We start from the raw sequence: 132,394 nt of genomic DNA, 5'->3' as shown, positions 1-132,394 counted from the left end.
GTGGTATATTACTAATAAAAGAACGAAACCCATCAATGTCTATCAAGGACATAAGTTTGCTGCAAGATGTGGAAGGAGTTCTGCAGGTCTCTGTGCTTTGGGGTAGGACAGGTGACCAGTCTCTGAGTGCTTTTGGGCTAAACATGGTTCCTAGAGACTTAACAGCTGAGATTCTTGCTCTTCCAGACCCCTGTTCCAGTTCAAGTTCAGTGCTAATTCAGCATCTGCCTAGAGGGACATTTGGGGTCAGGCTCATGCTATCTAATCCTTAGGCACTTAATTAAGGCATCTACATTAGAAGCCTAATCTCTCTAGGGTCTCTTTATGATCAGTGGAGAAGGACCGAAGCTCCTGAACTGCCTTCTGACAGTCCCTATCTCTTGCTCCATATGCATCAGCTGTATCACGATGTTATTTGCTGTAAATTGTTAAGAAAAAGTGTTATATAAAGGCAATACCAGAGCTCAGCAAAGGCTAAATGCTACAGCATATCTGACTCCAATCTGGGTGGGAAAGGCTACCCTGCCCTAAGGACGGAAAGGGCAGGAAAAACCACCCCTCCCCACTTCAGCACAGCCTTGGGATGAAATCCTGACCGCACGGAAACACCCACTGGCTGCAGCAGAGCTAGGATTCCCCTCTCTGCCTGGCTTGCCAGATACTACAGCCCGAGGGCACGCTGCTGTGCCCGTCGTTTAAGGGATGTCAAGCAGGGAACAAATTTCATCCCTGGCTGCCGAGTTCCCTAATGAAGTCTACAGTTATTTTAGTTCTAGGAGGAACACTCCATTGTATTTGAGGATTTATTGTGAAATAGAAGCCTATCAAGGGACGCAAAACTTGGGGCGGGTGGGGTGCCTGTTGATGTCCTTATAAAGGAAGTAAATATATAAAAACAGTCTTGGCATCACGAGTTCGGAAAGAGCCAGTGCTTAGACACAAAGCTTGCCAGCAAAAGCACACATTCTCTTCTGGAAAAAAAAAATGCCCCCCTGGAGCTTGATTTTGGCAGGAGGCAAAAAGCCAGTTCTGCAGCTTACCAAAGAGCATGCAGCCTAGGGCACCCAGAGGGGCTACCAGGAAAGACACCAAACCCCATTTATTAATCCACAGGATTCTCATTTCAGAGCAGGTGAACAGTAAGAAAGTCAACACTTCTAAGGACGTATGTGCAACAAGAAGCCTTCCCAAAGCAGAGCACCTCAGGTGTTGAGCTCTTTGCAAAAAGGCCTTGGTTATGGAAGCAGAGCACTTGACAGTCTTCTCCCTCCCTCTTGCCCTGTTTCTGTAGTTGTGAGAAATCTGGCCTTTCACCCCAATACAGGGCATAGCCAGCTGGGAGGCTTTGAGGCCAGCTAGGACCACTCTAATTACCTAACCTGACTTCTTGCCTAACACAGGCTGGAGGATTTTGCCTAAATAATGCAGAAGATCCCGCAACAAGGGCTGATGTGACCAGCTTCTGCATTCTGCCTCCTGGCAGGCTGCAACCAGCTCTGAATGTGGCGAAGAGGCAGAAGTCCATGCACGGACCAGTCCCTGGACTAGAGCTCCAGGGAGCCTGGCCTAACACCCAGGCCGGCCGCAGACACCCTGCGTGACCCTGGGCACGCTGTAGCTACAAACCCTTCAAAAAGCAGCTGAGAAAGGTCTGAGCACAGCTTGTTCCCTGACCCAACCACAGCCTGGGCTGTGCAGACCTGTCCAAGGGCACACTCTGCAACAGGCGTGCTTGTGCAGGCAGGTGCCCCAGGATCCCTGGGGCTCAGCATCCAGGTTACTGGCCCATGCAGAAAATCAGACCTCGAGGGCAATGCAGACAAAGCTGCAGGCAGTCGCACTCTGCCTCAAGGTTTGTCAAGGTGCAATAAAACAGTACGTGTTCCCTGCAGACCAGCACAGGTCTCCACATGGTAGTGTAATAGTGGGTGATCTTCTGATACCCTTAACAACTGCAAAATTTGGATACAAATGTGAGTCACCATCACGGCCAGGAGCATTTGTGCCAAAGCACTGGCTTGCACAGAACTGCAGGAGGAACAGGCCCTGGGAGGAAACAGTCAGCTGCACCCACCTGTGAAATGGATGCTTCCGTGGGTTTTTCCACTTCTTAACTTACTGCATGCTTAATTATCCTGAAGGAAAACTGCTGGGAGGCTATGTTTAAGGTGGACTTGGGCAGGCTCATTTAAGGAGTCCTCCTGATCTACAGCACTCCTTCGGTGCACAGCTCTGATGTATCTGAATAGCACTCTATCTTTTATGGGATTTGGTTCTCAGATAAGGCAAAAAAGGATGTGCTCAAGGTAATATGGCTTGTGAAAGAGAAGGGACTGACGTGAGGTGTCTCTAGTTATGGGCTACTGCATTAATCACTGGGCTCTGCCACCCCCCTGAACAAGCAGCCACTCTGCCATAATTACCAGGAGCTTTTCCTAGTGCATAAGCCAGGCACTGCTCTGTCTGTGCAGCCAGGTGCAAGGTTGAATCCTCCACTGGGTCCCATCTCTCCAAAAACCTCTGACATCACCTAAACTCAAAGGCTTTCTGCCCTAAAATCCAGGACTCAGACCCTCAGTCAAAATAGCTCTGCTGAAATCAGTAAATCTTCCCTAATTTATACCAGCTGCACATCTCACACAGACTGAACAGGCAGCAACAGGTCCCTGAGCTCTGCCAGGCTGGTAGGACCTGGAGGGGTGGGTGGCCTACCAGGACTTGTGTATATGTCTCATTAGGGATTTGGGATTCCAACAGGAGCCTGCCCACACCTTTCCCATTCACATTTTGGAAAAATTCCAGCTCATTACATGGAATCAGTGAATAATTTAGGTTGGAAGGACCCCTAGGTCATCTGGTTCCTCCTGCAGCTGATCCCAGTGCAGAGGATAGAGAAGAAGGGTAGACTTCAGAGACCAACAGAGAAGTGCAGGTCAATGGGGTCTGCAAGTTCAGCAACAGAGTGCTCTTGCCAGCTTGTTCCTGTATGGCACAAATGAATCTCAGCACGTGAATCTTTGATTAGCTTTCTAGACCCTGGGGCTGTAATTGTGAGCCAGCCTTAAGAAAGGGTTTGCACCTTTAGAGAAGCAAGGACTTCTCTCAGCTGACGGGATTGTTAACCTTGGAATGTAATGCAGACACCTTCGAAATTAGCTGTAAACCAACTACTTCACTGCTGATTAAAGAACATGATCTTCCTCTGAAGGTCTGCACAAACTGCTGGAAGTTACAAACTGATGAAAAATAATTTGGGAAATGTTAAGTGTGAGACTTTCACTTACATGTTCTTAATTCTTTGTTACAGGCACACATCTATGAGGTTGATCTTTCATATTTGTTTTTTTCATTTATTTCCTTACTAATAGATTTCTTAGAAGTTTCATGTCACAAATGTTTAAGAAAAGACAAATCCCAGGCTCCATGAATAGCCTTGTTATGAGTGGCATAATTTTACACAACATTAATAAGGAAATAATCTGTATTTCAGCTATTCTTGCTTTCAGACACACTGAACTCACACAAGCTGAAGAAGACAAAATGTTTCAGCAGGCTGCAACCTGCATGAGGTCTCTAGTGGGGCTTTCATGTGAGCAGAGTCAGTGCTGTGCTCCTGGGCCCCAGCAGTGGTCACCTGCTCCTCTGTATGTTGGATGCTGTGCGCTGCTTCTCAGCACCTGGTGCTTCTCGCCTCCCTTAGCCCCTTGTCCTAAACAACTGCCCTAGCTCTCTTCCCCAGACACTTGTGTGATGTTAGAAACCCTCTTGCTACATTTAGAGGTGACAGTTTTATTAGCTAGTAGTGGAACATTACTAGTTCTGCCTAAAAACACTGCATTTTTTCATACCATTTTATGTACAGATACAACAGCATTAGTGTTACAAACCTGTTTAAACCACTTTAAGTTCAGAGCCTTTATTTTCAGTATGGCTTTTGCCACACTGTCTTTTGAACACCCTGTTGCTGGTAAAGCAACCACTATGACAGACGACTAAAGCTTTTACAGTTTAGGCCATTTTACCCCAGAGATGCAGCAACAGATGTTTTCAAATAAGTTTTACAAAGCCTTAGTCTGCTGTTGTTGTTGCTGTTTTAAGGAAGTTATTTGAACCAATAATTTTCATCTCTATAGTTTAAATTGTTTCACCCTCTGAAGCATGATGTCATCTGGCAACAGAGGTGCACAAAGATGGGTTTGAAAGCAGACTTTAGGTGAATAATATTCACTTGTTTTTTTCCAATCTGATCCCTGCAATACAGCCATGAGTCAGGTAAAAGAAAAGCTGTAGCTGGTTCAATTTCTTTGCCAGGCAAATAGCCCCAAATCATCTTTACTCTAATGCCTCTTTATGCAGTCATTTCACAATGTTCTCCCTTGTGCATTAGACTGGAAATTAATGACCTGCCTGGCAGAGATAGGCCAATCTGTTAAGTCAAGAGGCTTTGTTAAAACACAGTTATTGGGGATTCTCAAATTATTACAATTTTGAGCCCAAGGTGTCCTGACCTCAAAAAAGGGGATAGGTGAAATGAAAACTATGGAGCCTGGCTATGTTTCAAGGAAGTAAGGAAAAAAGGCTTTTCCTGCCTAGGCAGCTCTTGGTCACTTGGCACTCAGCACCTTCAAAAACTACAGAAATTGTCTTGACTCTGGTATTAACTGTTAGAGCTCTGTGTGTCCCTGATGTACCAAGTGGGGAAGTAGCTAACCAGCTACATAGACTCACCAGCGTCATTGCCTTTCCACTAAAACAGTGAAAATCGCACTCTCCATGTGCAAGTCCTCTGGACCGGTGAAGTTCCTGCTCTGCTATGCTCATCTTCCTTCAGAGGAAGCAGTGAGGGCCAGGACACAGCTCAAATGCCTGCAAGCCCTGCAAGCCTGTTCATTCTGCCCCAAACAAGGAGGGCTGGCAGGGCTGTGTGGATCCCTTTCCTAGAACAAAGGAAACAAACAAAATTACTTCCAGCTTCTCAAATTCTTCTTAAAATAATGTCAGCTTAGTCTGTCCTGCTATCCTGTAAAAAGAATTTGGAGAAACAAAAGGAATGAGACAAATTCCCATGCTTGCACTGGGGCTATTCTCTTTACCAGAATGTAAATGGGAAAGAGCCTGCAATGCTATTTTAAGCCCTAGGTGTATTTCAAGGGGATCTCAGCTGAAGAGGCCAGGCTGTGCTGAGTCAGAGGGGAATCCCATGAACGAGCCTCATGACAAGGATATAAGACCCTTTTTCGTCCTTCACATGGACTAAAATTAGAGTTGAAAGAAAGAATCTTGTGGCAGAAAAATCACCCGCAACAAAGGGACCTCGGGAGCAGAAGCATGAGGTTAATTTGACACTGCACTGATATAACGAAAGCCAGAACTTTACCCCTAACATTCCTGTGGCAACTGCACAGTGATTATGCTAGTCCCTGCTTTCATCAGAGAATGATTTCAGCTGGCAGTGGGGCTCAAGTGATGTGTTCACTGCAGGATGAACTTCTGAGGTTATATACACAGCGCTTGCAATCATGCCTTCCCTGGTGATTTTGAGACTAACTTTATGGATAGTCATCCCACAGCTCAAATAAAGTATTATGAGGTACAGAACATTTAAAGAAGCATTGTTGTGATCGACAAGGATTTCATGTTCCAAAAAGATTACTGAAACATTCTGCCTGGTCAGTGCAGCTACTGGCCATGTGCCTTTTCATCAGCACCAGCTGGTCTTCAAAAGAAGACAAAGGATCCCTGCTGAGAGCGAAGCCCGCAAACAGCAGGCAGAGAGCCCAACCCTTTCTGGAGAGGGGTTCCCACAACCCCGGTCCACAGAGCCATGTTAGCACCAGGTTTCAGTGACCCGGTGTTAGATTCAGATCTGTGAGCTCAAGACCAAACCCATTCTCCCTTCTCAGTCTTAAGGCTGGAAATGGTGTTTACTGCACGGCCCCCCACCAGGCTTGGCTGGCTGCTGGTGCAGCTTGTGCCAGTGTCTGCTCAGCTCTTTCCCACACTCAGAATCTCATTTTTGCTGTTCCACAGGCTACAGCATAACTAGCCTTTAGGGGAGACTTGTTAGTGCCTGCAAGCTCGGTCTCATCTGCTGCCATGAGCTCGGTACAGCCTCTCCTCCAAAGCCAGCACTGGGAGGTCATCACTTGCCTTGGGTTCAAATGCCAGAAATACCCAACTCAGCAGAGATTTCTGGCTCAAAAGCTGCCACTTCCATAGGAGCCTCCAGGGAGGGGAAGGGATAGACTTCGCTTAATTGTTTTGTTTTTAAAGTAGCACTCCCTCATCCTATTTTTGTCCTACAGTTGTTTTAATTGGACAGCTCTAAAGCTCTTTGCAGCTCATTCAAAAGGAGGGAGAGAGAGCAGACCCTTCAGCTTTACCCCTTCCCTACAGAGGGATTGTTGCTGTTCCAAGTCTTCCCACCTAATGACTTATCAGACAAAAGGGAGAGTTCTTGATCTGTGCCAGTGACTCCAAAGTGACTGGGGCACAGCAGGGTTGGGAAGGAGACAGCATGAAAGGGTTTTCTGTCTTCTCCTCGAAAGGGTTTTCTGTCCGCTCTCCTTGAGTTGCCTCCTGGAGTCATTGTGCCCTGTGAATACTGTTGAGGAATGTGACTGGCATGGCAGGGAGGCAGTGATGTAGGATGTGCACACAGCATGCTTGGCAAGAGGTGGCTGACTTGTAGCTGGAAGACAGAATAGAGCAGCTCAGGAAAAGGGATCTTTAAATAATCTTGTCACTCAAATCTCTCAGGTGAGGCCATGAAATGAGCTTGGGGAATGGCAATTCCCATCTTCTTGCAAGGTTTATTATTTTCTTTGGTTGTGGTTGAGTTATTTTCTGAGCGCAGGTGTTCCTGTTTGCACATTCAGCAACACTTCGCATCAATTCATAGCAGAGTGAAGCTACGAGGGAACAACAGGTCCTTTCCTGATCTCTTTAGTGCTGCCTCTGCAGTAGTCAAGTCTCTCCTACACACAAGATCTGAAGTAAGTCCTTTCTATTTCCCAAGAGAGAGACACATCTGCACTGGGTCTCCTGGGCAGATGATTCCATGTAAAGCTTTTAAAGAGAGAAGCTCCTAATATTGCAGTATTTGGGGTTGTTCTGCCCCAGGTGAGAGCTCAATGGGCACTGTGAACATCTTGATTTTGGAGGGCATCAGCAGAGCCATAGCAGGAACAGTCAGCAATCATCAATCCCCATGTTTCTTCTCTATCAGACTCTCTCCTCAGATGACGAGAGGGACGAGGTACAGGGGAAGGTCTATTTTCATGTTGTAGATGCTGTAAAATTAAACTGGAGGGAGCATGCTTGTGTCATGCAGGCTAATGAGCACCTCTACAGTAACAGCACTTCCCAGGTGTCATGTGCTTGCCCTTTTCTTAGGGAAAAAGGTTGTAGAAAGCATTGAGCAACCACAGACCTTGCACCAGCCTCTGTGCTGCCCGAAGCAGTCTGCTTGGTGGCTGCTGGAAAACACAGAGCATCTTCAGTGCTAGGGGCAAGAGCAGGTCCAGCTGCAAATCTTACCCCTGCTTTCTGGATATATAGCATACCTGTCTCATAACACCTAGGGCCAGCGGCTAGCATGGCTACAGCTCGTGCTGGCTCTGGTAAGCCAGGCTTTAGTGGGAAAGCTGATATTCTCCTAGCAGGATTTGGGCCTTCCTCAGGGCATGGAAGGGAAGGCGAAAGCATTTCTCCTTTCCTTTCCTGTGCAGAATGGAGAAGCAGCACGTATCTGACCCTGCTATTCCAGTCCCAGGTAAGTGAAATGGTCATAAAAGCATCTGTATGAGATGTGAGTAAATGTGAGGGAGGATAGGGGCTCTATGACAGTTGTATTATCCTTCCACATCCTCTACAGGAAGATATTCACTCCGTAAATATCATGGGTTATGGCTGGGCCTGGAGTTCATGCTGAGTTTAATGGACTGTGCTAAGCAAGCAGTGTGCATGTGAACCTGCATGTGTATTTCTTCTCTCTTGCTGGAGGGAAACTATTCTGGGTTCTCCCTACCTGACTGACAGCTCCTGAGTCAGGGAGCTCTGTGGCTCTCCTTAGGCTAAATTGGCATTTCAAAATAGTGCTGCTGTATTTAAGGAGGGGAAGAAAGGCAAAACCATCCAGTATCAATGAACATCAAGTTTATTCCTGAGAGCTACAGGAACCTGAAATCTGGAGAGAGCTAGAAAACATTGATTAGAGGTAGGGCCTGGGAGGACCCCCACCAGTTTACACCAGTTGAGCATCTGACCTCAATTCCCTTTGGGCTTTTGGCACTCAGACTGCTAGGGTGCTTTTGGAAATAATTCTAAGCATTTGTCTGCATCTTTAGACCCCTAACTACCTCCAGTTCAGCACTGGATCTCAATTTCTTCTGGCAGCTAATGTTGTTTTGATCAAGGTTTTGGCCTGCCTGAGGGCTCAGCGCCAATAGAGAAGCTGCTGTCGGCATCCCCAAAGCTCAACCCCCTCCTCTGTTAGAGCATCCTGCTCCTCCACGTTCCACTGCTGTGACCGTGGCAGGATGACTGCCCAGTTATACAGCCACAGGAACTGTCCCTCTGCAGTCCCCCGTGGCATTAATCAACACGCTCCCTCCAAGGGTTCCTTCTTTGTTTACAAACTAAAGAAACCCAAATTCTTGCATTACTGAGAATTTCCGCTCAGCTGTGGGTCACATTTTAAGATTCCTGTTTTTCTTTCCAAGTAACAAATGTTTGTTTTGCTGAAGAAAAAGGGAGTGATCCTGTTCCACATGAATGGGTGTAAATCAGGAGTAATTCTACTGAATCCAAGGGGCCAGGAGCAGGGAAAACCCAGTATGAGTAGTGCATCCTGCCCATTCCTATGAACATATGAAGGCCAGATTTTTTAATTCCTTTACCCCCCACTGCTTTTGTTCTCTTCCCACCCTTACCCTGTCTCCCTGTTAGAAAGAATGTCATGACTGGGATGTCAAAGAGCAGTTATCACTAGATGTTTGGTTGGGGTTTTTTAATAAATATATGATGTTCTCCAGATGCTAAAGAACCAAGTAGGCTTCAGATGATCGCCTCTGCTCTCATTTACACAGCTATAAATCCTGAGTCACTCCACTTACTTCAGCAGACTAATGCCAGATGGAAGCAGAGGAACTAAGATCAGCATCCAACCCTGAGCTACTAAAAGCAAACTGACCAACTGCATTTCTTAGAGAAAGACTTTTACAATGATTAATGACAGACAGACGAACAAAAGAGGGGTCTTGGGACACATTTCTCTAAGTCACAACAATTTTCACTTAAACAACTGGGACATTTTTTAAAGTCCAAAACAAGAGAGAGAAAACTATTTACTGTGCTGAACTGACCTAGTTTATTTTTTTCTTCTTTTTAAGAAGATACATGCTTACTGGGAGCATGAATGAAAAGGTCCTGTTCACAACTTTGCCTTAACATTGCCTGAACTAAAAGTCATTTGGGTTTAAGTCAACATGAGTCAGGCATCAGGCGAAAAGAATGGTTCCCACAGCCCCAGATCAGGAATCAGTGCCCTTTAATACAACCGCTTCTGCTCTCAGTGGTGCCAGGAGTCCAGGCAGAGTCAAAGGAGCTTTTCTGGGTTTATGCAGCTTCTGCAGAAGCCAGAATCAGGTGTAGTTTTGAGGTCCACCCAGTAACACAGCTTTTGCTCTTATGGTTGTGTACAATTAGTTGCAACTGCATTTTAGTTTGGTTTCAGTGGGCCAGTTGTAACCCTGGTTCGAGTTTGGGGTCTGAGGAGCAGGGGATGAGAAAAAGTCTTGCAAGAAAGGCCTTGTGATCCTCCCAAAGGATGTCTGAGAAGCAGAGATTTCCATGCAAAATGTTCATCTTTGCACACTAAATCCAGCTTCTCACAACTGCAAGATACACTGCAAGATCACTTGCACACTTTTTCTGACTAATTTAGGTTTGACATACAGTTAAGTCTCCTGTTTACATCATTTCTGAAGTGAATCATGGACATTTGTGTTGTGTTGACACAAATTTATGGGCAAAGTTATTTGATTCTTCAAATGGTTCCCAGATCCTGTTTATAAATTCTTTTATACTTTAGATCAGATGCGTCAGCATGAGCCAGGACACCTTTCATTGTTCTGGTAGTGCAAAGCAGCCGTAAGCCTAGTTTAGTCAGCCAGTTAAAGTGGATTTACTGGTGCTTTGGACTTGAAGCTGCCCAGACAGCCAGAGGATATCAGTGAATACTGTCTGCATGTGGCACATTTCAGATGGATCCTTACAAAAAATGCGTACTTTCCTAAGAGAGATGTTTGTGACACTTTATGCTCTCTTCCTTCCGTAAACATAGTGCATTTTATTGAAAACAGCTGGATTTGCACCAGTCTCAAAGAGATTATGGTCTGTGCTGGTCTTGTTCTGACAGTTACAGGTGTCAAAGATGGTCACTAAAGAACTTTTTCCTTTCAAGGTACAAAATGGACGTGGCAAGAAAAGTGCATTTTAGACACGCGTACAAGCTCTTATATCGGAGTGTCTGGGCATGTTAAAATCTTTTTCACATGGCTTAGTGTTTACTGGTGTCAGAGGTGGATAGCCTCAGAGCAGCTGTTTGGCTCATTAGCTCTCAGACATGGAGAATGTTTGTCCTGGGAACAGTATTTATAACCTTCCTAGGCAAATGAGAGCCAAGATATTTCAAAACACAGTTTGTACTGGAGTGATATCTCTCCTCCCAAATACCGCACCACAAAAGTTTCTAACTAGTCACTGGGATTACCAAGACAGCAGGGAATCTAGCGGAAAAAGTGTATTCTAGATTTTGTAGGCCAATCCTGCTTTTGGTTAGGGTAAAGAAAGAATAACTTTCTTGAGTTGACAGATCTGTGGTGTCACCTGGCCAAAAGCAAGTTAAGAAAGAATCAGTTCCCATTCCTCTTTTATGAGAAAAATGTGCAGTGGGAGAGTTAGAATGGACTGCTGGCTAATGCAGTCTTTTATGAAAAGACTTTACAAGAAGGCACAGGTGAGGCTTTCTAAAGTACTTAAGTGCTGCAGGATCCTGTTTGCACCACTAAAGTCATTAAGATCTCATCAATAAAAACTTATGTGACAAGACAGAGAAGAAAAGGAATTTCTGCAGAATCGGTCACTTCCCTATATTTCCCTTGCCTTCTTTAAGATTCACATATTTAAAACTTTATGGTCCAAAGAAGAACTAATTTCAAATAAACTGTAAGTATCTATTTGGAGATCTTCTGGCAAGTTTTACAGTATCACAGGGTTTCTTAAGAAGCTTTTCCAGCGCCTGGGAGCACATATTTTCTTTCCCCACAGAAAAGCAGCAGCTATTTGACATTCCACTCCTCAAGGTGCCTAGTTCCTATGTCTCTGAATGATGGATTTCTCTGACCAGCACTATCCAAATAAAGGGAACCGCCAAGGCTTTCCCAGAAACATGAAATGGCCACATCCAAGAATCTCAAAGGCAAGCAAATATCCTCCTTTTTAGAGAAGAAAGATAACTATTCAGCAGAAGCTGTGAAGACAACATTTGACCCACATCCCTACACTTTCACTAGCAGCTGGTGATCTAGGGTATTTTCCAATCTTGTGATACATGATTTTTTTAATGCTAGATAACCATCTTGTGAAGAATCACCTTCAATTTAAAACCACTATTTTAAAAACTGAATCTCAAGTCTTTTATATCCTATTCCTTTCTCTATTCTACATCATTAGAGACACACTGCCACTCTGAGCAGAGACTCCAAATGTCCTTTCACATGCACCAAGAAAGATCAGAAGATCTTTCAGAAGACTCAGAAGACTCAGAAGACAACATAGCTATGCTACAGTGAAATGGGTACAGTCATTTCCATGGGGTAATTACCACTGAATATTCCTAGCTTGATTTCCAATCACACAAAACAGTCCGGTCACTTCACCTTAGCCTCACACACTCTCCTTTTGGTGCTTCTTGATATGTTAACTACATATGTGACTTTTTAACTCGATTGTAACTTCTCAGGATTATCAGGAATGGGATCAGATGGGAACAATCTGCTATGACTTCATCAGGAGGATGTGAGTTGCAGTGAGTCTGAGACTAGAAGGCATGATAAATGATAAGATAGACAGATTATAAGTTCCAACAAGGGATGCTGGAAAAGCCTCAAGAAGGAATAAAAAATGAAGCAGAAGAGGAAAGTCTGTTTTGAGAAAGCGCTGGTGCCAGCTTGTTGTGTTTCTGGAGCCCATATGTGGATCTGTATATTTTTACATCAGCACCTGTCCAAGACGCACCCCTCCTTGTAGGTGCCCCCTTCATAGGAAATTTCCACGGACACACTAATTCACAGCTGCATGCAAAATGCTTTGCCATGTCCCTCAGATGCCCCTAACCCATAAAACATGATTTCAGAGCATGGCTAGAAAATCTTGTCAGTTCTCAGGCTGGTACATAGTGTTCAGGTGTAACAGGAATGATATGGTTACTTTGCACGGTTCTGCTGAGAACTACATCCCAGGTTTTCATAGATTTAGGTTTTGCTTAGCATTTTAATTTTTACTATAGGACAATCAATTGGCTGCTTCAGATATGGAGAAATCTGAAAGTGGTTTCCATATTTACAGTGGGAGAAAACAATAGCGTGCTCTTAGGTCCAAGTCTCTCTCAGTTACTCCCACCTCCTGCCTCAGTTTAACTTCTGCAAAAGGAAGGAAGTCCATCAATCCAAGGGAACACATTTCTTTCCTATCTGCATGCCATGAGATTCGACAGCAGTGTGCAGAATGGAGCACAAAGGCGGCACCTTACACAGCACAGCTGAAGCACCATGGCCTCATCTGACTCCTCCTTTTACTACTTTAATCCTGAGTCCCCTACCTCTTGTCACACTCACACTGGAACCGCACTCAGTTCTTCAGTCCTCCACCCCTCTAGCCCAAGCCACCTCATGCAGCCATCACTGTGCCTGAAATAGGAATCACTGAGTAACAGAGCCAAAAAGTTGAACTCGCAATGCAGCAAAAGGAGAGAAAAGCGTTTCATGTGAGAGGCCATGCCTGCTCCAGTGTCATCTCTGATCATACCCAGCCAGCCTCTTTCTCTCTTTGCTTCATTTCTCATTTTCACTGGTGGCAAAAAAAGAATCTGTCTTGTAACAAGCTGACCTTTCAGGTGAACTTCTCAGCCCCTCCTCATCTTTTGAATCATATGTAAATAATTATACTAGTATTGAACATTTACCTATTCTGAACATAATGCCTTTCCACCACAAAGCACCTTGCAAAGTTTAAAAGCTTGGCCACAAATCCCCAGGGAAGCAGCTTTCTATCCCTGACCTCAATGTGCAACAGAAGGTACTACAGTACAGAGGAGAGAGGCAACTTGCTTGAGGCCACACAGCAAGCCTACAGCTGAGCCAAGAGCAAAAGGCAGCTCTGCTCACTCCCTGCACTGAGCTTGAACCAGCCGGTGCTTTTTCATTGACACTGACAAGACAGATATTCCAGTGATTTCAGTGAACAAAGAGGGCCCTCTCTGGGCTGCCGTATGCTGCCATGTGTTTCCCTGCTGTCAATGATTATCCATGGGATTCCCAATAAGGACCTACAGTCACTGGCAACATCTGCTGCAGGGTTTCTCAAGGGGCTGAGGACGGGCTGGTTTTAGCCTTTTGTTTATTTGGACAAGTTCGTTGCTTGCCAGAAGTGCTCCCCCCACTGCACACACATACGCACCCCCACATGCCCTTTCGAGCCAGAGAGCAGGGCACCTTCCATCCCACACAGGCTGCTTTGTAAGGCCCAGCTCTGCAGGAGGCCATTCGTCTCTTCTCCCTGGAGCCAGTTGCTAAAAGCAATGCTGAGATCAGACAAAAGATTTCACCCATCAGTTGGGCTGGGGAACACAGGGATTGCTGTCCCGAATCAGACCGTTGGCCTGATAAACCCAGCATCCTGCTTCTGGCAGTAACCACCCGCCCTCGATGCGTTAGAGGAATGCAATTTCCCCCTCCACAGATGCATCTAGCCAGCCATGCAAGGCCTGCTGTGGTGCACGGATAAAGGTTTCCTTTCCATACAACCAACAAAACAGGAAAGACTGAGCTCCTGCTGTCCAGTTGTGTCCCCAAAGTTCCAAATACTGGTTTCAGATGGAGCCAAGGTGATGTGCTCAGAGCTGAGTGAGCTCTTGAGCTTCCACATGGACCAAAGAGGGCAAAGACCCAAATTCAAAGATGTTGCAGGATGTTGGAAAAGCCCCAGATCTGGGATCTGCTCAAGAGCTGGATACAGGCATCATACAGGATCTGTTCTCTACTGAATAGTGTGGACACTATTATCACTTAAAGGCACTTTATAGGCAGGATGCTGTAAGTGTGCTGGACTGCCAGCCCTGTTTATCAGTCCATTACAGGATCCAGTTCTCCTTTCACGTATACTAGTGTAGGACAAGGCTCACACAGAAATCAATGAGAGCACACAAGACCGAGTCTGGCTAAAGGAGGTGATTCATATAGGAGAAATTACTATTGCCCTGTTTTTCTTCCTCCTGTATGTTTTTACTCTACTCCAAAGCCCTGTCTGGTGCACTTAGCTCTTCACTTCACTACTACAGTTACCAGCAAAGAAATTCGTTAAATGGCAAAGGAGAAAACACAGCTCCATGGGATTTTGTTTCCTCAGAAAACTAAAGAAAACTCAAAGAGTCAGTTCACGGGTCTTCAGGGAACTCAAGAGCACTGTTTCCCTCTCATCTTTTTGCCAATTTAAAGTGGGTCCACTCACATTCACAACTAAACCCTTCCAATTCAGAGGTTTAGTTCATTTGCCCCTAGAACAGCCTATTTTGGAGATCTGGGGATGTCTTGAGGTACTGAAGATAAATTCCAAACATCTCAAACCCATTGAACAAACACGTGCAATATTTATGCAGTAATGCATAAATAGGGAGCAATGCTTTGTCCAGCACTCAATACGAGAAGGCTGGCTGCATTTAGATATATCCCAGGAGTATTTTGCAGCTCTAAGTCTTATTACATTGGGTGGGACCTTAGCTAATATCAACAGTTAACTGGGGCTAAGCAACCAACAGATGGATACAAAATCTGACCTCTAAGGAACACGTGCTTCGGGCTTTGGTGCTGCCAGTTCATTACCAACAGACTTCCCAGTCACTCCTAGTGATTTCTGCAGCAATGCAGGGCACGCTCCACGGTTGTCAAGTTGACACAGCAGTTATGAGTGCAATGAAGGTCAGCAGAGACGTCAGGAGAAAGGAAGCCTTGTTACGGGTTGAGTTTGGTCCCAGGAGGGAGCTGCAGTTGCTCTCCCAGGCATTATGAAATCAGCAAAAAGAGAGATTCAGCCTGATCATAAGAAAAGAATGTCTCTGATTTCCCCCTCCTCAGCAGCGATACGCCGCCCCACACAACAGAGAGGAAGGATGAGTAAAGTGAGCTCACAGTCCAGGCACCCAACAAAGACAATTGGTCCAGACCAAGAGACCAACCCCAGGTTTGATCACATTGTTCAGGATTATGGATTCTCGCTCTGACTCTGCACTGGAAACAACGCTAGCTTGTATTCAGGGTGGCCATTCAGAGCTCATGTTCTGCTGCGGCTATTGTTCTACATGACAAACACAAAGCCTACGGTAAATGAAATTACATGTTGGGCTTATTTTTAAAAGCATTAACATTTAGGGAAAACTAGGAACTTGTACCAGTTTGGGCTAAATCTGAACAACAGAGAAAATAAATCAGAACAGGCTTCATGCACATACTTTTCTATGAAGAAAGTTGTTTACAATGCATATTACACTCCAGAAAAAATCTGGGATAAACAAAGTTGAACTCTTATTCTTCTCTGTCCTTCCCATGAAAAAGTCTTTCCAAGAGAGAACTAGCCCACCATCTACTCACCCCATAGGCCCTGTTTAACTCCTTGTGAATATCAGTGCAGACATTGTGGAGGACAGTCTTCTCCTCATCCTGTGCACCACTAAGCTGTGCTAGTGTTTCCAAACACTCCTTCCCTTGCTTCACTAGACAAAATACACCTTTCTCCAAAGACAGCAGAACAGCTTGCCTATATGCCAGCTACAGATCTCTTCTGGCAGGCGCCAAGCACCAGCAACTCCAGCAGAAAGCAGGAGATTAAATCATTAGTTTGCAGAAAGTACTTTGCACATTTAAAAACTAGAACTTCTCCTCCCTGTATCCGAATGCTTGTACCCAAGAGATTTTATGAGAACAACATTGTCACCTGTTGGATCATTAGTCAGATATATCCAATATTCTGTCTAGGATGATGACCAGTTCCTTTCCTACATTAGCACACATTGTCATGTTACACAGAGGTACACTTTAAAGAATGAAAAGTAATGCACTGATTTTTGAACATGCAGGACTTACTTTAAAAAGTCACACTCCTCCTGATATGTAGTGAACCTAGCACTTTTCAATCTCCATATGACCTTCTTTTCCCTGCAAACCTAGAGCCGCCTGTGAGCCTGTTGACCATGGCAGAGCTTTTATGCCCAACAAATAGCAGAGCTTTCTACCCAGTGACCAAACACTGAAGACACAAACTGTCTCCTTGGACACAAACACCCAACCACACACATATGTCTTGCTCACTCCTACAGCCAAGACTCACTTTGAGGTCCTCATGACTCAAAGCAGGGCAAAATGGAGCTTCTCTTGGTCCAGGCTTAGCCTCCAGTTGCACAAGCATTCTTTTCAGTAGAAGCACTGGCTTAAGCAGGTCCCATATTTCCGCCCCTTGTCACCCTTTCACTGTCTCTACAACTTGCTTCTGCAGCTGAAATACGGATTAGGGAACTGACCTGAAATAAAAATAACCTAACAGAAAGAAAAACAAAAAAGGGGGGGATTTTGTTCTTTTTTCTTTTTTAATTGAGGTAATTCCCTAGCTGGGCCATCACACAGCCATGCAAAAGGTACAACAAAGGATGAGAGAGGGGAACAGCGTACGCACAGAACGATCAGCCATAGCAAGGAGAAAGTGACTGAGTTCTGGAAGTGCACTGCTGCTGAAAAGAAATACTTGTGAAACAAAATCCTTCACTGTGCTAAGCCTGCCCCAGTTTGGAGCTATTTGTTTTGCACTAGAGACTTGAGAGCCTGTCCACTTCTGACTGAGAGCCTTCCATAAAGCGAAATCCGCACATAGCTGCCCATTAGCTCGAACGGATCATTGTACTGCAATACTGCCATATTCTTGGGTCCGTCTCTTAACTACTTTGAATAAAAACAACCAGAAAGTCTCAATTGAAGAAATAACTTCATTGACAGAAGAATAAAAGCATAAACCTGTTAATGTAACTACTGCTATTAATAATCTTTAAACACCCAGGCTGAAACTTGGGTAAGGCCCACAGGAAGGCAAGAGGCAAGCTCCAGGTCCTTGTGGTTCACGAGAATTTCCTGTCTTGTCAGCGCGTGTTTCCTCTGCTTCGGGGAGGGATGGCATCCAAGGCAAACGGCATTCCTTTTACTCACCAACCACGGCATCATCCGAAGGAAGGGGCGGCCGAGTAGCTCTAACGCTGACAGATGGTGATTTAGAAATTGAATCGCTGGGAGACCCAAGCCAAATCAGATATGGGGCCTCAGGGATACCAGTGGTAACTCCAGTAAGGATGTGCAGCTATTACTCAGATTAATTCTGACTGCTGCTTTCCTAAGGAAGCTGTATCCAGCAGGGCGAGGAGCATTTCTGCACCCCCAGAGACAACCAATTGCACGTACTAACTAAGCTGATCATTCTCCACCTGCCTCTTTGCAGCTGCCTCTCAGAGTGCTGCAGTGGAGCCACAGCATTCAGAGCACGGAAGCCTGCGGGGATTACACGTTACTGCTGGGGAGCAGGGGGGAGCCTGTGAAATTGGCCAAGCTAAATGGCAGGATCCCAGCGGAAGGGAGTCCCATGATCCCTCTGTTTTCATAGTCCAGTGAGAAAACACTCCCCATCATGTTCCTTTTCATCAGCAGACAAACTTTTGGAAATCAGATCCTTTTCAATTAGATGCCCACACGTGGATTTAGGAATCTGGGCAATCAGGTTTGTAAATGTTTAGGGCAGGATTTTTCAAAAGCATTTGAAGCACATGCTTGTGAAAATCTGTCCTCTAGCAGTAAAGACCTCAAGGTGCTGTGGAAATGTTCTTTAATTAGTGCATGCAATTTGTGACTTTGAATTATTTCGTTAGCCCCATTTTATAGATGGGAAAGCCACGGTACAAATGAGGCAGCATGTTTCCCAAGGCTACATAGCGTGCTAGTGCCCAAGCCAGAAACAGACCCTACTGCTTCTGACTCCCAGTTTCTTGCTCTAATTACCAGAAAATTCCTCTCCTCTATGGCACAGCCAACTGGTTCCAATAATAAATCCAAGCTGTTGCAAAGATCAAGTCCATTTTTTCACTGCTTAACCCAAAAAAACATTTAATTTTCAAAACACAGGTTTGGCTTTTCACCAGAGAAAGGATTTGTTTTTCATTATTCATCTGTTTTTTGTTTTTTTCTCTCTCTTTTTAAAAGCCAAACATTCAATAAGTCTGTTCAATATAGAGTTCCTAGGCTAGGAGCACTACAACTATCATTACTCTATAAATCTTCATTATTCTTACTATAAATACACTTCTGTATTTTTCATTTTGTTATTTTTATGACTAAATGTGGCACCTTTAGCAAACCTCAAAATGCTTTCCAAAATTAAGAACTTTGAATCAAATCTTGTAGCCCTTACTTCTGAGAAGCAACACTTTTTAAAAAAATGTAACATTCTTTGGTATATGTTCAAAGCAATAAATTAACCTATGGCTTTTCAACACTACTTTAATTATGCCAGTGTTTATGGTGGTAAAGATAATACTGCCTTACTCAGACACAGTCAGATTGTTACAATGGTACCTTATGTTACCTATTCCTGTATGGGAATAAGCTAAATCAGGATAAAACATATATATTTTTTTAAACTGTACCCACTCTAGGTATGTCAGAACAAAAGATTTGCGAAGAAGTTTTAATGTTAGTAGGTACTTCTCCAAGCATGTACAGTAATCACTGCTGAGCTAAAAAGAAGATACATGCACAAAAGAATGACATTTGTCCTTTTTTAAAAGTAGCAGAATATTATTTCTAGCTTTGCTTTTTTATTTATTTGTTTTCCTAACCCAGAAATTCAGATTCTGTGGAGCCTGGAAGATTCTCAGAGAAGTAGAAAGTAAGTGAAAATAGTTTTATCACAGAGTTTATGAGTGTAAAGACTGATCTGTTGAAAGGAGAAGCAAATGTTAATTAGATCCTTAAACTCTGTTTCTCATCCCTCATTTGGCACAAATGAGTAATTAACATTGTAGAGAAAGGATGCTTTTGTTAAAGAACTAAATCCCACAGACTCTTCCCACCTTGTCCAAGAACCAGTAACTCACTATAAATAGGAGAACAATAGGGTAGTTAAAATGACTGAATCCATCTGCCTTTTATCTCTCTCTGCCCACCCCTCCACCCCCAGAACTATATCTGCTCATAAATCAAAGATCGACTCACTGGTCAAACTTCTCAGATGCACCTTGCAATAATACCTGTGGTCCTCAAAGTGGTGGAAACGATCGACCAAGATTTGGAGTTCTTTATAAAAAGGGCTGATTCTACTGTCAGCAGCACCCTGTAGAGTAACATGATCTGCATATTCTCCTTCACCCCGTAAGATGGGGTTGTCCACAGTTAATTTTGCAGTACAACAGGAGGCAACAGGGCTTCACCATGGGTAGCAGTAACTTTAAAACTAGATACCTTTATGGGGTTTTTGGTTGTATTTCCTTAGGTCTAGAGCCTTGTGCTGAGCATAAGCTCCAAAAGCAATACCACTCAAGGGAGAACCAAAGAGCTTTAGGGCTTGCAAGCAGTTCAAAGGCAAGCGAAGAGATCAAAGTTGTTCAGCACATTCCAGCTGCAGTGGTGGTGGCACTGTTAGCTTCTCTGCCACACAAAAGAAGGAAATAATAATTTTTTCCTGGATGCTTGTGATATGGACACTAGCTTTCTTTCATCAAAGCCAAAGAATACCTGGAAAACCGTGTCAGAGGATTTTAAGTTAACTCAATTTATCTTCAGTATGGAGAACACTAAAACAGGAGAAAGTGGCTGGGCTGAAATTTAAAAATCAATAAACCACACAAAACTTTTGCTGCAAGACTCAAGCCTATGAAAACCCTCACCTATTGAGCTTTTAGGCTGAAAAAGAGGGAACGTCCACCTTCCTTTAAGTTTGTCAGCTTTCACTAAAACAAGAGCAAGCTCAAGAAAAATCTTCCCATTGCATTTCTGTCTCAGTACCAAGACTTGCTGAAAACCTTGCAAACAGAAATAAGTAAACTACAGTTTACTTCTGGAACCATGCTACTCCAAGCCAAAGAGTTCGGATAGCAAGGCTTTATCCTCTCTAAACTTAGGAGAAAACTCTTCAAGATTCCCAACCTAATTCCCCAATCCATGTTTGTGGGAATCAGAGAAGCAATCTAAATGTTTGATTGATTTATCTGAAATTTTCAGCAATCAACCATCTCTAAGAAAAAAGCCCTTCGTAATCTGTACTGTTGGCAACCAAGAAAAGACACAAGTGGCTACAGGCTCTCTGCTCACTAAATAATCAATTCAGTTGGCCTCTGGAGCAGAACATTCCCCCCCAACCCCAAAATGGGTACTGCTCCATCAAATCCAGAGAATTTCAGGCGTTTATAGCATTTACTATACCCAGATACCATCAGATCAGCCTTACAGATTTAATATACCCTGCAGTATGCAAAAACACAGGGATCCCATCCTGGAGGAGGTGTGAAAATCATCTTATCTCCCCTCCCCTTCCTCATTCATTAGAACTGTTTGTTTTTTTTTTTAAATATAAGGTTTAGAACCTTAGAAAATTCCCTTGAGATCATCTACCTAGTAATTGTAACTGTGATGGTCTCATTCACAAAAATGGTCAGTTTTTGGTTTATTCTGATTTATTCTGCATAGTTGGTTCCAGTGCTACATTGTAAACCTGAAAAATTACTGGAGTCAATGGGAGATTTACGCATGGCATCCGCATTTCTGCAAGCCAGCTCCCTGTATGCGAATGTACCTCTCCCACCCATTCAAATTTGCTGCTCCCCCATGTCACTGAATCTTGTTCCAAGCACAGAGGAACAGCAATCTTTCCCACTCCCAAAGAAATGATCCAGTCCCCCCACATGCATTATCAAGTATATGTATACCATATTCAGGGGGTTCTCTGATATACTTATAAAAACCACACAAAAATTCCTATATGAAGCCTACTGCCTAATAAGAAGAAATCTCCAAAAACCACATTGAAATGTACTTTGCTGGAAGTTAAGCAGCCTTCTCATCCTGCCTGCAGCAGAGTTTAGAGGAGAACAGATTCAGCCCTCTTACCTTTCGCTCATTGGAAGACTGTCCTTAGCAAACCCTACCCTTCATCTTTGATTTCTGGATTAAATAAATCCAGTTCCTTCAGCTTCCTCCCTAGGTCCAGAGTTTAGACCTCTGGTTGTTCTTCTTGCTCTCCTTTGGTCTCCAGTGTGTTCTTCTCTTCCCTAGTGCTCAAAGCTGGGAGCACCAATGCCTACCAGAGTGGCATGATTAATTACACCCATATCTCACGTGACTTTCCTGCTAATACATGCCAGAATAAAATTAGTCTTTTTTTACAAGTCACCAACAGTTGAATCATATTCAGCCTGTGGTCCACTCAAACCTCCACATCCTTCCCTGCTATGCCACTACTGAGCTATTTCCCACCCTTTATTTATAAACCCACTCCGGTTTTCCTTTCTGTCAGAAGAGTTGTCTAAGAGAACCTGATATACCTTTTCTGGACTTGCTAATTCAACTGCAGAAGCTCCTGGAGAGACAGAAAAGACAAGTGAGCCCTGACAGTTCCCCAAGAAGCCTCCTTGTTGGTTCTCCAGAAGCATCTGAACAATGATACGATTTGTCCCTCACATGTCACTACTACATGAATGTTATTTTTCTGATCAATGATCATTGGGGGGGAGGGGGGGGGGAGCTGTGCAAAAGACATTTCCAGCAATCTCCAATTGCTGTTATGTTTTCAGTTTAGTTTTCAGGCTGCAGGTACCAGAAAGCACCGAGTAGAACCAGATATCACATAACTGGGACCAAATCACCACATGCTTCTGCTCTTCCACCCAATGCCCAGTTTTGCCACTGCTTCATGATGTGAGTAGGACACTCCACCCAATTCCAGATTTTAACTTACAGCAACAGAGTGCAAAAGACACATGCTCAATGAAGATTAAACTGAATACTTTGCACACTGCTTGGAGCTTGGTAAGACTGAAACCCATAGAAAGTGCTGTTATCTGCATTTTACAGAAGGGATTAAAACAAATGAACCCTGATTTAGCCCCTTAACTCCAGGCACCTGCTTGAAGTGCTTCAATTAGAAGTGAAGAGTGGATCTTCTCCCACACATGCTGCACTGCTCCACGTACACATAGATGTGGAGTGCAGCAGAGACTTGTACAAGCTGCTGCAGTGATGACTGGTCAACTGGCACTGCCACCTTCCAGCCATGCTGTATCCAAGATGAATACTCTGATGAGTCCATCATCTGTCCCCATTAGTGCATGATGCCTATGTCCCACACTGCACAGCCTCTACCTCCTCCCCTCTTTCCCTGCCAGCTGATGTACTGTGCCTTCCCCTGTGCTGGCTCCATTAAACAACACATTTGCAAGACCTACTGGGTTTTCTGTTGCCTTGAAATCAGACAGTAACATTTTAAACAGACTGGGGCTTCTGTTTTCAGCACCATCAGAAGTGTTTGTATTGAGTCATTAGCTGGAGCTTTTGGAGTTACACAGCATGCTCGCTGATGGGGTAAAAAAGCCTATTTACTTATTTCACCTTAAAACATCATTGGCATAAGATCCCATAACTGACTGCGGGCTACAAACATCCTTGCAGATACCCCATGAGCTACTCTCAATCAAATATCCAAAACCACAATTAAGTCTGTCCCATGGGATCCTTATGGAAGATGTAAACAAACGAGCCCTGCCAGCTAGTAAATTATTACTGTGAACATCCAGGACGCTCTTATTTGACCTATTGACATTTTCATAAATTCTCTGAGGGTGAATTCCCTGTAGTACCAAGGAAGAAAATAAGAAACAGAGTTCTTTTTTGACCCCATTCCTGGTAAACTACATCCACAATCCGAGATGGCCCTAGCTAAATCCTGGCTTGGTGAGACACAGCAGTCTATTATTTGATCCCTGTGGGGATAGATGAGGCCTCCAGAGAAATTCCCTCAGAGGAGTGAGTAAGGACATCCCTCAGCAAAGATATGAAGTGGATAAAAACTACAGAGGAACAGGGATTAACTGATGGTGTGGGAATAGGAATGCAAAACTAGCAAGGGGAACATGTATGCTCATAGAGGGGAAAACTGACAGACCTGGGAATAAATTCCTCTAGCCCTGCTTGCTCGTTGGTGTGCATAGGTATTCTCCATGCTGAACTCTATACGTTTTTGCTCACAGCCATTCAGCTCAGAAGCCACTCAAGCTTGAAAGATATTCCTTTAAAGGAACAGGAATAGAATGTCCCTGTCCTATTCCATCTTGGCTTTGCTGGGGAATCTTACAAAACTCACAGTACCAGAGAAATATGAACATGGGACTATCACATAAGTATCTTCACTTTTTCTTAAATAAATGGTAAGAGAGAACATCAGGTCTCTACCACTGCACTGTGTTGATATATGACAAACTGGGTTTGGATAAGAAAACTAGCAGGCATGTACGTATCAATAATGAGCTTTTACTACCACTTCCTTCAGAAATACCACTAGTAGCTAGAACTCAGTCAGAAATTATTTTTACTTGCTGTGAGATCAAGATAGGAACAGCAAGTCTTATCAATAAATAAATAAGAAAGTCAAGTTTACAATAATTTGTAAATATTACATTAAAAAAAAAATCCCAGCTCTCTATATCCCTTTAAGCTGCATTATCTTCCTCCTATAAAAAAAAGGTTTTGATCAAATTTTAAGACATACCATTTCATGCAATAATGGAAAACAGATTTCATTGCATATTTTCTCCTGGATTACTTAAATTACTTTCAGAATGTCAGAAGCCATTCCAAGCTCAAAGTTTTGCTTTATGTATCTTTATTTTTTTAAATTTTATTTATTATTTCAATTACCCCCGGCCAAATTCATCCCTGATCTCAGTCCATTGGCTACAGTTGTCTAAGACGGAGGACGGACTTGGCGCCTGCAAGACCAACAATGGGGAAGGCTCTAACACTGTAATGTCCAGAACCGAAGGCAGAAAAACTATGTCAGTTAGTTTCAAGCTCCAGTTAAAAATAGCAAATTCAAATTAAGATCTCCCAGGCCAGATTCTCATGCTCAAAACCATTAATTTTAAAAGCTGAGACCACTCAGGGCCTCATCCCAGGAGGTGCTGAATGACCCTTAACTCCAATGAAAGTTACTGAGAGTTGAAAGAGCTCTGAAGCTCACAGGATTGAGCCCTTCAGCAGGCTAAGCTCCTAGTGACCAGCTAAGAAACAGATTGCCAGCATTACCCAGTCCCGCGGGGGGCTCACGGATCAGCCCTCCAGTGGATTCCAGTAAATGACAACTGGAATTTACTCAGCAGTTTTCAGGACCAAGTTCCTAGACCAAGAACCCAGCAGAGGTGACAAGATATACAGATATTTCATCTGCCAACTACCAACATTCACGCACAGGACAGAGGAATCCCCAGGTCTTCCTATTATGAGCTGCTGCCTCTTTGCCAGTTCACAAATTTTTAAGGGGGAATAAACAGTTTTTCAGGTAATAATATTCTTCTGGCAGTGTTTTTGCTCTGTCACAATGTTAGATGCATAAACAGCAGTCACTTCAGATATAACGCTGAATATAAAATTCTTACCTTCTCCTGGTCCAACACAATCACATGATCCTGGCTTCCTTTTGCATTTTCATTGCCTAACATCCATCTCTATGGATTATCCCAGGAAAAGCAAGTTCTGTATTACTCAGCTGGAAAGAAAAATGGAAAGGAGTTATTAAAGATACTGGACTCACTTCATCAAATGACAAAGAACAAACTACTGGCTTTGAGCAGCTGCAAGGTAATAACAGAGAATGAGTGACAGCTTTGTGGGCTCTGCAAAGCAGAGCTCAGTGCTAACCAGTGGATGAATTGCCATGTTGAAAAAAAAAAAACAAAAAAACCCAAAAAACCATCCTGAAAGCTGACACCTGAAAGGCAGTCTCTACAGGGACTCCAGGGGGTAAATTTGCAAGAGACGAGGTTGCCAGTGACACTGAGGCACAAAAAGTGCTACTTGACAACTGAACATCTTTATTCAACAGAGTTATCAGCTGTGGGTCTTGCTAGCTGTCTCGATTTTATGCCAGATTTTGCAATGTTGTAGGGAAGAGCTTGGAAAAATGACCTGAGGGTGCCCTAGGGACTCAAAAATCAGAAAACAAATAAACCAAACTGTAAATATGTTTTTGATCTTATGATTCTTGCACACCCATGATCGCTGAAGAGTTGATATTCTAGAGCAATCAGTACTGGCCATCCTGCAGAATGACAACAGAGATACAGATCCTGCCCAGTATGAAGATGAAGGATTTTCAGTCTCCTGCAGAAAGGCAGCAAGGGTCAACGTTCATTACACTTTTCATCTGCAGGGCAAAGCAGAGTGAATAACTTTTCATTCTACTCCTGGTCGGTTTCACACATTAGTCACTGGAATGAGGATGCTCTGGGGCAAGATTTAAGCAAACATTCACACATTGCTTCAGAAGAAGTTTCAGAGGGTTGGCTCCATCGCGCGATGCTGCTCTCAACGCGCTACTAACGATGCCCAATTTCACCACCTGAAAACCCCCAGCCAACAACCGGCGGCCTTGTGCTGCCCTCTCACGGGCTGCAAACAGCAGAGCAGCGACACCTCTGCTCGCCGAGACCCAGCAGCCACAGAGGCAATAAATAGTACGGAGGGTTTGGAGTGTCCCTGTCATCATCAGCTGGATTTATGGCATTCTGCAGTGACTGCACAACCACAGCCAGTGCTTTAGCAGCTCTGCTCCATGCCTGGTTTTCCATAACTGGGTACAAGGCTCACAAAGCACAGCTCCTGTGACCAGAACTGCAGTGTTGGGTGATGCCAAAATACCAGCCAGCTCACAAGCACGCAGCCCTCAGTGCTCCGGGTCCGCTCGTCTCTGCTCCATCATAACTAGTGGTCTCATTTGCTCCATGAAGTGCCACCCTTGCTGTCGAAGGCCTGGGGGAGTAAACAGGAGAAGAGGGAGGATTACATGGTACCCAATCCAACCCCACATGCTGGGCTGACGACCCCAAAGATTGAATCTCCTGCCTACCAAGTGAAAAGGCAGCGGTCTAAACTCAGAGCCAGCGGCAGACCCAGTTTGGCTGGGATTCAGAGCACAGCTTCAGCCCTGTTGGGTGGAGGGGAGCGGGGATTACGGCCTCTGACAAACCTCCTCACCCCGGTAAACCACACTGAGCCTTTGGTCTTCTACTGACATTGCCAACAAGTGCCCAACTTTGTAAACCATGTGCCAGCACCGACAGCAGTGGTCTAAGTCACGCAATCACAACAAAGAGCTGAAAAACTTCTACGCAGCTTATTTCAGCACTTCCAACGCTTGCAAGAGAACCTTGAAGAGATGACCAAAGTGCTTTTAAAACACCACAACGGTAGGAATGCTATCCCTTTGCTACACCGAATTATTTGGGATACACAATGAGTTTCCACAATACTTATGCAGAGCACGGCACAAGCCTGTGTGCTACTATATGAAGCAATTAATTCTTTTCTTCATTTAAAAGCCTCATGGTTTTTTTTAAGGCAATCCCATGATGCGTGGGGGCCTGGGTTGTCAGCTTGGAGTGCTAAAATGAATACAACCCCACCTCAGAAAACACAAGGATCTGTAATTAGGAAATTTGGGGTTTGTTGTATTTGTCTTCTCACACGTGAAACTTTGGAGTACGCAACAGGCCCCATTTTCCTGCCCCATTAAAGGGGCTGGAAACTCACTGTCCCTTTTCAGAAAGCCGAGATCCTCGGGCATGAGGTGACTCCAGGAACAGAAGCACTAAAGGAGACCCCAGCACTGGCCCCCATGCCCCTCTCCAGGCCAGACACAGACCTTCTCCTGGGCCGGACATCTCCTCCCTGCCCTCACCACCCCCTTTCCCCAGGGCTCCTGCCTCAGGGGAACTCTCCTGTCCCCCACCGCAGTCCCCCCATGGCCTCACCCAGGCTTGACCCGCCTTCCCAGCCGAGTTTGCCTCATCCACCCCCCCGTCCACCCCCCCTCCCCATAGCCCCTCAGCCCCCTCCTCCTCCTCCTTCCCCCTCCCTGCCTCCCGCCCTGGGCCCCTCGTCTCACCCTCCCTCCACGCAGGCCTCCCCTCAGGCCTCCCCGCATCCCAAACCACCTCCCAGCACCCCAAACCCCTTCCCGGCGCTCCAAAAACCTCCTCAAGGAGCCCCCAAACCCAAACCTTTTCCCCCTCCTCACACCCGCCTCCATCTTGTGCGCCCCCCCCTCCCGCCCGCACCGCTGACGCTCCTCCTGCCGGCAGGGGGCGCTGCCGCGGGCCGGGGCGCCCGTGGCGGCGGGGGCGCCGCTCTCTCCGCCCGCCGGGCGCCGCGGAGGAGGCGGCGGGGCAGCGCGGCGGCGGAGCGGGCCGCGGGCTCGGCGTGAGGCGGCGCCGGCGGCGGCGGGGCCGAGGCGAGCCGGGTAGGCGAAAGTCGCGGCCCCGCTGAACCCGCCCGGGGGCCTGCGGGAGCAGCATGGCCGCCAGCCTGTGGATGGGGGACGTGAGTGTCCGGCCGGGACCCGCGCGGGGCTTTGTGAGGCGGGCAGCGGGGCGGCCTGGCCGGCGGGAGGCGGGAGGGCAGCGGCCGGGGCGGCCGGCCCCGGGGCGACCGCGGGCTGGGGCGCACTGACCCACTGACACCCTGGCGCCGGCTGACACCCTCACGCTGACTGACTGATGGACTGACACCCTCGCCCCAACTGACCGACTGACACCCTCGCCCCGAGTGACCGACTGACACCCTCGCCCCGAGTGACCGACTGACACCCTCGCCCCGACACCCTCACGCGCTGACACAGCCTCACGGACCCTCACACACTCGGACACACGCATAAACTCCCGAACTGACTGACACTCTGACGCACACTCTCTCCTGTGCACGCTGGCAGGCTCGCGCAGGCTGACACGCACACTCACGCTGGCTGATACACAAACACACGCTCAGAGATGCTAACCCCAGCCCGGCAGGCACCTTTCTGAGCTGTTACACGCTCGCAGACACGTTAGACACACACACCCAGAGCGACCCTCGTTGCCTGCCCATGGCCAGGGTCACAGGCACACTCGTGGCACTTACACCAGTGTCCCGTGCTGCCTGCGCTCACGCTGGTGGGCAGGCACGCTCGTGGGCACTGACATGTTCTCACACTTTCGTGCTCATGCTCCATTAGGCACTTACACACTCACTCACGTACTCACAAGCCTGTATGCTTGCATGCTTCTAGGTTTTATATGCTGGCTTATATACTCATGTGCTTGTAGGCACTTATGCACTTGTGGTCATACGCTCTAAGGCACTTACACACTCACACACTTACACTCATGCTTGTGCTGCTAGGCCCATTTGCTTGTGCTCGTACTTGTAGGCACTTGTGCTTACTTGCACTCGCATGCTTGTATGCACCTATCCATGCACCACTACCTGCCCCACATCCGTGCACACCTGTGGGTGTACTCGCATGCTTATAAGAATTTGCACTCCCCTTCGTGCACACACACTCGTAAGCACTTACACACCCCAGTATTTCCCTCATTCCTGCCTGCATGTGCACCTGGCAGCACGCTCACAGATGCTTCTTCACCCCAGGGTGTCTCTTGCTGCCTGCTCATGTGCATGCCGTGGGCACACTCACACAGCAATACACACCCCACAGTGTTCCTTGTTGTCTGCCATTCACACACGCTGTGTACACCCTCATACTTGTGCACTCTCACCACTTGCCGCTTTACACACACACACTTTTGTACACGCTTGCATATGTGTACTCACACCCAGTGTATTGTAGTGCTTTGCTACCCACACATGCCTGTATGTATGTGCTCACGTTGTATTGTAGTCTGCACTGTCTGCCACTTTTACACAGTCACATAGGCAATCCCACCACTGTATTGTAGTGTCCTTGCTGCCTGCCACATGCTTGCATACACCTGTATATAGGTACAGATACCATATGCAGTTATACCAGTGTATCACAATTTCCATCTTGCTTGTTACTTGCGCGCATATCTTTCTCCAGCCCCTTTCTTACAGACTCACACCAGCATATTGCATAGTCCTGCTTGCACACACACGTGCACCCTGTGCTGTTCCTCAGTCTGTCTCATCTGTGTGTGTACATACAACCCAGCACATCACTGAGGATCCCACTGGATGCTTCTCTCTTAAACACACACTCACGCACACCAAGTTTGCCATTGCATTGCGCGCATACACTGACACATCAGGGATTCTTCCACTGCCTGCCACTCATGCAAGCAGACTCCGTGGAGTCTGCTGTCTCTTTCTTTTACCCACATAAAGGTTTATCTACCACCTCTCCATCATAAGGCCATATTCTTTTTCAGTCACCTTTCTCACAAGCAGGCCGTGGCTCTTTGAAACACACACGTAAATATACAGCCTTTATGAGTCCGGCTTTCCTGTACACACGCGCCATAGGATCACCCTCTTTGTGGCATGTCTGTACAGAGTAGTGCTACTTTCTGCTTCTGGCACATGTAACAGAGTCCTTTCTGCTCCACACTCACACCTCTGCAGGGCATCTGCCACCTTTTGCACATGTGCGATATGGTCACCCACTATCAGATACTGCTCAAGTCTGCACATTCTGTCACACAGACAAGTGACGGAGCCACCTGGTACCTGACAGACGTACGAACACACTTGAGGGCTGTCAGTTACCACAAGGCCATCTGTCTTACTCACACAGGTACATGTACTTATATATATGGAGCTCTATATGTTTCCGACACACCCTGGCCCCGTGTTGCCTGTCACATGTAGTGCTCCCTATCAGTATGTGTATTGCACAAAACTTTAATTTCAGTTAGTTCCCTCCTCCACTTTCTACTACACAGAGAGGCATCCTTTTCCCTCAGTCCATCATATATTTAGTCCAAATTGCAGTGCCATTTCATACTTTTCAGTCACACCATACAGACACCTGCCCTCCAGCGTGTTCACTCACACAGCAGCACTGCCCTGCACTTCACGCACACTCTGACATGCACCGTGCCACCCTCTCACCTACGACATAAACATGGTCAGTGCACCCACGTGCAGTACGAAGCAGACCTACTGCGGGACGCGATTAGAGGGCTCCCCTCCAAGTGCTGCCCTGCATATCTCCACAGTTATGCAAGGTAGACATGGCTCTGCAAACCCCTACCCCAGCTCGATGGGGGCTGTGTTACCTGACGCATGCCACCCGTTCGTCATAGCACCCCGGGCTGTGCCGCGCCTGGGTACTGGTAGCGCTGGCCCAACCTCTGTTTGCATACAGAGAAGAGCCTGCCATCTCCTTATCCCCTGCTCCGTGTAGTGAACGCTCAGTTTGTTGCTGTATGTTTCTGAGTGGCTTTTGTCCTTCTGTGAAAGCTCCCTGTTCTCTGAAATTCATGCTGTCTCTTGGGTTCCACTTTGCAGACTGTTGAGCCTGGTTCATGCATGCCTGCTGGTTTTGAGTGGCATCGACCCTCTTAAATGAGTCTTCTTTTTGAAGTGTAAGGGTAAAATACTTCTCAATAATGTTTTAACTGCTTAGGGTGACATTGACACATATATTCTCCTTTTTGTAGATGCCCTGGTCTAACTCTTTTTTTTTTGCTTTTATAGCTGGAGCCATACATGGATGAAAACTTTGTTTCAAGAGCCTTTGCCACCATGGGAGAGCTTGTACTGAGTGTAAAAATCATTCGAAACAGGTTGACAGGGTAACTGTTTATGCTTGTTCTCAGTTTGTTCTACCAGTGCATTTGGATTGAACCGTTTGCCTTCTGTATGGCATCGCTGTGGTCCTGTCCAGATTAGAGTGATTTTCCCTTTGAGCTTTTCACCATTGCTGCCAACAATATGGGTATATTGATGATAGCAATGGAGAGGACAATTGCTGGCTCTTCGACCTCACCATCAACAAACCTCATGTTTGGCCCTCATCCTGCAGTGCTTCAGCAGTCATTCAGAGCAGCATATGTATGCCATACAGTCCCTCTGGGAACTACACCTCCCAGGCTGAAGGCTTCAGTGACTACTCTGTGTTAATCGTTGCACTAGTGCAGCTACGTGATGCTGGCAGAGGTGGGAAGTCTGACTTAGAAAGAGCAATATGAGAACCTTTGGAGTTCATTTGGAATAAAATGAGTGACTGTAAAAAGAATAAAGTAGTTTCATATTCTTGTAAATGTTGTAATTTCAGTTTTCAATTAATTTAAACTTGGGTGGGAAAATTTATAGTCAATGAAAGTAGGAAGTAAACTAATTGTGAGCAAAACTATTTTCTATGTGCTTATGTTGACATGACTTACTGGTAAGTAGGGGCTATCGCTTTCCTTGAGATGCAAGATTACTTTGCCAGCTTCTTTTTGGTACCTAATGTTTATACTCTGAAAAAGAAATTGTTTTAAGTATTGCAACTATAGAAAATTTCCTACCAGTTATCTAAAAATATAATATTCCTCCTCAAATGTGTTTTTGAACTGAAGTCTTTCTCTCTCCTCTCCTATGTCATATGTTCAGAATTCCAGCAGGCTATTGCTTTGTAGAATTTGCAGATCTAGCTACTGCAGAGAAATGTTTACACAAAATCAATGGAAAACCGCTTCCTGGTGCTACACCGGTAAGTAAATGAAAGCAGCCAGTTGAGAACTAAAACTGGGAAGGAATAGATAGTGTAGAATCTGTATTTTGAGTGATTACAGGCAAATTCCATAGCTGGCAAACTGGGATTCTTCTTTTCTTTAAAATAATGAAAATAAAACTATTAGTGTTCTTGCTCATAAAATTGTTGAAAAAACCCACTGATTTCTATGTGAATGTCTGGATAAAATCCAGGTATAAAAATGTTGTGATGTGTTTTTTCATTTCTGACCCTGTCTACTATTACCAAAGTTGGACTAATGAGAAACCAGAGAAGAACAAGGAAAAAATAGATTGAGTATACCTACCTCAGTCCTGTCTCTCTCCGTTTGTAGTTCCATATTAATTTGTTACAGTGTGTATGTTGATGTATATGTACAAGATGAACTTGCAAGTTCACACTGAGTTTTGAGTAACTTTGATTTGCCAGAGGAACATAATTTTTAAGCCTTCCATTGTTCTTGGCCCTTAGCAAACAAAAGTTATTCAAACCTATTTACAGTGGAGAAAGAGCTAGACCATTGTATAATTGCAATACATAACAAATATCTCGGATACATAAAAGCTAGGTAGTTAGGAAGAAGAGGAGAAATAGTCATAGAGGCTAATTTTAGGATGTTGACTCGAATGTTTAGTAGATTAAAATGGGACGGCTGACACAGCTGTCTGTTGTACCCACAGAAGTTGGCTGCAGTAGCTAGGATGACTGGTTCATAAAGCAGCTCTAGAATCACCTCAGTTACGGTGTGATGTAGTAAGGTAAATTGATGCCTATTTCAGTGTAGTTAATACCCTGAGTAGGAAACCTGGAAGTTCAGGTTGAACTATTTGGTCAGCCTTCCTGAGAGGATGGTGTCCCCCATTAAAAGGGGTAGATGAGAGGCCTGGAGGTATCTGTTTCACCTGTCCTGTTTAATATGCAAATCAGAGCCCATGAGTAAGGGAAGCTAATCTTCCTAGGTGCCTTCTGTAGTCACTAGAGAGAGAAAGAGAGCAGCTCTTGCAAGGAGTAATATAATAATTGAAGTTTGATTTCGGGAATACCTGTCTTTATCCACAGTTTAATTTGAAATGTGGTGTTGTGTAGAGGGATGATTTACATAACACATGGAGAGAATTACAGATGTCAGACACGAGATCCGATGTAAGCAGCCTAAATCAGTGCACTCAGCAGGCAGCTGTCCAGCTCGTCTCTTGCATTTAGATACTTTCTCTCTTGTTTACACAAAACTGAGTGTGGCTCACTTTTATTTATTTTTAAATACTGAATCAGCCAAAGGAATAACAGAGAGCCACAGTGCTGTTGCTGTCTCTGTTTTACAGAGTTAGTGTCCCCAGTTCCCATTTGAATGGAAATACTCTCGGTCTTTCATTGATTTTAAACCCAAAATATTTCTACGAAGAGTGAGATCCAAAAAAAAGGTGAAGGTGCTTCAAAGTGCAATCTAAATTTTGTACTAGCTTGTAAATGGTCCACAGAAAGACTTGTGTACCACTGTGCACCAGTGAATGCAAGCATGCAAGGAACATGATTATAGCCTAGAGTTAAGTCTTTGCTCTATTTCCCAATAATTATTTACGCTATCTTTGAAGGAAGAAAATACATCATACAAGGTACAGGAGCACACTAGGCTCTCCACTATACTAAAATGTCCTAATCTCTAGGTTATGGATTCACAGTAGGCTTGCTTTCTTTGGCCAAATTCCCCTTGAATTCTTGCTATGCCACTGTGTAGTGCAGACAGATATCTGCTTTGGAAGCCTGTTGGGAGACAGAAAAATGGTTTTGAAGCCCCTCAAGCTGATGAGGGGATCCAGCTTAGGTTTTACACTCTCTGGGTGAGTTCAGACACCAGTGTTCTTGTAAAGGAGTGCAACCCTGTGCTTCTTCCTATCAGGCATGTTTCAGAAGAAAATAGCAGTTACCATTGCACTCTGTAGTGAACCTGCTTGGGTTATTGTGTGCTAAGCACCATATAAGAATGCCCATGGGATTGAGACCCTTGGGATTTTGAGGCAGGAGATCAGCTGCTCCTTAGATCTTGGGCTAGACTTAAATGTGAGTTGGGTACAAGTTGCTGAACCCTACCGGATAGGGGTGGGGAGTTCCAGATGTGCCAGTTGGCACAAATCTAGGCTCCTGGGAAACTTTTTTTAAAAATAAAATCAGGTGCAGTTTAGGGAGACCTTTAGTGTCCAATGACGGGTAATTCTTAAAAAAAAACCTTAATTTTGGATCTTACTAAATGAGCACATCATCTTGAGCAAAGTGTTTAGCCATACTTCCAGACTTGGGGGTTGAGTCCATTTTCCCATATGGCTGATTCTGGTCTGCCAGTATTCATATAAATCGCAAATGTCCAGTGGTCTGTGCTGTCATTTCATTTTAAGACCTTGAAGTCATTTAATATTTGTCATTGGTACCTCTGCTTCCCTGTCTTCCTTAAAGATAAAAAAATTTGATGCTATGTAAGGTTCACCTGTCTCTCGCTAGCTTTATAAACTGTTGAAATAAAGATAGGCCAAACCTCTTGGTGCAGGTTCTTTGCTACTTTTCATTAGTATAGCTGTACTGATGTCAAATAGAAATGTTGTCCTTGATACCTTAACTGGCTGGCCTGATGGCATTGAACATCTGTCAGCATTAAGAAAGTTGTGTCGAATCAGCTTATTGTATTTTTTCCTAATTGTTTGGATTCACATGAGAACATTTGAATGTATGGATTCATTTTTGCCTTCTTTCAGGCAAAGCGATTTAAATTGAATTATGCAACATATGGAAAACAGCCCGATAACAGGTAAATGCTCAATATTTAAATATTAGTTTTGCCTGCTTAATGTCTCTTTATCAATTGCCTTGCAAAGAGTATTCAAAATATGTAAACCCACAAGTTCATCATTGCCAGTCTTTAGCAGAGGGAGGGTGACTTAGATTGCCTGTCAGTTTTATGCTTTGCCTTTTGTGTGGCACGGCATATTTGTCATGAGTGTCTTTTTAAGGTATTTAAACTTTGTAGCATCAAAGTATCTTAATTCTTATATTATAATTTAAGATCAGTGATTGGAAATAGCAAATCTATAATTGAGACATTAATGTTTTCTTGCCATGTTAGAAATCCAGAGATATCCTGTGAGAAATAAGCAATGAAATTATCTTGAAATAAAAACCAGTATTGAGTAGTTTGGTTGTGCTGCTTGAATTAACTTGGAAAAGCAGCGTCAATAAAAATTTTAGTCACCTAAGCAACTTAACTGGCGACACTTTAAAGTATCTGTTAAATGGTCTTTTAATATCGCTTTTCTCTGAAGTCAAATGTTTAGGCTAAATGTTAGCTGTCACTCAGCATGCCTCTTTTTTTTTTTTTATGATAGTGCTTAAGAAGTTTTCTTTTGATTTCTTTAGTCCAGAATATTCACTTTTTGTGGGAGACCTGACTCCTGATGTGGATGATGGCATGTTATATGAATTTTTTGTTAAAGTTTATCCATCATGTAGAGGTGGAAAAGTTGTTTTGGACCAGGCAGGAGTATCCAAGTAAGTCATCTTTTATTCATTCTTTTCTTTCGTTTCACATGCAGCAACAGGAAAGATATAATGCAGCAAGGGAAAAGGAATAGTTCTATCAGCTTAGATTTTAGTAACCTTAAAATACAATGTTCTTGGACATTCAGTCTACAGCATGCTTGGGTTTTGATAGTCACCACAGTGTATTGTCACTCCTCTGTCAGTGTGATGCCCTTTGTGTATTGGCAGTATGTTATTGCACTTCTGAAAATGCTGAAAAATGTCTAATCTTGAAACACTGTCTTCCCGAACTCTCAAGATGGAATTGTGCTTTTACAGTCTTTAGGCTATTGAGTGTATATTCCTGTGAAAGCTTTACAGGTTTGTGTTTCAAAGAGGGGAGGGCAAACAAAGCTATGATTCATTGTCAGGTACTTAGTAGCCGCCTTATTCATCCTTACTGGAAATGTCTTGCCAGAAACAGATGTCAAAAAGTCAGATTTCTTAATGTTATTAAAACTTCTTCTAAACAGCAGAAAATGAAACTGTATTTTCCTAGAAGAGGGACCAGTTGGTAAGCACCCTTGTTTTCAAAACAGAACATGGCTTCAATGAAACACAATATTCTGATGTAATACCTATGAGAATGTTGTGATACAACTTAGACTATGGCTGTAGATCTCCCCTCTTTCTCACAGAAGGTTTCTCAGTCTTAGACATGTTGGTTTGAAGGAACCTCTGGAGGTCTCTGGTCCAGCTTCCCACTCTGAGCAGGACTGCTGCCAATGCTAGATCAGCTCAGCCGTGAATTGTGTAGCCTGGACAACGTCCCAGGATGGAGATAATACAACCTGTCTGGGCAGCCTGTTCCAGAGCTGCGCTACCTCCCTAGTAATGAAGTTCTTCATGTGCAACCTGAACCTCTTGCAGAGCTGCTCACTCACTCTCTGGCTATTAAGCACTCGTGCTGTTACTGCCACCTCACCTGAGACCAGTATTGCCGGGGTGGGCTCCAGGTGCCTCCTCTTCCTCAGAGGTGTAAACCTAGCAGTTCTTCTTTTGCTGCACCTGCTTCAGTTTTTGGCTACAAAATAGGTGTTGGGTGATGCAGGTTGGGCCATTAGTTGGGCTTTGGGAACTGTTCGTAAGTGCAGACCTTAGGGAAGGAGAATCTGTGGCAGCTTGGGAAGGGAGGAAGGAGCAGGGACTTAAAGACCTATTGCTGCGAAGAGCACAGCTATCTCCCCTAGCAGTGGCAGGGTGTTGCTGCCAGGGGCTTTGTTGTGACTTGTGCAGTTACTCAAAGCTGAGGCAACTGCAAGTGTTAGTGTGATGTGAGAGAGGAACTTGGGGCTTGCAAATGTGCCTAGTGAAGCGCTGGCCCTTCCAGCCAGGGCTGGTAGATCAGGAAGGCCTCCTCCCAGCACCTCTTGTCCAGGCAAGAGAGGAGCTTGCAGCCTGATGCCATAGTGCTGTGCCTGCTTCTTTACTTTCTGCTGAGGGTGCAGGCTGGGGGCTTCTCTTAACTACAGGGACAAGACAGAATGTCTGCCAGGGAGGTCCTGGCCACAAAGAAATGATTTCTTAGTGGATTTTCTTCTGTACTAAAATCTGGTTTAGCCATTGGTGTGAAAAAACTAAGTGTCTGGAAAAGCTGGAAGAACCACTGACTTCCTTGCTGTGCTACATCCAACTCTTTATCTGTCCATCTCTATTTTGGAATGGCCAATATTACCCATTTCACTTAACCATTCCTGGTCCCATCTGAAATGCTGCAGGAGCCTTTGTAGCAGCTTAGAAACTTAGACATTTTGGTGTGCGAACACCTAAAACTGACTTAAACTGACTTGAAAGTTGACTTGCACTGGTTTAATTTGCCACAATCCTTTCACAGAGAGCAAATTAAACAGGATGTGTACTGATGTAGAGTTTTGCTCTTGCTTAATTATCCAGTTTGTATATAAATAAGCCTGAGCTTAGGTTTGGTCTCCTGTATGTGAGGAGTACACATACAAACATCCATATATGTATAAAGATACATATTTGGACTTGTGCGTATAGCTTGCTATGCAAGATACCGCATTTTATGGGGCATGAAATGCTCTGTAATAGCTTCCAGTGTGGACCTACTATGAATACTAGGTGATGCTGCTTTCAAAATAGCATGTTACTTGGTGTTTAAGAGTTTCCACAGAATAGATATGCTGTAAATTTACACCCTTGCTTACGGCTCGTTCTTTTCCTCAGGTAGACAAGCCCTTTCCCTCCCAAACTCCTTCCTTCACCTAGATGGATACCTCTTTCCCTCCCACACCTAAGTCTTTGATCTTTCTGCTGCGTGAAGCGGCCCATCCCATCTTGGGATCCTGGCACTGCCGTCTTGGATGCTGTTGCATTGCTTCTGACTCACTACAGCATCAGAATCCCACGCAAAGGACCTTTGGGGTTGGAGGGGAGTTAATATTTTCTGTCTGGCTGACATATAGTACTGCTAGCACTGCAGTGAAGGATTGCTAGAGTCGAGGGGTTGCTGGCTGTGTGCTATCCTTGTTCAAGTTGTGCTATCAGAGCAAGTTTTAGCAACTTGATGTTAACAGCTTGTTTTCAGGTCCGCTGTTGAGAATGCTGATGGGGCTGTGCCATTGTTAGGAATAACAGAAAGCCTATTTGAATATTTTCCTGTTGAAAAAAGGACTTGATTGGAAAGTGTATCTCAGTTGATCCTACAGAAAAGCAATGTTTTCCTTCACAGTGGGGCAGTTTTAGATATAAACAGTGCCTATGTCTTGTCAATCCTGTGCTGACTTGCAACTGTTTAGATTATCTGTATCCTCCCAGTATAGATTTGAGGCTTTGCTACTGTCTGTTCCTGCATTTCAACATGTCTTGTGTCAGCTCACTTCCAATTCCCTAGAATCCACTGGCACAAGAATTACTTTACTTTAGTCCAGCCCTTGAAAGTACTGCCGAAGCTTGGACGTACAGTTTCAAGCATTTTGCAAAAGCAACTGGCAGGCGGAATCATTTAATCTCTACTAAAAGCAGGGACAGCCCTAGCCAAAGTGTTTCGTTTGCTCTGTTTTTTAAAACCAATTTTGACTTCACTGTAAATATTTTTTAAAAAGTGGCACAGCTTTTTTGTTTTTGTTTTATATGAGTTATTCTGTATCTCTGTAGAGGTTACGGGTTCGTGAAATTCACGGATGAACTGGAACAGAAAAGAGCGCTGACAGAGTGTCAAGGAGCTGTGGGGTTGGGCTCTAAACCTGTACGCTTGAGTGTGGCTATACCAAAAGCGTGAGTATAAGAGCAGCCAGACGTTTGTATAAGAGGACCTTGATGTGAAATCACGTGTATTTTTAAATGTCTTTTAGTGGTTTGGATACATTTCCTGGATGTTTCCATCACAAAGTGAAGGAATACCCACAAATATACTAAAGTAGCTAGAGTATCAGAGTGCACAGGAATTCAAAAAAGTTGTAACATTAGATCAAGACAGCATTTTGCACTGTTTTTAATTGTATACATTATTAAATACACACACATGTACACACACTGTATTTAAATATGATTATTTTTAACGTATATGTTCCTTTGCATTAAATTGAAATAGTCTAAATCTGCTTATTGATTTCTGGATAGCAAAGCTCAATTACCTTGCTAATTCTATTATAATGTCTACTAAATATAAGTCTTTTGGGGCAGGGATTAACTTTTTTTTCTGTGTTTGTTCAGAACCTGATACAATGAGATCCTGGTCTGACTTGGGGCTCGTAGCACTAGGGTAATACGAATAATAGTAATTGCTCCCTATTTGAATAATATTTAGATTTTCAGCGACCTCAGAAGTCTTGGGGGGATAAGGAAGAGAAAAGCAGAAAAAGGGGGTGTATCGTGGTGAGAAGATTGATGTTTCCCTCTTCCTACTTCTCACTAATTTCATCATTAGACATAGCTTTATGTGTGACATTTTCATTTTCAAACGATACTTGTCATCTCATTATTTCAAATCTTGATAACCAGGTGGGATTCCTAGTTCCTTGGGAATGCTGCCACTTTATGGCAAGGAATGGGAATTTTAGTCAGCTCACAGGCTATTTAAGTTTATTTTTTTAATTACTCGTAGTCCTTTTTACTTCATGAGCTCTTCCAAGTATGTGCATTGAAGACCACCCAGTTCAGTGAGAACAGGGACAACGAGTTGTTGCTTAGGCTTCTGTTCAGTAGTAGCAGAAGGGAGAGGTTTTTGTCTATTCTTACTAAAGAAAACCCCAGTTCCTTTGCAAGGCTCTAAATCTTTAACTCTTCATGTAAAGCAAGATTCAGTACCTTGTCTCAGGAAGCTGCAGAGTACTTAACTTCATCCTATTTATCAGAAGGAAAAAGGGACACAAGAATCTGGATCATGGTTCAGGATTATTCTAAACTGAGGCTCATAGTCCTGAACATTTCCCTTCCCAAAGCCAAGAAGTGATACTATATTAACTCATAAAGGATGAAAGCAATGTTTATTAATGAAGATGACTATGAATACAGGAAAGGGCGTTAAATGTAAACCACTTCTTTCTTTCTGCAAATGTATGCAAATGATAACTACTGCTGCAGTAAATAGTGAATATATTTTAAAGACTGAAATTTGCATGTTAGACTAAGCCTTGTCTATGTACCATATTGTATCTTAAGCTATTTCACTGCTTTTTTTCATAATTGTTCTGCATTCTTTGCAACTTATTCCTGCTTTATTTTTTTAAGTAATCGTGTGAAACCGATGGAGTACAATCAGATGTACAACTATAATTATAACCAATATTACCAACAATATCACAACTACTATGCCCAGTGGGGCTATGACCAGAACACAGGCAGTTACAGCTACAGCTATCCCCAGTATGGATACACGCAGAGCACAATGCAGGTAGGACAGCGCGATGTACTCGCTCTTCAGTGGTCTGTCAGCACAGAAACATGATACAGCTTATAAAACGGTGATGGGCACATTTTCTCTTCAAGCTCTGGGGTCTTAGTATAGCTTCTTGATGAGGAAGCAAAACTGTTCAGCAGACCCTGGTGTGTACTGTTACTTTATGTTGGGCATATTGCTGGGATTGGAGGATTTAAAAGGTCTGGAGGACACAAAGCATCTCTTAATGCAGTTGTCAAGGTAGAAGGGTTCTCTTGATATGGACAGTTGGACAGGCAGTGCTAAGACTGCCTTCTGGGATTCTTCATAAGCCTTGTTTTAGAGGGTAGAACAGATCAGGACAGCCACCCAACTTCACCACAGGAATTTGAAGGACTGCTGCCTCTGTTAGAAGTTTCATGTGGGATCTCCCCCATGGAGTCTGTTGGGAGTGGAACAGGGGGCTTATGTGTGAAGAATTCTGTTGTAATCAGTCAGCTATAAAAGTTGGTATACGACAGTAGTAATGAACAGGTGATGTTTGTAAAAGTGAAGATAAGTATCTGCTGTCCTAAGGGGTTTGTTTTTCCTTGCAGACATATGAAGAAGTTGGTGAGGATGCATTGGAAGGTACGTTTCTCAAATTCTATATTGGAAGTTGTCTGTTTGTTCTGCACTGATTAGAGATAGTCTTTCTCAAATTGGCCCTTAATTTCAATGTATAATGTACCTTTATCTTTGAGTAAATCTGAGGTCTCAGAAAATTTTGGAGTCACTATCACCTAGCGCAATTGCATCCTTATTTTACAGTTGCTCTTCCTAGTCTGAACCTTGTCAGGACTGAAACTAATTGACTTCACTAGCATTGAGATTTTAATCTTCTATAGTACTCAAGCTTTTATCCTTTTTTTAGTACTTTTCTGGTATGCTACAAAAAAATGTAGGTACTCTGTTTTTCTGCAAAATCTTGGAATGTAGAGCCCAGGATACTTCACTGTGCTTTTAATTTAAAAAGAAATAGTTGATGCACTGATAAAATATTTGCTTTAGCAGTCATTGCTTGAAATGGGCCACTAAACTATATTGGGGTTTTAGATGTACATACAAGCAGTTTTCATTTGTTGATGCAAGAAAAAATAATTTCATACTAGCAGTTCCAAATTTCTGTTTTGAGTGGAATATGCACTGTGTAGTGTATCTTATTCTTCTGTTTAAAAAACTTTAAAAATCACATGCTAACAGTAAAAAGCATCTGGATCCTTTACAGGATCCATAGGTATCAGTAATGATGTCATTGAGAAAGCCCTTAATGGCTTTTAAAAGCATTACAGGAGAGCTTTCCTTTCTCTGAAACTAACACACAAGTACTATAGTTAGAATATCTCTGGGGTGTCTTTTTCTCATTGATTAAATTAATATGTTAAAATTGAAAATACGAAATAATGTATTTCCAGTGTATCATTCCTTTTTCTTAATTCTGTTCTCCTGTGATGTGTTACAACATGACGTAGCTAAAACCAAACATGTTTACAAGCATTTTATTGCTGATGTGTTTTGTAGTTTTTCCATTCAGTCAGTCAGTTGCTTTGCATTCTGATAGCCGCTTAATAACATATGTGATTGTGCTACTCTGATAACCTGAGCTTCAGATTGTGGGTGTTGTTAGGTGAGCTTTACATCCTACAAGTGGTTTGGGGAATATGATGAGTCAATTATTGCAAAATGTTAAGTGTGCATTGGTAGCAGCAGAATTGTACCCGCTGGGTTGCTCTCCAGCTCCAAAATGCTTTACAAACATTTTTTCCAACTGTAAAATAAGAGACATATTCATACGTAATTCACTGGGTGTCTCTGGCACTTCTTTGGTTACTAACTGTGAAATGCTTTGAGATGTTCGAGGCTTTGGCAGACAAGCTCTGGTGACTCTTGTTGCAGCAGCGTAAGACGCTACCATCCCCAGCCATCCACTCTGACCCTGTAGTGGAGGGAGCAGAACGGAACGTGTGCCTGCGCCTCCGCTCCTCCACTTTGCAGTCCGGTGCCTTAGTGCCAACCCACCTTCTTTGGCAGTTTAAGTGGCTACACTGGGCTGCGAGGTGCAGGTATGCGTTCTCTCTGTTGACTCTGCTATGGGGGCAATCACCACTGGAAAGAGGGACATATTTGGATGTAGTTACTTCTTAGCCCATTGCAGAAAGATTTATTAGGGCTAATCTAGTCAGGCTCATGATTGGGCAAGTGCTGGGAATGTTTTGTGACTCCCCCCACATTTGTTTTAGTAAAACTAACATGTTTACGGGGTGTGGGTTTTTTCCTAACGCATTTGGCATGTGACCTATTTGTCTGTCTGTCTTTCCCTCTTTAGATCCGGCGCCTCAGTTAGACGTCCATGAAGCAAATAAACAGTTTATGGAACAGAGTGAAGAGCTTTACGATGCCTTGATGGACTGTCATTGGCAGCCTTTGGACACTGTCTCGTCAGAGATTCCAGCCGTGTTATAGCCTCGTTGCTGAGGCACTGTGTCTGTGTGACAAGCCCGCCAGTGCGCTCCAGACTGTTATGCTGCACCTGGATCCTGCAGTAGTGAGGGGTGGCCCTTTCTCCACCCAGGTCTGTTACTCAAAGTACAGGAGGACTGTGGCCTTTCCTGTACAGAATGAGTATCGTAGGAGCATCATGGTAACTTTTATTCATGGTGAAAGTTAGAACTGCAACAGTTTTATTCCTTTTGTCTTGAAATGAACTCTTAATACTTATTGGGAATTGTAATTTATAAACTTTCAACGAGATGGCACAGGGGAAAGACTCTACTCCAACGTACAATAAAAATGTTGGTCTTTTAAGTAAAATTACCCTTTGCATTTTGGTTCCTGCCCATCTTTCTGTTTTGCTGCCCATTTAACTGTCTTCAGTCATTTGATCCAACTCTCATGAATGTGTTATTTTAAAAAATCATTGTTGGATACCACTAAAATGGCTCAAAAGCTTTCTAGTGACTGGGTAAGGTTGCTGTAACTTGAGCACAGGAAAGAACCATGTAGATGAAAGCTTACGTTCTGTTTAACCTAAGCTGCGATCTTGAGCTAGCAAGTTTATAGCTCGGTGTTCTTAAGCAACTACCTGAAGAGCATTTTGGAGAGTAAAGACAGAAAGGAACGTTAGAAAACCACTACAGACCTATGCCTTCTACCTGATGATCTCTCGCACATTTGGCTTGCTTCTCCACCTGTGTATGAGGAAATAATTCCCCATCAGTCAAGCAGTTTAAAACACTTTTACCAGCAACCTTGTTTAAACGTTATTTTGTGTATCATGCCTTTTTTTCATTGTGGATACATCTTGATGGTTTCATTAAGATGTTAAGATTTCATAGTGTCTTCCACTGTCCTGTCAGAGTGAATATGGTGAAACTGAAGATCTTGCAGCAAAAACGGGTCAGAGCAATCTAATCGATATATTGTGCAACAAATTGTTGCTAACCTGGAAAGCAGTTTTCTACTGGACGTTGTATAAGCTGGATGGACAAGCAATATATTTAAGCTAATATTATGTTGCATTAGAAGTGAAAGCGAAAATAATAGCACTTATGTACATGTTATAAGCCCTTTCCAGGCTTTTGTGCCTTAAACTCTTTGAGAAATAGGAACAGATAAACTACCTGTAATAAATGTCTATCCAAGGAATAGTTTGGTAACTGAAATTGCTACTGCAAAGCAGTTAGTTGCCTCCATGCCCATGTTGATGCAGAGATTTGCCACAAAATTTAAATACTTTCATAAAGCCTACTTCTACTACACCTTTGTTTGTGTCCATAATTATGATATAATTGTCAGTCTGTGGTCTTTTTATCAACTGCAATGGTAAACGCACTGTGAGTACGTGGGGAATGGTGACATATACTGGAGTTAGCATATTTCTGAACAAGTAGAACTGGAGGACTACTGGACCCCTGCGTTCTCATCTGCTGTGAATTTTTTCCTCCTGCTGTGCATCTGGCTGTGCTGTGGGCTGTTAACAGTGTCCTAAGCTTCAGTTACTCTGAATTTAAGGAAATGAATGTTCCCTGCGTGTGATGGTGGTGCTTCAGAGGCAGCAGAGAAGTGGAAGAGAGCAGAGTGCTTTTTTTCTTCTGATGTAGTGGTCAGCTCAGATGATGCCCCTCTTCTTGAAAAGTGCCTGTTCAATAGAGTGGCATTTCAGAGGTGATGTAAAGAAGGGGTGTTCTTTAATGTTCTGCTGTTAAATGCTTTGTAGATTGTTCTGTTACTGTGCTGCAACAGTGCTACCCTGTAAGCCCTTCATTCTCCTCTTTTGGGCCTATCTTTCCGTATCCCCCCAAATTTTAGCTTTTATAATGCAGCCCTCCTAATTTGCTATGGGAGGTGACCTGAAGCCACACATACTTTATCCATATAAATTTATGCTGCTATTCTAAGGCTGGCCAGCACTGCTGTCCTATGTAATATTTCCTAATGCATGGATAAGCCATGTCCATCTAAGTCTGTCTGTAAAGGACAGTGGAGCAGGATATCACAGAGCAGCACCCTGCACAGACAGTAACGCTGTGGCAAAATCATTTTGCTCTCTGCAAAATGTTTTTGTGGTGGAAAGAAAGTTGGTAATGACTAGTCCAATCCATCATAATCCCCTAGTTTCTAGGAGAGCTATGTGTATACAGACCCTTGGGCCTTTACGTGGAGAGCAATTTGGGAGTACGGAGGCCAGCAAAGATTACCTGCTGCAGCCTGCTTACTGGTGCTGCAGAGCTTAAAATAGCTCATGCATTTCCTTTTAGGAGAGAGCTTGATGTGAGGCTTTGGGCCACGTTCCATTGATGTGTGAGCCAGCCTTTTGGGGTTGTTTGTGAGAATCTCAGCTGATGTTCTGTTGAGCTGTTAATCTCTCTGCATTTTTTTCTGTGTATCACTTACTCATCTTAATGTTCATTTTCAGCTCCCAGCCATTATTACAGCATCTGAAGCACAGAGGAGACTTTCATGTGGAGCTACAAAACAGCCGGTCACCTGGATTTTGTAGGGTTTGTGTTTTGGAATCCAAGTTAAACAGAGTGTGGGATTTTGTTTCTCATGGACAGCTACAGGAAAAGCACTGATTAATTACCATTTAGCGTAACACAAGATGAAAGACAAGGACTCCGTGTAGTAAGGTAAATTCTGCTTTTATCTTTATGTGCTAAAGGCAAGAAATCCAAGGCAGATGATATCACAGCTCACTGGGATTATGTAATTCTTGAAATTTGCATCAAAATCTGTGACTGAGATTATGAAGTATTCTGCCTTTCAGCTTGCAATATTTACTAGTAATTACAAAAACAACTCAAACATTCTTAGTATGTTACTTGATGAAGATGTGATGATCCAACTTAGATTAAATTGCAGGGACTCTCAGATTACCATTTGAGTTACATAGACTGAAAAATGTTTAGCCAACTGCAGAGCTGGAAAGACGTGGGCGTTCTCCTGTTGGGCATGAAGTGGTGATTCCCAAAGCATAAGCTGCAAGGCTGCGGGGTGGCATGTTGCCATTAACGTGTTTAATTAAAAGCTTGACAGTAAGCATTGGGGGTGGCCTGTGAGAAATTCTGACCAGCTTCCAATGGGATGAAGAGTTTGAAACCATTTCTTTAGCAAATGTGGGTCTGTACCAGCGCAGGCCCCTGTATGGGCTGAGGGGTCTGATGGGGGCTGGCGATGATGTTTTCTGTATGTGCCTGACTAGAGAAAATTCCTGTTACTTGGACTGCTTTCAGGAGACGAGTTCATATCCCGCACACCAAGAAGTACCGAACACCCTTAGGTATTTCTCTGAATCCCTTTTGAGGAACAAAGATGTTTGACTCTGATCTTTGCATACTCAGTTTCTCATTACTGGCTTGCTAATCCCCAGCTTCTGCTAAACAAGATCTGAGAGGAATTTTTACCTTCCAGCCTTGCTATCTCCCAGTGCATCTTGTAAAGCATACTGGATACACCAGTTTCTGGATTTAACTTGGGATTTGCTTAGACATGAAATTAATTCAATGGCAGGATAGGGTATGAATTTTAAATGCAACAGCCACATTTAGTAACTGATAGATGGAGCTAGTTCAGCAAATGTCACTCTGACAAAGCTTGCTTTATCTTTTTGCTTGGTTAGAGCATTTCTTCCAAAAATACCTCCTTTTTTTTTTCAAGTTACTATGCTTTTCTTCCTTAGCAGTTATTCTCAGTCAAAAATCCCTTTTGTTTTTTTCCAAGTTACTATGCTTTTCTTCCTTAGCAGTTATTCCCAGTCAAAATGGTTTTACCAAGTGCAGTCAGTTTTGTAAGAAGGGTTTTGGGGTACTGCTTGGTACACACTCCTTTTTTCTCAGGTATCATGCTGCTTCTGCTGTAAAATTTCCAGGGTGAAAGCAACAGTAGATAATGCAGTTAAGGCGATATAGATTGAGAGCTTTACATGGCCAGGGCTTGTCTTGTCCCCTCAACACATAGGATCCCCGAGGAGCCACAGGCACAGCAACGCACCTGGACCGCTAATTCATACTTGCTTTTCCTTACTGTCAGTTTATCGCAGAGCGCTTCCCTGCAGGTTGTCTGCTCCCACCTGTCTGCTGATGGGAATTGCAGCCTCTTCCAGTATTTTCTCCCCATCTTGCGCTACAGAAGAGACTGATGTGAGGCCGTACCAGGAGGTTTCATCCGGGCTTTGCTGACCTTGTGGTTAGGCATACCAGAGATGCAGTGGGATTTTCTCTGCTTCTCTTTGGATCTCCGTCCGTCTTCTCATGATGGGCTGAGGTCTACTGAGCATCCATTGGTTTTTGGTATTGCTCTTTAGGGATTCTCCCCATTGAGCATTTGGAAGATTCTCTTCCCAAACACTTGATGTTTACCAAAGTTTGAATTTTGGGGGTGTTTTTTGTTTTTGGTTTTGGGTTTTTTTGCTACAGTGAGCTTCCAGTTTCTGTCCTGCCCTAGGATTTGACAGGGAGATTTCTAGGTTCATCTTGCATGAGTCGCTGTGCCAAGGAAAATCCAGGCTGTCCAGGGAATGCCTTGTGACTTAGCAGAGCAGCTACAAGATCAGTGGAGGATGGGACCAGCTGCTTTGCCCTGTCCTGGGCCTGACCTGACCTGTCCCTGCCAACTTTGACAAGGGCTGTTTTTAGAAGAACTTGGTCACGCAAAGTTTGGGGCTCACTTCCAGACTTAATTCTGCTTTAAAGGGGTGCTGGGCTTATTTTGTTGGTAATGTGGCACATCTGTGGTGGGGTTACCAGCTTGAAAGGGTGATTCCTGAGCACTGTGAATTTTTTCATTTGTGAATTTTGCTCAGAACAGATTAAAAACTAACTGTTCTTCTCCCTCACCCTTTTTGCACTTTCTCCAGGGCTCAGGGGCAGGAAGCAGTCTCGGGCTTTTCAACCTGATTTCTCACGGTGGCTGTGGCTTCAGCATCAGTACCTGCAGAAGTTTCAGCACTCCCTTCCAACCAGTTGGCAAGTGCTCTCATTTTAAATCCTTTCCGCCAATTATGGATCGTAAGCCAGGAACCTGACAGAGGTATTGTTTTGGCAGATAGATTTTTGTTTCCAAAAACTTTCCTTCCATTCCCTGAGGGTGGGGTGTTCCCCCCCCCCCCCCCCGCCTTCCAAAAGGGAGGAAGGAGCAGGAAAAACGTGGCTGCTGCCTTCACCTTTTCGAAGAGCAAACCCCGACGTGCACCTTGCGGGGGGAGAGGAGAGAGAAATTGTCTTTGTGCCGGGTAGACTGGAGATTCATTTAGGTGGGGTGGGGGAGCGCAGCTCACCCCCGAGCGCAAGTGGGAGGGTTGCAAATCGTGGTCTTGCTGTATGGGGGTGGGATTTCCCCTGCCTTCCCTGCTGCTGGCGGAGGAGAGGAGTGCGGTTATCCTTTGGGGAGTGGGGTGCCATGGGGTGTCATGGCGGCGTGGGTGGGGGCCGTAGGCGGCGCGAACTACAACTCCCAGAAGGCTCTGCGGGAGGGGACTGGCCGCAGCAGCCAATCAGCGCTCGAGCTGCCGCCCTATAAAAGGCCGCCGCCGGTTGACTTCCCCCTCTCACTGTGATGGCGGTTGCGGAGCGCGTTTGGAGGGCTCCCGAGGTGGGGGGACAATCCGCCGCCATCCGCCCTCCGCCGGGGCTCTCCCGCCACTCGGCCCCGCCACATCGGTGCCCCGCGGGCTCCGCGCCCGGGCGGCGGCGCTTCGGGGCGGGTGCGATGGGCTGTGAAGGGCAGCGCGGCCGCGGGAGGGCCTTGCTCCCTCCCAGGCCGAGCCCGGCGTGAGGGGAAGATGCCGGCGCTGCCGTGGGTGAGTGACCTCCACAGCGGGCTGAATTAAAAAAACACCCCGGGAGAGGCGGCTGCTGGGCGGAGGAGCCCTGCGGGTCTGCCCGGCCCTATCGAAGCTGCGTCTGTCTCGGTGGTGTGGCAGATGCAGTCAAAAAGGAGCCGAGAGCGAAGGGTTTTTCCTCGACGGTCGCCGCTCAGTTTGAGTCTCTGTAACTGTCCGGCAACATTTCAGGAAAATACATGGCCCAGAGCGGGGGGGGTCTGGGTGTCGCTGGGCCCTGGCTGTGGGTGGAGGTGGTGCCTGGGGGTGCTGTCGCTGGAAGGAAGCAACTACCCCAAATACCTGCTTCTGGGGTCCAAGTTGGCGTGCAAAGAGGTGGGAGGTGGTGGCTATCCCGGTTTTTTTGTTGTTTTGAGATTGTTTTTCTGTCACCTACCTGAAGCTCAAGAGTGTATTCTTCCCCAGCAGCATCTTGGCATGGAACGTGATGCCAGTGTGTGGGATGGCTGGTGACAGCCTCAGCTCGGCGGCACTGGGCAGGTGAGACGTGTGATTCAGGCTCTGGAATCTCCCCTTGCGCTGGGAATTTGATTGCCTTCATAGCCTCCCTTGGCCGGAGCAGCGAGCAGCAGTATTTCCTGGCTCTCTGCTAGCAGATACTGCCAGCGCGGTGCTTGTTCCAGGTGCTGCGGATCCTTTGCAGGGCTCATGCTTGGGCTTAGGCCCTGCAGAGGAGGATTTCCCGCAGGACCCGTTACAAGTATCGATCCAGTCATGAAGAACTGCAGACTCCCCTTATTTCCTGCTGTGTTGAGATCATGTATGGGTGGGATAAGGGGTCTTTCTCTCCTCAGCATCACTGGGCCTGATTAGTGGCAGAACTGGGAATCAAATCTGATCCAAAGCCAGCAGATCACTCTGCTTTTGCTCCATCTGCTGCTCTGAAGCTGTAGCAGACTTTCCCAGGCGAGCTCAGTGGTGACTCTGCATGTTTATCCAAGAGCTGTGGCTCTGTGCAATAGCTACAGGTCTCCAACAACATGCGAGAGCAACGGGAAGGTCTTTGACTGCTGGGCCTTTTTTGCCTGTTGCTGTCACTCGCCCCTCCTATATATTTTCAGGAATTGGGGTGTTTCTTCTTGCAAAGCACTGGTGGTTTCTGGGTGGGGTGTGTCAACGACATGTGGTCGTGAGCCTGCAGCCAGCTGCTGACGTTAAGGGGGGTGTTGCGATGTCTTTCAGGGTTGCTTGGTGTTTTGGAGCTTGCTCAGCTGATGGCCTGCCTGCCGGATAGAGCCGAGGTGAGGACGTAATGCCTTTGTCAGAGCTCTGTAGCCTGTCCCTCCAGATCCCTTTCCCATCAGATCTGAATACCGATCTTGTGGTCGAAAAAGGAGGAAAAACAAAATTCAAACTGGTCTCAGCCTCTTTGCTGGTGCAGCCCTGCTCTGAGAGGGGCCAGTTGGAAGACAGTCTGTGTTGGCCTTGCTCCTTTGGGAAGTCTGAGGTAGAAGTGAAACCCCCTGGTCAAGAGAATGAATGAATGTTGGGCGTAGAGAGCAGAGGTGCTGTGAAGATTTGCAGACTGGGGTTTGCTTGGGCTGGGTTTGATGCGTTGATTCCTAGTGTACAGCGACCCATCGACTTCAGATACTTACTGTGGCTACGTTTTTTTCAGGAATTAACTCGCTTAGTGGAAAAGGCCGAGCGCTTACGACCCCATGTCCCCGGTGGAGGGATTCGGTTTGCTTTTCTTAGGGCCCGAATTGTGGGGGAAGCTGTGACATGGAGCACGTGAGTGTCCTTTGCGGGTAATTGCTGGGTTTTTGGTGTTTCATGAGTGGGATCTCGCCAGTCCTGGAGGACAAAGGACAGTTCGAGCTGACAGTGCCTGTGCTGGAAGTGGCCAGTCCCTAACCTGGGCTTTGCCAGGTGGGAATGATCAGCTTCATTCGGGCAGGCTATATTATCTGTAGGACAGAGTGTCTGTAAGGTGAGATCGGTCGCACCGCACCAGCCCTCCAAGCGCAGCCTGGTCCGTGATGACTCCTTTCTTTGGAGACTGTTGGATGAATCCTGCGGATATGGGGCTGAGGCCAGGCATGAACTAGCCAAAATCACCACCCAGTGCGGGGAGAGGGAACGGCCGGGAATTCCTTAACACATGTGAAATCTGAAGCAATGCTGAGTCCAACCGGTCTTCATTCAGGCTGGACTATTTTTTATCCCCTTTTCAGGTCTAAGTCGAGTGTGGAGCTGAGATGAGCCGGTCTCTGAGGCTTTTGGTGCTACAGTGCAAGACTTTGTTCTTCTCCAGCCCTCTCCTTCTGGAAGCGGGAGCTCTGCATAGCCAGATCCTGGCTCCTTCCAGAGCCATGAGCTCCCCCAGGTGGGAACAGCCGCTTCTGTGCTCTGCTCCCCTGCGCCACAGGCAGAGGGAACTCATTTGGCTCCAGGTGCTGCTCAAGCTCCTGTTCAAACACTCTGCGTGGAAGAAGGGTCCCTTTTGTGGAGTTTTCTCAGGAGAAGAGCTCAGGGCAGGGTCTGGATATAAAATATTTTGGGAGTGAATAAAGGCAATCACTTGAAATCCTTTCTGTGTCTCCTGTGCTTGTGTTTGGGGTGCATTGGGCTGGGGCGATGGCTGACTGCCCTTACCTGGGGCCAGGGCTGGGGAGTGCTGCGTCCAGCCCAAGCCCTGCTGGGGGTTTGACTTCACTTGTGAAATCTGAGCAACTTCTTCCACTGGAGGTTACCGATCCTTTAAGGTGAGTTTCTGTGGCTGTACCAATGGGCTGGATCTCCAGGCAGCTGGTGCATGACTTGGATGTGTTCTTGGATGTACTTTTTTCTCCTGGAAATACCTGTGTCTGACCTGTTTTTTCTGTCCAAGTCTGTGTTCCTCATAACAGCTCCTGCCCAGGGAACCAGCAGTGTCTTACAACGTTGCCAGCATCCTCTGCTGGAGCCCTGGTGACTGGAGTTGCCCATTTTTTTCATGATGGAGAACAAGTTGGGGCTGGAAACAGCCCCAGAGCTGTTGGAGCGAGTCTTATTCCCGATCTCCGCACAGCCGTCGGGAGGGGGAGGGCCGGGCGATGGCAAAGTCCCCACGCCGCTGCAGGTGACCTGGGCTGTTTGCAGAGAGCACCTTTGTCCAGGGGACGCGCAGTCGGTGCCTCTGACCCCTCTTCCCTTCTCCCCGTGGGGACTCGAGAGCCCTTTTTCCACAAAGCTCGCCCCTCCCACCTCTCCCAGAATTTTGGCTTCCTCAGGGGCACCAGCTCCTCTGTGGCAGCATGTTCGTACACCTGGCTGTCCCCGCCTTTGTCACCGAAACCAGGCAGCGGGACAGAGCTGGGATGTGACACCACCAAACACGGTGTCCTGGGGACAGGAGGATGAGAACAGACCTGGTGGCTTCTCCCTCCTCCCTGGGACGGTTTATTTGTCCGCCCAGGTGACTGTGAGGCCAGAGCCGTCCCCAGGGAAGGTGCCGTGGGGTGGAGACTAGGGTGGAGACCTGTCCCCAGCCCCGCCAGCACAGCAAAGCCCAGCTGGGTCAGGATCTGCCAGCCTGGGACCAGTAAATCTGGCCTTGCCGGGCACAGCTGCCAGCATGGGGACGGTGACAGGTCCCCCCCAGGACCCCGACCCCGGGGGCCACTACCAGTTTCGTGTCATCGTGCTGGGGGACGCGGCGGTGGGGAAGTCGTCGCTGCTGCGCTGCTTTGCGGAGGGTCCGGGTGGAGGGGGCATAGGAGTGGCCACCCCCTGCCCCACCGTTGGCGTGGAGTTTTACAGCCGCACCATCCCGCTGCCGCCCGCCGGCAAGGCCAAGCTGCAGCTCTGGGACACAGCCGGCCAGGAGAGGTTCAGGTGAGGTGGGGACGGACATGGGGACAAAACCCCCATGCGGGACCCCAGCACCCAGCTGACTTTACACCCTGGAGTGGGTGTAAAGTCCCTGGCCAGGTGTGCAGGGATGGGCAGCGATGGCTCGCTGCGACCCTGGCGCTTTAGGGGCTGTTGCAACCTTGTGCTGAGCTTGCAGGAAATTCAAGCTGGTTTTGGGGGGCAGGCAAAGGGGCAGGGTTGGGTGGTGGTCCTGGGGTGCCGGTGGGCTGGGTGATTTCCTTCTGATTGCATCATGCCGGAGCCAGGAGCTCCCAGAAGCCTGAAAGAGTCTCAAATGAGGTGTGAAGTGCTGAAGAGCTGGGTGTTGTGGTTGGAGCGAGGGGTCTTGCGCTGCCCCTGTTCCTGGGAGCCCCAGGGTTGGTGTGGGGGTGCCCCATTCCTGTCCAGTGCTCAGCTCCGTGGGCACCCACCCGTAGGTGCTGCCCCATCCCCGCTGCACCCCAGGCTGTGGGGGGGATGGAGGGACCATCCTCCTCCTCTCCTCTGGACCCCCTGAGTCTGGGGTTGGGGGGATGCTGAACAGAAAAGGGGGGTGCAAATGGTCTGGGCAGGTTCTTCCCTTCCTGCTCCCGAGGTCCCAGCTGGGACCCAAAAATCCCCTGAGCCCTGTTGGAGGGAAGAAGGTGTGGGACCTGGCAGGGTGCTGGGCTGCCCCCCCCACCCCCCCTCCCAATTTGCCCAGGTCTATCACCAGGTCCTTCTACCGGAGCGCGGCGGGCGTGCTGCTGGTGTTCGACCTCACCAACCGGGCGTCCTTCGAGCACGTCCCCGAGTGGTACCGCGAAGCCGCCGGGGACCGGCCCCCCACTTTCGTCCTGGTGGGACACAAGTGTGACCTGGCAGCCGAACGAGCCGTCTCGGCGGAGGAAGCCGGGCACCTGGCTGCCACCCTGGGCATGGCTTTCGTGGAAACCTCGGCCCGCAGCAACCTCAACGTGGAGCTGGCCTTCCAGACGCTGGCGGGGGGCATCCAGCGGGCCCTGGGGCAGGGGGGCCTCACCCCTCACCGGGGCTGCGGCGGCATCAGGCTCATCCCCAGCCAGAGCCGCCGCCGGCCCCCGGCACGGGGAGAGCCCCGGGAGCGCTGCCAGTGCTGATGGTGACGGGGGGGGACACGCACGGGACCCTCCACCCATGGGGATGTTTCTCTCCCCACGCAGCACCCCTGCCCTTGGGCGATGCGTGGGGCTGCGTCCCCACCCTGGTTTGGGTTTATTTCAAGCCTTAATTTGGGGGCTCTGAAAAAAAATAATATTCCCCTGCAGGAGTGTTTTTAATAAACCTGAGGCTTTTCTGCACTAAATAAAGGCTGTGCCGAGTGCCGGACCCCTGGCAGGGACACACCGCCGTGCTCAACCCATGATATGGGGGATGCTCTGCTTTGGGGAGCTCACTAGTGGGGTAACCCCCACCCACATCTGCATGTGGCCGTGCCACTTGACGGGCCTCTTGTCCCGGGGCGACCCTCTGGGAAAATGGGACCAGGCACCCCCCCCCCCGAGTGCTTCCAGCTGGATGGAGCCAAGATAAAGGGAGCAAAGGGGCTCCAAAGGGGCCACCCAGCACCCATGGCGGGGCGGGAACGCCTCCTGGGTGGAGGAGCGGAGGCAGCCGGTGCTGCCTGCCTGCCTGTACATGCGCCCGACGCGGGGGCGGCGGGTCCCAGCCGACGGCGGAGGCACCGATGGAGCCGCGGTGGCAGTACCAGTTCCGGGTGATCATGCTGGGGGACTCGACGGTGGGGAAGTCCTCGTTGCTGCGGCGTTACACCGAGGGTGTCTTCCTGGACGCCGTCAACCAGACGGTGGGGGTGGACTTCTACGTCCAGTTTGTGGAACTGGAACCGGGGCTACGGGTGAAGCTGCAGTTCTGGGATACGGCCGGGCAGGAGCGGTTCAGGTGGGTCTGGCTCTGGCCACGGCGTACGGAGGGGTGATGGAGCCGGGGAGATCCCAGGAGAGAGTTGTTCCCCTGGATTTGGGGTGCTGGTGGGATGTTGTGATCCCAAACCCGGGGAGGTCCTCAATACAGCTGCGTCCCCACTGGTCCGCTTGCTGCGGGGAGCCCCACGGGTGAGGAACCACGATGCCCGGCACGGGGCAGGCTGCAGGGGCCCAGATGAGCCAAAGCCAAGGGTGTCCCCAGGGAAAGAAGCCCTTGGGGTTGCCTTGTGAGCCCTGGCTCCAGCTCCAAATTGGATACGGGACTCCCCAAGCAGCCCTCTGCCCCACCAGCTGCAGAGGGACAGGGGAACGGGCCGGGAGCCCACTGGGAGCTGGGCAAAGCGGCTTCCTCAGCTGCCAGGAGCCTGCCCACCTCACTGCTGGGGCTGCCCACCGCCGGCCAGGCTGGCTACTGGGAACAGGGGAGCTCAGGGGATGTGGCTGCCGGGCACGGGAGAGTTCGGAGGCTGTGGCTGCAGGGGACGGATCAGCTTTGGTGGCTGAGCAGGGACAGAGCTGCCTGGACCGCTTGCTGATACAGCAAAAGGGCCGATTTTTCCTCCTTCACATGGTGGCTTGGGAGCACTGTGCCAGTTGAAGGCAGGAGGACGCGGCTGGGGCTGCTCTGCAAGCAGGGGAGATGCTGCCCAAGGCGGCAGAGGGGAGCCCCGGGGGCTGCTCACCCCATTTCTCTTTGCGCCCCAGATCCGTGACTCGCTCTTACTACCGCAACTCGGCCGGGGGGATGCTGCTTTTCGACCTCACCAACCGCGCGTCCTTTGAGAGCATCCGGCAGTGGCACCGGGAGGTGACGGACGCGGTCCAGCCGTTCGGCATCGTCTTCTTGCTGGTGGGGCACAAGAGCGACCTGGCAGGGCAGCGGCGGGTGGGCAGGAAGGAGGCGGAGAAGCTGGCAGCCTCGCTGAGGGTGCAGTACGTCGAGACCTCGGCCAAGGATGCCAGCAACGTGGTCCAGGCTTTCCAGATGCTGACGTTGGCCATCTACCAGGCACTGCAAACAGGGCGGCTGGCTCCCACCGAGGCATGGGACGGGGTGAAGAGCAGCGTCCCACTGCCAGCACCGCTCAAGGCTCGGGCACCGGAGAAGGAAGAGAAGCGGAAGAGATGCTTGTGCTAGAGCTGGGGACGCTGGCAGCCTGCCCCGGCGGGGCTGGGACACGCTGGGCTCTGCCCACCGCGATGCACAGGAGGTGAGGCAGAGATCGAGCAGCCGGGGTGCAGGCAGGAGCAGCAAGCGACTGCAAGAGCGCATTAAACACCCCCTGTTCACCTCTCTGCCTGCCCGTGTTTTCCTGGGGAAGGGTGAAGTTGCCCAGCTCGATGGGGCAGCAGTCTGCAGCGAGGCAGGTGTCACCCGCCTTCCTCTATTCTCTCTCTAAATTCCCTTTCTAGAAGGCTGTCCCCATCCCCCCTGAGAGAAACCGCAGGTCCCCCCGGTCCCAAGTCAGATCAGTGCTGATCTGAAACCCCTTTTACTACCTGACTCGTTCACTCAGAGCTGACCTCCTCCGCGCTCGGGAGGGTAAGGCGGTCTGGTTTGAACAGCAGCTTCTTCCAGGTACCCCCGAGCTGGAGCAGCCTGTGAACAACTCTACATCCCCCCCGGCAGCAGCCAAGTACAGCTGCAGTGCAGGAACAGCTTCCCTTTGCCCCGAGCGCCCGTCCGACTGGCCTCACCCAAGAGGCTGGGCGTTCTTTATCGCACTCTCCGGGCTCCTCAGCCAGCACTGCCAGGAGAGGAGAGAGCCCAAACCAGCTTCTGAATTACTTCAGGCAAGGCAGTTTTCCCCTGTAGGTTACCAGGAGGCCGAGGGCCCCAGCAGCAAGCCGGGCAGGGAGGACGGCCCCACTCCTGCCCACGGGTCCACAGGAGCCTCGCTGTTGTGCAGGGGAATCTGCAGAGCTGCCAGCTCCTCTTCACCACGACAAACGGCCTGCGGCTTCTCTGATGGAGACCAAGCAGAGCAGGCAGGAACAGGCAGGGGGACGTGGCCTTTCTTTATGTCCCAGGCAAGCAGAGAACCAGGATCACTTTGATTTCTTGTCCTCATTCACCATGTCCCACTCCTAATGGTCTGAATGTCGAAGCGATGGGCAAACTACTCACGCTGGGCTGGAGGTGAGGAGGGGAAGCCGCCTGCCCAGCCCTATCAGCATGGCAGAGGCCAGCCAATTCCTTCCACTCACTCAACCCCAGGGCAGGAGATCTCTTACCAGAACAGCACCACACGCAGAAACTAGGCAACGTGGAGGCTGCCCATTTCACTTGCAACCCCTCCGCGTGCTGTTCGAAGAGCACAAGACTGTGCCATGGTTTTAGATTAATAATTTCTTTATTCATGTAAAACAAACGCAAGTATTTATAGAAACACTGACATTACAAAGTACTGGAGCAGGTAGGGGCAGGAAGGAGGAAACAAAAACCTCTACAGATGCTTCTAATACTGTCCCACACAAGATCAAATGCTCTGTCCCTTGGATAATCACTTATACGATAAACCACTTTCAAGTCACAAATAAAAGTCTTTGTTTTGAGATACGTTGCACTCTTAGGGGGAATGAGGAAGGGGGCGTAGAATGTTTTTGGCAGATCTCCTCATAAAGTCAAGATATTGCTGCACCGTTAATAAAAAATATATGCTTCTCTGTAAAGCATTAAAAAAAATATCCCATGGATGGCATTGTGGAGGCTTCAGTGGAGAGGCAGATATCCCAAAATGCAGTGGCGTCTTCTCCTGGCTCTTCCCAGGGGCTATTTCTTGGTAGTTTTGCGAATCAATGCCATTCTCTGTAACAAGAAAGAGAAAAACGTGGGAAGCCGAGTGTCTCAGACAAGGTTACTGCAAAACAACCTGTCACCGTGCAGGAACAAGGTATCTCGGGTTCTCTCAGGACACTGCCTGACTTGTTTTCACACAGGTCTTTCAAGTCTATTTGAATCTTAATGGGGTCCCAAGCTGGAGCCAGAGTAAAAGAAAGCGTCTGCGCTCCTCTCCTCGACACGCGGGGCTGGCAAGTGAAACACCGACACTAGTGAGGGGCAGTGGGATTAAACAGAGCACGGGATCAAACCCCACTTCAAAGCCTCCTCTCTACCCAGCAGTTGCTGCAGGAGCTTCAGGAGAGGAGATGCAGCATCATCCATGAATTGTGATGGCTCCCGCAGGGCAGTTCCCTCCCTGGCTCTGACTGTACGCTTAAAAAGCGATGGCCCAATTCAGTTAAAGCAAAACTAAGGGGGAAAAAAAAACCCCAGAGCTGCTCAGCTCCAATCTACAGCTGAAATCCCAGGACAACGGTGTGCTCTCCGCTACACCTTCCCAGGCCTTTAGGCTTTTTGCAGCTGTTTAAAATCTTGCGGTGGCGAGCAGCCCAGGCTCCTGATCCTTACACACAGACACAGCAGGTGCCATACACTGCTCACAGAATACGGTGCTGGGCTGCAGACATAAAATGGCCCCAGGAACTTGAGCCACAGCCTGTCAGAGCCCTGTGGTTCACCTGGAACATCCAGAGTCCTGGAGCGGTTCAAGGGGCTATACCCACATTTAACCCCCCCATGCCTGGGTATGGATTTTCTAGTGAACCAGAGGAGTTGTCAGTGTGTTTTCATTCCCTTCTGCACAAAGACAGAGCACATGACCTGCAAGGGGGCAGCTGACAAGTTACTGTCTGCAGCATTCAGCTGTTTTTGAACCCTTCCAAGCTGGGCTACCCTTTAGACAGCGAGTACCGCTGCTTCTCTTGGAGCACTGAGGAGCCAGAGCAACCTCAATCCTCTCTGCACAAACAGGCAAGGAGACTCTGGAAGTTATTTCAAGTCCAAATCACTTGGAAGAGGCTACAAATTCACATTGTGCCAGAAGTCCACAACCACCCTCCCTGTGTCAGGCTTCTACCATGTGATTCTCAGTGTTACTGAGGGCTCTTTACCTGTTTGTGAGCTTCTGTAGTGCAGGCTTTTTTGTAGGGCCTGATTTCTTCAGAACCAAAGCCCGGGATCCACATGTTCCACTGACGTTCTGGAAGAGAGAGCATAGGTCAGCACACTCTACCCCAACTGCCCACCACAAGAGCGGCCTCGTCATCACGAACGTACTGGCAGCACACCCGCCTGGAGCCAGTGCTAGAGATATGCTGGTGATCCGCATACCAGCTATAAAAGCTTCACAAAAGCAGAGCAGCAGAGGGCTGCACAGCATTAAACATGGTAAACACACAGTCCCCGTGCTAGGGACCTTCCAACACAGGCTGATGGACAGCTACAAACCGCACAACTGCAAAATTTGGAGAGGGGATGGTTAGGGGCAGTCAGCCCATTCATCCCCTGATTATTCAGGCATTATTAAGCAGCAACAGATCTGTAGCTACTCACAGGTTTCCAGCCCAACCATGCCCTGACTTCAGAGCATGCACCCAGCTCTCAGCTGAGGGGGAAAAAAAAAAAAATAAAAAAAAAAATCACTCACCAAGATGCAACTGGACGTCTTTCACTTCCAGGGTGTTTGACTTGCGATGCCGTGCAAGCTGGCAGGCAGCCGTCACCACGCTCTCTATGAAATCATCAGCGATCTGCAACAGCATCTGTGGCAGAACAAGGACAACCACCAGTCTTATGAGTACTGAGCAGCTGAAATTATGTGGAAAGCATGAAAATGAACCCTCAGAAGCTAGTATTTCAAAGGCTTTTGCTACAATTGCTGTTTTAAAATCCTTTTTGACACTGGGATGCAGAAGCAGACACAGATGGCTGAAGGCTGCAGCAAACATGAGAATACAGAAGTGTAAAATGAACCAACCCACCCCACCTTGGACAAAGGGCCACCGGTCCGTGAAAAATCCCAGATTAGCTCTTTCCACAGCCCCTGCTATGGGTTGGTACCTACTTCCTCCACATCTTCATCCAGCTGCTCGTTCGGATCCACCTCACGCACCAGGTCCTGCAGTTTCTTCTTGGTTAAAACCTGAGTGTGTGGGAGAAGAGGAACAATTGGCTGCCCTACTTTAGCAAAGCAGCTGCCCACACAGCCACAAAAGACCTCCTCCCCCGCTACACCGGAGGCACAAGTCACACATGTTGACACAGCCTATCAGTTCAGGAATGGCAGAGATAAGAAATATCAGGTGTTAAGGAGTCATTTTCAAGCACCAGTGGTTGCTCTGAACGGAAAGTGGAATGCAACAGGCCAGGATAAATAAGTCTCCTGCACTAAACTGGCACTAAAATGCCACTGGCTGAAGTAAGGCGGCTGGCAAGAGGAGACAAAGGCAAAACAAGAGGTCTTAAGAGGCAGACAGCAAGTGCAAGCAACGTATCAGCAACTAAATTTGTGGTCAGGGCACAAAGGAAGTATTTCCATGGCTCTAGTGCTTATCAGCTTTAGTGTTTCAAATGGAAAACAGAGATACGGAGTGCTGGGTTATTCTAGGGCAGAAGGCAGCACCCTCTCAGCCCAAACATGGCAGGGAGCAGAAATTTTACTGCTGCTGAACAACAGCAGGACACTTAAGTCTTACAGGATATGGATGGAAGCTATCACCGCTGATCTGTCAGCCTGGTCAGATGAACCAGACACACGTGGGAAATTCCTGCCCTTCCTGGTTCCCTTACACCAATGGTGGAACTGCTGTGCATGTGTTTGTGTTGGAGGACTAGTACACTTCCCAGAGAGGTCACGCAGAGACGCGAAGCCCGCAGAGAGATCAGGGTGTATTCCTGGAGCACTCGCTGGGCAGCAACATATGTTATGCATGTCAAAGACTCCACACCACAACAAGCAAACATGCAAGTCAGCAGCTCCTGGTAGCGACGCTGCCTCTCGCACCACCCCAGTAAGATGGAGGCTACAAACCTGCACTTCTATTTCTCCCATCTAAACCACATTTTAAAAGAATTTCCCAATCACACCCCCAATATACATTTCCTGAGACTGAAAAAACCTCTACACCTACAGCGTCCATACGCCATCCAGCCTGAAAGTGCCTGGGAGGGAAGAAATATATGAAGGTGTTTGCTCACTCTGTAACTGATACTTTAATAGACGCTGAGTTTTTGCCAGTAGTTTAAAGAAGGAGAGGAATTAAGCCACAGGCAGGTCTGAGCATCTCCCCCACTGTGCTAAAGTCAGGGATGAAATTACCTGGTTGCTTTCAGGGCTGAGCCTTCCTCCTCCGCTGGGCGTGCCGGGCATCTTTGCCACGGTGGTGCTGTTGGCCATGGAGCTCTGTGGGGGAGTGCTGGCTGGTTCCGGCTTTATCGAGGAGAAGTTGGAGAGGTTGATCAAGGTAGAAGGGCCAAACTGGTTCATAATCTGTTGGGCTTTAGCTTTTAGATCATACAGCTTATCTAGGTCCTGCTTCTTCTTGGGGTTGTGGGGACCCAAACCAATCAACTGGAAAAGGAAAAAAAAGCCACAGTTAGCAAACAGAGAAGGAATTCAACGGGGCGATCACATCTCTGTTCAGAGTAAGCCACAGCAACCTGACAGGGACCAGAGGTTTATAGAAGATTGGGTCTCTCTGGATGCAGCAAGAAAGAGAGGAGCAATGTTTAGAAGAAGGGACAACATTCCCTGGTATATGGAATATGAAGTTTGCCTCGAGAAGCACAGCGGCTGTACGCACTGCACTGACAGGAGGCTGGAGCTCTGCAGCGGCACTGACCCGCCTGCTCATTCTTCGGGCTGAATCCCACACATGTGTCCACCCCTTGCCCTCTGGTCAGGGCCTTTCTGAACACATTTCACTTGGACCACAAACAGCTTTGAGGAAGAGACCACACAAAGAAGATTTAACTAAAGGACACAGCTTGCTCCCACAGCAGCAATGCAGGGGAATGGCAGGCACAGCGTTCGAGTCTTCATCTCCACACTCCACATGCCTGAGACACAGGCCAGAAGACGACAAGGTTCAGGCTCCCTTGGGTGTCTGCTGCAGTGTGGAGGTCTCGTTTTCGGCAACACCACACTTCAAGCCCCGTCTGCAGCAATCCCTCGATGCGGGCTTGACAACATAGGGTTCGTTTTCAGTTCTGAGCATGCAAGTCTTGGGTACTCGGAGGTAATGTTGACAGAGAAACACACGTGCACTCCCACACCTTTGATCTGTTCTTCCCACACCAGGCAACTGACAGCCACAGTAAATGAAGTCAGATTTACTGAGCTGTTATCAGTGAACTAGAAGTGAGTTGCGGCGGCTTAACTGGTTACTCAGATCTTCCAGGTTCACCTTTTGGTGCCTGAAGTTATTCAGGTTATTGGCCACTGAGCTAACACACAGCCTGACTAGCAACTACTATATTTCATGGCTGGAAGGCTCTAAACCCCAGATTTGATCAAGTTTTGCTCTGTCCTTACTGCTCTGTAAAAGGAAACTTGTCCAAACCCTGGGCCTTCCACCCCCACAACTGCTGTGGGCAGTGACGACAGGTCTGTCACGTGAAATGAGCATTTAAGGAACAGTTTGATGTAAAAGCCCCTTGTGCAGCGGGTGCAATATCTGCTGTTGGGCCCAGAGATGGGTCAGAAGCAGCTGCTGAGAGCAGATGCCTCTTCTGAAAAGCCTGTGCATCACAGGGTGAACTTACTCATGAGAGAAGAAGGGAGTTTGTTGGAACAGCTTTACACGTTCACATGCAGAGTGATGAACAGAGTGTCTGCTACCTGAGCTACAAATAGACATTTTCCCCTCATCAGAGCAAGCTTTGTTAGTTTGGATTAATTCATACCAAAACACAAACCAGAAATCACACAGGAGTGCTTAGAAGTGGCTGCTTTAGTGCTTCATGCCAAGGCAGGCTCATGCACTGCCGCACCTACAGACACGGAGCCCTTTTAGGATAATTTATATCCAAGACACACTTCGGTAGCAGCTTCAGCAAGTTCCTAGCTCATATTTAACTGAATTAACAATGAGAAACCATTATGCTCACACCCTAAAGCACCTCAGCTGGCATTTCTGGACAAGGAGCTCAGCACAAGATCAAGAGGGACTTCAGTGTGCTAGTCCTGGTTTTTAGCTTAGGTTGATCTTGGGTTGTTCAACCCACACTTCACTTTACAAATCCACAAAGCAGGAATCCTTACCCACCATGCAGGGCAGAAAGCTCCGAAATCCTTGGGCAGAAAGCACTTTATTAGCATAAAGTTGTTTTGTTCATTTAGTTCTGGATCTTATTGCACCCTTTGCGTGCCATTAAGATCACCAAACACAAAACTAACGGGATGCGCAGACTCCCAGGACAAATCCCGCATGCCGGCCCCACAGCAAGCCCCGGATGGTTTACTTACAGCTATCTGAGTGTCTAGATCTTTAATTACATCAGCAACCGCTGTGGGGCCAGCGAACGGAGAGGCCATTTTCCAAAGCCTTCCCAGTATGTCAGCAGTCAGCGTTAACCTACTCTTGCTTCCTCCTCTTCCATATAACACTCATTCCTACAGGAATACCAGATATTTTTCGTATCACCCACTCTATAATAAGATCGTGAGAGGAAACAGTTTCACACAAGAGAGCACACGTTGTCCTTACAACGGTGCAAGAGGGTTTATCTATATAGAAGATATTACATGATCACCACGCGAGCGTACGGTGCTGCAGAGGATGAGGCATCTCCCAGGATCCTGAAGTGGGAGCAGAAGTTTAGTCAAATTCCCCTTTTCTGTTAGAAGACAGAGTATCTTGGTATCTGCTGTCAGCAGCGACGTGGAGGTGAGCCCGGACCTCTGCAACAGCAGCCTCCCTCCGTGGCAGCAGTAGGTGTGGTGGCCACAATTAGCACCACTGACTTTCAGTGATCCGCTGTAACTCATAAGTGGTGGTACTACACAGAGGGTTACAGCTATAATTAAAGCCTACGTTAAAGCCAAACAAACGTTCAGCGCATTCCCTGGAGCGCTCAGGGGGCTCCTGCTCCCATTAAGACATAACAATTTTCACCAAATATTTAAATAGGTTTGCAAAGGACTGTACAGTCCAGGCATCTCTTTATTGTTAATAGAGAAAACTGGTAAAGTTCTTGGGCTTTGCTTTAGTTATTATAAATGCGAGACAAAGCCCTCCCTTACGCTGCCAGAGGAAGCGCCTGTTACAAGCACTTATCCATTGGGTGCACTAGCTACAAGGAAACAAGTAAGAAAGTCCTTTTTGTCCCCCCCGGATGTGTTTGTTAGCTGCTGACAGGTAACTCAAGCCTCCTTTCTCCCCGACACACAGCTTCCAGCTTCGCATTCTACCCCCGAAGCATCGACACTTGGCATCTAGAGAGGCGACAGCTCCACACACGCCGCTCATAAGAGTTTTTCTTCCAGCATCTTCCCAGCCACCAGCTTAAAGAGGTCACCAGCCCCACGACTGCCCACGGGGAATGCCGTTATGGGACCGAACGGAACCTCCCCGTGTTAAACGTTTCCAGGGGCTGCCGAAGAACCGCAGTGAAAGCCGTCAGGAAGAGCCAAGGTCACCGACAGCCGCCCGGAGCCGACACCGTCCCGCACCAGGCCAGGCCCGGCCTGTCAGGGCTGCGGCAGGGGGGAGGATCGCCCCTCAGGCCCCGGGATCCATTCCTCGCCTCCCCCGCCCCGGCTGCTGACCGCCACACGCGCGAGGGGTTGGAACACCGGCTGCAGGCCTGGCCCGTCCCGGGGAACAGTGGGGCACAGCCTACCGCGCCCACCCCCGGGCTCCCTCCCGGGTCCCTCCGTGCTTTAGGCCGTAAAAGCCGGTGTAAAGCAACCGGAGCCTCCCACCACCGGGGGAAAGACACCCCCCCGCCCTCCGAGCGGCCCCGCCGCCGTCCCGTACCTCCCCATGACCCGCGGGCGGACCGAGGCACCGCCGCCGGCTGCGCTCCCTCCGCCGCGCACCCCCGAGCCCTTCCGGGGGCACCGCCTGCCGCCACCCGGAAACGCTTATCGGTCTGCAGTGCCGCCAATCCGGATGGAACGTGGCTGCGCATGCGCGCCGCCCTGCCGCCCAAAGGCGCCCCCTCGCGTCCTCGGTGAAGGCGCGGGGCGGAGACGTCCCAGCATGCCCCGCGTAATTTGCATATCACTGGGGGCCAGCGAGGCGGAAAAAGGGCGTTTTTGGGGAGAAAAAAACGCAAAAACGGGAGAAAGAAACATGGACGGGAGAGAGAAAGAGAGAATAAACTGGGATCCGGGCACTGTCCTCCGGACGTGAAGCGCTCCTCGCCGTGACCGCGACAGTACCCTGGCGCTTTCCGGTGCCAGTGGGCCGGAAGCGAAGCTTTAAAAAGGGCTTCTGCCGTGCGTGGCACGGGGGGGCTCCACGGCCGCCCCCGCGGAATCGACATCAAGAGATTTCGGAAGCACAATTTTTGAAGTGGGGGTCGCCGGTAACCGCTTGTTCCGGCGCCCTGGACAGCGTGAACGGTAGAAAAGTGGTGGGTGAGGTACTGGGCAGCCGGTTACTGCGTGGGGTGAAGGAGGCGCGACGCGCGGTTACGGAGCGGTGAGCGGCGCCGTTAAAGCTGAGATGTATATATAGACATATATATATATTTAAATAGGATTGTTCTTAGAAAAGATTCCCGCCCGGGGAGGTTCACGTTCGGAACACGGCACCCCCGCCCCACCCCGGGACAGTGCGGCTGGGCTCCCCTCTTCCCCTCACAGCTTCACAAGGCTTCGTGGTACACGTGTGAGAGGGGACAGTCCCCCAGCTGGAAGCGGGAGCCCTCCGGAGAGGGGACGTCCCCAGCGGGGCTGGCAGTCCGCTCCGCCCGGGGGGTCGTGCAGGCCCCGCCGAGCCCCCAGGGGGGGAGTTCTCCGGTGGGCAGTTCCCCAGGCCGTGGTGCATCGTACCGCAACGGGAGGGAACCGGGGTGCCCCGTGATGCCGCAGGGGCTCCGGCGGGTGCCGGTGGGCTCAGGCTCGCTGAACGGCGTGGCGTACTCGGGCTCGGGCGGTAGCGGCTCCGCGTACTCGTGGTATTTTCCCGGCACGTCGTAGTGGCTCACGACCAGCGGCAGCGTGTAGCCCTCGTCCGGGAGAGGCTTGAAGGTGGAGGGACCCGTCTGGCTGCTGGGGCTCACCTGTACCAGGTCTGGCTCGGCGTACTCTGCAACGGGGTTGCCGGGCTCTGAACTGGGGACAGCGGGGGGACTGTCCCCACAGCGGTGAAGGGCTCATGGTGGTGTTCCAGATGTGGGTGGGATGGGTGGAAAAAACGGGCACGTCTGGACCCCCAGGGCTGGGAAAAGCTGGGCAGAGGCATGTCAAAACCCATCTAGGGCAGGACATCCACCCCACGGGGACAGGCACATCCGTCTGCCCCAGCACAGAGCAGGAGTCCTGGTGCCCTGCGGCCACCTTCCAATACCCAAGCCTGTGTTTGAGGTGGAATAATAATAATAAAGATAAATAATAAGCCCTGCCAGGGTCTCCCTTTTGCACAAGACCATGATGCAGGATGGGGGGTCAACCAGAGTGGTGCCGGGGGGGAGAACGGGCAACCCAGGGCGTCCCCAGGGTGCAATGGGTGAGACACTGCTCTGGCTCTGGGCTGAGAGGCACCTGGTCGTGCCCCGATGTCCCCGTTACCTGGCGAATGGGTCAGGCTGAGGTCCCCCGGTGCAGCCGCCGTGGGGAAGGAGGCCAGCGTGGAGCCGGGGGGTGGCAGGCTCTGCAGGGAGCACACCTGGCTCGACTCCAGTTTGGGGTACCCTGAGTAGAGAGCGGAAACCCCGGGTTGTCACATACTGTCCCTTGGGGACAGACAGTGCCTTGGGGGCAGACTGGTGCCCCCAGGGGTGGGACAGCTCAGGGCTCAGCTGCAGCACCAGTTAAACCAGCTGCACCCCTCCTGATTTTGACCCTGAGGCACAGCAAGACCCCCAGGGAGGGGTTGGGGACCCTTTACCTTTTGTGATCCCACAGTTCAGCTCTGTCGCCGGCTTTCTGCCAAGGGGAGAGCGAGATGGGGGTGAGGTGTCCCAGCCACCCCATGCCCACAACCACCCACCTCCTCGCACCCGCTGCACGGGGGGCTGCACTCCCCGGTACCCAGCAAGCAGCCGAACGGAGCCACCAGGCTTTGGGGAGGCGATGCCGGGTCCCCCGGGGCGAAGCGGGGAGCAGGATGGGACCCACCTCTTCCTGCGGCAGAGGAAAGCCAGCAGAAGGAGGCTGGAGCAGAGGAGCACGAAGCCACCAATGAGCAGCATCACCAGCAGCGTTGAGCCTGGGGAGGGAGGGCAGCGTCAGCCCCCGGGTGCTCCATCCCACCCCTCTGCACCCATGGGTGCCAGGAGCCCACCCGGGGCTACCAGAGAAGGAAAATCAACCTGTTTTCACGGGATGGGCCTGAGTGGGTCTGTTGGTGCCTGGAGCACTCACAAGATGATGCTGCGCCCCAGCGACAGACCCCTCATGGCACCCACCTGCCTTCTCCGGGTCCAGGGCAACGCCAGGGATGGGTGTGCGGCTGGCCGGGTGGCTGGTGGGCATGGGGACCTCCTTGGGGACACTGGGCACTGCAGGGCAGAGTGGAGACCGTGAGTGTGGGACCACCACCAGGTGCACGGGGAGGCAGAGGTCCCTGTGGGATGTTTGGGATGTGGGGTGAGAGCTCCCACAGAGGGGCTCACCGTAGGGCCGGGGCGCACGGACCCGCGCCATCTGGCAGCCCAACAGGGCCACCTTCAAGGCCACGTGCTGGTGCCAGCTCTGGGGTGTGATGCGGATGTAGCGGGCGACGATGGGGGGGATGAAGGCATTGGAGACCTCCCCGTGACTGTCAGAGTTTCCTTCAAAGACCTGCCGGAGAGGGTGAAGAGGGTACCAATGGCCGAACGTCCACAGGCAGGGGGTCTGCAGCCCCCCTGTTGTCCCCTCCCCATGCCCACCTTGTCCTCCTGGCCACCGCTGCCTCTGTAGGGTCTCCAGTTCTTCCCGTCACGGCTGGAGGAGACCCGGTAGGATGTCACGTAGTAGTCGTACTGCTCGGAGGAGCCCTTCGTGATGATGCCTGTTGGTGCAGGACCAAGCCCGGGGGGGGGGCCCTGCTGTCAGTCAGGGGGCTGGGGCTGGGGAATGGCTTGGGGGGGGCCCTCCATGTGCCCCACCGTGCCCCATTGCATGGGGCAGAGCTTTCCCAGCTGGAATAATCCCCATCTCTGGGATACCCAAGTCCCTGCTGGGAGGGGACCAGGGGCGCAGGACATGTGACCCCCCCCAGGATTCCCTCTGGCCCTGGGAAGGGGTTTAGGTGGCAGATTCGAGTGTCGGACCCCCCATTCTGCCCCCAGGAGCCAATAACCTCCGGCGCCGGCTGCCAGCCCTGCATTCCTCCCTCCTCCAGCCTCCGGCCGGACAATGTCCCCATTTTCCTCCCCGCGGTCGCCAGCCGCTGCACAAAGCCCCCGCTTTCGGCAGGCTCCGGCCGAACAAAAGGCGCTCGCTGGCACCAGATGCAAGAGCATAATATTAACTTGTTCGTCCCAGAAATGGCTGCGGGGGGGTAGGGGGGGGAAGGGACAGCAGGGACAAAAGGGGGACGAGGACAGCTGTGGGGTGTTGGTGCTGTCTGCATCCCAGTTTGCACCAGTAAAACCACGGCACAAGGAGGTCCAGTGCCTCCTGGGAGTTATGGGGGGGGTTGCAACTGCTCTGAGCAGTTTTTTTGGGGGGGTCGGTGAGGCTGGCACCCATGTCACCACGGGAAGGACAGTGGTCAGGGTGGCACAGGGACAAGGGCAGTGGTTGTCCCCCCTCTGATGGCCAACACTCACCTGTGACGTTCCTGCGGGCACCCAGGTCCAGCTCCAGCCAGGCGGCCTCGGAGCCGGGTTCAGCCGCCCAGGAGTGTCCGGTGGTGCCGAGCGCTGCCCGTTCGGCCGCCCAGGCTCGGTCCTGGCCCAGCGCGTCCACCTCGTGCCACCAGGACGAGGCGTTGAAGGCGGCCACCTCCAGCGCATCGTCACAGGCTGGCAAGGGGAGAAGACAGGCTGGGAGCCTGGGACCCCCAACCGGGTACAGTATGGGGGGTGGCACTGGGTTTGGCAGCCAAAATTGTGGCTTAATTTCAGGGGAAATGGCAAAAAATACCTTTGTGGAATATGAGCCGCTTCTCAGAGAGGGATCCCCTGCAGGGAGGAAAGGGGGGGGAGCATCAGACAGGGGGTCCCCAGGTGAACAAACCCTGGGGATCTCTGACATCGAGGGGTGGCAGGTCCCCAGTGTCAGCACGGATGGGTCCCACAGCTGGATGTGGGGCGCAGCCGGGGTCCACAGCCCCTCCTCACCCACCTTTTGGAGTGGAGCCCATTGGCGAAGGCTGACTCGTAGAGCGTGATCCCCTTCTCCCGGGACAGGGTGACTTGCCCACCCAGCTCGTCCGCGATCACCCCGGCATGCACGGCCGCCTTGCACAGCACCGAGGTCTACGGGGAGCAGGGGAGGGGTGAGAGCAGACCCCCGCCCCCCCCCGGAGGGTGCAGGGGCAGGCACCCCATGGCCAAACCCATCCCCTGCGGTCTGCTGGGGGGTGACAAGCGGTAGCCACACGTGCTGGGGACCATCCCCGGGAGGTGCACCCATGGGTGCCAACCTGCGCAGCAGGGTGCCCCATGGGGCGAGCCGGGCTCTGCACTTACATCCCGGTAGCCCTGGTTCGGGTTGCCCCAGATGTCCCCGTCGATGTCCTTGCAGCCCGCGGGGCAGTACACACTGAAACACACGGTGAGGGGGGGGTCAGGAGTCGCTCCCGTCCAAATCCCCTCTGCACACCCATTTTGCTCCCCATCCCACCTTGGCTGCACCCCAAGAGCCCTGGGGTGAGCGCAGCCCGAGCACCCAGGAGAGGGATGGGGATGAAACCGGAGCTGATGGGGACCAGCAACAATGCCAGCATGGGGGATGCCAAAGTGGGGACCACTCACACCCCCTGGCCACTCACCTGACATGCTCCTGGGTGTAGTGGGTGCCTCGAACCAGGCAGGAGACCAGGTCTGCAAGGCAGGGACACCCCAGGGTGAGAGACCCCCACCCACTCGCCTCTGCCCCACCGCACCCCATCCCAGAGGGGCAGGGAGGGATGGCCCCTCAGTCCCTGCAACCACCGGCCCCACGCCAGCGGCTCTGCCTGATATTGGGGTCCTAGCTGACGTGGGGGTCCCAGCTGGCTGGGTAGCCTGGGGGTCTCCCATGTTGTGCACCCAGCCAGGGAGAACATGGGTCTTGCAGGAGCTTGGGGTGATGGGAGCCTACCCTGGGGTCAGCAAGGAGCTCCCTCCACCCCTGGCCATGCCCCTCGCCGTGGGCCAAGACGCAGCCAGGGCGGGGGGCTGTCTCCACATCCCTGGGGGATGCTCCCCCCCTACCTGGGTGCTGCGAGGTGGCGTAAGACAGGAGGAGGCCTCGTCCCGAGCGGTGGCTGGTGCTGTTGAACAGGACGGTCACAGTGCTGGAGTTTGTCACCAGGAGCGGGGTGGCGGGGCCGGCGTTCCTGCAGTATGGCCCTGCCGGCAGGGACGGGGCCGTGGAGAAGATTGGGGCTCCTGGGGACAGGCACGGGCACCCGGACCCCAGGGTGTCACCTCCCCTGGCGCAGCCCTCACCAGGTTGGGGGGGGGGGCTCAGGTGTTTGGGCTGTGCTTAGGGTGGTCTCAGCCCCAGGGTGGTCCCACACCCAGGGTGGCCCATCCCCAAGGTAGCCCCAACCCCAGGGTGGTCCCAGCCCCAGGGTGGTCCCAGCCCCAGAGCAGTTACATCCACATTATGGGGGGGACCTGGGGCACAGCCCCTCGCAGCTCACCCTGTCCCCACTGTCCCCCACCTCCTCCCCGCTGCCACGCTGTCCCCCCGCAGCCACAAGCAGCACTGGGGGAGATGCACAGGGACCAGGCTCCCGGGGGAGCACCCCAAGATGTCCCCACATCCCCAGGCAGGGACAGACAGGCTCCCGGCTGGGCAGGGACCCCCCCACACTTCTCAGAAACACCCCCCCCAGGGTCTTTTCATTCCACCATGGCTGGGACAGCACAAGTGGCCACCAGCCCTTATCGGGTGCCTGCCACCGCGTCCCCCGCTACCGGGGCTGGCACGCATAGCGTGGCCCCACAGGATCCCAAAATGGGGGCTACATCCCCATCCCCTCCCCGTCTCCCCTTTTACAGGCACCGCTGAAGCTGCCTTCTAAATCCCCCCGTTTAATCCAAATTAATTTGCAGTCTCCATCTCCCTGATTAAAACTTCGGCTTAGCAGGCAGGCAGGTTCCTTGGGGACATCTCTGGTCCCAACCGGGAACAAGAAGTGGCCCCAATCCCCGGATGGCCATCATCCCCCAGCCCTGCATCTCTCTGCTCTGCGTCATGTCCATCACCAGGGTCTCGGGGCACCCAGAGCTGCTTTGAGCAAATGCCATTGTTGCCCTGGGGACAGGGAGCTGTGTCCCTGTGTCCCCATGGTGCTGGTGGTAAAAACCCTGCCATGGGGTCATGCCGTGCCTCAGTTTCCCCAACACCCACACCCTCGCCCTGCCTGGGTCGTATTTAACTGAGAGGTCGAGCGCAGGGGATGTGGGACAGGGCATGCGTGCAGGGATGTCACAGGGTCACAGACGTGATGGAATGGGGACTCTGCATGATATGCAGATGACATGCATATAAGATGCAGATGACACACATGCACAGATTTCCCACCCACTGCCAGATGCCAGCGCTGCCCTGAGCAGATGCTGCCGCGGTGCTGCCACGTCTGGTTCGGTGCCCACCCAGCCGGTGGCTCCGGAGACCCCCTGGGTGCTGGGGACCCCTCGGCCGAGCCGTGGGCTGGAGGCTGCCACCCCTGCAGGGACCCCGGCGCGTCCCCAGGCAGGATCAGCCCGGGCGCCAGACACCGGGTCTGAGTCAGCAGGAGGGAACCCACAGCCTCCGCCTGCTCCGGCTGCTTCCCGAAAAACATCTGGGACTTCTCAAGGGCCAGCGTCAGCCGCAGGCGAGGGAGCGGGACCCTGGCCCAGCCCTGCGTCACCCCCTGCTCGCTGGCACGCATGGCCCTGGTGAAGGCACCTAAAGGGGCTGTGGGTGCCCGGCCACCTACCCAGCCCCCCACCGCCTCCGCCAGCCCCCCGGGAGCATCATCTGGGGGTTCTCCCCTTCCCACGTTGCTCTGGGACCCCTCAGCTTGGGCCAGGCAGTCTCTCGGCTTTGGGGTCCCGGGAGATGGGGACAAACATGTCCCCGAGGTCACAGCAGAGGGGATGGGGACCGGGGACCTCACATACTGTCACCCCTCTGGGTACCAACCCGGAAAGGGTGAAAGTCCTGGAGAACAGGGAAAAATCCCAGTCCTAGGAGCAGTGGTGGATCCAAGCTGGCTTCTTTCCACCCCGTGTTTCCCATAGCAGCCCCTGCCCAGCCCCTGCCCCTCACCAGGCCTCGGGGCTGCTCCTCCACCCTACCCCATCGACACCCCAGCAGTGACACTTCTCCCCGCCACCCCAAGACATCCCCCCCCAGCACCCGCCGCGCTCCCAGTGCTGTCAAATCCCTCCAAGACCATTAAATCTCTCCGGGAACATCCTGGAACCATTTGGGCAGCGGCTGGGTGGACAGAATTAATTAATTGGCGGCTGCATCTGGTCCCAATTACGTGCCAACCCCAATAGACCCCTCCTCAGGTACCCCTCTCCTCGGATACCCCCCTCCTCAGATATCCCTCTCCTTGGACACCCCCTGTACTCAGGTACCCTCCTCCTCAGGTATCCCCCTCCTTGGATATCCCTCTCTTTGGGCACCTCCATCCTTGGGTATCCCCTTCCTCGAATACCCCTGTCCTAAGCACCCCCCTCCTTGGATATCCCCCTCCTTGGGTACCCCTGTCCTTGAGTACCCCCACCCTTGGGAACCCTCTTCCTTAGATACCCCCCTCCTCAGATACCACCTTCCTCAGATACCCCTGTCCTTGAGTACCCCCCTCCTCAGATACCCCCCCCCCAACCTTGATGAAATCAGCTAAAAAGCCAGTTTTTCCCGATATTCTCCTTATCCAGGACTTCACATAATGTGATATCACACACGCCCCCCCCGCCCTATCCGCACCCCCTCGGCAGGCGCTGCCTCAGTTTCCCCTGAGACACCCCCCCCATTACCATAGGCGGTGCCAGCCTGGGGGTCAGCAAGCAGCAGGGAGCTGCGGGCGCAGTGCTCGGAGGGTTCCAGGTCCACGTCCCCGAAGGCCAGGAGGAGGGAGGTGCCCGGGGGGGCACGCAGCCGCCAGCGGCAGGCCGTGTGGTTGGGGTAGGTGCCCGGGTAGTTCTTGGAGCTGAGGGTGCCGCTGTGGGGTGTCAGCAGCGTGTGGCCACAGCCGTCCCCTGCGGAGAGACCAGAGCGGGGTGGGGAGGGGTTCAGCCAGGCTGCTCCCTGCCTGCCTCAGTTTCCCCACTTGGCGTGGCTCCAGGGACACCCCACGGGCACCTGCAGCCCCTTCAAATGTTTTCCTCATCTGAAACATCTTTTGATTTTTTTTTTGCAGCTTTTCTGGCTGCTCCCCCCCATCCGGGACAGTCCCCGGGGGGATCCAAGAATGAAGCTGCCTCAGTTTCCCCCATAGCCACCCAGCGCAGACCTGCACCTCCAGCTCCTCTCCATCCCCCAGGGCAGGAGGACCCCAATTTTTGAGGGGATACAAAAGGATGCAAGGAGGAAATATCCCCCCCGCCACGGGGCTGTACAGCACTGAGCAGCCCCCAGCAGCCCCCAGCTGCAGCCTTGACCTTGAGGATGACCTTGGGCAGCTGCATCCCCATCGCCTCCTCCCCAGGGCGGTGCCAGCACCCACCACAAAAGGGGCTTTTCTCCTGGCTCACCGCCCCCGGGCACGAGGGAATATCCTGGAAACTTGAGTTGAAAGCACCCGATGCCAGGGACCGGCCAGGATTTCTGGTGGAGCTGGGGCAGGATTGGGGAATGGGGAAGGGCAGGGAGGGGGGAAAGCATCGCTCAGCCCCTCTGCATGGGCAGGGGAAATGTGGGGGTCCATCGTTCAACAACGCCCCCCACCCACCCAAAAAGCTGCTGCTCCTGCCAAGCATCATCCTGGCACAGCCAGAAAGAAAAGCGATGGCGGGCATGGCTTTGCCCCCGCCTTGGCTCCCCTTGCCGTCGCTGGGAGACGGCACAAAGCACCGGCAGGGGAAAATCCTGCAGGGATAAAAAAAAGGGGGAGGCCGGAGGCAGAAGATGTCAGCCCCCCCACAGAGCCCACTCCTCCCCAGCCTGCGGAATGGGCTGCTGGCCGAACCCAGGGCGATTTATCCCCGGGCAGGGATATAAATCCCGTTTCCCTCCTGGCTGGGCAGTGACACCCGTTATGGCAGAGCTGGGAAGGATCAGGCCCTCTGGGGCTATAGAGGGGGGCACCAGGGACAGGCTGGATGCGGGTAACAGCATGGGGGACCCCGGAGCTGCTGGAAAGCAGCTCCCAGAGGGGCTGCTGTGCTGGTGGGAGAGAGATTTGGGGTATTTGGTGGGAGTTTCTGGCAAGGAAGGTCAGAGGCATCGAGATCTGCACGGAAAACCCTCTCTGGCCAGGACAGCTTGGCATGTGCGCCCGAGCTGGGGGTCTTGGATGCCCCCCCCCCTCTCCAACTCCATGCCTGTGGGTGTGGAGAAGCTGGGGGGACCCATCCTGGGAAAAACCCATTCCAGGAAAGGAAACCCTCGGTAAAAGCATCCCAAGTGTGGCTGGCACATGCTGGGCAGGCACGCCAGAGATAAGCCGAGAGCTGCAGGCGCACCCGGGGATTTGGCTCCGAAGATGCTACCGAGGGGCCAGGAACGGTGAAGGCAGAGCCATGGGGGGGCTGGGGACTTGCTCCCAGCCACAGGAACATCCTCCCCCCGCCCTCACCCAAAAAATCAATTGCCAAAAAAATGGGAAAACTGGATTTCCGCTGGGTGAGGGCGAAGCCACGGCTGGGCCCCCGCTGGGGCCATCCCTGCCAGGGATTTGTTTGTTTTCTCACAGGATGCGGGAAAGACACAACAGGGCGATGCTCCGGGAAAAGTCCGGCACGCTCCTGCCTCTGGCACACTGCCAACCCCAGGGAGAGCTCCCACGTGTCCACCGATGGGTTTGGGATCCGGTGGATACCGGCTGTAAAGATGTCTCCCAAATCACACTTGGGGAACGCAGCAGGGTTCTGCCCCTAGTGATCCCGTCCAGGCCTGTGCCTCAGTTTCCCCTCCCTGAGAACGATGCTTTGGATGTCCCATCCTCGTCTCCTCGCTCTCGGATGAGTTGGGGACAAGCGGCGCCAGGGAAAATCACATCCTCAGGATGAGGTTTGGCTGAACGTCTCCTCGGGGCCTTCCCGGACCCCGGTGGGTGCAAATCCCCCCGGAGTGATGCTGCTGGGGCCCGCAGCATCCCCAGGGTGGAGCCCACTGCCCAGCTCTCCCAGCTGTTCACCGTAAGCTCCAGCGATCCTCTTAAACTGGGACAGAGTCGGGCCCCTGGGGATTAGGGATTCCCGGGGAAAGCCCTGCGGGCAGACGGAGGGGACCCCGGGACCCTGGCACCGGGAGCGGGGTAGGATAGAGGGAGCGGGGGCTGCGGGGAGACCAGGCGGGTGCGGGACCGGGGTGATGCGGGAGGGGGGTGGGGGCGGCGGGGAGCTCGTCCTGTCCGGTACCGGAGCAGAGGGATGGCAGGGACCCCGTCCCGGATAGGTACTGAGGCAGGTGGTCAGCGGGGACGCCGTGTGGTCCCGGTCTAGGGACAGCGGGATACTCGGATCGGTACCGGGGAGCCCATGCTGGTCCGAGCCCAGTCCGGACACAGTGAGGCGCCCGTCCCGGATCGGTCCCGGGACAGAGGGGAGCCCGTCCGGTCCCGGTCCCGATCCCGATCCCTCACCCAGTCCCGGTCGCGGCACACGACCCATCCCGACAAGTGAAGGGGAGCCCCGGTGGAAGCGGGACCCCAGGTGCCGTGTCCCGCTACGGTGTCCCCCGCCTCCGGTGCCCCTCAATCCCCACTCACCGTCCTGTCCGCCGGCCGGGCGCAGCCCCAGCGGGCCCAGCAGAAGGCAGCGGCGGAGCAGCGCCAGCGCCAGCGCTCCCCGGGCCGCCCCGCCGCCCGCCCGCATCCTCCTCCTCCTCCTCCTCCTCCCGCCGCCGCCGCCGCCGCCACCGGCGGCCCCGCCGCGCCCACCGCCCAGCGCCCGCCCCGCCGCGCCCATTGGCTGCCGCCGCCCGGCCCCGCGCCCCCATTGGACCGCCTCGCTGTCAGTCAACCGGCACCGCCCGGCGGGGAAGGAGCGGGCGCGGCGCGGCCGGGGGGGAGCGGGGGGCTCGGCCGGGCCGGTGGGGGGGTCCCGGGCACGCCGGGCGGGGCGGGGGGCATCTCGCTCACGGTCTAGGGGACGCGGAGCCCCCGAAACGGGGCTGCGGACGGTCTCGGATGCCCCCGGGCGGGGACCTGTGGGAGGTGGCGACGGACCCGCCGTGGGGGTACAGAGCCCCCCGGGCGGGGCCGGGGGTGTCCGGTACCGCTTCCCCCCCCAACCCGTGGCCCCCACTCCTGTCCCGACCTCACGGGGGGGGGCGGGGAGGGGGAAGCGGCGGGGCGGTGCCACCGGCCGCCGCTAGGGGGCAGCACGCCGCCGCCGCCGTCGATCGTCGTCGGCCCCTTTAAGGCAGGCGGCGGCCGGAAGTGCTGGCGGCCGAGGCCGCGGCGGCTACTGCGCATGCTCCCTTCTGCCCGGCCCGTTTCCCTCCCTCCCCCCCCCCGTCCCCCCTCCCCCTTCTCTCAGCCCCCGGACTCGGCCGCTCGGCGACGGTAAGGGCCGGCCGGCGCCGCGCTACGGGAGCCGGGAGGGGCCAGGCGGCGGCGGGGCGGGGCGGGAGGGGACCCGGCCCGGCCCGCCGGCGAAGGGAGGGGAGGGGAGGAGGAGGGGGGCGCCCCAGCGCGCGTCGCTGTACGTGCCGCCGCCGCGAGGGCGGACGTCGCGCGCCGCGGGGGGGGGGGGTGGGGGGGGTGGGGGCCGCGCCGCTGCGTCCGCCCGCGGGGGGGGGGGGGGGGGAGAGAGGGAGGGGGGAAGGCCACACCCCTCCCCCGGGCAGCCCCGCCCCGCCGCCGCGCGCCGCCGGGGGTGGGGGGTGGGGGGGGCTGCGTCTCGGCCTCCCCCCCCCTCCCCTCCGCGCCCGCGCGCCCTTGACCCCGAGAGGACGAGGCCTTGTGGGGAGCGCTGACCTCTGACCCCTCGCCTCGGCGACCCCCGCCCTCCGGGGTGACCCCTTCCCGCCACGGGGGGGGGGGGGGGTGGTCGGGGCCTCCCCTCGGCCTAGCGAGGGCCAGCGGCCCCCACCGGGGCCTCGGGGTTCCCTGGGGGAGGCGGGGGCCGTGCTGCTCCCGCGGCCCTGGGGGGGCCCCACCGGCGCCTCACCCTGCCCGGGGTCCCCGTCCAGCAGCCCCCCCCCCCCCCCCCCCGCCGAGGCCAGGCCTCGGCCCGCGGGCCGGAGCCGGTCACCGGTCACCGCTGGGTTTCTCCATCTCCCGGCCGTGCCCCCCCCCCCCCCGCGCCATGCCGGAAATCCTGAGGAAGCCGCGGCCCCGCCGCCGTCCCACCGCGGGGGGTCCCGGGGGAGCATCACCGGGGAGCGCTGCCCCGGAGGGGGGGGGGGGTCTGGCCTGCGCCACGAGCCCCGAGTGGGTGAAGACATGACCGAGGAGGGAGGCCCAGTCACCCGTGGGGGGGGGGTGCGCGTCCCATGGCTTGTCCCAGCCGTGGGTCACCCGCCTGCGGTCCCCTCTGGACACAAGCACTTCCCCAAAAGCTTCTAAACCCCCAGGGGGGAGCGGGTGGGGGGGTGACCCTGACCCACGCCTGGCGCACGGGGCTGAACTCCAGCCCCACGGCAGTAACAAAACCACTTTTATTCCTCCCTGCTTAGTGGTAGGGAACAGCTCGGTGACACCCCTCCCCCCATGAGGATCTCCTGCAACACCGCACCTCTGCCACCGGGAATACCGGCTTCTCCGCAGCCCGCGTGCGGTGGGAAGGGTCGGTCCCGGGCACGTTCCTGGTAGCGAGGGATCAGAGCATCCCAAGGGCGGCTGGAAGCGCTGCCAGCCGGAGGGGGAGAAGCTCGGAAAACCTTCTTGTGCTCTCGCCAAAACCCACAGTGTGGGTTCGCTCGGCCGGCGTCAGCCTGCGGGGCCGGGGAGAGCCGCCGGCTCCTGCCGGCTTGGGAAGTTATGAGTGGGATGGCACTGGGGGGATCTGCCTCTGTCGGTTTTGTGTCGTCGGATGAGATGTTCCCAGCTATCGTGATCAAGAGGGGAGGAGAAATCCTCCTGTGTGTTGGCAGGCGCTTGCCATCTCTCTCTGGTGGTGAATTTAAAATGCCTGGTCCCCTCTTTGGAACCAGAGCTTTGCTCTGCCAGCCCCTCGGTCCCCGCTAGCCCGGCCTTTGCTGCGGCGGGACTGGGCAATCATGCTTACACGCCGCTGCCTGTCCCTCTCCCTGCACAGGCAGCGGTGCTGCCGCGGAACAGACCTGCCTCTGCTTTGCCCTCTGCAGCACCGCGGCACCCCGCCACCGCCGGGCTTCATGTGAGAGATGGCGAATGCCGAAGTGAGCGTCCCTGTGGGTGATGTGGTGGTTGTACCAAGTGACGGAAACGAAGGGGAGAACCCGGAGGATACCAAAACCCAAGTGATCTTGCAGCTTCAGCCGGTGCAGCAAGGGTGAGTTGGATGGTACTGGTGTGTCTGGGAGGTGCAGGGTGGGACGTGGGGGGGTTCTCTGCAGGTTTTCCTGGTGCGGGGACCAAGTGTCGCTGCGTTTTCCAGGTCCGCGTCGGTTTTGTGCCATGCACGGTAGGGAGAAAATTACAAGGCAAAAAAGCTTTTGTGTGTGTCGCTGTCACGGGGCCTCCAAGGACTGAAATTGTCCTGTGGGGACAAGTCCGCATGATGCTTTCTCCGGATCACGGCAGCCCGGCGATGGCCGTGGCAGTGGGGAAGCAGCGAGGTGGTCGCGGTGCTGCCCTGGCCACGCATCCTCCCAGTCTCCCTCTTCCCTCTCTCGCCCCAGGGCGGGTTGTTGCCACACTGCAGCTGCTGTACGTGGTGGTCTGTGCCCGTGGGTCCAGATCTGCATATGCCTCTGTGCCAAGCTTCCCCTAAAATAATCCTCCTCTAAAAGACAATGAAGCTGGGATGTTGGAGGGAATTTTGTGGTCCCCTGGCAGCTGCTGCAGAGAAGTGGCTGCCACCAGGCGCTTCACCTTAACTCTGGATCAATCAGGACGTAAATATACTGGCTCCGGTTTGATAATACTCGCAGAGCAGGGTGGCTGTAGGCCTGACAGTGACTCTTCCCTGCGTGATCACCCCTGCTGCAGTGTCACACAGGGCTGGAAGGGAAATCCTGGGGCATTGAGCTCTGCTTCCTGTTGTCGTGGGTAACTGCCTGTATCAGAAACCAGAGGAGAAGGCACAGGGAAGCGTGCTGCAGAGCTGCTTCAGTGGCGCTGCCAATGTGGAGGGTGCAATGACAGGACTGGGAACGCCTCTGCGTGTTTCGGTCCTTGGGGTTATTATCGTATTTTTGTATGTGCCAAAAAAATGCCTGTGACTGAAACTGTATCAAACGAAATCCATGTCCCTGGAGGACAGGCAAGAAGGAAACGAACTGAATTTTTAACCCCGTGCTATGAATCTTAATTTCCCATGATTTATACAGTTTGTTTATGGATGGCTGCTTTCACAACAGGATTTACCAAGAGGGCTCTGAGGCCAGCGCCGCCGTAGTGGCCGTCGAAACCCACACCATCCACAAGCTAGAAGAAGGGATCGGTGAGTTCCTGCTTGGCGTGGGCAGAATCCCCTCCTCTGCAGGGCTGGTCGCCGCTGAGCTGGTGTCTCCAGTTCGCTGGGCTTCCTTCTGGCTCTGCCCCTGCAGATGCTGTTTCCCGGGCATGGATGTGGGTGCAGGGGCTGGGCATACTCTGGACTAAGAGTCTGCTGTTACTGCTTGGTCTCAAAGTCCTGGAACTGAGATCCTGGCTCTCCTGCAATGAATGGTAAGGGCTCCCACGGGGTCCAGGGGAGCCGAGATTTCACCCTAGATTTGGTGTGCAACACTAGCAGGCAGGAATGATGGTTATAAGGATGGCAGTTGTGTCTGCACTGGCTGAGGCATCAGACTCTGACTGCTGGCTCTTTGCTGAACGAACAGCCTGACAGTTTGGGTTGGATGTTCAGAAGAACCGAGCAGGTTGACTCCGAGTGCTCCCTGCCATCCTGAGGAGTATGTGGGAGAAGGCTCCTGTCATTAGGTGCTGTGACTAGATCTTAACTAGTGTTCTGCTTCCTGTGTGGGTGTGGGTCTTTTGGCAGTATTAGCAGAAACTCTGTGTGAAGAGAATATATTAGCAGTAAATATCTGATATCTCTGCTAAAGAGATACCAGAGCTCCAAGAAATCTGAGAGATATCTGTGCTTTCCACAGATTGTTCTCATTGACCGCCCCCCCCTTACAGATCTGTTGGATTTCCAATCCCATGTTCTCCTGATAGATGAGCTTCATTTTGAGTGTTGCTATATTAAAAAGCAGATGACAGTTGCTGTTAGAGCTAGTAATTGGAGAAGACTAAGGCAGGACTGATCCTGGACTGGGAACGGTCCTTCTTTTGGCATCCTCAGTGTAGGTCTTGCAACCTGTGAGTTTTCAACTCCTGCCTCGTGGGATTTGAGCTTCTTGGGTGGAAAGTTTCATTTTCGCCCCTTCCTCTCTCAGACCCCAGCACCATTGAAACGAACGAGGAAATCGAGATCGCCTATCCCATCACCTGCGGGGAGAGCAAAGCCATCCTGCTCTGGAAGAAGTTTGTCTGTCCCGGAATTAATGTCAAGTGTGTAAAGGTAAGGGAGTTTTCGCAGTGGATTCCTTCTCTGCTCTCAAGGTCTGGCACTTGACCTCCACAGGACTTTCTTTTTGCATTTCATCTTTCAAACTTTGCCTTTGCAGTGTGCTGGATTGTTAGTGCTAAAGTTGTTTTTAGCATGAGGAGAAGCAGGGGAAGAGTGGGTTAAGGAGTGAAGGCCTATCACCCATGTTGTATTTCGGAGTAGTATTTGGCACTTGATGAGGGACTTGGAGCTGCAGGCAGGCAGGGGATGCATACTGAGATCTGCCAGAGCTCTTCTTCCTTGTCTGTTTCCCCCGGTGTCCTGATACTCCACTCCTGTCACTCCCTCTGTGAGCAGGTTGCATCAAGAGAAATCTTGCTGTTACTTTTTCCACTTGAGAGTGTGGTAATGTAACAGCTGATGCGCTGAGGCTGAGTCCCCGTGTGCTGCTGCGGTGAGAGTGCTCTGTTGCTGACCCTCAATGGGAACTATCTTAGTCACTGGAGCAGGACAGAACAGATGCCTGAGTGAATACCTGTGTCAGCTAGATGTTGCTCAGCTATTTGATGTAACGGGAGTCTTCTGTGATGATCTGCAAGATGATTGTACATGCTCACAGAAGGAGCTAATTTGGTTTGTGCTTCATATGAAAGCCTTCAGGGCTGTTCCTGGCTAGAGCTGTGTGGTTCAAATGCCAATGGCTGGCAGGTCATCTCTGCAAAGATACCTGTTCTGGAGTTATAAGTTTTGCTGCACTGAAGGGTTCAAAGCTGATAGGAATTTGAGAAGCAGCTCCTCTTTCTGGGTAAAAGTGGGGGCTTAGATGAGCTGTGGACTGTCTGTGTTGGGTGTCCCAATACAGTCTTCCGAAGTGATACTACCCTGTTTGCTGAGCCTTTGTTTATCTCGTTGTCAGTTCAATGACCAACTGATCAGCCCGAAGCATTTTGTTCACCTGGCTGGGAAGTCTACCCTAAAGGACTGGAAGAGAGCCATTCGCCTCGGAGGAATCATGCTGAGGTATCTGACTCTGTCCAGCTTTAGGGCTTTGTCACTGCAGCTGCATGATCCCGAGCAGGCGTTTTGTCTGCTCTGCAGTCCCCAGGACATCTCTTGGAAGCTCACATTACCCTGCCAGCAGCCTGCAGAGTTCCTGGCCCCATGGTCTGAGGGGCAGGATTCCTCATCCTGTACAGAAGTGGCCTCACCTGGGGGACCTGGTGGGGGCATAAAAGGGCTGGAGCCCTGTATGTGAAGCTGGGCGATGGCTTGTATTTGCCATCTGAAAGCCCTGCAGGAGATGTTTTTTGTGCAGAGTGGCACTGGGTCTCCCTTTCTCTGTCCTTCCCATGGCTGTAGCATTCCTATGTGGAATACTCCCTTTTGTCTTCAGGCTGAGATTTGAGCTGAGTCTGGTTCTCTCCCCACTCCCTGCACAGGAAGATGATGGATTCGGGGCAAATTGACTTCTACCAGCACGACAAAGTTTGCACCAACACCTGTCGAAGCACCAAGTTTGATCTCCTCATCAGCAGCGCCAGAGCACCGGTGCCGGGGCAGCAGAGTGTGGTGCAGACTCCTACATCAGCTGACGGTAGGAAACCAGTTAGCAATGCCACAGGAGTTGCCCTCTGACACTCCTCACCCTCCATGGACTAATGAAATCAGGCTGACCCCACACACGCACACCTTACACCTTCTCCCCAGGCATAGCAGAGCAGTCCCACCGTTTAGGAGACTGCTCTGGTGTCTGGGAAGGCAAATGCTTCTCCTGTCCACTCAGAGAGGTCTTGGTGCCATCTCTCAGGGTGATCTGCTCTGCAGTAATGCGAGGGCTGGAAAGCAGCTGGTATTAAGCAGTGACTAGAGGCAGCCTTGGGAGCCAGGGGAGGCTCACCTTGAAACGATCCCAGTTCTGGGGTCACCATGTGAGCAAACACCAGAGAGAGCTCACACAGTGTTTTCTGATGTCTTTCCTATTTGAGGGCCTATTACAAAGGCACGAGATGGGCTAATGCTCAGGAATGACTTTAGGGATGCTGACCTCCTCCGGAGCAGCCTGCTCCACATCACCTGGACATCCATGAACGGGGTATGATGGCTGGAAACGATTTGATTGTCATTCCAACTGCAAATTCTCAGCGAATCCTGTGCTCCAGAGCAGAAAGTGATCTCTTTGCTGAGGTTAAGGGAGAAGACTACTCCCAACCATACTGCATCATTCAGCTGGGCACGTTACATTTCTCTAAGGCCCTGGGTGGGTAAGATGCCAGAGTTGTCCATAGGCTAAGGAGAATCTCCTGGAAAGCACATGGTAAAACCTTACAATGGCTGCAGATTGGCTTAGTCCCAAATTTGATCCAGAAATTTAGGATTGAGTCAGATCCGTTTCCTTTTTATAAACCAGCTTGGACCCTGACCCCATCATTTCCTGAGAGATCAGAGCATCTCTGGGGCGCAGAGCTCCCTGTTGATGATGCAAGGGGAGAAGGGTGGCTGGGCCGAGGCTTATTTGTTCCCTTCTTCATTCTGATCCCTTTCTGATCTTTTTATGCCAGGACTCCAGTTTGCTTTTTGGAGGGCACATGGTTTTCCCTCCAGAAGCCCCAGAGGCTTTCACAACCACAGTTCTGATGAGAAGCAGTAATATTTGCTTTTAGCTAATTTGGTTGAAAGAAGCCAGGCACAAATAACCTGGCCACGAGAGTGAAAAAAAAGAGCCTGGGAGGGGTGAAGGGGATGGAAAGCAAAGCAGGGATTCAGGGCTGGCACTCCAGGTGCCGCAGAGGGAGCTGACGTTGCCTCTCTGGCAGGGAGCATCACCCAGATCGCGCTGTCAGAGGAGAGCATGGAGGAGGGGATTGAGTGGAACTCGGCTCTGACGGCTGCCGTCACCATGGCCACTGAGGAAGGCATGAAAAAGGACACGGATGAGATCTCGGGTAAGCTCAGGCTGCTTGTTGGGTGTTTTCTTCTCCTCCCCTCGCCTGTTACATTCTGGAGACTGAAATCCTGAAAATAAAGAGAGTTTAGGCAATGACAGAGATGTCCCCCAGCCCCTTGGCTATCCCAGCATTTCCCAGGCGTGCAGGGTCCCTGCCAAATGGAGCTCCACACTGCTGCAGGCAGAGGGGGACTTCAGCCCTGGCCTTGTGACTGGTGGATGATCCCCCAGACCAGTTGCTACTAGTTACAGTGAGGGGCTTTTTTTTTTTTTTTATACATGCTAAGGATGTAAACACTTGCCAGCCTGAAGCTACACTGAAACCATCAGTGAGCAGTGTCTTGTTAGTACCCTGTGTTAGTACCCTGTCAGCTCGCTTGGCTGTGTCTCACTGGCTGCAGTGGCTTGCCTTCCCTCTTAGGATCAGCACGGAAGCTTAGGCAGAATTTCCTCAAACAAAAATTTTAAGCTCTGCATCTTGCAAAGATGAACAGAGGCAGTGAAATGTTGCCTTGGAAGTCATGGTGCTGCTTGAAAACATGTTACTGATTTGCTGTGTGGGTCTGTTTTTCTTCTTCTGGGGTTTTTTTTGCATGTCATATCCACCCCAATGGCCAAATTAGAAGTCGTCTTGCAACGTTACTCTTGCCTGGAAGGTTTAAGGTAGCCTTGTGGGGGAAAATGCCAAATGCTTGTACATGTTGACTTCTTTTTCCCTTTCCTTGTGACAGAGGACACGCTGATGTTCTGGAAAGGAATAGCTGATGTGGGGCTGATGGAAGAGGTTGTGTGCAACATCCAGAAGGAGATAGAAGAAGTCCTAAGAGGTGTCCAGCAGAGGTTGGGTCAGTCTCCCTTCCAGATGACGGGTAGGTTGTGAGCCACAGCCTCTGGCTCTGCAGTGGGGAAGGATGCTGAAAAGGGCAGCTGCTGGCCAAAAAAAGTGACAAGGGTCCATCCTCACTGTTTAAAGCTGTTGAGTCAGGATGGCGAGCGAGTTACCACTCAGTAGCTGAGCTGGAGAGCTGGGTCTGGGTGTGGTCTCAGCCTGCCCAACTGTGAAGTGCATTTGCTTACACCACTGCGGGGCAGAAGGACACAACGTGCCACCCTGTTCCCTGAGCAAAATAACCCTGGCAGCTTGCTGAGACCATCAGGCAACTGTCCTCAGCTCCCAGCCCTCACGAAAGCCTGCCCAGATTCACTTCTCGGACCAGAGTTAGTCAAACACTTTTCTCCGTGACAGTGCAGGCTTGAACAGGTCCTGCCCCCTCACTTCTCGTTCTGTCTTCACTTGTGCCAGAAAACCTGTTTTTGGGGCTGAACCAGATGAGGGAACTGATCTGGGTTAAAAATAACTCCCCTCGCCTCTTTAGGGTTATTTTTAACTTGGATCAGTTCCCTAATCCAGTTCAGCACATGCCCCTGTGAGCACAGGGTTTGAGAGCACCTCTTGTTGATGCTCTTGCTGAGAGAACATCCATGTAGCCACAAACTTCATTTTACCTGGGATATTTTTTTTTATTTTCTAATTTAGCATTGGGCTGGCAGATCTTTGTGTCTGGTAGGTGGCAGCTTTTGGAAGCTGTGAGTGATTGAAGTCAGTGGATTATAATAGAAATTTTGCACAGCTTTCACTGGAGCTGGCATGTTAATGACACTGTCAGCAGCATGGGGTGATGATTTGTAGGTGGAGATCTCATTTGTATCTCTGTGATTGCAAATTATGTTTGCAGCAATTCTGAGCTGCTTGGGTGACACATCTCTGTTTCATTTTCTTTGTCATGTGAATGGGATTATTTAGTCCTTGGATGTCAGAAGGTTGTGGGAGCTGGGTCTGCCCTTGTCAGCCAGCCCATGTGAAAGAACAGAGATAGTTTTACAAAAGGCAGCCGAAAATTTTTGGTGTAATACAAGCATCTTTTGAGTACCTGACCAAGTCCCACGTGTGGGACTAGGCACTCATCCCCATGCACTTTCCTTGCAGATGCTGCTGTCTTGAACAATGTTGCCCACACATTTGGGCTAATGGACACAGTCAAGAAGGTTCTGGACAACAGGAAAAACCAGACAGAGCAAGGAGAGGAACAGTTTCTTTACACACTGGCAGGTACAGTCAATGCTTAGTAAAGGCTTCTCATCCTGCTGCTGCTCTTGGGAACTGATGTGACTTTCATTTGACATAACCCCCAGTGAACCATATTTCAGTTATTGTTCAATACATGCTGCCCCAAAACAAATGCATCCCAATCCCTTTTCATCCTAGGGCTTGAGTGGAATTTCCCCTCTCCCTTGCCTCGCAGGGAGCAGTTACCTGGGGCATTCAACAGCCCAAAGTCCATGCCTTTTGCCGCAGCCAGGGTGCTGGGGGTGTGAGTCCGATTCTGTCAGCATTAGGAAATAGGTGCCACTAGCTAAGAGCTGTGCGGCAGTCATCCGAGCTGCAGGCAGTGCCGTGCTATGCCCGAGCTAATAATCTTCTCTGTCTATGGGGTGGTGAGTTGTATGCTTGCCTTGGCATGGAGCTATCAGGTGTCTTGCACAGCTTCCCCTGAGCTGAAGCCAATAACCTGACCTGGATTCCCCAGAGCCGCTTGCTGGATTTGTCTCCCTCCTCACAGTGTCTGTAGGACCTGTTCTTATCTGGGATGTCCTAGTCCCCTACTGCCCTGGATAAATGAGATTACTGTGCTACTTCCGACTTCCAGTGTTTACACAGACAAGGGTTGTGGGAGGTGTTTCATTGACCCAGGCAGTCCTGCTCCCTGTCCCCAGTACAGGTGCTCAGCTCCTGGGGAGGGGACCCAGCCAAGCTCAGGAGGCGGTTCCTACCACCTGGAGAGGTTTGTCCACTCTCCCTTGTAGGTGGGTCTCACCTGGGGAGCAGAAATGCCCATCTTCTCATCAGTAGGAGTAGCCAACTGCTACACAGCATGGCCTGTTCCTTATCCAGGTGCTGACAGCCAGCCAAAGCAGGCTGAGCAGGTGCAGAACATTGACCAGGTCTGTGTGCGTGGCAGGAGAATCTGGCCTTTTCCTTCAGAGCAGTTTGATCTTGAGTGAAATGCTAAGATCATGCTAGACTGGGTGGTTAGGAGACCTCCTGTAGCAAACGTGGGGTGTAACGATTATTTATGGAGCCCATGAGTCCCCAGCAGCTCCTGCAGCATGCTGGCCCTAGCCCAACGCACTGCTTAGCCATTCTCTTTGCAGAACTGGAGCGGCAGCTGGAAGAGCAGAAGAAACTTGCCAAGGACCAGAAGGCGAAGTCCCAAACCATCCAGAACGTGGTGCTGATGCCCGTCAGCGCTCCCAAGCCCCCCAAGAGACCCCGCCTGCAGCGCCCAGCCTCCGCCACCGTCCTCAGCCCCTCCACCCCCATCCAGCAGCCTCAGTTCACGGTCATCTCACCCATCGCTATCGCTCCTGTCGGACAGCAGTTCTCCGTGGGCAACATCCCGGTGGCAACTATTAGCCAAGGCTCCAGCCCGGTGACTGTTCATACCTTGCCATCTGGCTCCCAGCTTTTCCGATACGCCACTGTGGTGTCCTCCTCCAAGACCAGCTCCTCCGACACGGTCACCCTCCACCCATCCTCCAGCCTGGCACTGCTGAGCTCGGCAGCCATGCAGGACAGTGGAGCCCTGGCGAATGTGGCGGCTGTGGTCAACCCCGTGGAACTGGTGGCCATGGAGTCCGGCCTCACTTCCACCATCCAAGCTGTGGAAGGCACCTCGGATGACGGGCAGACCATCATAGAGATCGACCCGGCGCCGGATCCTGAAGCGGACACAGACGAGTCAGAGGGCAAAGCTGTGATCCTGGAGACAGAGCTGAGGACTGAGGAGAAAGTGGTGGGAGATGTGGAGGACCATCAGCACCAGGTCCATAACGTGGAGATTGTGGTCTTGGAGGACTAGTGGGGGAAGGCAAGCGTCAGTTTGGGGAAGAGTTGGGAACTTGTTTTATTTTGGGCTTTTTTGTTAAGCATCTTTGCCAGCCACCCCATTTGTTTCCATGGATATTTTCATTGTACTGTATATAATATATATATATATAAATTTTTTTTTTTTTTTTAACAAAAAAGCTGGAGAAACACGTGAGACCTGGAAATGGCTCCGTCTCCGTGGAGCACTGAACAATACCGCCTGTTTGCAGGGTCAAGGAGAGACTGGATCTCTGCTGAACAATCCAACCAGGAGGAACTGGACAAGGGCTCCCGGCGCCGAGAGTGTGCCGTGGCCCAGCCACGCGCATGGTGCTTCTGCTCCGGGCCTGCCCTGGCCCCGAATATTTTATTTCAGAGACAATAACCAGTGGCTGGAGCGTTGATGTGACTGTGGGGAGGGGGTGACGGCTTTGGGGTGGAACAGGTACCTCATTTGTATTTTTATTTTTCCTGAGGGAAGGGAATTCTGTCAGACTCTTCACTGTCACCTCAACTGGGATTTTTTTATTATTATTCTTGCTTTGGGGAAGAGGACAGTAACCCTGCCTTTACTGTCCATATTCTCCTCCTCCACACAAATTGTTTTTATATCTATATTTTTTTGTATTTGTTTGCTCTTTCCCTTCCCTTGTCCAGATTTCCCAGCTGCAAAGCCCTGGGACCTACTCTCACCGGTCTTGGGGTCCCTGTATCCCAATCCCTCCTCTTCCCGTGGCACTTTTCCCCCATCCCTTTCCCCGCCTGGCCAGGCTCGGTGCTGCAGACGCCGCTTGGAGACTCCGAGATCACTTCAGCCTTTTGAATAAAGGCAAAAAAAAACATCAACTCGAGCTTAAAACTACAACCTCCCCCTTCACTGCTCAGCGCTGCAGGGACCTTTCGGGGTGTACAAAGCATGTTGTGCTGTTGCTTTCCGGGAGAGCTGGACTCCGGATCGGGGCAGCTTCTGTTTACACTGTGTGCTGGAGCTGCTCCGTGCTTGTCGCTACTTGTTTGGTGGTTTTATTTTTGTATTTTTCTTCTTTCTTCCTGTAATCTCTTGGCAGGATTAGAACTGGCACGTTGCTGAAATAACGTGCGCCCCGCCGTTTTCCCTCTTTCCCTCTTTTTTTTTTTCCGTGGCCAGAGGTCCCTTTGGGCTCCGCCACGGTGGGAAGGTGGAAGGGGGGGATGCGCCGGGTGCTGTTACAGCTGCGGAGGTTCGGGAGGGCTGGGAGGGGAGGGAGCTGCTTGGCTGGAAATATTAAGCAAAACAACAGCAAAGGAAACACACCTGGGGAGGGCGGGTGGGGAGGGGGAAGGAAGATGTGTTTGGCTATTTTTTTGCATTAAAAGGAAAAATTGAACTACTCTTGAATGGTTTATTTATGGGTATGTGAAAGGCGGCGGCTCCGTCACCCTGGAGGCAGCATGGGACGGGCAGGTATCCCTCTGCCCGCAGCCATGAGGGGTGGTCGCTGCTGCTCCGACCCCCGGCCTCGGCCGGGAAGCATCCCACCGGTTTTCCGATGGAGGTCGGAGCCAGGTGGCGGTGGCAGCTCGCAGCCGGTCCAGGTTTTGGGGGGGAACAGCTGTGGGAGCCAGATCCCATGGATTTTTGGGTCAGGGGTCCACCTCCCTCCATGTCCAGCAGCCTTCACTCCATTCCCCTCCGGCTTGCCCCATGCAGGCAGCCCCTTCACTGGGGAGGGACGAGGTCCTTTGGGGGGACACCCCCCCAAAAAAAAAACTGGGCTTACAGCAGGTCCTTCCATCTGCCACCCCTGCCCGAGCTGTGCCCCTTTCTTGGCCGGGAAAGGCTGCGCTCCCGGCCCCTCGGGGGTCGCGGCCCAGGGAGCCCCTTGACCGGGGAGGGGGGTCCCCAGGGTTGCGATGACCCCCGGTTCCCCCCCACCCGCACCCCCTGGGGTGCTGGGCTGGGGGCTGTGCCCTGAGCGCGGGGGAAGCTAAAATATCGGGGTGTGACACAGCAGAGCTTGGGGGGGGCTGCAGCCGGGCCTCGGATTTGCCATTTTTTGCTGGAAAAGCGCAGCCGGACAGTGGGGGCGCCTGGCCCTTTAAGAGCGCCCCCCCTCCACACACACACGCCGCCTGCGCTCCCACGCCCGGCCGACAGGGGGCGCTGATCCCGCCGGTCCTCCGCCGGCCCGGCATGCACCGCGGCTCACCACCCCCCCCCCACCCCCCCGCTCAACTCCCCCCCCCGCCCCGTCCCCGTCCCCCGCGCTCCCGCCATTGTGCCTGCGAGCGCGGAGCGCGCGCGCGCGCGAGGAGCCGCGTGACGGCCCGGGGAGCGCGTGTGGGCGCGAGGCGGCGGGCCTGGGCCATAGACGCGGGGCCGGAAGGAAAGGCGAAGGGGGTTGGCTAGAGCGTCGCCCCAGCCAGGCAGCCGCCGCGGGCGAGTCGGAGTCCGCCAGGCAGCCGCGCCGCGCCCGCGCCCCGGACAAAGCCGCCGCCGCTGCCGCCCGCCGCCCCGCCCCGCCCCACCCCGCCCCGCCAGCAGCCCCGCCGCGGAGCCATGTCGGCCAGCAGCCTCCTGGAGCAGGTAGGAGCCCCGCCGCCACCGTCCGGCCTTCCCCACACCCCACCGCCCCCCTCGCGGTGCTGGGCCTGGCCCGCTAGGCGAGGCCGCGGCTCGGGGCCTAGTGGCGGGGGGAGCGGGCCGGGCCGGGCCGGGCGGCGGCCGCGGCCTTCCCCCCCCCCGCTCAGCGCAGCCCAGCCCCTCACACACACACCTCAGGGCCGCGCCTCCATTGTGCTGCGGCGCGGCCGGGCCTCCCCCCGCCGGGCTGGGCCGGGCCGGGCCGGGCCTCTCCCCCCCCCCGCTGTCCGCCGGGCTCCCACTCGCGGCCGCTTCTCCCTCCCTGACTCACCGCTCTCCCTCTCTCTTTTTATGCCGCGCCGCCGCGCCAGAGACCCAAGGGCCAAGGCAACAAAGGTGAGAGCCCGGGGGCGGCGGGGAGGGCTGGGAAATGGGGGATCCGGCGGAGTTGCGTCTTTGGGGAGTGTGTCCGCGGGGGAGGGACGGGGAGGATCTCCTCCGAAATTTGCTGGGCACGTCCTCGGGTCTCTGTGCCTTTACGCAGCGGAGCGGCTGGGAGAAAAACAATCGGTGGGCTGTGAAGCCCATGGTCGTTGCTGGGGCTGGGGAAAGTTTGCGGTTAAAGAGTGTTTGTGTGGTGGTGAAGTGTCTTCCCACTCTCTGCTGGGCTAAGCATGGTACACTATGACTAGGAGGGGTTAGTTATAAGGTTTGTTTTTAAATACTTTAAGTTGGCAAATGTTCGAGTTTACCAGCAGAGTTCTTTCTAACGCTCTCCATCTCTTCCTCAGTGCAAAACGGATCCGTGCATCAGAAGGATGGGTTAAATGATGATGACTTTGAACCCTACTTGAGTCCCCAGGCCCGGCCGGTGAGTAAGAGTACCTGCTAATAGGCAGGAAGCACCAAGAGCCCCAGGGGCTTCCTGCTGCTCTCTAATGAAGGTGTCCTTGCGCGTTTCCCCATCTCCACTGATGGCAGTTTGATGTTTGCCAGCTTCTGTACTGTAATATGCTATTTTATACACACATTTCTCCAGGCAGAAAACGCTGAATGCCGTTAGATTGTGGTGGGTGAGGTACAAACGTTTTAGTAACTTTTTGAGGGTATAAGGACTTCTTACACTTGATGTTCAGCTCTTTTTTTTTTTTTTTTTTTAACAGTGTAACTGTCTTGAAGTTACCATTTCTGCTCTTTCAGTTTTACTGTTATGACCTTGTTTCCTTGCTGGTTTCTGACTCTTTACACCGTATGAGGAGATGCACTACACTGCATTGTGAAATTGCTTCACACGATGCAGTTACGCTCTGAGGGTTTTTGGAGGTTACTGTCAATGTTCTTATCTCTCCAACAAGTAAACTGAAAATGCATGTCATGGGGTTTTCTCTGCTTTTCACCAAAAAACCCACAGAACACACATGTGATAAAGGCTGTTAAGGCTTTTTAGAACTTGAGTTAGAAGTTGAGCTGGAGAGCTTGTGATCAGCTCCTGAGTCAGACTTCCAGATACTTTTCCTCTTAACTTTCTATTTAAGATTAGGTCCACTGTTAACTATTTTTTGTTTGTTTTTCTTAATGAGTGGTAAGAGAGTGACACATAACAGATGGAGTTCAGCTGATTACATGGTACAAGTAAGCATTATAGATAAACATCTGTAATAAGACTGGAGCAGTTAGTTCATTCTCTTGGCTTCTCTTTCCACTTGTGATTAGTAAGCATAAGCTGTTCTGGTTCTCCCTTTCTGTATTTTTTTGATCATTTTCACTAGTCACTATATTTATTTTTTCATATAACAGTGATGCATGTTTTACTGGAACACAAGAACAGGTTTCTGTCTCAGTTGAATTTTCAACAAGTATTTTCCTAGTTTGTGCTAAAGATATGAGGCTTAATATTCTTTAAGTTCCTGTCAGTAGTTCATAATCTTCAGAATTCCACCTGTCCATTAAGATAACATTAAGCTGCATTCAGCTCCCTAAAAAGTTAAAAGCCTAAATTTGACCTGCATAGGGCGAGAGAGTGTGATTACTTTCTCAAGTCTTGAATAAAACTAGCTACTTTCATAGTAGCCATCACTTAATGATGAGGTTTTTCTGTCCCAGAAATTAATATCACCAATTTCCAGCTTCCTTCTTCTGAATGTGGATGTATTTCCTGCAAAGTGTAGTTTATTTAAATCTCCTAAAGAGAATGAAGGTTAGTATAATGTTAGAACCAACATGATATTTTACCCTATTTTGCATGTTTGATGAAGAACTTCTGAATATTTAGTTTCTTTTTGCGTGTGTCACACTGGTAGAAATACATTTTAAAAATAAGGAAGTGATTGGAGCACGCCCCAGGAGGTAGAGCAGAGCTGTTGCTCTAGAAATTCAGCAGGAGTGAGGTAAAACCACCATGTTAACTTTGAATGAAACTTTAGGGCAACTTTATGTCAGTTTCTCACTGTGCTGTATTGCTTGTCAGCTCTCATCCATGTTTTCACACTCTGTGTAATAGAAAACAAAACCCTAGGGTTCAGTCTGGAGAGGGCCACAGTTCTGCTGAGCCAACCAGCCAGGCTCAAAAATACAAAGGTATCAAAGCGTGCACCTCTTTTCTGAAGATGGGAAAGGGAGTTACAGATATGGCTCTGGAAAATTAATTAAATGCAGCCCACTGCCGCAGAGTAAGGCAAGTGGTTTCTGAAATTGCTTTCTGAGCTTTCCACATAGGCATGAGGTAACCAGGTTGTAAAGTTTCATGGCTTTTCATTCAGGAGTTGCTATTTCAGGTGCGACTGTTGCTAGCTTGTCAGCCAAGTAAGTTAGGTTACTGTGTATTTTAAAGCTCAGATACACAGTAAGTGATTCTTCAACAGTTTAAAAACCAAAAGTTCAGCAGCAACAATAAGTAAGCTTAAACCCTGGTTCTTGTCTGCAGTGAAGAGGAATAGTGAATTTGAGGAAATAACTGTACAAAAAGTCTTAGTCATTGGAAAGAATTAAAAGCCAGTGAAGTTTTATTTGCATACTAATCAGTAACTGTGTCAGTTGTGCGAGGGCAGGGTAGCAGAGCGAGGTGGCGTGTTTGATAGTGAAGCATAGTTCTAGACATTCAGGTAGTGAACAGCAGCGAGCCTGTCTTAAATCTGCTTTCAGCTGACAGTGCTCAACTGTTAACTCCTGTGCTCCCTCCTTACTACATGAGTGTAGCTGGTGAACACTCTACACATTACAGCTTAATACAGAGTAAGTTAAAATTTCTCATGAAGGTAGACACACAATGGCATGTAAGAAAATATTTTGAGGAGACAAGTTTTAGTCTGACAGTAATGTGCTTCATGTGCTTTGAGGGAGAAGCCTGTGGAGAGGAAACCATTACTCTGCCTGTTGGGCTCAGGTTTTCGGTATGGGCCGGCATGTTTATGTTCCATTAAAGCTAATTTCCAGGAGAGTGTATTGTTACTTTTATAGTTGAGGGGATTATCTTTTGAAGAGACTTTGCTTGTTCAAAATAATAATTTTTTTTTCTTTTTTTTAAGTTCCTTCATTTGCCTTATAAATTAGTCAGTGTCAGTATTTGTGCTTTTGGACTGATTGAGCCCTAAAGACTGTTTGTTCATGGGTTTGGGTTTAGCTGGACTGAGTTCCTCAGTTAGTAAAACCATACCCTGGATAAGAGTTAGTTTAGTTGTTAATTTGCTTTTAGGACCCCTTCTTTGGGAAAATGGAAAGGATGGAGAGAGCATCTCTGAGTTTTCATGCATTCACACCATGAAGTACCACAGAAAGCTTTTTAGTTTTTTTGTTTTATTCAATGAAACAAACCTTGTCTTTGAAAACAGTGTTATATAATTCCTATTAATTGTTGTAAAGTTGGGGCTGTGTTAGCCCCAAACCTGTTGCTTCCCTTTAACTTGGTGGAAGGTGGAGAGGCAAACCAGCTATTTCTGGAGGGTGCCAGAGCCATCTTGAGAGCCTCCATAGATTTCAGTATGGCATGAAGTCCTTCGGGAGCTGCACTTGGCACGTGAAAACATGATTCAACGAAAAATGGAGTAGAGCCTGCTGCAAGCCAAGCTTTTAAATGGGAACTGAATCTGACTTTCATCTCATCTGCATTGGGTTGGCATGTAAACGGCTGTATAGCACGAGGCTGTCTGCACACAGGTTCAAATTACTGGATGATAATGTCCATTAGCGTGGCTTTAACCGCTCCCCGGAGGGGGCGTTGGTTTGAATGCAAAATGACAGATGTTTTTCATGTAAGCAAATCTTGGTGATGTCTGAGAGTTCCCTAATTGTAAAATTAGGCATTTGTTTTTGTAACCTGAAGGCTACTTGGATGTTACAAAGGGAGACCAAGGCATGGAGCAGCCTTTTTTGCTCTCTGAATTTGAAGCCTACTTTCTTAAGCAGCTGCTGTCACCATGCTATAAAAGGCTCCTATTGAAACCCTATTGATTACTCCTCATTTTCAGGTGTTTTTTTAGTATGTGCCTGCAGCACTGGAGCAATTTGTGTTTTGAGTAGGCTTTAAATCCCTGTTTCTTTGCAAGTTCTTGGAGTATTATGAGCTCTGAAACTTTAAATTGTGGGGATAAAACTGTTTTCGTGGGTAGTTCAGTTTAAGGAAGGCAATTAGGGACATTGATGATTTTGGCAGTACACTTCCACTGGACTTTTCCTCCATATTCCACTTCTCTGCATCCTTCTCCCAAGTCCTCCCTCAGACAACAGAATAAGGGCTGATAAGTATGGTACACAGGCAAGAAAAGCCCTCTTCAGTAGCAGCTACAAAAAGTAGAAGATAATATTTGGATGCTAGGTAAGATACTGTTTTTATAGCCTGAGCAGGAGCTCTGGGGCAGTCCAGTGTCCAGTCCCACATCATGCATCAGGAACACAATGCGCTCCCATCTCAGCATGGGAAGCTTGCTAAGCCTTTGTATTTAATCTTTCTGGCAATGAAACCGTTTTTAGAGCACTTGTAACAAAGGAGGTGTTTCAAGGCTGGGCCTGTTTATCTGCCCAGCCCTAAGGTAGGGAGGGGTGGGGCACGGGAAGTCTAGCATAGCTTTTATTCCTGGTCCCTTGAAATTTGTTCAACTCATTCTAATTATTCAGTGCTTATTTTTTGGTTTGTTGTTTTGTGTTTTTTTTCCAGAATAATGCATACACTGCAATGTCCGATTCCTATTTACCAAACTACTACAGCCCCTCCATTGGATTCTCCTACTCCTTAGGTGAAGCTGCCTGGTCTACGGGGGGTGACCCACCCATGCCCTACCTAACCTCTTACGGACAGCTGAGCAACGGGGAGCCTCACTTTCTCCCAGACGCGATGTTCGGGCAGCCAGGGGCCCTTGGCAGCACTCCATTTCTCGGGCAGCACGGCTTTAACTTCTTTCCAAGTGGGATTGACTTTTCAGCTTGGGGGAATAACAGTTCTCAGGGACAATCCACTCAAAGCTCTGGCTATAGTAGCAATTATGCCTATGCCCCTAGCTCGCTGGGTGGAGCCATGATTGATGGGCAATCTGCCTTTGCTAATGAGACTCTGAACAAGGCTCCTGGCATGAACACCATTGACCAAGGGATGGCAGCTCTGAAGCTGGGCAGCACAGATGTTGCAAGCAGTGTCCCAAAAGTCGTTGGTTCAGCTGTCGGTAGCGGATCCATTACCAGTAATATCGTGGCATCTAACAGTTTGCCTCCAGCTACTATTGCTCCTCCAAAGCCGACCTCCTGGGCTGACATCGCTAGTAAACCAGCTAAGCAGCAGCCCAAGCTGAAGACCAAGAATGGCATTGCAGGTTCGAGTCTTCCACCACCTCCAATAAAACATAACATGGATATTGGAACTTGGGATAACAAAGGGCCGGTGGCAAAAGCCCCATCGCAGGCCTTAGTTCAGAATATTGGTCAGCAGCCAGCCCAGGTGTCCCCCCAGCCCGTGGGTCAGCAGATCAATAACAGCCCACCGGTGGCACAGGCTTCAAGCGGGCAGCAGCCCCAGCCGCTGCCTCCGCCGCCACCGCAGCCAGCCCAGCTGCCCGTGCCGCAGCAGGCGGCTCAGCCCACCCGCTGGGTTGCCCCTCGTAATCGTGGCAATGGGTTCGGTCAAAACGGAGTCGATGGTAATGGAGTGGGACAGTCTCAGGCCAGTTCTGGTTCTGCTCCTTCAGAGCCTCACCCGGTCTTGGAGAAGTTGAGATCCATCAACAACTACAACCCCAAGGATTTTGACTGGAACCCAAAACATGGCCGGGTTTTCATCATTAAGAGTTACTCTGAGGACGATATCCACCGTTCCATTAAATATAACATCTGGTGCAGTACAGAGCATGGCAACAAGAGACTGGATGCCGCCTATCGCTCCATGAATGGGAAGGGCCCCGTTTACTTACTGTTCAGTGTCAACGGTAGTGGTCACTTCTGCGGAGTAGCAGAAATGAAATCTGCTGTGGACTATAACACGTGTGCGGGTGTGTGGTCCCAGGACAAGTGGAAGGGACGTTTTGATGTCAGGTGGATTTTTGTGAAGGACGTTCCCAACAGTCAGCTGCGACACATCCGCCTAGAGAACAACGAGAATAAACCAGTGACCAACTCCAGGGACACTCAGGAGGTGCCTCTGGAAAAGGCTAAGCAGGTGTTGAAAATCATTGCCACCTACAAGCACACCACCTCCATCTTTGATGACTTCTCACACTATGAGAAACGCCAAGAGGAGGAGGAAAATGTTAAAAAGGTAACTTGTTTGTCTGTCTCGGCAAAGTCCTGCAGGGCAGGACATGGAGGAGGGCTGCCTTGTGCTGGACTAAATCTGGGGCCTGAAGCCATGGGCTTGTGAGCAAGCTTGGTGGGCATCAGTCTGCCTTTTGGCTAGCTGCGTGCTCGCACATGGAACCCGCTACCCAAATGGCAGCCCCGATTTGGGGTGGAAACAGGTGCTGGCACCCCAGCAGAGCGGTGTGAGGAGGCTTGCCCAGGCCCTGCCTGCAGTCGACTGCCGTTTGGTTGCTCTAAATCTCAGCCTTCCCCGAGTGCTGTATTCTAAACAAAATTTATTTCTGTGCTATTGTCAGCTCCTGGATCAGAACAGTTTAAAGTAGGAGATCAGTGGGGGGTTCAGGGAGTTGTTAGAAAACAGAGCTGGGTGTTTGAATAGCTGCCTAATCCACCCCCTACCCAAAGTGGGGTCAGTGTGACAGATGTTTCCCACCACTTGTAAAACCTTCAGGAACGGCAGTTCCTGTCCCTCCCCAGGCAATCTATTCCTACGCTTAATTATCCTTCCTGTTAGAAGGCTTTGTCTAATGCCCAACCTAAATCTCCCTCGCTGCAATTTAAGTCCATGACTACTTGTCCTCTCTCTGGCGGATGCGGAGTGGGTCGTTCTGTTCCTCTTGGCAGCAAGCTTGGCTGTATTTGAAGCCGGTGGGCTGTCGCCTGTGTGGGCACTGCCTGCACTGCCCAGCAGCCTGGCATGTGAGCTGTGCTTGCCACCTGCCTGCAGCTGTGCCGGCTTGCCACTTGGGTCTGTTGGCTCAAAGCTTGCTGTCACCATTGATTCGTTAATGGGAGGATTGCTAATTGAAAATTCTGCCCAAAATTCAGTGACCAGTGGGCCTTGAATCTTACTTGGATACAGCTGTGTTAGTCACCTGTGGCTGACCTTCCCCACAATAGGGGTCTTGCTCCTATTTGATCAAAATAGTAATTACAAATTAGCATTAGCACAGCTTTCTGGTAGTTTGCCAAATTTTCTGATGATCTCTTTAGTTTCAGCAATGGGGTATTTTCCACCCAGCTGTTGAAGAACAGAATTGGGAGCTGCAACTGCTCACTGTGACAGTGAATGCAGTTTTTAATTTTTAATATAATTTACTTGGAGCATTGTCTGTATAAATAGCATCACCCATACACAAAGGTGGTCACGTTTTGCGGCTGTTACCCTAGCACTTAACGGTGCTTGAAGAAAATCTGTAAGGGAGGAATACATTGCAAGGTGTGGAGGTATAAACTTGATTTTTGTGAGAACCTGAATATTTTGCTTGACTTCACATTGTAAAATTGTTCCACTTGGTATCCAGCCTGTACTGAAGTGGTGATTTCTCTTTTACTAACTGAGATTTTGAATGCGATCAGAAACCTAGTCTGTGCAGGACATCTTAGGAAGTGGGAATTCTCACATGCTCCAGATCTGACTTTAGGAAGCAACAGTTTGCAGTGTAAGAGAGGCAGGCCTTGGCACAGTGGGAGAATGCTGGGCAGGGGGGGCAATGTTGCTGGAGGGCAGGTGGGGCTTGGATGATGAGAAGAGTTAATACTGGGTAAATGTAAGCAGGTAGCAAGCAGAAGGAAGAGCAACAGAGTGGAGAAGGCTGGGGGAAAAGTAGACAGACTGATGGTCTCTTCTGGAAAGCTGCTGCATTTGCAAGTTGTTTGTAATGCCTGAAAATCAGTAAGATATTAAAAATGTGGCTTAGCAATTTTCTTAAAACTGTAAACCATCTTTATTCATCTTTCTAATTGCATTTTGAAGTCTCCTCCCCTGCTTTCTTCAATTTCTTTGAGACGTGCTAGTGTATGAGGGTCAGAAGCAGAAACGGTAGCTGATCGATGTTCAATGCGCCAGCGCCTCCTTTCTAAATGATGTTCGAGTTGATTCAGTGTGGCACTCCATTGCGGAAGCGGTTGATTAGGAAAACAGTTATTCTTTGAGAGGGAACTCAGTCATATGTCTCTGGAATTCACAGGCAAGGAGGGAGTCTTGTAGATATACAGTTGGTGTTGGCTTTTTACCATTGACTCACTCTTTGTTGCATGCTCAGGGCCCCTGCCCTGTAACATCCGGCACAGAGGAAGTGACTTGGTCTTTCTTTAAGCAACAGTTTGACCTCCTCGATTGCTTGCTGACGCAGCCTTGAAGATGGTTGAGGTTTCTGTAACTGCTCTTTCATGGTTTCATTGAGAAGCAGTCGTTTCTGCTCATGGAGGGTGGTTTTTTTTTTTTCCTGGAGTGAATGCTGATGGCTACCCTGGGACTGTGGGTGGCAAAAAAAGCCCAAGCCATGCTATGTCTGCTTTGAAGCATCTCGGGTAATCACCTGGATTAAAAAATATATCAGAAACCAGACTTGAGGCCCTGGAAAGTTAAAATGCTGCTCTGGTAGCAGCCGGTGGCGCAGCTCCCTGCCTGCGGTCTGTCAAGCTGCTTTTGTGTCAGGGAAATCCCATCGCTACCAGCTCTTTGTCTCTGCCACCAGTCTTTGGATGGCGGCGATATGTTAATATTCTGCATTCCTGTTCCTTGAAGCTTAAATGTCTCAAGGTTTGGCTTGTTTTGAACTTATAGCAAGCTGTAATTGTTTCACTTGGCTTCAACTTGCCTAAACCTTTGTCTGATTTGCAGTTTGATTCCTGCTTGCTATCCGAGCAGATGGACGAGCTCTTGTGAAAGTCTGGGAACTCTTGAATGTTCTTTTATATTTCTCACTGTTAGAGTCACTTCAGAATTCCCTAAAATAGTTCCAAGAAATCATAGGAAAAATGCTTAGTGTTTGTGCTCTTCCCGCTGGCTGGTGAAGGGGGGGTAAACTGTTCAGTGTTGAAAACACTGAAATCATGCTCTTGCTTGTCCTTTTCTGTTGCCTGTGCCCATCTTGTTATCAGAGACTAATCTCCATTTCTTTCGAGTGTCTTGCTTTTGCTCTATTAATCCAGTTTTTTAAAAGGTTTGGATGTTCTTCTGGCTGAAAATAATGAAGCTGACTCCCAGTGCAATCCTACCTGAAGCAGTTTAGGACTTCTTGAAACACATAACAGCTGCTTTTGTGGCAGAGCATGTCACCAACTTCTTCCCTGTAAGGACTGTTTTATCTGTGTTAAAAAAAAAAAAAAAAAAAAACCAAAAAAAAAACCCCAACAACAAAATCCCTAGCACATAGTAATATACTTGTATTTCTAGGAATGTTGCAGTGACCTCAGTGTAAAGATCTTGGATAGCGATCCGCTTGTACATGAAAGGTTAACAGTTTGTGTTCATTGCAGCAATGAATGTAAACTCGTAAGAGAAGTTTATTTTGGTTCTTCTTCCTGCTGCCTTGCCCAGGGTTGGGTTACTCAGCTACTTGGGGGTTCCAGGGATTTGGGGAAGGCTATCCCATGAAAACCAGTCCTGTCCTGTCCCTTCCAGGGCCAGAGTGCTCAGTTGTCAGGTTTGCAGTTGATAAGAGACACTTTGCATTGGGACTTTGGTCGGTGTTGAGTCAGGATGTGCTGTGCAGGATGGGGTGGGTTTTTTGTGGGTTTTTTCATGCTGAGGTATGCTAGCCTTGAAACGGAAAGGCATGATTTGCCAGACTGGAGCTATTATTTCCAGAAATGTGCTGCTTTGTGTCTCAGCTGACACTGTCTGCGGGTTAAAGGAGTATTAATAGTGGCAAGTGTCACTGCCCCCCTTAGAAGATGTGATTTAAGAGAAAACTAAGTGGTGTTATATGAGCCTATTGGAAACTAGCAGACTGTTTCACAGTTGCTGTAAAAAAGAAATGCTTTCCAATGTATTTTGCAATGCTCTTTTTTTTTTTCTTTCTATTTTGTAATCTCAGAGGGGAGGAAAGAGCATATTTCCTATAGGATGGGCTAGCGCTTTTCTTCCACTGTTAAGGTCATCCTGGCTAGTGCTGCATTTGCTTTGGTTTTACCATATCCAACAGGACATATCCATATCCAAACAGTGTTTCTGACTATAAGATTTGGTTCCTGGATATTGCATATCCAGGCAAAGCCAACTGTTTCCTATGACAGGAAGGGAACATGGCTTGCACTCGCACATCGCAGTTCTTTTCATTCCGTGATCCCAAGGCTGTTTGCTCTTTCTGCTCCAGATCCTGGCCATAGTGAAGTTAATTGATTGATGCACCAGACAGAATTTCCTTGCTGCGAATACCCTCCACTGTTCAGCAGTGTACACAGTTTCTCTCAGTTTATTTCCAGGCCTTTTAAATTCTGTACATGTGTGTCCGTGCTTGTATATTTGGCCTGTAATAGAGGAAACAGAAACCATACTATTTATTTTAGGAGTTTGGTACTGGCTGTTTGACATAAGGAGTGCCTTGTTCTTATGATATCTTTAAGACAGCACTACAAAGCACTTAGTGCATTCTTGCATATTTTTCATTGTGTTCTAGCTTTGTTTAAAGGCAGGAGAAAATGGGAGGGGAAGGCTTAGATCTAGCTGGTGCCCTAATGCTTGTTTTCTGCTGTAAGACAGGGGACTTTGTTTCCTCATCTGTAAAACGGGAGCAGCTGGGAGCCATTTCACTGCAAGTGAAGTGGAAGTTGAGTGTTGGAAGAGTAAGCCTGTTGCACTTGCCTCATAGCCCTGCCTCTCACTGTTAATACCTTGTTAGCAGTCTTTAAAACAGTATTCTAATGTAGCATTTTGTTAATATTATAAAATAATAAAATATGGTGTTATAAAACAAAATGTTTAAAGTCAACTTGTTGAAGTTGGTTTAAGGAGCTGTCTAGATACACTGTTTAAAATTGTTTATTGAGGACTGGTAGTGGGATTCAGAGCTGTTTTCTAGTCACTGGGCCAGATGCAGTGCGGGCCATACGCAGTGAGGAGGTTTTGCGCTTCTTACAGGTATGGCCTTGAGCAGGGGGAGTTTATTTCATTTCCTGTTTTTGTGAACTTGTTCCCAACTCACTTGTTGCCCACATGGTGTGGGTAAAGCATCATGCCCTCTCCCATCCACAGTATCTTCACTTTGGCTGGGTGATTTCAGCTCCAAGTTGCAGAATACCCTGAACTGATCGTTCTTATAAATAATTAATTGCATTCACAATGAATGTACTAATGACTTCAAATGAATGCCTTAAATTAAAAAAAAGGTTTTCTTCCTTCAGCAGTTGAATTTGCGAGCCACACACATGCAATTTCAACTCCCTAGAAACAATGTGGAGGGTTTGGTATGTGAGAAGGGAGTGTGTAAGGTGTCAGCAGTGGTGGCTTTTTTTGTTTTTTCTCCCAAGCGTTCTGACTAACTTACTGACACTGAGGTTAATAGCTACTGACACAGGCCTTGTGTTTCGGGTTATTTTATTAACAGCTGCTTCTCCAGAAAAAGTAGTTTTCCTTGGAAGATAAGTGTTTGCCAGCCATTTTGCTCGGTGAAAGCACAAGGGCACGGTCCTTTTCAGTTCCCTGGATTTCTGTCTGGTGTAGAAGTGCAGTGGGTCACAAGACATTGCTGAAAACTGATTAGGATCCCAGGAAAACTGTTGAAGTACATTGATACATGAGCCTTGTATGTATGCAATACATCAAGAATAGCTTCATGTGCAATGTTCCTCACTTGTTCCTAATGAAAATGTAATTCTGCAACAGAGTTTTTTCTGAAAGAAGTTGCTTTCTTCTTTTCTATTTCCTGTAAAGTGTTATGTGACAGGTGTTTGTTTAGGAAGCTTCTTGTTCTGTACTGCATGATCGTTTTTGCCGCAGTTATTAGAGTCCACTTGTTTTCCTGGATGGTCTTGTTTGTACCTGATAGTAATTGTACTATCTTAGGGCTTTGTGAGTTAATAAACTAATTGCTTAGTGGTGCAAAATGCTGGATGCATGCCAGCTAGAACAGTGCCACCCTGCTTTTACTGTGGCAAAGTTACCCAGGGAGGTCTCCGTTAACAAGGATTGTCATTATCCAAGCTGATGACTGGGATAGAGAGTTGATTGTAGCTCCTTCCAGTGACTAGCTGCCCAGTGTGAGGCTTTTTAATTGACGTGTAAGTCATGTAATACTGCATTTGAGCAGTTAATAATGAAGCGTTTGGATTTTGTAAGCTGTCCTTCAGCAAGAACTTGGAAATGAACTTGGAATCATTTCTGGTTCCATATGATTACTACTTTTTTTATTAAGAGGACAATGCTGAGCTCTCTTTTATTGTGGTTAACTGCAGAGCTATTTCTTGTAATGTAATACCAGTTTAGAAGACTTAGATAAAATCTACCCAAAGCTCCATCTTTTGTTTCTAATCTTAGGGGGGGGAGAAACCACACTTTTAGTTTCCTTCCCTATGCGAATCTGTACATACAGGGAAGGCTCTGCTTTCTCGGCTCTGTTATTTGTAATGTGATGCCCTCTCCTGTAAAATGACTTAAGAGAATTTCCCATTGTCATCTGCAAACTTTTAAGAAATTGTGAAGTCTTGATCATCAACCTTTTGGCTGTTGCAGGCTAGCCTGATGTGAGGTTCAGCTGATTTGAGTGCTATGATCTTGATATGTTTAAAGGAGGAAACAAAAAAAATTGAAATATAAAACTGTGTTCCAGTGAATAATGCTTTGTGTTCAAGTGGCAATAAAATGAGGGTACACATAAATGGCTATAGGGAGTGTTGGCTCTTTTACTTGAGCTTGTGAATTCAGCTCTTCATGGTTGACAGAAGTAGGCAAATAGATCTCCTCTTGTCCTTCCATAATACAGAATATTGTGGTGTGTTTTTCTTGTGGCGTGAAGTATTTTTTTCTGCCTTAATTGGGATGGAGGTAGTATTTTGGTGGCAAACACAAGAACAACTGTAGTGGGTCAGGCCATAACTCTGTGTAGTCTAATGTTGCATCTCCTTTGGCTGCAAGATCTGCAGGTCTGCTGGACACGTAGAGAGACATTGCTCAAGCATCCTTGCTGGTTTTTTCCAAGTAAAAAGCTCTGTGTGTAGCTAAACAATAACATGGTCAAGAGCAAATGCCTGTAAGGACGGTGTAAGGACACATATTTACGCATCTCTGAAGGTTTTCCTTGCCTTTAACAATTTGTGGCTCAGGAGTTTCTTTGACCCAGAGGATGTATCTTTGTCTTTAATAGCTTATGATTTCTCTTCATGCCCAAGATTTTGATGCATTCCTTGAGCATCCTCAGGATCCTGCAGCAGCAAGTTCTTCAGCTTAATTATGTGTTGGGTAAAGAAACACATCCTCTTGGTTTGCTTTGAGTCTGCCTCATGTGATGCTCCCTAGTTCTTGTGCTGGAAGAGGTGGTGAGCAGTAGATTTCCCTGTCCTCTCTGTGCCTGCTCTGCTTTTACAGTCGTCTCTCTTCCAGGCTCGAGAGCTAGAGCATGGTAGCTCTGCAGATGGAAACCCTTCTGTCCTTTGCTCATCCCTGTTGTTTTTCTCTGACCCTTTTCCAGTTCTTCTGCAATGCCCGTAGAGACAGAGGAGGAGAGCTACGCACTGTTCAGGATAGAGGTGCAGCTTGGGTTTGTATAAAGGCATAGTGATCTGATCTATTCTGAATTATGTTTACTTTTCTTGATGGTAGGCATTTTCCTGGAGCTATAGATTGTAACCCTGAGCTCGTGTTTCCAATTGTTAATGGTCAGTTTGGAGCCCGTCATTTTGGAGTTAGGACAGTGCTTTTTTCCCATGTGTGTCATTGATTTACCTAAACTAGACAGACCAAATTTACTGTTATGTTCAGCTGCTTTTTCTCACAAAGTCTTCCATTTCTTCACAGTTGGCTGCTATTTTTATTGCCCTGAGTAGCTTTGTATCATCAATAAACTTTGTCACTTTATTATTCACTCCTTTTTCTAGTTTTTCTATGAATACATGGAACCACAAATTCCAGTGAAGCTCCACAGGTTTTCTCTGCACAAGATCATTCAGTCCTTGGCATTACGCTCACATAGAGTGACAGAGGACAGCACAAAGGCATTATTAACTCTACAGCAGTGAAGATTTTGAAACATTAATGTGGGGGTCCTTCATTTTTCTAAAGAATAATGTGGCACTTGTTTTCCAGTGCTAATACTTGCTGCGTGAGCTATGATTTAAGATAACCAACATCATGAAACACATTTCATGTAAACCCAAATGAGAAGGAATGCTAGTGTGTTTAAAAAAAAAAAAAAAAAACAAGACAAACCCTTACTGTATCTGGTGTAGGTCAAAAGTGTGACATGATGCTCTGAGTGAGCCTCTGGTAAATGCTGTCAGTATTTCAATGCTATTTGCTTAAATTTTCACACTAACCATTCCCATTACTTTTCGTCCATGCTATTAACTTTCTTCCCTGCTTTGTGAGGATTTTGGTGTGGACAGATAGGTCAAAGCCAAGTGCCCCTCTCTGTAGTGGGGAGATTCAGCTGCCCAAATGGGAAGTGTTAGCAAACTGCAAAAAGAAACATGGCAAACTTCTCATCCCTTGCAGTGATGGGGAAGAATAAAGACTCTGGTTTCAGATAAGGAAGATTTTTCTTCCTCCTCAGGGACTTGAAAGGACTTGTGTCGTCATTATTTTACTTGTGCTCCAAATCCAGCAAGTCCAGTGCCAGTCCCTAGTTGGGAGCCCAGTCGTCCTCACATGGAATGCCATTGGGAGTCCTTCCAGGCTCTGTGTTGCTCTTTGCTCAAAATATTCATGTTTGTTGTTAGCTTTTTTCACCATTCTATTTCCTGCACAAGTTTTTCCCTGTGGGACGCAGCTCTCTATGGGAGGGTAGTTATAAATGTTTATGGGAATTGGGCTGCTTTATTCGTGCAATCGAATGTGATGTTTAAGCAAGAAGAGGTTCCTTCTTTGCAGTTGGTTGCATCAGTTTTAAAGGTGCCTTGAAAGATGCTAGAGAACAGTGGCATGCCTGTCAGTATCTGACAGCTAGGACCACCTCGCTTGTACAAAACCCACTGCAGGGGGCAAGTCCTGGCACTCTTAGTGTCTTCCTTACCCCTCACCCCAAGCTAGTTGCTCTGACATGGAAATTCAATGTCTGATGTAAAGTGCATGGCCACTGTGGTGTTTTAAGTTCCCTGATGTTAAGGCATGTTTTGGCTTACAGCTGTACCTGAAGAATTGCATCTTGCTGTTCCTTATTTATTCTCCGTGACTTCATATCCTTCTGACTAAATGGTGAGGTGACTGGTGTGTAGCAACGCCGCGGTGTGCTCGGGTTTCGAGAGAAAATCAGAACTTCCTAACTGCCCAGCGATGGATGTTCAGTGTGGTGGCAGGGGACACCCTGTTGCTTCCTGCTGCTTTCTGCATTTTTTGGGGCAAAGTCTGAACTGCAGGGGCTGACCAGGCACAGCTGCATCCCTGCTTGGCTCATGCTTTTTCAGTAGTGCAAGTTTGCCCCTTTTGGGGTTGTGTGGATATTTGGGGTTGATCTGTAAAACAAAAGGTCTTTCCTGCTCTGACAAGGAGTCACTTTTATTTGCATATCTCCTGTCTTCATTCTTGGTGGTGAGCTCCGTTACGTGAACGGGAGGTAGGATGAAGGTGTCTGACTATAACCAGATCCCTGTATCTGATTTTTATCCCCTTGTGTAGGCAGACTAGGATGTAGCTTTTCTCTATAACTTTGGTGGCTTTCTAATGCTGACAATAGGAAAACCTCATATTTGGTTTGTAAATGAGTTAGGACTCGTGGCTGTTTGTAGAGCAGATGAGCATAATAAAGTGATGCATCGTCCGTTGTTTGTGCTGACTGTGACCGTGCATTGAGCTGATCCTGCTGGGAAGGCTGTGCTGGGCATGTCTGAGGCAACAGGCTACTGTAACACCTGATTTCTAAGGCAAGTCAGAGGTTTGCCTCAGAGACACAGGCACATGGAAATCCTGCTGTGTTGCTTTGCTAGGGTTGCATCCAGTGCATGACAGGCAGCAGGGTTGGGAGGAGAATTCAAACAGCAAAATGCCGCATCGTTGCAGCAAGCGTTGTGGGTTGAGTTGGGCTGTTGAGGGAGGTGTCTGATGAGCGAAAGTTGTGTGTGCGTGTCTGAAGGCTAGTATTTGATTGCTCTGATGGTCTCAGCCTTTGGAGAATGATACTGGTAGCATAGACTGTGCTCTAATGAAGTGATCTCCTGCTGTTCCTTTGAGGGCTCTTACTGGGTGAGTGATGTCTTTTGCTTGTAGTTCCTTTTCAGTTTGAAACTGAGACTGCTTCCTGGCCTGCCTGATGTCTTCAGGCTACTACACTGTGCTCCAGGTCAGACAGGTCCAAATAAACCGTGGTTTGTGTGCTGCACAGCTGGGAGCCATGCTTTTGGTTCTTCTCCAGGCCCTCCCTTTGATTATAGCCTTCTATTTCCCCATCTGTAGTGTGGCAATAATATCCTTACCTTTGCTAGAGGAGTACTGGGGTGGAATGTTTGTTGTTAATGAAGGTTAGAGCTTCTGAACAAATGTGCAGCGTTATCACCTATTGTCATCATTTCTCGGTACCAAACCCTTGAGCCTTTTGTTGTTGTTGGCTCCCCACAGTGCGACTAGGTAATGTAATCTCTCATCAGCCTTCTCTTCCAGCTCCTATCATTACTATTATCAGGACCTGACTTGTGACATTGCTGCAGCCCCCCCTCGGGACAGCGGTGATGTGACTGAAGTGGCTTAAGCGGGATGATTACAGAGGACTCCTACTTACACACGCTTGCCTTGTCTGAGCCTGGTGCTTCTAAACACCGCCAGCCCAGAAGCGTGCTCGCAGTGATGTGTGGGTGTCAACACTTGATTTGAGCGATGACATGTGTCTTTCTAGTCATCAGCGTATCACTTTGCACTTCAGCCATTTTGGTGCTGCTGTATTCCTGCCCCTCTGGTTGCTGAGTGGTTTGATAGATGGAGACGAGGGTCTGAGCTGGTGTCTTTTTCTTGCTCCTCCCATGTGGATCAATAAGACATGGCCCAGGTCTAATGAAAGCGCGGCCAAAGAGAATAAAACACTTCTGATGGAATCTCTTTCCTCTCCAGGGACTACATGCCAAAGCAAAGCCCAGCGTGTGCATGGAGATGCTGTTCTGCCTTCTCCTGGGCTGTCCTATAGCTGGGTGGGCTGTGGGTTACACCATCCCACAGGCCATGATTTTGGAGGAGGGTGAGCCGGGAAGGACGAACGTTTGCAACACTGCTAACCTTTGCTATGTGTTCTGGTAGATCTGTTTGCTTCTTTGCTATGATTTGGCTGCTCACTTGTTACTCCATAACGCCCCAAGGGCCAAGATGCGTTCATGGGATCTGCTGCAGTTTCGCTGGCAGATTAGACAGTGTAAAAATCCTTCAGGCCCTGGCTGCCCCCATTTCCCAGGAGGAGATGGCAAGAGAGTGGCTGTGAATCTCCCAGAGAAGAGCAAGAAAAGCAATATTGAAATTAGTAGAGAGCTGTTCCTTCCCTGTCATCGAGCCCTGGCAGCAGTGCCCTCAGCAGTGCCTGCTCAGCTGGGCAGAGCTCTTGGCTGGCCACCTCAGCATCTCCCAGGGTGGATGGAGACTTGGTTGTGCCTAAAGCCTGGCTCTTTGCAGAGAGCAGGGCAGGGCAGCCCAAGGTAGGTGTTGAAATCAGCCTCTCGAGAGCCCACAGCAGGTGTGGTTGGATGTCATGCTGCATTTTTCTGTGGCAAGCTTCTTAGGATACTGTTTGCAGAGGGGATTGGGTAGTTCTGTGCTGGTATTTTGAGGTTGAATAGCAGGAGGTTTTAAACAGAAGACTAGGTTGAGAAAAATTGGGCTATAATCCACCCTGAAATTAAGATATTCACTTCAAGCATGTCTCTGGACCCCTCTCTAGCTTGGGGACATCTGCTCTAGCCTCTCTTTTGGAGGTGGTGCCTTCAGTTCTGGCACACTGGGATTTTGAGGCGGGATGGGGGGAGTGTCACTTTTGCACTGAGGCTGGGTCCTGTTGCCTGCTCCCTGTGTTAACCATACACTGGCCTTGGGAGCAGCTTCACCTTCACAGTGGGGAGGAGAAGTGACTAATTGGGGGTCCATCTGGTCAGCTACTGGGGCGATGTGCCCAGCAGGACCCTCAGCCGCCGTCTGCAGCCAGCCCAGGACGCCGACCCTGGCTGCTGACAGAGAGGGGGAGCGATTGAACCTGGCAGCCGGCTGATCCCATGTCTGTGTTCGGGAAGACAGAGGCATTAGCTCAGGCAGTTGCGGCTTCTTCCCGAAGGAATGCGTCACATTGCCATCTGTCCTTGTTTAACTTAACGTGCTGGCTGCTGAGCCAGGCAGCAGAGAAGGAACAGGGCTTGGCACCTTCCTTTTGATTTGTGGATTTCCCTGCAGCGCATGTTTTACTTCACGTTCAAGATTGGCTTTGCTTCCCACCATGGTAGGGTTTTTTTGCTGTTGTGCAATGGTGGCTTTTAGCAACCGATAGCACCTGCAACAGATTTGGGCAGACATACTGGAGAAGAGGAGAATTAAGTTGACTTATGTGGGGCAAATATTGTTGAAGAGAATGTGTGCCTTCATCTAATGCCTCCCCCCAGAAGACAATCTGTGCACGGTATCACATAGGGCTTGCTTTGTTGTCCAGCTCGTGCAGAGCAGTTCGAGCTGAAGCCTCCTTGGGTCACCATGTGCATGTGGCTGAGGGGCTGCCAAAGCCCCGGGTATTGTTTCAAGCTGGATGCAAGGCCTCCCTTTTTGGGAAGGTTTCTAAGAATAGATGGCTATACATGCTGTTAGCCTGGGATCGAAACTTCTTGGAGATGAGCTCTCCCTGGATTTAGCAGTGATGGCAGAGGACATTGTTTCTTCAAGCAACCTACATGCTTCTGGCAGAGGTTGCACGCTCCCTGTGCCAGCGAGCCGATGAGGTGGAAGGGAAGGTGCCTCTGATCACTGAGGTAATGTGGGGCAGGGGGAAGTGGGCAGGCAGCTCTGCTGCTGCCCTTATGTCGGGGGACACAGGCCCTGGCAGAGTAGCAGGCTTGCAGGGAAGCATCCTGAGCTGAAACAACCAGATATTTGTTTCAGAGCCCTAACAGTGTCCCTTCTCTTTCAGTGACATACCTTAACGCAAGGGAGAACCCACATTGTCTTGCTCTGCCAGCGGGCACCTACTGCAGGTGTTGCTTTGCCGTGGAGGTTGGATGGACTTGGCATCTCTCAGGACTGGCTTAGGTGGCAATTAACTTGTTCCACCACTGAGTGTGGGAGCCAGAGCCAAAACGCCGTAGTGCCCTTCACACAGGAGACTGCAGGGACTTGCCTGTGCTTGGAGAAGATGCAGTTAAGAGGCAGGGAGGAGCATCAGCCAAGAGCCCTTTAGCTGTTGACAGGTTTTATTTTTGAGGTGGTGTCATATGATCTGGAAATGGCGCTTTGAACGTGGGCTGGGCAGCTTCTTTTAACCCTTTGGGATAGTCTAGACCCACTTCTGCACAAAGCTGCTGGGTTTGGGTTTAACAGAGAAGAAACTGTGGCACGTGGTGCTTGGCACAGGAGAGGATATAGTAGCCCTTGGTGCCTGGGTGTATTTGGTCCTGTGTTGCCTGTTCAGCTTGGCGCAAATGTTTGTCTGGACAGTGTGTTCCTTCAGTGCTGGAGGAGAGATGTGGCTGAACATTGAGGGGGTGGTAGCGGCACTCAGTGGGAAACAAAAACCAACAGGTTCACAAAGCAAGTGAGATGCCATCAGTAGGTTTCAGAGTTATCAGGTGTTCTGCTGGTAGCTGTGGGCTATTTCAGTCCCTGCAGACTGAGACAGAAGTCAGTACTCTCTAGGTTTGAGCTGCAGTCCACTTTGATGCCCACATGGGAATTCAGGTGAGGCTGCAAGGTCTGTGCAGCACCCATGGTGCCCAGAGAGCTGGGCTGCCCTGTTCTGGCAGCAGCTGGATGCAGGCAGAGCTCTGTCACGGGCCCTGGCGTTTGTTCCTCGCTTCCCCTCCCTTTTCCCCGATGCAGGGGCTCTGCCTGATCCCTGCAGCACTCCCAAGTCCTGTTCCCAAAGCTGCCCAGGTCCCCAGCCCAGAGCTGTGTTTTGCCCCGGTGCTGGTTTCCAGCCTGGCGGTGGCTGAGATGTCTTGTGGGTGCTGTGGGTGCGTGCCCAGGAGCAGGCAGCTTTGTCACCCCCGCTCCCAGCCTGTACTGACTGCAGCTGCAAACTTCAGCACTGACCTAGACTCACTTCTTTTTTCACCAATTCTTCCTCAGTTTGTCCTTCTTGGTTGTTAGGGTTGGTTTTTTTCCCCTGTTCCTCTTTATGCTGTTAAACCACTAGCTTGGAGCAGCCTGGCAATATCTGTCCCAGGGAGGACCCGTAACGCTGCTGAAGCATGCTGCTGTGAGCAAGGAGAGAGGAAGAGGAGCAGAGCTGTAGTAGCAACGGCCCTCATTAAGGGGAGACGTGATGAGCTGGTAGAGCCAAGCGGTGTAATATGTCATCACGTTAGCCATATGCAGTCGCAGTATCTCCTTTGCAAACAGAAATGCTCTTTCTCGGACTTTGCTTGCGTGGGACAGGCTTCCATCGCAGATCCACATGTTGAAATGCTGGTGTGTGAAAGCGGTGAATAAAATTTGCTCGCGGCTAACATGTTCCTTTTTTTCTTTTGCAGGAACGCCAAGGCCGTGTCAAGTAAAAGGCCATTCCTCCCACAGAGACTGCAGCAGAGATTGCATCCCAGCTATCTTTCAGAGAGAGAAAGAAAGAGCAAAAATATCCCAGAGAGAATTAGGACTTTTTTTTTTTTTAATTTCATTGACTTCAAAAAGACTCTTACAAACTTGCAGTTTAAAAAAAAAAAAGTATTGGAATTTCACAAGACATAGACTTAAAAAAACAAAAACAACAAAAAAAATCCCTTCTAGGTAGAGTATAGGTAAAAACTGTCCCCTTTCTTTTGGCTTTGGTTGTGATTTCAGAGCATAAGCTTTGTTTTTTGTCTTTTTACTATGTTTTTTCGGATTTTAAAGTCCGTAAGTGGCATATGCCTTTTTTTTTCTCTGATTTTTAAACCCCGCCGCTTCCCTTCCTTCCACCCCCTTGCGCCTCCTTCCCCTGGTTTTGACATTTGCACTTGGAACACCGAGTTGTAACATCCACCATGGAAAGTGGAGTAACTTTTTTCTTTCTTCCCCCCTGGCCTGGAAGAGGAGGAATTCTACAAGGAAGTTGGGGTTTTGGCCTAAGAAGAATTGAACAGAAATTGTCCACGAGGTTGTGTCTTAAAGGTGGTTCATTTTTCTCTGACCCTTTGTTACTCAAAAGTCAAGTACTAGGAGTCCTAAGAAATGTTCTGTTCTTGTGCATTATACAGATTTACAGATTAAGTCTGGATTAATTTGATTTTGAAAGCTGAGAACAGTGGTAAAAACTTGTTTTGTTTACAGGAAAATGAATTTTGGACAAAAAAAATATTGTAAAATGTGTAGTGAATATGTTTCTTCAGTTTCTTGTTAAGCCAATGAGGAATGGGCGTTGCCTTTCTTTTCACCATTAATCACTTCTCAATAATAAACGTGAGATCCTGTTGAGCATCACTGTTGTCTGCCGCTCCCTTTTCAGCGCTTGCCCGGTCCATGGCGTAGCAAGGACGTGCATCTCATTGTTTCCCCTCTGCACAGCAGCTCAGGGGTTCGCTGCTATATTAATACTGTAAAATGAGTGAAGTCTGGTTTTTCCCTGGGTTTGAAGCAGGGTGGTGTGACCTGTCTCTGGGCATCCCAAGCTCAGTCCTGGCACAGTACCAGGGCTTTTTCCTGGCACATTGGCATTGGTTTTGCTCCTTGATGTGGGAAGATGTCCAGTTGTGTGGTCTGGCACTGGGGCAGAGCCCCTGCTTGCCCCCAGCCAGCCCTCCCCAGGGTGAGAGGGGCAGTGCCCAGCTGGCCTCGCTCTTCAGGACTCATTCCCATTTCACAGGTAAGTTGGGGATTATCCAGCTCCTTCAGGTGTGTGAAGTGCAGACACCTGCTCACATCCCAAATTATCTCCCCTGGGAAAACTGCTTGTGGTCAAGAAATAAAAGAATCCAGGTTTTCTTGTTTTGGCAGTTCAGAGGGAATAAAAGAGCCACAAACGAATCTACTGTCTAAGCCAGTAACAGTGCTTTAATTGTCGATAATGGGTTGTTGTCAAGGAAAATTGTGCTATATTGAAAATATCTCAATTATTACATCACAGTTGGGAAATATCTGGAAGCAGCCAGCTCTGCTCTTCTCACCTTGGGTGGAAAATCAGCGTGGTGAGCCTTGCTTTCCCATCACCCTGTTCCTGCACCACGCAGGACAGCAAATACTCACAAGCCTTGTATGCACTCACTGAAAAGCATGTTTAATTTCTTTTTTAAATGTTTTTGACTAATTCTTGCTTCTGAAAAGCAAACAAAACCCAGCTCCAAATAGCCCGGTGCGTGTCGGGTGATGACTTGGGCTGCTTCCTGGGGGTGATTTGGGCTGGTATTTCTGCAGGTGTCAAAAGCAGTTTGTGGCCATTTGCATTTTATTGGGATATTTTACTTGTTTTCTCTGGAAGGATTTCTGTCCTTCTAGTTCTTTGATAGATTTGGCCTCTCTGTTCACCTCTGAGCTGACTGAAAACCCAAATTCCTTACTGGTGTCCTCCTGTGTTTTCAGATGGGGAGTGTAAAGCCTGTGTCATTTGCAAAGCTGGAGGAAATCAGGGCAGAAACTTGATTAAAAGCCCAAATTAAACAATTTGTCTTTTGAGAGAATCAGCTTTTCTGCTGTGCCTGGCAGGTGTTTGCGTGCTCGGTTTCACTGTTGGTCAGACACTGTTCTCCATTTTGGTCTTCAAGCAATGACCCAAGAGAGAAGGGAGAGGAACAGGAAGATGTGATTTGAAAACCCCAAGGCTTCAGATGCAGGTGTAGTACCTGCAATTATTTTTACATAAGAAAAAAAAAAACTATTCCCAGGTCATATCCGTGTCCTCCAACCTGGGACGGCCCCACGCTGGCGTTGCATGCTGCTGCTTGAATTTCCCCTTGTGTTTAGCCGCATGAGAGCTAAAATACTCTTTTTTTTTTTTTTTTTTTTTCTCTTTCCTCTTTCAAGGCAAAGCACGTGAATTGCTGAGATGTCGCACTCGTGGTGCCTGTGTTCTCCACAGGATTTATTCTGCAGCGCCTTCAACCTTGGCATCACTTCCATGGAAACCAGTCACCTCCGGGGCCGTGTGTGGGGATGGGAGTCTGGCATGCTCAGGGACCTGAAACAGCCCCATTTCACCCCAAACTGGAGAGGGGAGAGAAAAATAGGTAGTTTTCTACATTGCTGGCTGGCTGTGCTCCTCCTTTCCTGTTTGGGAGACCTGCGGGGCTTCTGGAGGGGAACGGAAGGTATAACACCAAAATTGGGTCTAATGTTAAATATTAGGAGGTTGTTTTCTTAAAGGAAGAGGCCAAGCGCATGTCCTGGAGGGTAGAAATAGTCCTGGGAAAAAGGGGTAGCTTGGATGCAGGGGGAAAAAAAGTGGGTATTTGATGCATGACTTGGATGGACCTGCTTCTGCTGCCCCTTCTGAGGATGCTCAGAGGGCAGGACTAGCTGGGAACTGCTTCAGTCTGGACCTGGTCCTGTTCTTGTCTAAACTGGGACAAAAATGGAAACTTCCTAGTGTGTCTGAGGAGGCTTCACTTTCAGTCAGCTGCAGTGTGTCTGTGCGGGGCAGGCTTCAGGATACAGGCAAAAAAACCCCAACCCTTCCATAATAATAACTGAAGGCTGTCTCCCTGTGAGTGTGGCACAGGTAAGAGCAAAAAGGTATTTATTACTGCTATTTCTTTGTGGGGAAAAAAAAAAAAAAAAACCGCAAAATATTTGCCAATGGTTCCTTGGGCTGTGTGGGGAAAGGGATTCCTGTCTGGATTTTACCTACTGATGTCCTGCTCTCCCCTGCTTAGAGGGAGGTGAATTTCCCCTGCCCAAATCCCCTCTCTAGCAGGGTGCAGGGGCCGGGATGCTTTAGGATGCGGTGGCTGGGAAGCAAAGGACGGATGGGAGCCAGGAGCTGCGCTTACTGGGTACCACCGAAAGAAAAGCCTCTGCAGCTGCGGTTCCTGGAGTTGTATAAACCTGAGCTTGGCTTTTGCACAATGGGTCCGTGCAGGGACTCGTTTGGGGTTTTCCAAACTGGTTGCAAACACCCCAACCCCCTGGAAGGGAACGGTTCAGCTGAGCCCTGGAGGCAGCAGAATCCAGGCAGGGGGGTTTGGAGGGCAGGTTTTTGTACTGTGGTTGGGCACCCAGCGCTGCTCTCGCTGTTGGCACCATCTGCCGCTCTGCTCCTGGTTTATTTGCTTGGAAAAAGGAAATTGCCAGACGTCCCCATAAGCCTCAAGGCTTCCAATCCAAGAGGCGAAAGCAAAAAGCCCTGCAGTGGGTGCAAGCAGCAGTGCCTGGGAGGGTGCGGTGGCACAGCCACGCAGGCATCCCGCTGGTGCTGCATGGTTATGTACTGCTGTGCGTGGCTGTGCACCGCTCTGCAGCGTCGTGCGATGGATGTGCACCGCCGTGCGTGGTTGTGGCATGGCTGTACACGGCCGTGCGTGGTTTTGCATGGCTGTGTACGGCTGTGCGTGGTTGTGTGCTGCTCTGCGTGGCTGTCCGCTGCTCTGCACCCCTGTGCGATGCTCTCCCAGCCTCTCTGAGCCATTTGGGGGCTGCAGAGCACTGCAAGGGCTGGGAGGCAGTGGTGCTTGCAGGGAAGGACAAGACACTTTTAAAATAAACATCTTTGATGGCTCCGGGCCGGGGCAGAGGCTGCGAGCGGTATGGAAGAACCTGGTGCAATGGCTGCAGCCCTCCCTCTGTGGCCTCAAGTCACCGACTGTGTCCTGCAGGGACCCCAAAATCTCTGCCCTGCCCAGCGTCCCTGGCAGATGAGGGGAAGCTGGGGGGGGTCTGAGCATCCAGCTCCCACTTGGGAGATGCTGAATGTGCAGCTGGGCTGGAGCTCAGCTCCTTCCCCAGGAGGAGGGTGGGTGCTGCATCCCAGAGCAGGGACTGGAGCCTGGGGGGGTGCAGGGACCCCTCCACAGAGCCACGGCAGCTCTGCAGACCTGGGTGCTCTGACAGTCCCCATTGGGTGCAGCTCCTGGGGGACCTGCAGCTCTTCTGATGCCCGGTGGGTGCCTTGGGAGAGGGGAGAGACCAGTCCGATCCGCTGCATCCATGCGTACGGGGGAGCACCGGAGATGAGTGGGGTGCAGGGGTGCTGAGAGCCCACAGGAGTTAGCGTTGTGCCCAGAGCCGGTTTGGGGGATGGCGTGCGTCCCCGTGCATTTACGGATGAGATCCTTTATTGACCAACTGGCTCCTTCCCCTCCCGGCTGCCCTGGGACAGCCCCAGCCCTGCAGGTCACCTCCCACCCCAGGGGCTGTCTGGTGGGGAGCCAAACAGCAAGACACAGTCTGTCCCCCAGCTGGACCCTCTTTTTGGGGCTTGCAGGGTGTTTAACGGCTGTCGTTGGTTCCTTCATCCAGGCCTTGTTTTGGTGGCAGGGAGGGGATGGAATGCAGCACCTGGTCCTGCCCTCCCTGAGTTTCGGGTGCCAGGGATGGGAATGCAAAGATCTGGGATGAGAAAGGAGCACGTTGCCTGCGAGGACATCCATCCAGGTGCTCGGTGTCTCCACTGCCCTTGCTGTTCTCCAGAGGGCAGGGGGGTACCCCAGGCTGCTGGGGGGAATGGGGTGGTTGGGGCGCACAGGGCCCATAGGACGACAAGGATGCGGCAAACGTGGCTTCGTGCTGCCGAGGCTGCGAGTGGGTCCTGGGAGAGATGCAGGGCTCAGGACCAAGCTGGCCTGGCTGGAGGGACGCTGGCAGCTACGAGCCTTGGGTGAGACACTGACAGCAGCAAATCCTCAGTGGTGAGACGCTGGTCCTGGGCGAATTGCTTGGCGGGGGAGAGCAGGATATGGGGAAAAGTAGAGTCTCCTTGTGCTCTGTGCAGGGAAAGCAGCAAAAAGTATTCTCGGAGGGAGAAGATGTCAGCTCTGCTGCAGCCTGTGGTGATGAATGGGTTCCTGGATTAGTCCTGGGGGAGCTGTAATCCCGAGAGCCCAAAAAGCATCTTGCTGGGACGAACACGGATAAACCTGGAGCTGCAGGAAAGGCCAGCTGAGGTGGGCTGGGGCAGTGATGCTCTCCCTCCCAGGAGTGATTTATCCAGCCCTTCTCCAGCTCCGGGGGCTGCAGTGGGTAAAACCTCCATCTGAAACATGGCCCCCGGGAGCGTGGGGCATCAGCGGCTGCTCCGGGCTTGGAGTCGAGGTGGGTGGGTGTATGCCAGAGGTGGCTGGAAACACGGGAGAAACAGCGGCTCAGTGGGAATGCCGGGGCTGCAAAAGCATCTGGGGAAAGTTTGGCTGAAAAAAACTCTGGAGCGGTCACCGTGTCTCTTCCCCCATCGGTGGGGAGCTGTGGGGAGCAGCCGGGTGGGAAGCTGGTGGTGCAGGGTGCGGAGGGGCTGGGTGGTGGGATGGGGACCACTGCCTCCCCACTGCTTCTGACTTGCCGGGAGAAGAGCTGGGTCGATCCTTGTTCTTGTTCTCCTCTTCCCTGGCTAATGAAGGCTCATTAAGGGCTTTCGGCTGCTCCCTTCCTCCAAAATGTCCTCTGTCTATGTTCCCCCTTCCCACACCATCAGTTCCAGCACCTCTGAAGGCAGCAGCACCCGCTTCTGGAGAGAGAAAATACGGGAAGGGTCCAGCGTTGGTGCTCTGTGGGTTGGGGGGGGATTTGGAGGTGCCCTGGGCTTGCACCCCCTCTCCTGGGCTTGCATCCCAGTCTCTGGCAGAGCTGGGGGGGTCAGGATGGGGGCAGCTTGGGGGTCCTGGTCTGTCCTGATGGTCTTGGGTGGGACTGGATGGAGTTGGGGGCAGCCAGTGGGGTTTGTGGAGCGCAAACAGGGCTGTAGAGAGTTGGGGGGCAGATGGGGAGGCTGGAGAGATCCAGGGGGAGGGGGGACAGGATGGCTGGGGGTGCCAGCCCCCTCCAGCCCCATTCCTCCCTGAGGGTTCCGCAGCGTGTTCCCTTACTAGCCCGTGGCAACGGGGTGCTGCTGCTCAGGCTTTTTGGCATCTCCCTGCTCCTCCTTTGGCGAGCTCGCGCCCCCCAGCCCGGGCCAGCCCCCCCTTTGGCATTCACCACGTGCCTTAATTGCGCGATGTTAAATCAACGTCTGCAGTGAACACAAAACGCTGGGGCCGATGGCTGGGTGCACGTGGCGGTGGAGGAAAGTCCTGGGGTCCCTGTTCCATCTCCAAACCCTCATCACCCTCCTCGGCCCCAGGGCCTCCATCACCCGCCCTGTGCTGGGACCAATCTGTTCCCCCCCCGGAGTGGGCACTGGGGGGGACAAAAGTCACAGCAGATTAGGGGACTGGGACTGCCCCCATCCCCTGTCCCTATAGAAGCCCAGATGTATCCATATCCCCCCCTGCAGACCTGATCCCTATAGGGTTACCATAGGAGCCCTACACGATCCCTCTTTCTTGTCTGTGTAGACCCCCCCAGAGACCCTCTCTGCCCCATAGTGCATGGCCCTGAGGCTGGGATGAGATGGGGGGGCCCACATTACAGATGCACCCCCAGATTCTGCCCCATCCTGCATCCTTCAGGCCCAGCTGGGAGGTGGCTGCTTGACCCCTCTGTGCAGGATCTGGCCCCGAGTGCCAGGGCAGCTATTTCTGAATGAGATATAAAGCAAATTACCCCCCCCCAGCAGCCCCCTATCCCCAGCTGTTCTCGCCTCCCCCAGGTTTTGTCAAGCCATCCGCACCGTCCGAGCCATGGAAACCTGGGGTGGGTCTTCCTACCAGCTTAAACTCCTCAGCAGATCAGTCTGGGGGGGGATTTGGGGGGGCTGGGGGCTGCCTGGTTGCAGGGGGATGGTGAGGTCCTGGAATATCAGCTAAAGTGAGGTGAATTTGGGTACATTTGAGTGGGTTTTGGAACACTGGTCCTAAAGGGGTTGAGGGGTAGAAACCCAATAAACCCTCATCTGCTCTATTTCTAGAGGGCATTTAGCATCAAAATAGTTGAAATGGCTGAAATTGCCTCAAATTCCCATCCTATGCCCCAGGCCTTTCTCTGCCCTCCCCACCACCACCCCCCCCGCCCCGGGACAGGACTTGGTCCCAAACAGCAGCAGGTAGAGGCCTCACAAACTCAGCACAGGTAATGCCCCCTCCCCACCGGGACCTGCCCCATCCCATCCCGGGGACCGGGATGGAACCGGACTGGAGCGATGAGGAGGGGAACAGACCCCAGTTTCAGCCCCGTGTCCCCCCTGGGGGCCATCCCAAGTGCACCCCAGTAAATACCCGTTTCCACTCGTGAATGGATGGGATGGATGGGAGGGGTGGGATGGGATGAGAGGGATGGGATGGTCGGGTGGGATGGGAGGGATGAGAAGGGAGCAGTGGGATGGGGTGGGTGGGAGGGGTGGAAAGGGATGAGAGGGATGGGATGGATGGGAGAGGTGGGATGGGATGGGTGGAATGAGAGGGATTGAGAGGGGATGGCTGGGATGGGAGAGGATGGGATTGGGGGTTAGAGGGATCTCCCAAGGGACCACGCATTGGGCTGTCACCTGCCTGGGTCATGGCTGGGCAGTTGCGGGGGGGGGGAGCTGCTTTTTGGCAAAGGCTCAGGTTGGAGTTAAACCCAGCGGGTTTGGGGACAATTCCTCGCGTGGGCAGGTGAGCCCGAAGTGGGGATGGATTCGGATGCGGTGCCATCTGCAGGCCCTTGGGCATCCCCGGCTGGAGATGAGGGGCTGGGACCCCCCCACCCTACAACCTCCTCAGCCCCCAGGGTGCTGTCCTGGGGACCAGCGTGGCCATGGGGGTCCGGACCCCCACTCCTGCAGGAGATTTTGGTGGGGCAAAGCGGGGGGCTGGGAGGGACCCTGTCCCCATGTCTCTGACAAAGCGGGATGTCCCCTCCTGTGCCCCCCACGGTGACCCCACTCCTGGAGCCAGGCTCTGCCTCCCCAGCCTTCTCCCTCCCAGTGTTCCCAGTGCCCTTCCCAGCACCCACAGCTCCCTCCTCCCAGTCCGTGGGGGCAGCAGGCCTCGGCGGGACGTCCCGTCTCTGGGGGGGTCATGGTGGGTGCTGGGGGTGCTCCCCAGCCCCGCCAAGGTTCTGCAAAGCCAAAGGCTGCCTGTGGCAGGTACCAGCACAGGCATTGGGGGGCGGTGGGGGACTCCCTGGGGACAGGGAGAGGGGGGTGGCACCCTGCTGGGCCCCCCCCATACACACCCTTGTGTGTTTTTGGGGGGCTGCTCCAGGGGTGTCCGTGCTGGGGGATGTCGGTGGCCCTGTCCCCGGAGCAAGGTGGCAGGGAAAGGTCCAGGGCAGGGTGCTGGCAGGGCCCCATCGCTGGGGTATTTTGATCCTAGTGGCCCCCCCCTTCATGATCACCCGGACGTGCCTAGGGGGGGCCGGGCTCCTCTGTCTCCTCCAGGAATGCTGTAACCCCCTGGTTTGCTCCCAGGGACCATCCTCGCAGGGAACTTGTGGGGGACACAGAGGGTCTGGGAGCCCCAGAAGGAGGAGGGTGAGAAGCACGGAGGGGTTTTGTGCTCCACAAGTGTCATGAGCAGCCAGGTCTCAGCTTCCCTTTGCTGCTGGCCGGGGGCGATGGATGCCCCCAGCCTCTCCGTCCAGCCCCCCCAACCCTGGGCAGGTTTCCCCTGGCCAAAGCATCCGTGGGGTGGAGGGGACATCCCTGGGGCAGGGGACATGCCTGCAGGGTGGGCAGCACCAGGCAGGGCACGGGGTACCAGAGCATCCCTGGGGGAAGGTGACAGCCCAGGACCCCCATGGGGGCTGGGTTAGAGTCAGGGCAACCATGAGAGGAGACGGGCCAGAAGCCAGGTGGGCCAAGGAGCTGGAGGGGATGGGGACAGGGTCAGTGACTGCTTCTGGGGAGGGGACACAGGGCAGAGACAGCTGCAGTTCAGGATGAGCTGGGGCTCCTGACCCCATGTCCCCCCTGCAGCCACCCACGCCGTTAACGGGAACCCCACGGTCCCTTCATTCCCAGCGGAGACACAGACGGTAATTTTTGGTGAGTGGTTCCCCGGTGACAGGGAAGGGGGGTCCCGGCAGCCAGGGCTGCCCCCAGGGCCCCCCCAGCCCATCTCACCACTCCCCTGTGCGAAGGCAACCAGGTGCCCACTCCCTGTCTGCCCCCCCGCAGGCATGGGGTGCTTCTGGGGAGCAGAGCAGCTCTTCTGGAAGATGTCGGGGGTCTTCTCCTCCACCCAGGTGGGCTACGCGGGAGGCTTCACCCCCCCAACCCCATCTACGAAGAAGTGTGCACAGGTAACGAGGGGCTTCTTTCCTTCTGTGCCACGACAGGCACCCCCCCAACGTCCCCTGCACCCGCAGTGGGGTGATGTCCCCATCCAGCATCCCAGCGTGTCCCACAGCCCCTGCCTTGCCCTGGCCTGGGCTCCCGTGGGATGCTCTCTGGTGTCCGTGGGATGCTGATCCCCCTTGTCCCCCACCCCAGCCCCCCCAAACCCCCCAGCCCGGACAGACGGCTGCCCGGCTTAGCTGGGGAACATTTTGTAGAGGATTAGCTGTCTGCAGGAAATATTATTCCGGCTGCTGTCTCCAGGGCTTTATCCCTGTGCAGGGGTGGGGGCCTGGGCATCCCACCTCCACCAGGCACCTGGGGAAGGGGGTCCAGGGGGTCCCGGGGGGTGAGTGGGTGCCGCAGCCCCTCCATATCCAGCTCCCTCCCTCCAGCCCTGCTGACGCTCCTGCTTTGCACAAGTCTCACGAATTTGCCAGACCTCAGCTCCTAGCAGGAGGGTGCATCAGCCGATGGCCCCCCCGCCATCCCGGGGCGGTGGGAGGCTGGGAGGGCAGGAGGCCACGGTGAGGGGCTCCCCCCCGTAGCACTGCAGGGCTGACGGGGCATGCCGAGGTGGTGAGGGTCATCTTCAATCCCTGGAAGCTCAGCTACAAGGAGCTTCTCAAAGTCTTTTGGGAGAACCATGACCCCACACAAGGTAGGGACGAGCTGCCAGGGCTGGGCAGCGGCCATGGGTCCTCCTGCAGCCCTGGGGCAGCTGCAGAATCCCAGTCTGGGGGTCTTAACCCCAAATGGGGTCCAACAGGAGGTCCTTGGCATCTCCGTCCCTTGGTATCTCCATCCCTTGGTGCTGGATGCAGCTGGAGGCTCACAGAGACTTCCCTTGCTGACCCCTTCAGCAGGACACCCCCCCCCCCAGCCAGCTCTGCATCTATGCCTTGCCCCCCGTGCCTCAGTTTCCCCATCCATGGGTGAAGGCATTACCCACTGCACTGTGCCCGGTGGGGCCAGAGGGTGCCCCATAACCCCCTCCTGGGTGCTGCCACCCCCCCAGGCAAGCAGCAGCAGGAGGACTGGAGCACCCAGTACCGCTCCATCATCCACACAGTGGGCCCCCAGCAGCAGGCAGCTGCCCTCCGCAGCAGGGAGGTGTACCGGCAGGTAGATGGGGACACCGGGACCCCCCCTGGGGACACTGGGACCCTTTCTGGGGACACCGGCCACTGGTGTCACCTGCCCCATCACACCCTGGGGGGGGCCCACTTCGTGTCCCCCAGCTTGTCCCCATGTCCCCAGCATTGCAGGCAGGGTGGGCGCAGCAGCCAGCCCCCCACGTCACGGCTCCCCCCCCCCCCCCATTGCCCTGTGCCCCCCACCCTGTCCTGTCCAGTCCCATGGGTGCAGCTGGGTGGCACGGGGGGGTCTTTGGGCTGGGAGGGGGCTCGCTGGGATGGGCAGGGACCCCCATGGGCTCTGCCCGGGGGTGGCTCTGCCCCAGGGTGGGGGGCTGGGGGGGAACGGGGGGGGGGGCTGGGAGGGACTGGAGGGTCCATGGAGCTGCTGGAGCAAGAGGATTTGATGGGCTGGGGGAGGGGTCAGAGTCTGGGGGGGGCCGTGTCCGTGGGGCTGTGTGGTCCAGGGGCCCGTGTCCGTGTGTCTGGCAGTCCGGGGGGGCCATGTCCGTGTGTCTGGTGGCCCGGGGGGGCCGTGTCCGTGGGTCTGGCAGTCCGGGGGGGCCGTGTCCGTGGTCTGGCGGTCGGGGGGGGCCGTGTCCATGTGTCTGACAGTCGAGGGGGCCGTGTCCGTGGGTCTGGCCGTCTGGGGGGGCCGTGTCCGTGTGTCTGGCAGTCCGGGGGGGCCGTGTCCATGTGTCTGGTGGCCCGGGGGGGCCGTGTCCGTGGGTCTGGCAGTCCGGGGGGGCCGTGTCCGTGGTCTGGCGGTCGGGGGGGGCCGTGTCCGTGGGTCTGGCAATCCGGTGGGGCCGTGTCCGTGGTCTGGCGGTCGGGGGGGGGGCCGTGTCCGTGTGTCTGGTGGCCCGGGGGGGCCGTGTCCGTGGGTCTGGCCGTCCGGGGGGGCCGTGTCCGTGTGTCTGGTGGCCCGGGGGGGCCGTGTCCGTGGGTCTGGCAGTCCGGGGGGGCCGTGTCCGTGGTCTGGCGGTCGGGGGGGGCCGTGTCCGTGGGTCTGGCAATCCGGTGGGGCCGTGTCCGTGGTCTGGCGGTCGAGGGGGGGGCCGTGTCCGTGTGTCTGGCAGTCCGGGGGGGCCGTGTCCGTGGGTCTGGCAGTCCAGGGGGGCCGTGTCCGTGGTCTGGTGGTCGGGGGGGGCCGTGTCCATGTGTCTGACGGTCGAGGGGGCCGTGTCCGTGTGTCTGGCAGTCCGGGGGGGCCGTGTCCGTGGGTCTGGCAATCCGGGGGGGCTGTGTCCGTGGGTCTGGCCGTCTGGGGGGGCCGTGTCCGTGTGTCTGGCAGTCCGGGGGGGCCGTGTCCGTGTGTCTGGTGGCCCGGGGGGGCCGTGTCCGTGGGTCTGGCCGTCTGCGGGGGCTGTGTCCGTGTGTCTGGCAGTCCGGGGGGGCCGTGTCCGTGTGTCTGGTGGCCCGGGGGGGCCGTGTCCGTGGGTCTGGCAATCCGGGGGGGCCGTGTCCGTGGTCTGGCGGTCGGGGGGGGCCGTGTCCATGTGTCTGACGGTCGAGGGGGCCGTGTCCGTGTGTCTGGCAGTCCGGGGGGGCCGTGTCCGTGGGTCTGGCAATCCGGGGGGGCTGTGTCCGTGGGTCTGGCCGTCTGGGGGGGCCGTGTCCGTGTGTCTGGCAGTCCGGGGGGGCCGTGTCCGTGTGTCTGGTGGCCCGGGGGGGCCGTGTCCGTGGGTCTGGCCGTCTGGGGGGGCTGTGTCCGTGTGTCTGGCAGTCCGGGGGGGCCGTGTCCGTGTGTCTGGTGGCCCGGGGGGGCTGTGTCCGTGGGTCTGGCAATCCGGGGGGGCTGTGTCCGTGGGTCTGGCCGTCTGGGGGGGCCGTGTCCGTGTGTCTGGCAGTCCGGGGGGGCCGTGTCCGTGTGTCTGGTGGCCCGGGGGGGCCGTGTCCGTGGGTCTGGCCGTCTGGGGGGGCTGTGTCCGTGTGTCTGGCAGTCCGGGGGGGCCGTGTCCGTGTGTCTGGTGGCCCGGGGGGGCTGTGTCCGTGGGTCTGGCAATCCGGGGGGGCTGTGTCCGTGGGTCTGGCCGTCTGGGGGGGCCGTGTCCGTGTGTCTGGCAGTCCGGGGGGGCCGTGTCCGTGGTCTGGCGGTCTGGGGGGGCCGTGCCCATGTGTCTGACGGTCGAGGGGGCCGTGTCCGTGTGTCTGGCAGTCCGGGGGGGCCGTGTCCGTGTGTCTGGTGGCCCGGGGGGGCTGTGTCCGTGGTCTGGCGGTCGGGGGGGGGGCCGTGTCCATGTGTCTGACGGTCGAGGGGGCCGTGTCCGTGGGTCTGGCCGTCTGCGGGGGCCGTGTCCGTGTGTCTGGCAGTCCGGGGGGGCCGTGTCCGTGGGTCTGGCAGTCCGGGGGGGCCGTGTCCGTGGGTCTGGGCGGTCGCCGGGGCCGCCGGCGGGTGAAGGCTGCATCCCCGCGCTCTCCCGCCAGGGGGCAGTGCGGGGCCGCGCCCGCTCCCGGCCGCCAGGGGGCAGCGTCGGCGCAGGTAGCGCGCGCCTGCAGGGCGCGTCCGTACGGTCCGTACGCTACGTGCGGGACGTACGGGACGTACTGACGGGACGTACTGACGGGACGTACTGACGGGACGTACTGACGGGACGTACTGACGGGACGTACTGACGGGACGTACGGGACGTACTGACGGGACGTGCGTGCGCACGGGGAAACGCGGGGCGTGCGGCCCGCACAGGTAGGGGTGGCACACGGGGACCGAGGGCACAGGCCTGTGCGTGCAGAGGGGCGTGCGGCACACATACGTACACCTACATGCACGCACAGGGCCGCACAGCTCACATACGTACACATACGGGCGTGCACAGGGGCGTGCAGCTCATGTACGTACACCTACATGCATGCACAGAGCCATACAGTTCACATACATACACATATGTGCGTGCACAGGGCCGTACAGCCCACATACATGCACATATGTGTGTGCACAGGGGCGTGCAACTGGCATACATACACCTACGTGCACACACAGGGCCATACAGCTCACATACATACACATACATGTGTGTACAGGGCTGTACAGCCCACATACATACACACAGGTGCGTGCACAGGGCCATGCAGCTCACATACATACACATATGTGGATGCACAGGGGTGTGCAGCTCACATACGTACACCTACATGCATGCACAGGGCCATACAGCCCACATACATACATCTATGTGTGTGCACAGGAGTGTGCAGCTCACATACATACACATATGTGTGTGCACAGGGCCATGCAGCTCACATACATACACATACGTGCGTGCATGCACAGGGCCATACCGCCCACATACATACACCTATGTGTGTGCGCAGGAGTGTGAGGCTCACATACGTACACCTACATGCATGCACAGGGCCATACAGCTCACATACATACACCTATGTGTGTGCACAGGGGCATGCAGCTCACATACGTACACATATGTGCATGCACAGGGCCATACTGCCCGCATACGTACACTTACGTGCGTGCACAGGGGTGTGCAGTGCACACAGGTACCCACAGCACACGTAGGTACGTACATCATGGTTGGGGGGAACACTGTGGGGGCACTCGCTGCCTTTGGGGGATGCCCCGGGCCACCTCCTGTCACCCGTCCCCAGGCCACATCCCTCCTGTCCCCCGAGTCCCCAGACCCGTGCCCCTGGCCGGGGCAGAAGGGATTTGGGGAGCACGTTCCTCCCATCTCCCCTCGCCCCGGCGCTGCAGGGACAGCGATGAGGGACAGCCCCCGTGCTGGCTCCCAAAGGGTTAATGGTCCCCATGAGCCCAGCCGGAGCCCAACTGGCCGTAGGTGTGTGCTGGGTGGGGGGGGGTTAAGAGGGGGAGCAGTTGGGGGGGTGCCCCACTGGTGGTGATGGAGGTGGCTGGAGTGGGCAGGTGGGCTGAGCGTGGCGTTGTGTCACCCCTGCCATGTCTGTAGGGTCCCTGTCCTTGGGGGGGTGTCGTGTCCCCCCCAGCAGCAGGCAGTCTCTGTCTCCCCGCTTCTCAGGGGTGAGGGCTCCCAGTGGCCAAGTCCCACCTTGTCCTGGGCAGACTGGGTTTTGCAAAGGTGGAGGGACAGGGATATGGGGGCAGGAAACCCAGATGGTTGTGTCTTCCCCCCCCCCCAGTTTTCCCAGCAAAAGCCCCCTCAGGCTCAACACCAAACCCTGCCCTCTCCTAAACCCTCTGCACCCCTTTGGGGAAGCGACCCCTCTGCCTGGGCACCCAGAGCCCCCTGCACCCCCTCCCACCTCTGGGTGACAAGGACATCTGTGAGGCTCACCCATCCTTCCTCCTGCTCTGGCTCCCCAGTGGGTCCCAGTCCCTTTGGCTCAGGGTACCCTCCTGGGTTGGGGTCCCAAGGCCACCCCCACCCATGACACAGGCAGCCCGTGTGCCCCACGCACCCACCCAGCACCCGGGAGCCTGGGCTGGGTCTGGCTGGGGACACCTCAGTGTCCCCAGGGAGGGTCTGTGGGTGGAAGCCATCCCGCAAGGGATGTTTTGGGGGTGTCATGATGTGTCCCCCCTGGGGCAGGGGAGTCCCTGTGTCAGTGTCCCCAACACAGGCAGATTTGGGGGCTGGGTTTGGTGGATTTACAGTGAAAAAAGCTGACAAGAAATTAAAATAAAGCTGAACCCCCCCCCAAAAAGGTTGTCAAGGATGAGTGAAAGCAGAAAGTGAGATGCAGCTTTCGGGGGGGTTGGGGGGGTGTGACAGAGCCCGGGGGAGCCCCTGGGTGCCACAGGTGCCACATGCCGGGGATGTCATGACCCTCCCTTGGCCAGCGCTGGCATCCCAGCTGGGTGCTGGGTATCCCCTCCAATTCCAGGGATGGGGGCACGGCTGGGTGTTATCCTATCCCTGTGACACAGGGCGTGAGCAGACCCCAGCATGGGGCTTGTCCCCAACCCCACGGTGGCGGGGGGGACACGGGGACATTTTTTTTTTTTAGAAAGTGAAGTTCTCTGGGTCAACGGAGAGCAAAAAAAATAAATAAAACCAGAGAGAAAGCAAGTGCAGGTCGGCTTCCGGCACCTGGCCCCACAGCTGCCGCATCGCCTGGCTTTGAAGAAGGAGTTAAAGAAGAATAAAAGCTGGGGACAGGGACAGGGGACAGGGGACCCTGGTCTTCAGCCTCATGCCCCCACATCCTCCTCATCCCGCAGGAGGTCGTGGGCACCTGTGGTGGGAATGGGGAGTGCTCAAATCTGAGGATTTTTGAGTTATTCTTTTTTTTTTTTTTCTATAAATCCCCAGCTGCTGGAGTCAGGGGATGGGACCAGGAGAGGGGCCAAAGGATGGGGAAGCAGAGAGAGACGTCCCAGGGGACAAGAGGTGACAGCCGCATCTCCCCGGGGTTTGTCACTTAGGCTGTGACAGGCACGTGGGCTGTGGCAGAGCTGAGGTGTCCCAGGGGATGGATCCTGCCCCCCCTCCCGTGTCCCCATCCCCACTCGCCGAAGTGGGGTACGTAGCCAGGATCGCACCCACTGGCTGCTGCTTCGCCCCTTCCCCGGGCTCCACCACATCTCCTTCCATCACCCCCCAAGAGATTTATTCTCCCCCCCCTTGTCCCTTGGGGTGCAGGACAGGGACAGGAGTGCTGAAAGCCCCGGGAGGATGGGGTGATGTTGGATTCTCTGATGTCTATTAGGGTTGAGTCAGGTCTGAGCTGCCTATTTGTGTGTGCCTGTGTAGAGAGGCAGGATCTGTCCCCAGGGTGCTGGGGGGGGGGGGATAGGGTGGGCAGAGCTGGGGGGGGCATAAAGGCACTCATCCCTGCAACAGGGACAGACTCTTTGGGTCAGGCTGGATTTTGGGGAGGGGGGTGGGTGGTGATGGGGGTAGGGGGAGAGTTTGGGGGACCATGGTGAGTATGTGGGGGTGTTATGTCGGGGTTTGTGCCCCCAGAGACTGAGGGACAGCATGGGGGGGCTCCCACAGCTCCAGTGGGTTTGGAGGAGCACTGGGACATACCGGGGGGGACCGACACAAGCCCCGTGTCCCCCCTTTCCTGGGTGGAGCCCTGCAGGGATGCAGCTTGAGGAGAGGAGATGGGGGGGCCCTTCTCGTCCCCCCCCACTGCCCCTCACCTGGCACCTGCTCTGGGCTGATGGAAACTCTGTGTCAGAGGAAGCGGAGAGGGGGCCGTGCTCCCGGCTGGGGCGGGGGGGACACACCCAGCTGTCCCCCCCCAGCGCCTGTGCCGAGGGGCTAAGCTGCCCTGGCCCCCAGCACTGCTGGGATGAGTTGGGCAGGTCTCAGCCCATTCCTGGGGGGGGTTCCCAGCAGAGGAAGGGTACAACGCTCCCCCCCCCCCCCTTTGTCCCCCAGCTTTGCTGCCTGACACATTTCACCTCCTGCTTAAACCCAGCATGGCTGCACAATCCAAGGACCACCCTGGAGGGGCGGGGGGGCCAAGCTGGGGCTCCCCATCCCCAAATCCCAGCGCTGACCCCATCCCTGCCTCAGTTTCCCCACTCAGGGTCTGAAAAGCGGCTGCTTCCCCGCTCTGGGGCTGGAAAACCGAGATCCAGGACTGGAAAGATACGGTCCAGCCCCGAACCTCCGCCAGCATCCAAATCCCAAGGGGATGCTCGGATCCCATTCCGAGAAAGCAGGGTGACGGGGGTGCGGGGGCCGGATGAGCGGGGAGGTCGGGGAGGGGATGCTCACGCGTTATTTATACCAGAGGAGGTATCTGCAGGGCTCTTCGTCGAACGAACAAAATAACAATTCAGGCAGGTTTGAAAAGCGCCGAAACCACGACAGGAAACCCAAATTGTACAAATGCAGATGTGAGTGGAAAAAGCTCTTGAGCTGGTTGCTCTGGCTTTCACCTTCGCTAAAAATAAAGCTGCCTTATTAGGGGCCGATGGGGGCCGAGATAAAACATCTTTCCTCCCCCCCACCCCATGTTTTTCCGTGGAGGGGGGGGGTTGTTCCGCGCGATGCCGTGGGACGTGGCTTTCCGGCCGTGCCGGGGGTGATGGGGACGGATGGCTGGGCCAGAGGCTCGTGTCATTTTGGGGGGGGAGGATCTGGGGGGTTTTAGGGTGCTGGGTGGGGAGGGTCAGGTTTTCTGGAGGAGGGTGGGGGGGGACAGTGTGATTTGGGGCTGGGCAGCGCGGGTTGGGGGGTGTGATGAGTTGTAACAGTCTCTTTGGGTGTAATGAGGCAGCCTGGCAAAGCCACATCCTGCAGCGCGGCAGGACCCGGGGGGAGGAATCTGGGGGGCTGAGAAAGGGAGGGATTTGGGGGGGAACAGCAAAACCCCTCCTGGGACCTTCCCACCCCCCCAAAACAAAGGCTGGGGCTCCCCTTCCCCGTGCCTCAGTTTCCCCTCTCTGAACCATCCCAGGGCTGAAGCACCCCACCTTTGCGAGGGGGGGGGGGTGGGGGCTGCGGTGAAGGTTTTGGGTGCCTGTTGCCCCCCCCCGCCGCCGCACCCCGGCCCCGGGAGGATATCGTGGGAGGTGGGAGGTGCTTTGCTTGCCACCCCGGTGGTGGTGGCAGCGGGGCCCGGGCTCCTGTGAGTCACCAGTGTCCCCACACCTGCAGCGGCCGGGGGCTGCGATAGGGATGCTCACACCTGCGGCCTTCGCACCCCCCCCAGCCCCATCCTCCTCCTCCTTTTGCAGGGGAAATGATGGATGTAATGGAGGGGGGGGGGAATCAAGGGGTTGGAGGGAGAAGGGGGGCAGAGCAGGGGGGGGTGAGCACCAAATTGCGGGTACACCCGCAGCGGTGGCACGGCACCTCGGCACCCACCCTGCCGGGGGCACCCACATGTAGCCATGGATCCCCCCTGCGCCTGGGGAGGCGGGGGGGCTCACATGGCACAAGGTGGCCTTACCCCAGGGTTGACCTTGGCCCCGTTGGGGTGACTTGGGGGTGTGATGCTCCAGCCCCATCCCAGCACTGGGGATGCCCTAAAGGGTTTGGGGGGGGGGAATAAGACCCCCCCCAGGGGTGCAGATGGGACATGGGGGGCTGCTGCTGTATCAGGCCTAGGGTGGGCATCGGGTGGGGGGGGGGGAAGCGGGGGGCTCCGGCCGGCCTTGGGGGGAGGCCGTGAGAACGGCAGCCAGGGCCGGGGGGGGCAGTGCAGGAAGCGCCGGGGGGGGGGCTGGCTGCTCCCGGCTCCCCCAGATGCGCCTGTGAGATAGGGCGGCAGGAAGCAGCTGCGGGGAATCCCGGTGCTGGGAACGGCCGCTGCCGCCCGCCTGACGCCCCCCAGGCCTGCGGGACCCCCCCGGCCCCACTGCCTCCCCCTGCGGCCAGGCACCAGCCGGGGATGCTCCCAGTCTGCCGGCCTCTCCGCTCCGAGGGGTTTGGGGGGTACCCCGGGTTTGACCTGGAGAAGCAGCTCTGCTTCCCCGGAGGAAGCCACGGTTCCCTCTGGTCCTGCCGGTGCTGCAGGGACCGGAGCTGGAGCCATGGCCCTGCTCCTGGCCAGGCCTCGGAAGGGAGGAGGGGGTCTGGGGAAACTGAGGCACAGCTGCTGGCTACTGATCAGGCTGGGCAGCTGGCCAAGGCTGGGGTCATGGACCACCCCTTCTGGAGGGATGCGTATGCTCCTCTCCCTCCCCCAGGTGCTCTGGGACAAGCCTTGTGTTCACTCTGGCCCCTAATGATAACAAGTAGGGAGTACCCTTTAGCCCGCAATGCTGGACGCTGCCTGCAGGCTCAGTCGGGCCGGGCTCACCCTGAGCGGCTGTGGGACTGGACGCTCAGTCCCTGCCTCGGGCACGGGGGCCGAGGGGGTCCCTGGGGCTAATCCCCTGCACAAACAGCTGCACATTCCCCAGGGCTGGATCCGGTCTCCTAGTGACAGGCTCGGCGGGAGGGGGCTCGCTGCCCCTTTTTGGGTGCCTGCTCCCAGCAGTGCTGCTCCTTGGTTCCCCCCAGTTTTCCTCTCTGTTTCCCTGCACGTCTGGTTCCGTGCATGGCACAGACCGGAGCCTCTGGTGCTGTCTGGCTCTCGCGGTGGGTCCCTGTGGTGGGTGAAGGGGTAAACTGAGGCAGGGGGCAAGGTGAGTGGCCAGGGCTGGGCTCCTTCCCGCGTGGGCTGCCATCAGCCTCGTGTCGCTGATGGATATCCATCCAAGTCTGGCAGCTCCAGTTTATAATCCCCATTTATCCCAAAACACCCCAAATCTGGGACATTGTAGCCCAGGATGGCGCTGCCACCGCAGCCACGGGGGACCCCGAGGGAGGCCGGGTTTGCCAAACCACGCTGGGACTTTTTGGCATGTCCTCCGTGTGACCAACAACCAGAGCGAGACCACGACGCCCATCCCTGCCCGTCCCTGCCTGTCCCTGCCCATCCCAGACCCAATGCCCGGTTGAGAGCGCTCGGCCCTGGCACAAATTGGGGCGCAGGGAGAGCCGGCACCCTGGGGAGGAGCGCGGTTACCAAACCTCACCGCGTGGCACAGCCCAGCGTGGCACCGGCTGCCTCCCCGTGCTGGATATGGCCCTGGGGACAAGGTGGGAAGGAGATTTCAGAGCTGGTTTAAGAAGCCAGAATCCCTTTTTCCCCTTGAGCATCCATCCGGATCTCTTCTCCGGCACCGAAACTCCCTCGGTCACCGCCGTGCTGTGCCGTGCCATGCCGTGCCATGCCGGGTGGGTGCCCGGGCTGGGTGGTTGGCTTGAAGCATCTCCAAAAATCGATGAATTAAAGCAGTCGCTCTGAGCTCTCACTCCCACGTTGTGCCGAGCCGGAGCACGGCCGACCAGGTCCCCCAGCTTCCCTTGCTCCCGAAGGATCCTGAGGGTCTCCGAAGATCCCAGGGAGACGGGATTTATACCCCAGCCCTATCCCGAAAGCGAATCCAGATGACCCCTGGGGAAGAGCCCTTCCCTTTGTAGCTGCCTTGGGCGCTCTGCCACGTCTCCGTTCCTCCCCTCTCCCGTCCAAATCCCTTCCCCGCAGCCAGCGCTTCCAGGCAGCCTCTGGCTTCCAAAACACAAGAAATTCCCCCAAAAACGCCGACGCTGTCCCCCCGGGAACACCGGGACCCCCATGCTCGCCCTCCCTGCCCTGCGGCAGCCGGGCTGAATCCGGCCCTTTCCACTTGGCTTTACGTCCTTCACATCCTGCCACCTGTACCGACTTATTTAAG

The 132,394-nt window shown here is 51.8% G+C and overlaps 8 protein-coding genes and 5 non-coding genes across 23 annotated transcripts; 11 read left to right on the top strand and 2 right to left on the bottom strand.

Annotated features, from left to right (window-relative positions):
• Positions 1–27,758: 27,758 nt before the first annotated feature.
• Positions 27,759–51,401, top strand: TRNAU1AP (tRNA selenocysteine 1 associated protein 1). Of its 5 annotated transcripts, none has more exons than XM_075047644.1 (16): positions 27,759–27,950; positions 31,065–31,162; positions 31,965–32,064; positions 34,830–34,882; positions 35,488–35,619; positions 38,767–38,886; positions 40,342–40,504; positions 41,086–41,119; positions 42,425–42,591; positions 42,855–44,692; positions 45,444–45,657; positions 47,883–48,055; positions 49,272–49,346; positions 50,049–50,107; positions 50,485–50,600; positions 51,044–51,401. In XM_075047644.1, exons 1-9 carry the CDS (start codon positions 27,924–27,926, stop codon positions 42,430–42,432), a joined length of 735 nt encoding a protein of 244 aa, XP_074903745.1. In that variant the 5' UTR covers positions 27,759–27,923; the 3' UTR covers positions 42,433–42,591; positions 42,855–44,692; positions 45,444–45,657; positions 47,883–48,055; positions 49,272–49,346; positions 50,049–50,107; positions 50,485–50,600; positions 51,044–51,401. The 5 variants fall into 5 exon arrangements, 4 of the variants coding, with proteins under 4 accessions (XP_074903745.1, XP_074903743.1, XP_074903741.1 ...); XM_075047643.1 differs by lacking the exon at positions 42,425–42,591 and adding an exon at positions 30,876–30,952 and having other exon boundaries at positions 27,800–27,950; XM_075047642.1 differs by lacking the exon at positions 42,425–42,591 and having other exon boundaries at positions 27,761–27,950; positions 49,275–49,346.
• Positions 48,905–49,049, top strand: LOC142040650 (small nucleolar RNA SNORA16B/SNORA16A family). The gene has a single exon (XR_012653247.1). It is a non-coding gene; the product is annotated as a small nucleolar RNA SNORA16B/SNORA16A family (small nucleolar RNA).
• On the top strand, positions 49,791–49,921 carry LOC142040654 (small nucleolar RNA SNORA44). Its single transcript, XR_012653251.1, has one exon. It is a non-coding gene; the product is annotated as a small nucleolar RNA SNORA44 (small nucleolar RNA).
• LOC142040656 (small nucleolar RNA SNORA61) lies at positions 50,146–50,263 on the top strand. The gene has a single exon (XR_012653253.1). It is a non-coding gene; the product is annotated as a small nucleolar RNA SNORA61 (small nucleolar RNA).
• On the top strand, positions 50,838–50,908 carry LOC142040666 (small nucleolar RNA SNORD99). The gene has a single exon (XR_012653262.1). It is a non-coding gene; the product is annotated as a small nucleolar RNA SNORD99 (small nucleolar RNA).
• Positions 51,402–52,425: 1,024 nt separating the features above from the next.
• Positions 52,426–53,821, top strand: LOC142040647 (ras-related protein Rab-42-like). Its single transcript, XM_075048744.1, has 2 exons — positions 52,426–52,685; positions 53,407–53,821. Exons 1-2 carry the CDS (start codon positions 52,426–52,428, stop codon positions 53,819–53,821), a joined length of 675 nt encoding a protein of 224 aa, XP_074904845.1.
• Positions 53,822–54,376: 555 nt separating this feature from the next.
• LOC142040646 (ras-related protein Rab-39B-like) lies at positions 54,377–55,963 on the top strand. Its single transcript, XM_075048743.1, has 2 exons — positions 54,377–54,623; positions 55,373–55,963. The coding sequence occupies exons 1-2, from the start codon at positions 54,409–54,411 to the stop codon at positions 55,803–55,805; spliced, it is 648 nt and encodes a 215-aa protein (XP_074904844.1). The 5' UTR covers positions 54,377–54,408; the 3' UTR covers positions 55,806–55,963.
• Positions 55,964–57,002: 1,039 nt separating this feature from the next.
• On the bottom strand, positions 57,003–64,582 carry TAF12 (TATA-box binding protein associated factor 12). 3 transcript variants are annotated; one of them, XM_075047637.1, is made up of 7 exons: positions 64,490–64,582; positions 62,977–63,123; positions 60,829–61,080; positions 59,575–59,652; positions 59,158–59,272; positions 58,622–58,710; positions 57,003–57,476 (listed from the first exon to the last, which is right to left on the bottom strand). In XM_075047637.1, the coding sequence occupies exons 2-7, from the start codon at positions 63,043–63,045 to the stop codon at positions 57,441–57,443; spliced, it is 639 nt and encodes a 212-aa protein (XP_074903738.1). In that variant the 5' UTR covers positions 63,046–63,123; positions 64,490–64,582; the 3' UTR covers positions 57,003–57,440. The 3 variants fall into 3 exon arrangements, with proteins under 3 accessions (XP_074903738.1, XP_074903739.1, XP_074903740.1); XM_075047638.1 differs by lacking the exon at positions 64,490–64,582 and adding an exon at positions 63,256–64,294; XM_075047639.1 differs by lacking the exon at positions 62,977–63,123 and having other exon boundaries at positions 64,490–64,581.
• A 355-nt stretch (positions 64,583–64,937) lies between these two features.
• Positions 64,938–65,066, top strand: LOC142040664 (U11 spliceosomal RNA). Its single transcript, XR_012653260.1, has one exon. It is a non-coding gene; the product is annotated as a U11 spliceosomal RNA (small nuclear RNA).
• A 123-nt stretch (positions 65,067–65,189) lies between these two features.
• LOC142040645 (discoidin, CUB and LCCL domain-containing protein 1-like) lies at positions 65,190–75,843 on the bottom strand. Its single transcript, XM_075048742.1, has 15 exons — positions 75,695–75,843; positions 72,801–73,022; positions 70,029–70,166; positions 69,605–69,656; positions 69,303–69,375; positions 68,956–69,089; positions 68,755–68,792; positions 68,439–68,633; positions 67,554–67,675; positions 67,296–67,464; positions 67,089–67,181; positions 66,799–66,889; positions 66,569–66,606; positions 66,250–66,372; positions 65,190–65,767 (listed from the first exon to the last, which is right to left on the bottom strand). Exons 1-15 carry the CDS (start codon positions 75,798–75,800, stop codon positions 65,325–65,327), a joined length of 2,037 nt encoding a protein of 678 aa, XP_074904843.1. The 5' UTR covers positions 75,801–75,843; the 3' UTR covers positions 65,190–65,324.
• A 229-nt stretch (positions 75,844–76,072) lies between these two features.
• Positions 76,073–87,592, top strand: GMEB1 (glucocorticoid modulatory element binding protein 1). Of its 5 annotated transcripts, none has more exons than XM_075047634.1 (10): positions 76,073–76,492; positions 78,238–78,404; positions 79,435–79,517; positions 80,461–80,585; positions 81,490–81,593; positions 82,013–82,167; positions 83,387–83,515; positions 84,249–84,386; positions 85,505–85,627; positions 86,731–87,592. In XM_075047634.1, exons 2-10 carry the CDS (start codon positions 78,277–78,279, stop codon positions 87,435–87,437), a joined length of 1,692 nt encoding a protein of 563 aa, XP_074903735.1. In that variant the 5' UTR covers positions 76,073–76,492; positions 78,238–78,276; the 3' UTR covers positions 87,438–87,592. The 5 variants fall into 5 exon arrangements, with proteins under 5 accessions (XP_074903735.1, XP_074903734.1, XP_074903736.1 ...); XM_075047633.1 differs by having other exon boundaries at positions 78,189–78,404; XM_075047635.1 differs by lacking the exon at positions 76,073–76,492 and adding an exon at positions 76,811–77,717.
• A 2,131-nt stretch (positions 87,593–89,723) lies between these two features.
• Positions 89,724–112,284, top strand: YTHDF2 (YTH N6-methyladenosine RNA binding protein F2). Its single transcript, XM_075047630.1, has 5 exons — positions 89,724–90,011; positions 90,380–90,404; positions 90,800–90,879; positions 95,158–96,744; positions 111,360–112,284. Exons 1-5 carry the CDS (start codon positions 89,985–89,987, stop codon positions 111,381–111,383), a joined length of 1,743 nt encoding a protein of 580 aa, XP_074903731.1. The 5' UTR covers positions 89,724–89,984; the 3' UTR covers positions 111,384–112,284.
• Positions 112,285–120,083: 7,799 nt separating this feature from the next.
• LOC142040573 (mitochondrial peptide methionine sulfoxide reductase-like) lies at positions 120,084–122,681 on the top strand. Its single transcript, XM_075048655.1, is given in 8 exon segments — positions 120,084–120,111; positions 120,272–120,334; positions 120,779–120,847; positions 120,980–121,071; positions 121,074–121,096; positions 121,687–121,799; positions 122,157–122,263; positions 122,673–122,681. Coding segments are annotated over 8 exon segments (504 nt in total).
• The last annotated feature ends 9,713 nt before the right edge of the window (positions 122,682–132,394 follow it).

Source organism: Buteo buteo, chromosome 16 (genome assembly GCF_964188355.1).
Source record: "Buteo buteo chromosome 16, bButBut1.hap1.1, whole genome shotgun sequence".
Classification (NCBI taxonomy): Eukaryota; Metazoa; Chordata; class Aves; order Accipitriformes; family Accipitridae; genus Buteo; species Buteo buteo.
Note: the sequence above shows the minus strand (reverse complement) of the source record. Positions and strands in the feature narration are given on the sequence as shown.

Excerpts from the sequence above, each read along its gene's own strand:
- TRNAU1AP (XM_075047642.1), top strand. The coding sequence starts at position 27,924 with ATGGCCGCCAGCCTGTGGATGGGGGAC. Across the intron at positions 34,883-35,487 it reads GGAAAACAGCCCGATAACAG|TCCAGAATATTCACTTTTTG; the intron begins GTAAATGCTCAA and ends TGATTTCTTTAG. Across the intron at positions 35,620-38,766 it reads GACCAGGCAGGAGTATCCAA|AGGTTACGGGTTCGTGAAAT; the intron begins GTAAGTCATCTT and ends GTATCTCTGTAG.
- LOC142040647 (XM_075048744.1), top strand. The coding sequence starts at position 52,426 with ATGGGGACGGTGACAGGTCCCCCCCAGGACCCCGACCCCGGGGGCCAC. Across the intron at positions 52,686-53,406 it reads GCCGGCCAGGAGAGGTTCAG|GTCTATCACCAGGTCCTTCT; the intron begins GTGAGGTGGGGA and ends CAATTTGCCCAG.
- LOC142040646 (XM_075048743.1), top strand. The coding sequence starts at position 54,409 with ATGGAGCCGCGGTGGCAGTACCAGTTCCGGGTGATCATGCTGGGGGAC. Across the intron at positions 54,624-55,372 it reads GCCGGGCAGGAGCGGTTCAG|ATCCGTGACTCGCTCTTACT; the intron begins GTGGGTCTGGCT and ends TTTGCGCCCCAG.
- TAF12 (XM_075047637.1), bottom strand. The coding sequence starts at position 63,045 with ATGGCCTCTCCGTTCGCTGGCCCCACAGCGGTTGCTGATGTAATTAAA. Across the intron at positions 59,653-60,828 it reads TCAGCCCTGAAAGCAACCAG|GTTTTAACCAAGAAGAAACT; the intron begins GTAATTTCATCC and ends CCACACACTCAG. Across the intron at positions 59,273-59,574 it reads TGGATGAAGATGTGGAGGAA|ATGCTGTTGCAGATCGCTGA; the intron begins GTAGGTACCAAC and ends GTTCTGCCACAG.
- LOC142040645 (XM_075048742.1), bottom strand. The coding sequence starts at position 75,800 with ATGCGGGCGGGCGGCGGGGCGGCCCGGGGAGCGCTGGCGCTGGCGCTG. Across the intron at positions 66,607-66,798 it reads TTCCTCTGCCGCAGGAAGAG|AAAGCCGGCGACAGAGCTGA; the intron begins GTGGGTCCCATC and ends TCCCCTTGGCAG. Across the intron at positions 66,373-66,568 it reads GAACTGTGGGATCACAAAAG|GGTACCCCAAACTGGAGTCG; the intron begins GTAAAGGGTCCC and ends CTCTCTACTCAG.
- GMEB1 (XM_075047634.1), top strand. The coding sequence starts at position 78,277 with ATGGCGAATGCCGAAGTGAGCGTCCCTGTGGGTGATGTGGTGGTTGTA. Across the intron at positions 78,405-79,434 it reads CTTCAGCCGGTGCAGCAAGG|GATTTACCAAGAGGGCTCTG; the intron begins GTGAGTTGGATG and ends CTTTCACAACAG. Across the intron at positions 82,168-83,386 it reads GACTCCTACATCAGCTGACG|GGAGCATCACCCAGATCGCG; the intron begins GTAGGAAACCAG and ends CCTCTCTGGCAG.
- YTHDF2 (XM_075047630.1), top strand. The coding sequence starts at position 89,985 with ATGTCGGCCAGCAGCCTCCTGGAGCAG. Across the intron at positions 90,880-95,157 it reads TGAGTCCCCAGGCCCGGCCG|AATAATGCATACACTGCAAT; the intron begins GTGAGTAAGAGT and ends TTTTTTTTCCAG. Across the intron at positions 96,745-111,359 it reads AGGAGGAAAATGTTAAAAAG|GAACGCCAAGGCCGTGTCAA; the intron begins GTAACTTGTTTG and ends TTTCTTTTGCAG.